The sequence below is a fragment of the Magnolia sinica genome, chromosome 18 (genome assembly GCF_029962835.1).
Source record: "Magnolia sinica isolate HGM2019 chromosome 18, MsV1, whole genome shotgun sequence".
Lineage (NCBI taxonomy): Eukaryota > Viridiplantae > Streptophyta > Magnoliopsida > Magnoliales > Magnoliaceae > Magnolia > Magnolia sinica.
In genome coordinates this window covers 71,387,022-71,531,200 of record NC_080590.1, presented here as the reverse complement: position 1 = coordinate 71,531,200, position 144,179 = coordinate 71,387,022, and the positions used below count along the sequence as shown (strand labels likewise).

Sequence of the window (144,179 nt, the reverse complement as noted above, 5' to 3'; positions counted from 1 at the left end):
ATGCTTTTTGTATACAACATGCACCTGTTATGATTTTGATTGCTATATTGCTATCTATTTTTCTTTTGTGTTTGGAAGGTTTTCTTTGATTGACTGTGAGGCTATATCTTGTGCACAGGAATCATATGCAGCCCTTGAGAAAGTGATAAGATCATTAGCCAACTTCTACTCAAAGGCAGGTCCTTTCGCAGCATTGCCAGAAGAGGTTAAGTCCAACATTTTGGATGATTTGAACACCGCAGAGGCCTTTCTGTAGCAAGTCATCATCTGTAAGTTATTGTGTGCATATTTCCAGCTTTTGCTGTAACTTAACCTTATTTTACATTTTCTAGAAAGAAACAGGAAATGACAAAGCTTGTCTATTGCTTCATTATTACGAATTAAGGACCTTGTTGATCTTTGAATTATGAAATCATCGATTTGGTGGTTATGCAAGTTTGACAGGTCATTTGGCAAGACTTGCAAAATGTAGGTTCTACTTGATGGGGTTCAAAGGGATGGTCATAAATTAGAGAAACTAAACAATCTTGGTCTGAAAATTTGTTCAAATATCATATGAGTTGTCAGATTACACAAGTGGTTCCATGGTTCAGTGGTCAAACCATTAATATTATGGGCTCATGTGGATGGACCCACACCAAATGTCTTCCTGATGGGAGACCAACAAGAAGACAATGAAGAAAGAAAATACAGCAGAGGTTCAAATTCAACAGACAAAAGACCAAATATTCTATTGTTTAATCTTCCAGCCTGGAGGATTTTGTGCATGGGTCATCATGGAAATGTCCATCACAACAATGATTTGGATCACTAAGCCATGGGCTCTACTTGTGTCAAATGGGTACCCAAATGTCTTGTATGAACTCTCCGTCAAAGCCTATAAGGGTATAATGCCAAAGGAAGAGCCTAGCATTCAATCCCTTAAGACTGCCTTGTTGGAAAATTTCTTTTCTGGTCCATCCATGGCAGGGACAATCTGGATAGTGTCCCTGTGCCCATGCTGCCAGTGGAGGCTTGAGCTCAAGTGAACATCTGTATGATGGGTACCTGTTGCTATTCCCCAGGTTGTTACCCACCCAATGAATTTTGGGACATTATCATGATCATCTAATCCTCTTCCCAGTTAATTAGGGTAGGCTACTTGGATCTTGTTCACCATTTCACTCTATCAAGGGTCGTATCTTAATTTGACCATAGGTCATCAATTCTTATTTTACTACCTCTATCCATGTTCTTTTGGAACTCCTTTTGGCCTTTTAGAGCATCCAAATTATACCAATTCAACTACTAACCGCACGGTTCTACTTCTAACTAGCACAGTTCTCGGTCTCCATAGCACATGAGCAAACTATCTAAAGTCTACTTCCCCTCATTTTATTACCTACTGGTGCTACTTGTAATTTCCCTCAAATGCATCCCTTTCTAATTTTATCCTTTCTTGTCTTGCCACTCATCCTTCTCAACGTCCTCATTCATTTCAAATGAATTCTAGGTGATGAGGTAAATTTGGAAAGTTAGTTTAATGACAGTAGTTTGTGTCATATAGGGCGTTGTTTGGATACCATTAAATAAGTTACTTTTTCTACTTACAGCAGTAAAGTAACTTATTTGAGATAAGTAAGTTTGGTTTATGATCAATTATAAGTAACCTTTTTTATTTAAAAGTTATTTTTTCTACTTATAGCAGTAGATAAGTAACTTGTTTGAGATAAGTAAGTTTGGTTTATGATCAATTATAAGTAACTTTTTATTTAAAGTTAATCACTTCAATTTAAGAAGTAGAAATCAAGATATGCTACTTGAGGCATAAGTAGCTTAAGTAACTTATGATCCAAACTCCCCCATAGTGAGTTCTATAGGGATAAGAATATCCGGTGTGTTTTTGAAATGCGGAGGCGTAAACATGGAAAATCCATATTTTTAACTTGTTGATTTATCCTTATCTATATGTTATCTAGTTTCTAGAAGAATTTAAAATGGATGGTTGAGATCATACCTTTGCTAGTCCACATGATGATGAAGATTTGATGCCTTTCATTCTTTGATATAGGTCTCTCTTTGATCTATTTCAAATGAAGAGACAAGCTTTAAGTCCACTTCTAACTGCAATACAAGGTCGTGGTACAAGAGGAGATTGAGAACCATTCATAAGTGGACCACACTAATGATGTCTTAGGGGAAGTGGAGAGATCTCTCTCTAAATGTCCAAGGGAGGAGGGCATCTGTGAACTCTCTTGCATATCCCTCTTAAATATAGGATTTTACAGAGGAATAAATGCCTTCTTAGCTGGAGTACGGTTGGGGCCTGTTTGGAATGTGGATCGAGTAGGATTATGTGGTATGGAATTGCATTTGGTCTAGTGTAAATTCCATCAGGTGTTTGGAATTGATAGGAAGGATTGGATTAAACCAGGTATTACATCATCCCATGCTAGCAGGAGATGTAGTCGGATTTTAGTGGATTTCGAAATCCATTGAATCTATTGGCCACATGTTGATACATGTGTTTTATCCACTCTCCACACATATACACCATTTACATGTGACAATAAGTTGCATATGCATACAATTGACTGGTATTAGTTGTGAAATCTGGTCTATTGATTACAATACCATAGTCCACCAAATGCAGGTTTCACTTAATAAAGTATTTTTCTGAAGGAAGAATTTGATCCCAAACGAGGGATTGGGCGATCAAAATACCATGGTATTTCCAGACATATAATCATTGTGTAATGATGACGTCAAATTCACCTAATGCAATTAAATACCATTTATTCCGAGCACTTGGGAAATTGTATGGTGCTCTTCCTACTTCCTATGGACTTCGGTATGCTATACAATATCAGAAGTCCATCGTACCTATCTCATACACCGAAATGGACTGAAGTCATTCTACTATGACTTCTATCCACTCTTAGCCCAAAATCATATGCAAGCATAAGAGGTGGATGATGGAATGATTTGACCATTAGATGTACGTTAAGGTTAATAAAAATACGTTAGGGGTTGTTTGGTACATGTGCTTAGATGGGATTAGGTGGGATGTGTTGTACCCTATTTTTTTATTTTTATTTTTATTTTTTTTTGTTATTGGAAAATCCAATTGGAAAGGACATGTATTATAACAAGAGAAAGATATAGCATACTAAAGATCTTAAAGGATGCTTGTAGTGCTTTTTACAAAATCACAACTAACATGATGACAAGACAGTGAGCAATTGAAATGAATTTAAAAGCCAACCAAGCAGCTGAGAGTCATCTAGGAGGTCGACCAAGTGGCCGAGTGGAATGCGGTTGAGTCAGCAAGTAGACCTGAAGCAGTTACTAGGAGAGGTGACAAGGAAGTCTTTAGAAGGCTATGTAGTGTTGAAATGGTTACAACAACCGTCAGATTATGGGAAGCATCCAAAAGGTCAGTAATGTTGAAACGATTATACCAACCATTAAAACGTGGGAAGTATCCAAATGGCTAGGTTAAGGCTATAAATAGAAAAAGAAGTCAGTAGAAGAAATCGTCTCATACCATCTAAACCAAACTAAACCAAATCTATCTTTCAATTATCTGTCATTTACATTCATTAATGTAATATTCATTTACCTGTTATTTACATTCCTTAGTGTAACCGTAGCAGTAATCAAGTAGTCATTAACTTTAGTTATAATATGAGTCTATGCTACATTGGATTCAATTCCAGTATCAAGCAAAGTTTTATTTATTTATTTATCCAGAGAGGGGTTCTACAGTTGTTCTCTGCGACTGATTATAAGAATTTCTTTTTTTGTTTTATCTGTATTGAAGAGAAAAAGTCCTTTTATATGGAAGGTAGAGGTGTGATCTATTTTCAGACGAACCACACCTTCTAACCATAACTTGATCATCTTAAGCAACGCTGTGCATGTGGCTGAATACGCAAACAATCTTATTAGATTTCAGTCATATACAGTTGATTTCCGACGTATATGCCTATCTTGGCGCTTGGGGTCGTAGTTGTTCGATTTGAATTTAGCTGCATATTCAATCCTGGGATGCCCACACTAATCACAAGACTAAATTTGAAATTGAACCACAACATAAGTTTGGCATGCCCGAAGGGACTGATAACATATCTAGTGTGAAAGTAATGAGAACGTCAGTTGGTTGACAAATCTTTTTGAGATAATGATGGTTTGGCTACGTAATATGCAAATAACGAATGGGCATATGTTAGAGCAGTTACGAGCTCAGGCCGAGTAGTCACGAATTCAAGCCGAGACCTTCAACAGATGGATGGTTAGTCAGGCCGGAAGCATGAATATGATACTTTATGAAAGAACACTACCATGTCGCAACAAAATGTGCCTTAGCCAATTGTTGATATTAGTTATGTGGAAATCTGATGTCGATATTGCCAGCACTATAGTTACCTCTTACATAATAGAATATTCATCCGGCTCAAATTTAGGAGATATGGAAAGCTTCATTGTCTATCGAGTTTAGACGACCAGACCGGGAAGTTAGGAATTTTATCCTTGAAAAAGGAATCTGAGATGTCACACCCCGACTCTGGAAACCCGGGTTCGCTTGACTCATTGCCGAGTCAAGGGTGTGAATCGATGGGGAGGGGATAATATTATACACATAATTATAATAATAATCACAAATGGTAAACTTAATTAATCATCATATATCCAGTCAAAAGTATCAATTATATACTGGCTGATATCCAGCACAAGTCCATACATAATTATTTAAAAGAAATAAATATAAAATAAAAATTCTTTATTTTCGTAGCAAATCTTCAAGAGTATACCTCTCAAAGCCATTACTACATACGTGGAGACTCCAGTTCATTTTCTTGTTTCCAATCAACAGAATGAGCTAATAGCCCAGCAAGTAGTTGTACGCATGATTAACAACATAGACATGATACAAGTACATATACAAGAATTTTATTATGCCACATTACCACATAAACAGTTTCTTTAGTGAATAATTAGGGTCATAGATGCGCACAACGTCTGGCCTGCCAACACTCATCCGACCAATATCCATACGAGCCCAACAAGTGTAGGAGTTTGTTCACATCTTGCGCGAACGCTGACTTGAGGTATTTCACCTACCATGTGTAACTGTATATTCTAACAATGAGTGACTCACTCTGGAGATGGCTAAATTCCTTCCCCAGCGTCGATCGTAGTACAAGGAGGAAGCCCTATTGGTACCAACTTGGGTTCCATTGGGAACTCTATCCAAAATTTTAAGGAATAACTCGATCCTCGAGTTATTTGGTGTTCTCATAATGACATATCAAATACAAAGCAATTACATAAACAAATATCAATATGTTATAAAAGTTAAGCAAAAGTAAGCATGTAATATTATGTAGTGTATGCGGGAAAATCCATCTGTGATAGTGACAACTTACCCATAACATCTATTCCTTATTTGACCATTTTGATATTTTGATAATTTATTCATAGAACTGATGGCTGCACTCAAGTTTACTATCCATATAAAGTTTCATTTTTAAGAATACAAATATCAAGTTAATTTCTTCCTTAGTGTTTATTTTCTTAAAATACTTGCAAAAGTGAGTAAGATCCTAAGATTGTTATATTAAACTATTAAATTGGTCAATCAAGTTCCTAATTTCTTTATATATATATATATATATATATATATATATAAGCCATAGATGGTCTATTTACCATATTTCTAACCATATATCAAATGTAATTAATCTTTGTTAAGTTTGACTCACGATTAAGATTTACCTTAAAAACAATTGGATGTTTAGATCCATCTGATTTGACCATTTATTTTTTTATTTCCTACGATTTTGGTCCAATGGTCTGATCTAACATTTAATCAAGTAAATTTTAAATTTTCTTAATCTAATTCCTTAAGTAGTTTATTAAACCTTTTATCAACAGTTGGATTGGACCCGATCATTAATTTAACGGTCTAGATCATTATTATGATCTTTTCCTTAATTTTAACAATCTGGATTTAGATTTATAAGGTCCTCAATCCATATTTACAATTAATGAATAAGATTTCTAAGGGTACGGTTAATTTTATATGGGGCCCACTTCACACTAAATGTTTATAATGGATTTTTCACTTACATGATTATAACACTAAGATATAGGAAACACAAAATTGTGGTGGGGCCCACTTAGATTTGATCTAAAATATTAAGAGATATATAGTATTAGATCACTTATTTGATAAACGGTTTGGATCAGGAGGTAAGCTTTCAAAACTTCTCTATTAATCTTTATCTGTGAGTGCCTACAAGAAGTGGTTTGGCATGTCTTATATAGAGGAGCCAAAGCTGTTTACATTAACGGACATACACATGTAACATGTGATAAATACATATTAAGTGCATGTAACTCTCATATTAAGAGTGAGAGATTTTGTGGTGGATGAGGGTGAAAACAATATGTGCGTACATGCCATGGAGATATGGGTCCCACAAGTACAGTCTTCTGGATCTAAAAATGATTTCTTAATCAAAATGACCATGGTTAATTGTAGGAAAATTACAAGTGTTCATAGAGGCGGCAGTGCACCAAAGATTATACACATGCATTTGTTGGAGCATAAAAATTAGAGAAGAAAGTTGTGGAAGATTGGAATTCAAAGAGAAAAATGAAGAGGAAAAAGAGCATTTACATGATGAAAATGGTGCAGAGTCATTGCGCGTTGTTGGTCTGTTGTGCAGTGCACAATGCATGCCTGGTTGGCCCATGCAATGAAGAGTAGGTTGCACGGAAATGAGCTCCACACGTGCGAATGCCTATAAATACCCCTTCCCCTCATTTGATTCGTTCATAAGTGCAGAGCTCAAGGAGATCTTGAAGAAATCCTAGACTTCTCTTCTACATGTATCCTACAGAGAGGGAGAAGTAGAAGAAGTAGAAGGAGAAAATGGGAGAAGACCATGTTGTGCTTGCTGGCACGCAACAAGATTATTATGTGTACAACAATATATGTATCAATGTATATTTGTCTGACCGATTCTGTTCTATATAAAAGTGATGATCTTCAAGGAGCTGTTTATCTCCTTCAAGAGCATATTATCATAGGCAAACCAAAAGGAGAACATGGAACTCTGAAGGATTCTCATATCTGCACAATTCCTCTTTTATAGAGACGAATATACCGCGAGCCGAATGCTGTCAAAATCATTATTTTAATAATTTCTAAAGTTGTTGTTATATTAATTAGATATACTTTGTATTGGAATCAAGGGAAATACAATGAATTTTAGAATCAATAAAATATTTGATGATAATTGTTCTCTCATATTCCTTTTTTATTATTGAATAAGATATCCCTAATTACAATATATTAATTTTTTGTCAAAACAAAATGGCGACTCCATTGGAGAATATCTCTATTTAATACTTAGGAATTATCCAAAGAACTTTCATCATCACTTGGTGTCAACATGACACCAAAATAGCGACTCTCAGCTAGAACATCCTCTCATTCTCTCCAAAATAAAGTGTATTATGTTTAATTAATAGCATTGACATATTATTATCTCCTCCAGGAAGTTCAGCCCCTCTACAATCATAATGGTTTCTCTCTCTAACTGAACGATCTTCTACTTCACACCAAACCAGGTTTGTAATCGACTATATCCACAATAAGCAGACACCATCTAAGTCTTTGAATCAAAAGATTCAGTCAGTTTTAATTGCAAACGGCAAACTGCAGGTCATGATTGGGGTAGTCTCCACATCGCTAGTACCACATGATGATAAGGAAAGATGGACTGTAGTATCACCAAGAAGATCAAAGATGCGATCTCCCACAATCATAAGCCCGGTCCATTACAGACGATTAAAGGGCCAGTCACATGTAATACAGCTAGGAAAAACCTCCCACTAGCCCCACCATCACTATACTCGGGGCAAAGTAAAGTCATTTCCTTTACTCCGCGAGATTTTCTGGCTCTTCTAGTCGTAGCTGCCCAATGGACTAGGAAGGAGAAGGGAAAACTACCTATGACAAATAAGCCACTCTACGAGGTCCCATACATCTACGCCATCTCGAAAGCCATTGCTGCGAGCCCCTATACTAAAGTTGTTCGAATATTGTAAAAGCATTAAGGGATCTAATCGGGATTCCTTTTCCCTAAACTCTCTTGCGACAACGTATCCGTCATCCACCACAACGACGGGATAGTCAGTAAGGGGTATACTCTAAACCACATGACATAATCTCACCCAAATCTTAATCAATCTACACCGTACAACCTAACATCTATAGAGCACATAACTAGAGCATGGTGATAATGCAATGCTAGTAAAGCCGAGAGGGCAGTATGAAGTGCAAGTGATGTAAATGCAAAGGGATACTAGGTGTATTCAGGCATGCAAGTCCTACTCAGTAAGTCCACATATCAGTACAGTTCATATCTGGAAGCATCACCGGGGTCTAGTACACTCCAACATTGGTTGTTGCCTCATTGTGTTCATAGCTATGTGAGTGAAAGAGACCTCACTATCTGCCTTGCTAGTGGTATGCTATTGAGTGTGAAATATTGCATATTTCCTCCTATTTATGCCTTGATTTTATAAACATGATAGTGTTTAATCGATTTAATTATGCATGTTTTCATGTGCGAGGTGATTTCGATGGCTTAAAGGTGAAATTGATGCCAAAAGGAAGATTTATGCTCAAAGATTACTAAATGAAGATTTGAAGATTTGAAAGTCATTAATGAAGAATTCACATTCTAAAGATCTAAGAAAACCAAGTGAGGAATGAAGAGAATCAAAGATTTAAAGTGAAGAAATGGATCCTGAAAACAAACATATTCCTGAAATTGTCCTGAAAAAGCATATTCTGAAACTCCGAGCATATTTTTGGAAACTGTGCAAAGTGCTAAATTTAAGGCGGTTTAAACTCCGAGCATAATTTTGAGAAATTGCACAGAGTGCGTAAATTTGAGGCGGTTTAAACTCCGAGCATAATTTGTTGAGGCGGTTTCTAGATTTTTCTAACTTGGTGTGAAAGATTGAGTTCTACAACTATAAATAGGACTTTTTAAGATGCTCCAAAGCATTTTCTAGCATTGTTGTCATGTGCGATCGTATATGCGCATATGCAATCATGGCATATGCGATCTAGCACATATGCGATCGCATATGTGATGTATGCGACCGCATACTGCATATGCGATCGCATATTGGCCATGGCACGCTAAATTTTTATTTTTATTTTATTTTTTTACAAAAAAAACATTTTGTTTATAAAAAGGGCTTCCAAATCTCCTCTGTTTGCAATATTCTCAATCCAAAACTCTCTTACTCTATTTTTCTCTTACATTTCTTAATTACAAGTGGTCTTAATCTCCCTCTCTCTTGTATTTCCTACTTCCAAGTGATCTTAATCTCTCTCTCTCTCTCTCTCTCTCTCTCTCTCTTACATTCCCTCTCTCTTGGAAGTTGGAAGATCAAGATTCAAGCACTTTTAAGTTTCAAGGAAGATAGCTTGTTGATTTTCTACCATAATAAATAAATAGCTTGTTGATTTTGTTGTTACTTCTTGTTAACTATATTGTTAAATGTGGATGACTTGATGTTTAATTCATTGTTTAATTGATTTTATCTCTTTCAAATGTATTTTAAATATGTAAAATTAGTTGTCTATTAACTTAGAAAAGTTCTCCTCATTTTCTTATATTTTTTTTACAATTTTTTGAATTTCTCTCTCTCTCTCTCTCTCTCTCTCTCTCTCTATATATATATATATATATATATATATATATATATATATATATATATATAAATTTTCAAAATAATAATAATAATAATATAAAAATATGATCGCATATGCGATTGTGCGATCACATATGTGCATAGGCATATGCGACCGCACATGATCGAATATGCGATTCGATAACATTGTCTTGTAGGGTTCGGAAAGGTCTCAAGGAGCATAGCATAAGGGTGGAACAACCACCAAAGAGTTTTATTCTTCCCTAGTTTATTGTTAATGGTTTATTTAAAAGATTTGGTTTCAATCATGTTTATGGTTGGCTAAACCTCTTAGCTAGGGCTAAGAGGTGAAGCTTGTAGTGTGTTCGGATGTTTATTTTGTTGTGATTTTTGTTCTTATTAAACTTCATTGATTTCTAGTTTGATATTAAAGGAATATTTTCAGTTTTTTATGATTTATTGTAACTCAAATTACAATAGATACTGTGATAGCTTTGAATATCTTCTTTTACTATTTTTGAGATTGTGAGATTGGTAAATCATGTTGTTCACTATTATCTCGTAGGCATGGTAGGGTGATGGAATTCCTTCCAATCTTCACAATTCTTCTCCATTGAGAATTAGGTCAATGAAAAGTTTAAATTTGATTTAAATTGTTTTATCTTCCAATTGGATAGGAGGACTCTAATTCTAATTATATTTCTTAAATCAATTAAGGTAGCATCTTGATAGTTACAAGTGGACCCTTGGCACCCTAGTTCCCACGTTTAATTGATATTTGAACATTATTCACAATTACTCTATTTTATTTCAGAATTCATATTTAGATCTTCTTCTAGTTCTAGTTCTAGTTCTTTTCAGAATACGTACAAGTTAAGTCCTCGTGAATTCGACCTCGTTTTCACGAGTTATTACTACATCGCGACCTACACTTGGGGTTGTGAATAAGGTTTTGGCGCCGTTACCGGAGACTACAACTATGTTTTTCAGGAATTAATTGGTATTAGAATTATGTTAATATTAGCGTTAACTTTTAAGATTTTTATTTTTTTTAAAATTATTTTTAGAAACTAACATTGTTTTCTGTTTTGTAGGATCCTAACATAGCAACTGCTAGCTGGTAACCTCTTTCCAATTCTCACATTCTTTTCTTTTCTAGATTTCTTATTTATTTTAGTTTTTCTAGTTTTTTTTTTCTTAGGTTTAATTTTTAAGTATTTGAGGGCTGAGAATGTTTCATGCCCAAGTGGGTTCGTGATAACACTATACGTCTTTTGAGTGAATGAGGATTAGTCGAAGGGTTGCCTATCCATCACAGGATTAGACACTACTTGAGACCCTCTGAGTCAATAGAAGTGATGATTGTAAATCAACCTCAACCTCCAGTTGAGGAAGTTGAAGTTCAAGATGAAAACGAGGTGCATAATGCACCCCACCTTGTACTCTACGAGATTATTTACAACCGCCGGGGGTGAGTACACCTTGCATGATCTTTCCACTTAATGCAGGAAACGTGGATATCAAATCTGGAGTGATACAACTCCTTCCTAAATTTCATGGACTAGATTCTGAAAGTCCATACTTGTACATTAAAGAGTTTGATGAGATAGTTGTCACATTACACTTTCCAAACATGTCTAAGGACACAGTGGGACTAAAATTGTTTCCCTTCTCATTAAAGGAGAAGGCTAAGATGTGGATGCACTCCTTAAAGCCAAGTTCCATCAGCACATGGGCTGAGATGACTCAGGAATATCTCAAAAAGTTTTTCCCATTTCATAAAACTAACACTTTAAGGAATACAATCATGAACTTTTCCAAAAAGAGGAAGAGACCTTCTTCTAATGCTGGGAAAGGTCTAAGGATCTTACGAATTCCTGTCAACATCATGGCTACGAGATATGGCGAACAATAAGCTTTTTCTATAATGGATTAACTTCATTAATGCGTCAGTTTGTAGAGATGATGTGTAACGATGCATTCATGAATAAGGAGGCCGATGATGCGTGGGATTACTTACATCAATTAATAGAAAATACACAATTATGGGACACGTCTCCAAGACCCACTACTTCTAAGCCTACTCAATCAAAGGAAAGGGGAGGAATTTATGCTTTAAAAGAGGAAGACGATATGAGTGCAAGAGTGGCTAATCTCACAAGAAAAGTCGAGGCCATGAAACTTAAGAAGGTTATACCTATCAAATCCGACAAGGCTATGAAAGTTGTTTGTGGTATTTGTGCTTGCAACATACATACCACTGAAAATTGCCCAACAATTCCTGCTTTTCAAGAGATATTGAATGAGCAATCAAATGCCGTGAACAACTACCAAAGACCTTTCAAAGAACCCACCTCAAACACATACAACTCCATCTGGAGGAACTTTCCAAATTTCAGTTTGAGGAATGGACAAATGGCTAACCCTCAAGAGGCTCTTATGCAATTCTTAAATTAAAAGAGGCCTCAAGAACATACAATTCAAAAATTCATTCAAAATCAAGAGCTATTCAACCAGAATACGGTGCAAGCATTCCAGGATCTCAAAACAACAATGAGAATATTTGCATCGTCCATTCAAAGGATTGAGTCACGCTTAGCAAGCCAAGTCTATCACCACTCTTAGAAGTGGAAAGACAATTGACAAATCTATTTCGGTAAGGGCTGAAAAGCCTAAGGACCTGAAAGAAATTGAGAATAATAGACCTAGCAATGCCCCACATGGGTTGGAACCGGAACCTCAAAGTAAGCTAGCTGTGTCATTCCTCCAGCGGTTGATTGCACCAAAACCTCTTTCTAACTCTCAGGATATTCTAAAGGTGCTTAAACAAGTGAAGGTCAACATCCCTCTATTGGATGTTGTTAAACAAATCCCTTCATATGTCAAGTTTCTGAAAGATCTATGCACTACTAAAAGACGGCAAAACATACAAAAGAAAATTTTTTGACAGAAAAAGTGAGTGTCATCCTCAAGCAAGTTGTGCCACAAAAATACAAAGATTCCTGTAACTCAACCTTCACTTATGTAATTGGGAATTACCGGATTTAGCATGCACTTCTTGACTTGGGGGCGAGTGTAAATCCGATTCCTTATCGGTTTACGAACAACTGACTCTTGGTGAATTAAAATGTACTCGGACCACGTTACCACTTGCCGATCGATCAGTTCGTGTACCGAGAGGGATGATTGAGGATGTGTTGGTTCAGGTTCATAAATTCTACTACCCAGTAGATTTTATTATTCTGGATACTCAAGCCATTGTGGATGTGAGCACTCAGATACTCGTCAATCTTGGTCGCTTATTCCTTGTTACATCAAATTCTATCATTAATTATAGGAATGAGATTATGAATCAATCTTTCGGAAATATGATATTGGAGCTCAACATCTTTTTCAATATAAACAAATAGTCAGAGGATGATGATGATACCCACGATGTTAACATAATTGATTCTTACGTGGAAGATAGAACACTTCTGACTCTATGCTCTGACACTCTAGAGACATGCTTGGCCCACTCCCTTAATTTAGATGATGACATGATTAGGGAGATGAATGCCTTACTTGATGTTACGCCGGTACTTAAAGTTAACTGGTGGAGCCCACAATTTGAGAAATTGCCCCAAACCGATGTAGTGCCTCTATTGTTTAGCCTTAAAGCACCAAAGCTTGACCTAAAACTTTTGCCTGCTGATCTTAAATATGTCCACTTAGGTCAAGATGAGACGTACCAAGTGGTGATTTTTTCCCATATTGAGAAAGAATAAGAGAGTATGCTTATTTCTACTTTCATTGAGCATAAAGGAGCCCTTGGATGGTCGATTGCAAACCTCAAGGGAATTGACCATTTGATTTATACTCACCGCATTCATCTTGAGGATAATGCGAAAACCTCTCGACAACCATAACATCGACTCAATCCAAATATGAAAGAAGTGGTTAAGGCTGAGGTACTTAAGTTATTAGATGTTGGTATAATTTACCCTATATCCGACAGTTAATGGGTGAGTCCAACTCAGGTGGTTCCTAAGAAGTCTGGAATCACCATCGTAGCCAATGCCTGCAATGAACTCGTGCCAACCAGAGTTACTACTGGTTGGAGAATGTGTATTGACTATAAAAAGTTGAATACTGTCATAAGGAAGGACCACTTTCCTTTGCTCTTCATTGACCAAATCTCAGGAAGGTTAGTTGGTCATTCTTATTACTATTTCCTTGACGGGTATTCGGGCTACAAGCAAATAGAGATAGCCCTTGAAGATTAAGAGAAGACAACATTCACATGCCCCTATGATACCTTTGCTTACCAAAGGATGTCATTCGGTCTGTGTAATGCCCCTGCCACTTTTCAGCGATGCATGTTGAGTATTTTTTTGACATGGTAGGGCAATATTTAGAGGTCTTTATGAACAACTTTTTTGTCTTTGGTCCATCTTTCAGCGAGTGTCTGGAAAATCTTGAAAGTGTGCTAAAGTGATGCGAAGAAAAGAATTTGGTTCTGAATTGGGAGAAATGTCATTTCATGGTTCCCAAAGGAATCGTACTTGGACACATAATTTCATCCAAGGGAATTGAGGTGGACAAGGCTAAAATTGATTTTATCTCTAACCTACCACCTCCCAAAAGCATACGCGACGTGCGATCTTTTTTAAGACACGCCGGATTCTACAGACGATTCGTAAAGGACTTTAGTCACCTCTCTTGTCCATTATGTGATCTACTTTAAAAAGACACTCCATTCGAGTGGACTGAACAATGCCAAAAAGCTTCACTAAGCTCAAGAGCATGTTGACTATTGCACCCATCATGCAGCCACTCGACTGGAACATACTTTTGAGATTATGTGTGATACATCTGACTATGCTATTGGGGTGGTGTTAGGTCAGAGAAAAGAGAAGAAGTCCTACGTGATTCATTATGCGAGTATAACTCTAAATTCTGCCCATGTAAACTATTCTACTGTGTAGAAGAAACTTTTAGCAGTAGTGTTCGCTTTGGACAAATTTAGGTTATACTTGATCGGATTTAAGATCATTATCTACACAGACCATGTGACGTTGAAGTACCTTCTTTCTAAGAAGGATGCTAAGCCTCGTTTGATAAGATGGATCCTCCTACTCCAAGAATTTAATATATAAATATGAGACAAAAAGAGAGTAGAGAATGTAGTGGCTGAATATCTCTCTTGGCTTGACCTCCCTGATTCCCTTGAGCCGACACTTATAAATGATATGTTCCCTAATGAACAACTGTTTAAATTCTCCCAATTACCTTGGTTTGCTGATATTGCGAATTATCTTGCCACATGTTTCACGTCGACATATTGGACTGCGCAAGATAAGAAAAAATTATTCACTGAGGTACGTAAGTTTTTCTGGGATGATCCTTATCTATTTGAATATTGCCTAGACCAAATTCTAAGGAGATGTGTGCTAGACAATGAACATCAGAGTGTCATCTCCTTTTGTCATTCTCAGGCATGTGGTGGTCACTTTTCTGCTAAAAAGACCACGGCCAAAATTCTGTATTGTGGTTTTTACTGGCCCACGATGTTCAGAGATACTCATGAGTTTTGCAAAGCTTGTGAGCGTTGTTAGAAATTGGGAGGGTTGTCCCGTTCAAGTATGATGCCTCTGAACCCATTCTTATTATTGAAGCATTTGATTGCTGGGGCATCGATTTCATGGGACCATTCCCCCAATCCTTTGGGAATATTTACATTTTGTTAACAGTGGACTATGTCACTAAGTGGGTCGAAGCGATCCCGTGATGGAATAGTGATCATAAAACGGTCATTCAATTCTTAAAAGAAAATATCATTTCCCGATTCGGAACGCCTCTAGCCATTATTAGTGATGGAGATTTACACTATTGTAATAGGCCATTTGAGAACTTAATAAAGAAATATGGCATCTCTCAAAAAGTGAGCACTCTGTACCACCTGCAGACAAGCAGGTAAGCCGAGATTTTCAACAAAGAAATTAAATAAATTTTGGAAAAAAACGGTTAACCCTGACCGTAAGGATTGGTCAATCTGTTTGACTGATGCTTTATGGGCTTACCATATAACTTTTAAGACCCCTATTGGAATATCTCTCTTTAGACTCGTCTATGGGAAAGCCTGCCACTTGCCTGTGGAGCTGGAGCATATAGCCTACTGGGCTATAAAAAATTTGAACTTTAACTTGGACAACGTTGGCTCGTTGCGCAAGCTTCAACTAAATGAACTTGAGGAAATCCGGAACGATGTTTGCGAGAACTCAAGAATTTATAAGGACATGATGAAGGTATTCCATGACAGGAACATCGTTCGGAAGTCATTCATAACCAGTCAAAAATTCATTCTGTACAATTCTCGATTACATATTTTTATGGGTAAGCTTCGATCTCGTTGGACCGGTCCTTTCATTGTTACTAATGTTTATCCTCATAGGGCGTCGAGATAAAGAATTTGACGAATGACAATATTTTCAAAGTGAATGGACATCGTCTCAAGCCATTTGTTAAGAAGTTTGATTCAGAGGACATGTCCATGCATTTGACTGATCCTGTATATCAGGATTGACCTCCTAGTCTGACGGAGGTGTAGTTAGGTTTATTACTTTCATGGAATTTAGGATTAGGATAGTTTGATTTCAGTTTGTTTAGTCTTTGTGCTAACCCATTTATATGTTAAGAACTTAGAAAAAGCTTCAATTCTCTATCTTTAGGTATTATCTTCCCATCACTTCCCATTTCTTTTTGTTGTCTCATGTAGATTGCATACTCATATCTTTTACATTGAAGACAATGTAGGTTTTAGGTTGGAGGGTGTAGATTAGGTAAATTAATCAGTGTTTTCTTAATTTTGAGCAAAAAATGTGAAAAACTTCAATTTTTCAAGCTAAAAACATGTTTGGGAAATGATAATTTTGAAATTAAGAATGCTTTGAGTATGATGATAAGATAGAGATTGAAGTTTGAATTGTTGGAGTTTGATCAACCGAGTAGACTATCGTCTAAATTCGTGCATTTAATTGATTAAGATGAAGTTTGAATATCATGTTAATCTAAGTTACAAGACACGTTCAATTTGCTTTATGTAAATAGTACTAGAATTTCTGATTGTTAGTATGTATATCATTGAAAGACATTAAGAATTAAGTCTAGAGAATTTTATCCACCTTAAAAAGATGAAAAGAATCAGTTAAAAAACAGAGATATCGGCAAAAAGGTTATGTATGATGAAAAAACTGGAAAGGAATGAAAGGTCTTAAAAGAATGAATAAATAAAAGGGATCGTCGATATAAAATTAAAAACTGGAAAAAGAAGGAAAATGTGATAAGTTCGAAATTAGTACTTGAGTATTCAATAAAACTTGAGGTGATGAGTATGGCTAACATTATGAAATGGTAGTATGTTATGGAAAGTAAATAGAATTCATTAAGCACATTGGAAAATTTTGATATATGAACTTATGCTCTTAAATGATTGATAAAGAAATTTTTTGATTGATTGCTCATGTGATTCGGCTCTAGGTTTTCAAAATTGCACTCTCGCTTCTTTAGATTATACGCATACATACTTGATTGCACAAAAGATTATTTTTTGAAAGTGATTTGAAAATTAAAGATTGAAGATCACTTCACGCATGTTTTGCTCGGGACTAGCAAAATGCTGGTTGGGGAGTATGTTGAGTGTGAAATATTGCATATTTTCCCTATTTATACCTTGGTTTTATAAACATGATAGTGCTTAATCAATTTAATTATGCATGTTTTCATGTGCGAGATGATTTCGAGAGCTTAAAGGTGAAATTGATGTCAAAAGGAAGATTTATGCTCAAAAGATTACTAAATGAAGATTTGGGGATTTGAAAGTCATTAATGAAGAATTCACATGCCAAAGATCCTAGAAAACCAAGCGAGGAGTGAAGAGAATCAAAGATTGGAAGTAAAAAAAAGGAATCATGAAATTGTCTTGAAAACAAACATATTCTTGAAATTGTCCTAAAAAAGCATATTTTGAAACTCTGAGTATATTTTTGGAAATTGCGCAGAGTGCTAAACTTGAAGCAATTTAAACTCCGAGCATATTTTGGAAAACTGCGCAAAGCGTAAATTTAAAGCAGTTTCTAGATTTTTCCAACTTGGTGCGATAATTGGAGTTCTACAACTATAAATAGGACTCCCTAGGATGCTCCAAAGCATCTTCTAGGGTTTGGAAAGGTCTCAAGGAGCATAACACAAGGGTGGAGCAGCCGCAAAAGAGTTTTCTTATTCCCTAGTTTATTTTTAATGCTTTGTTTAAGAGATTTAATTTCAATCATGTCTATAGTTGGCTAAACCTCTTAACTAGGATTAAGAGGTGAAGCTTGTAGCGTGTTTGAATGTTTATTTTGCTTTGATTCTTGTTCTTGTTAAACCTCATTGATTTCTAGTTTGATATTAAAGGAATATTTTTAATTTTTTATGATTTATTGTGACTCAAATTACAATAGATGTTGTGATAGCTTTGAATATCTTCTTTTCTTGTTTTTGAGATTGTGAGATTGGTAAATCATGTTGTTCACCATCGTCTCCTAGGCATAGTAGGGTGATGGAATCCCTTCCAATCTTCATAACTCTCCTCCATTGAGAATTATGTCAATGAAAAGTTCAGATTTAATTTAAATTGTTTTATTTTCCAATTGCATAGGATAGGACTTCAATTCCAATTGTGTTCCTTGAATCAAGTAAGGTAGCATCTTGATAGCTACAAGTAGAGTTGGGCAAAATTGATCCGATCCGATTGATCTGACCCGATCCTAACCGAACCGACGGCCTGGATCGGTGAGGATCGGGTTAATCATTTCAGATCCGAATGGTTTTTGGATCTGGCTCGGATCATGGTCAATCCGGACAGATCCGATCCGAAACCCGATCTAAATGAACCTGACCCGATCCGGAGCCTAGGGAGGATTTTAATAGAGGATATCCAATCATTATTGTTTTCCTATGATGTGGTCCACCTGAGATTTTTACCCCTCTAATATTTTTTATCAAACCTTAAAATGATCCGTAAAAATGGATGAACGGCATCGATGAAAGACATACATCATGGTGGCAAATCACAAACACAGCGAGTAGCCCATCCATTTTCGTCAGCACCACTAACATTATTTTATGCACGGATGACTTCAGTATGCTTTAATGTCATTGAGTAAACTCAGTGGGGCCTACCATAAATGTGTGTGGGTTATCCACGTTGTACATCCGTTTTTCCAGCTAATTTTAGTGGTTGAGCTGAAAATTGAAGAATGGACAAAGCTCAAGTGGACCACACCACAAGAAACAGTGGAAATAATGACTTCCACCGTTGAAACCTTAGTAGGCCCCACGGTGATGTTTATTTGTCATCCAACCTATTCATAAGATCACAAAGGCATGGATGAAAGGATAACATAAATAAAAGATTGACCCAAAACTACTGTGGCCCCTAAGAAATTTTCAACGGTATAATTTCAATTCACATTGTTTCTGGTGGTGCGGCCCACTTGACATTTAGATATATTTTGTTTTTGGTCTCGGTTACTCAAATTATCTTTTAAAATGGATGGATGGAGTGGATAAAATAATTAAATCATGGTGGACCCCACAGAGGCTAGCGTCGGTAAGCAGTCCACGTCCAGACTCCCAGACTCCCAGTACAAGCACTAGCCACCACCACCACCAGTTGTGTCGTAGGCTGTAGCCTAGGCCAGCTGGCTGTGGCATGCGAAGACGAGCGGACGCTCCTCGAGCTCCGAGTTGTACGAACGGTTCAAAGGAGATCAAGTTATGTGGGCCCACAATGATGTATTTATTACATCTACACTGTTCATATATTTTTAGAGATCATGTATTAGCATTAGTCAAAAAATAAATAATATCCAAAGATTATCTGGACCACACCACAAATAGCAGCAAAGAATGATTTTCACTGTTAAATCATTCGTGTGGTCCACTTGATAGTTAGATCCACCTTATTTTTCGTCACAAGCCTTAAGACAAGCTTGCCAAATGGATGAACGGTTTGGATATAACACCTACCCCATCATCAGATGTACAAATCTCGCCAACGTGAATACACAATTCACCCGTCGAATTCACCCGGACGTGCTTGCGTGAAAAGCAAGCAAACAGTTTAACTTTAAAAGTTAAATAAAACTCTATGCACGGAGATTAGAAGTTCTTACAGAGCCATGTGGGTCCCACCTTGATATATATATTTCATCTAAGCCGTTTATCCATTTTGAAATATTATTTTAGTCATTGAGCACAAAAATGAGATATATTAAAGGTTAACTTAGACCACACTATATAAAACAATTTGATTTAATTTATATTATTCGAATCGTACCTAATCCGATCCGGTCGGTTTTCCTGACCGAGGCGGACTCGGTTCGAGTAAAGTCAACTAGGCATCGGGTCTGTCCGAATCAGGTGACCCAAATCCGGTCTTAGAACGAGTTGAGTTCGGATCTGACCATTGAAAATTCAAATCTGATCGGATTATACCTAATCCGATCCGATCAGGACCGATGCCCAGCTCTAGCTATAAGTGGACCCCTTGGCACCCTAGTTCCCACATTTAATTAATAGTTTAAACATAATTCACAATTACGCTCTTTTATTTCAGAATTTAAATTTAGATCTTCTTCTAGTTCTAGTTCTAGTTCTTTTTAGAATAAATACAAGTTTACTCCCTATGGATTCGACCTCGTTCTCACGAGTTACTGCTACATCGCGACCCTACACTTGGGGTTGTGAACAAATGCCAATGCCCACCCGGCTCGTCGATAGCAGACCCACTTATGAGCTGGTCAAACTCAACCTAGTTTATAGCCCCATACACTCGGGCAAATATGGTCACACCCCTTTTAAACTGACCACGACACAGTAGGAAACACACCCTACTGGTATTTGGCACTCAGTCGCTCATGTTATCCACTCGGTCTCGACGTTGAAACATTCTACTGGTATCATAAGGTTTGAGGGAATTTCACCCAATGACATCCTTAGCGCCCTAATGCTGAACAGATATTTCTGGTATCCAATCCGGCCATCCCTGATATACATGTGGAGGCCACAATCCTGATGTCGCTAAGGTGTAATGCAAATAGTTCATACAATGCGTGAATGCATGAGTCCATCATCCGAGTCATGTAACTATGTCATGCAAGCCATACATACATATAGGATGACCCCATCTCTTATGGGTTTCCTGAAAGTCTTCCAAGTCATAGGGTCATCAATGCGCCTTGCCATATATAGGCAAGCCAAAAAAAATGAATTAGCAATTTTCCAAGTCATACTAGAATGATGCGAATGAGATATGATAATGTTCACAACCCCAAGTGTAGGGTCGCAATGTAGTAATAATCTCGGTGAGACCAAGGTCGAATCCACAAGGACTAACTTGTGTCTTCTGAAAGTAACTAGAACTAGAAGATGTAAATTTAAATCTGAATTAATTGAGAGAATAATTGTGATTAAAGTGATTAAAACTAACAAATTTAAATGTGGTAACTAGGGTTTCTAAGGATCCACTTGTAGAGATCAGGGAGATCTATGCTTGATTCAAGGACACAACTAGAATCAGAGTCCCATCTTATCCAATTGGAAGATATCTCAGTAAACACAACTGGAATCAGAGTCCCATCTTATCCAATTGGAAGATATTTCAGTAAAACCAAATCTGAACTTCTTTTGACGTAATTCTCAATGGATGAAAGGTGTGAGAACTGGAAGTGATTCCATCACAAAAACATGCCTAGGAGACAAGGCACATAACAGGATTTACCAATCCTACAACTAATCATAAGAGAATTGGGAAGATTAGGCAGGATTCCATCACCCAACCATGCCCATGAGACGATGGTAAACAACAGGATTGCCTAATTTCACAATCTCAATACATGAAAAGAATATACTTAAAGCTATCGCAGATCTATTGTAATTTGAGTCACAACAAACCATTAAAAACTGAAAGTATTCCTTAAGAATCAAACTAGAATAAAAGAAAATTCAACACAAACATGAATCAAAGCAATAGAAAACATCCCATTACGTTACAAGCTTCACCTCTTAGCCCTAGCTAAGAGGTTTAGCCAACCATAGACATGATTGAACTAAAATCTCTTAAGAAAAGCATAAAAACAACTAGGGAAAAGGAAGAAAAACTCTTGGCGACGGCTTCTCCACGCTTTTACTCCACTCCTCAAACCCTAGATATCCCTAAAAGTTCATAAGAAACCCATATTTATAGCCTTGTCTGCATAGATTCGCAAAATCGCTTCAAATTTACACAATTTCTTAAAATAGACTTCATTCTGCACAATTTCACAGAATAACCCAGAGTTTCAGAATATGCTTCTTCAGGACACTTTCAGGAATATGTTTGTTTTTAGGACAATTTCAGGATTCCTTTTCTTCACTTCAAATATTTGATTCTCTTCATTCCTCATTTAGTTTTCTTGAATCTTTAACATGTGAATTCTTCAATCTTGGTCTCTTAAGATCCATCCCTTGCCTTGGTGATTTTTGAGCATCAAATCCATGCTTTTAGCACCTCTTTCAATCCAAGTTCTTAAATTCACCTTACAACACAAACATGAGTAAAATAAAACATTAAGCATTATCATGTTCATAAAACTAAGATACAAATGGGGATAATATGCAATATTTGACCTTCAACACCATCCCCAACCAGCATTTTGCTAGTCCTGAGCAAAGAATGCGAAAAATATTTCAAGAACCATAAGACAATTTCTATAAGCTCAAGTGGTTTTAAAACAATCCAAATAATACAGTTTCAAAATACATTGATGTTGAGCATTATTTTCTCCTAAACTATAACACTCGGTAAATTTTATCGTCAAGTTCAAAGTATTAATTCACAAATTAGAACAATTCTAAACATTTAGTTCCGCAGGTGCATAGTGAAATCTGGACTTATCACAATTAAAGGTTCAATTTTTAATTTTCATGATAACATTGATAAAAAAAAGAGCATTCAGGATAACCAAAACTTGCCTTATAGTTCATCTTTTCATTCTTCTAGTTTTTTATTTTTTCCATCGATGACTTTCACGCTATGTCAACCTTTTTAAAGATCTTTAATAGGTAACTGTTTTCAACGATAACTTTTTTTTTAAAGCTGGGTATTTATTATTATTATTATTATTAATTCTTCTCATTGAACATGATGGACAAATTCCCCAAGTTGGTTCCTTCCATGCTTAATAATAACTAAGTTAACAATTCAATATCAAACTGACACCTTAATGTGTAAGCTAGATGTAACATGTGAAATCATGACTCAATCAATGTTTAAAACTTCTAATCATAGATTAATAATTCAAACTTAACTATGAAATCTGACAAGTAACTAAACCCAAGAGTCATAAATCACCAACATTAAGTATCTTATACTTCTAATTTATGGATGAAATTCAAAATCGCTCGAATTTACAAAAAATTTCAAAATTTTTTCACAAATTTTGCTCACAGACTAAGAAAACACTGATTAGCTTGCCTAATCCACACCCCCAACCTAAAATCTTCATTGTCCTCAATGTAAAAGATATAAGCATGCAATGCACATGAGACAACAAAAGTAAAGGAGAAGTGATAGAAAGATAGTACCCAAAGAAGGAATCTAGAGGCTTTTCCAAGGGTTTCAAAGGGAAGATGGGTTAGCAGGAGGACTTAACAAACGATAAACAAACTATCCTAAAACACTAGAAGTAAACTACCGTAGTCTTATGAAAGCAATAAACTAATCTTAAACTAGGAAAGCAAGGGATAAGCTACTCAGTCATGCCATAAGGTTCCTCTTCCGGCTAATATTTTGATAAATTTCTTAGTAGGTTTCTCAACAAGATCATCCAAAAGCCCTTTGTAATAGGCTTGGATGCTCTGGAGCATGAATTTCTAGAGAAATTTATACACCTTAGCATAAAGTTTCCTTTTAATCTCCTGAGGTGTCCAAAGTATATATGATGCACCTGTGACATAGAAAATTTCAGAGTTAGTACCCCATGGTGAATCAGAGACTACACATAGATGAAATTCAGAAAAATTCTCACAAAGTGATGTAGTCTCGACACATTTCGAAGTTTCAGACTCCGGTTCAATTTTCAGCTCCTCCTCCTTTAATGGTAAACATTTAGGATCTAGGGAAAGAGGGGCTTCAGAATAAGGGTTCTCTCGGTCAGTAACAACTACCGAGATGTTGTCTTGCAAGGCATTCACTACGTCTTGTATCATGGAATTTGCACAGTGTGCCAAGCAATCTTCCGAAGAGTTGGGAAATTCAGTTGAGAGTGGCTCATTCTCCACATTAAAGTTTGTGATGATCTGTCCAAGGATTCCATCGTTTCTGAAAGTGGATGGACGCATGCTCTCTTGCTCTTTCCCTTCACAGACAGATTGAGGGTCAATATGCGAAGCATTGATTTGAAGCTTCTCAGTAGAAGCATTGAATGGTCAAAAGTGTACAGCTCAGATGGTGGCCTCAACTGGGTGGTTTCAAATTCCAGAATCATATCGTGCAACTCATCCATCTCCCGAATCATATCATCATTCAATTCAGGGGAGTGGTCTAAAAATACCTCACAGGGTTGGAAGGGTTAGCTGAAAGTGGTTCATCCTCCACATTTAAATTGGTTATGTCAGATAGGTGTGGTAGATCAATATGGTTGACAACTTCATGAACCTCTTGATCATTAATAAGGGCTAAACTTGAGATTGAATCTAGGGGGATTTGAACTATACATTCATGATTGTCATCCCAATACTCATCATCTTTCAATTCAGTGCAGTACACTCGTGGAATGAGATCGCTTTCCTCACATTCTGTTTCTAGATTGGGTTGAGGTTTGAATAAACTAACCTCTTCCTCATCATTGGAACCAAGTGTGTCATATGAGTGAAGTGTGTCAGTTTCATTTTATTTGAAAGACACCCACGTCTCTTGATTATTCCTTTGGACCGTCATCGAGATCGAATCTTCGAGAAATTGAACCATATGCTCATTAACACAATCCAACTATTCATTCTCAATTTCAGTATTCTTCATTAGTGAGTTAGGATCACTTTCCTCACATTGTATTTCCAGATCGGGTTGAAGCTGGTATGAACTAGCCTCTTCCTCCTCATTAAGATGTGACTGACGCTCTTGAATGGCTGTTTCAATCGCCTCTAATGATTTCATAATACCTGCAATTCCTTGTGCGACATATTCGTTGAATTGTTCTTACGCACCTATATTTTTAATTGATTCCTCTTGGATTATTTCCGGTTGAGTCTCATAAGTAGGGAATCCAAGGGAGTAGTCATTAAAATCAATTGGCGGTTCATCTCTCCAATGTTAATGTTTCCACCGATTATAGTCATATGGGTCATAGGTGGGGGAATCTAATAGTTCTTGATACATATTGTCACCCATAATATAATCACGCAATGTTTTCTTCTTGTCTGATGGGTGATAATACTTCTTACTCCCACAATTATGATAACTCCAACATTCACATACTGTTTCCTTAATCTGTGGAGTGTAATTATTCTCCCACATATGATCACATAAGGACTTCTTAACCGGTAGAGCATTATATTCTGGTCAGTTCTCAATGATGGTTTTAGAAAAAATTTGAGACATAGGTTGATTTCTATCATAATCATTATACATTCCTTCCTAATATCTCTTATTCATCTCGACATATTGATATTCCTACTCTTTCGTGGTGAAACCCTAGCTCTCAATCTAATCCTTAAAAAAAATAAAAGAAAAATCCTACAGTAATATGGAAAGTAAGTAGAGGAGAAGTTAGAAGGAAGTTACCAGATTGGAGGAGATCTATGTTAGAATCTTGCAAAAGAAAAAGGAAAGTGAATTAGTTTCTAAAAAAGAAAATAAGAAAGTTTCTAAAAATAAATTAGGAAAGCTTCTATATATATATATATATATATATAAGCCTAGTTTCTAAAAACGAAAAAGGGAAGTTTCTAAACCTAGAAAGCTAAGTTAGTTTCTAAAAACAAATTAGAAATAACCCTTATCTTATCTTATCTAATCTTATCTTATCTTATCTCATCTTATCTTATCTTATCATATCCTATCTTATCTAATCTTATCTTCTCTTATTTTATCTAATCTTATCCTATCATATCCTATCTTATCTAATATTATCTTATCTAATCTTAACCTAATTCCAAAACTAATCAAATCTAGAAAACGCAACAGTCAATCCCCGGCAACAGCACCAAAAACTTGTTCACAACCCCAAGTGTAGGGTCGCGATGTAGTAATAATCTCGGTGAGACCAAGGTCGAATCCACAGGGACTGACTTGTGTGTCTTCTGAAAGTAACTAGAATTAAAACTAGAAGAAGATGTATATCTAAATCTGAATTAATTGAGAAAGTAATTATGATTAAAGTGATTAAAACTAACAAATTCAAAGGTGGTAACTAGGGTTTCAAAGGATCCACTTATAGAGATCCTTGGAGATCTATGCTTGATTCAAGAACACAACTGGAATCAGAGTCCCATCTTATTCAATTGGAAGATATCTCAGTAAAACCAAATCCGAACTTCCTTTGACCTAATTCTTAATGGATGAGAGGTGTGAGAACTGAAAGTGATTCCATCACAAAACCATGCCCAGGAGACGAGGCACACAACAGGATTTGCCAATCCCACAACCAATCATAAGAGAATTGGGAAGATTAGGCAGTATTCCATCACTCAACCATGCCCATGAGATGATGGTAAACAATAGGATTGTCTAATTTCACAATCTCAATACATGAAAAGAACATACTCAAAGCTATCTTAGATCTACTGTAATTTGAGTCACAAGAAACCATTAAAAACTAAAAGTATTCCTTAAGAATCAAACTAGAATCAATGAAAGTTCAATATAAACATGAATCAAAGCAATAAAAAACATCATATCACGCTATAAGCTTCACCTCTTAGCCCTAGCTAAGAGGTTTAGCCAACCATAGACATGATTAAACTAAAATCTCTTAAGAAAAGCATAAAAACAACTAAGGAAAAGGAAGAAAAACTCTTGGCAACGACTTCTTCATGCTTTTGCTCCACTCCTCAAACCCTAGATATCCCTAAAAGTTCATAGGAAACCCATATTTATAGCCTTGTCCGCATAGATTTGCAAAATCGCCTTAAATTTGCGCAGTTTTTCAAAATAGACTTCACTCTGCACAATTTCACAGAATGACCCATAGTTTCAAAATATGCTTCTTCAGGACACTTTCAGGAATATGTTTGTTTTCAGGACAATTTCAGGATTCATTTTCTTCACTTCAAATATTTGATTTTCTTCATTCCTCACTTGGTTTTCTTAGATCTTTAGCATGTGAATTCTTCAATCTTGGTCTCCTAAGATCCATCCCTTGCCTTGGTGATTCTTGAGTATTAAATTCATACTTTTAGCACCCCTTTCAATCTAAGCTCTTAAATTCACCTTGCAACACAAATATGAGTAAAATAGAACATTAAGTATTATCATGTTCATAAAACCAAGATATAAATGGGGGATAATATGCAATATTTGACCCTCAACAAATAACGTACAATCATAAACACTATGCATGAGATGTGTAATACCGCATTAAGAATAAAGTATGGTTAAATCAATATAAAGTAATGCTAACTTAAATGTAAGAGCAATGCTATGTCTGTTATAAAATAAGTGTCGCGTCAATATAAAGAAAGTGCAATGTCAATATAAAGAAAGTGTCATGTCAACATAAAGAAAATGCTATTAGCAAACATCAGTGTAGCCGTCGCACCAATCACTAATGTAACGCCACAAAATCATCAAGTGTCATACCAACATTTTTCACTGAATTATCCAGGTCATATAAGCATGTGCATGAAGTACATAACATATAAGGATTCACATACGTCATCAACATCCTGACCATCATCCAACGTTAGCATCATACATGCCCTAGGCATTAGGCGTCTATCATGCATGAGGTTAATCCTTACGTTTACCAACATCATTTATTTTTCATCATTCAGGCATCAAGTAAAACGAGGTTAGCTTATGCATGTGATCACTGTGACCATCAACGTGTGTATTATTATCACTTGGATATTAATATCATCTCCTATGTAACCAATATCAAGTAAAGCGTAGTGATTATACACATATCATCGTCATGAGCATCATATCATCATCATGAGCATCAACACATGCATGATTATCAACTAGGATATCAACCTCATCATCCATGTAACGATAATCAAGCATGGTGATCAACTATCATATTTTATCATTATGTATATGTACATACTATCATCATTATTAGCATGAAGATCACTTCCACTTCATGATTAACATAGACAATGTCACAACTACTCATTCATCATCAATGCATATGTCATCAATTTACCATTCATTAAATCATTACCATAATCGATATTAACCCTACCATAATCATCATCAATTAGATCATATCTATCATTTCAACCAACAATAGGCACGTCTCACCTAAGTGTGACACACTCATCGACCTTGGACTACATCCAAGGCACGCAGTGCCATAGGTCAAGCGTGAGTCTCACTTGGCAAACCATTAAACCAACTCTAAGAGATAAATTCCAACCACATGGCATCCAATGGTGTGGATCCAACTCCACAACTAAGTGGACCCCACACATACCACCATCAACTAGAAGCAATGCACAATCCTAAACATACTAACATCTTTCATGTCATGTCACGCCCTAGACTCGGTAACCAGACTCACAAGAAACCTAATAGCTAGTTCTGGCCGCAATAGCCTCCGTAGTACCTCATTCTCGGCTCCTAAGGTAGGTTTCGATCCTGGGATCCCACAAGGAGGATTTTCATAACCGTATAACCATTTCCAATACGAGCATACCCAAGATCACAACAAGTAAATATCGAAAATAACAAAGGGACACATCACAAAATCCACTATAAATTTAAACTTTTACAAGTACATAGTTGAAAAGAAATAGAAGAAGGAAGAAGATCTGCCACACTGGGGGTCCTCAGATCAACTCTAATCTAAGCTCTGCTGCTACGATGCTGACCTAGGATTACCTGTAGTCATCAATTGTGCATAAGCTTATAGAAGCTTAGAGGGTGGTGCAAGTGTGTGATAATGGTGCACAAGAGAATAATAGGAGATATAGGAAAGGAAATATTATTAATGACAATATCTCTAGCCTTACCGAGGCTTATCATGAATACGATGCAATGAGAACTGGGCGCTTAACCAAGGCGATGCATGAAGGGGCTTATACAGCTGATGCAAATGCAATGCAAAGTGATGTCAGTGCTCATATCTAAATCCACATGTCAAGTACATTTATAATCATAAGGAAATCATCAGAGTCCAATACACTGCTGGATGATTGCCGCTCTCTAGACCCGCACAGTTAAACGAGCGTAAGAGACCTCACTACCCGCCTGTGGATAGCCAATCACCTACAAGCCTCGATGGCAGCGGACCCATTTATGAGCTGGTCAGACTCAGCATAGCAATTCCTTCTTACACCAGGCGGGTAAGGCCACACCCCTACCCAACCGACTACATGACAATGGGAGTCGCGGCCTAACGGTATAAGGCCCTCGTAGTTTCCACTTGGTCATGGCGTTGGGGCAGATCCTTGGTACCATGGAAGTTTTGAAAATTTCACCCATGGGCATCATATGCACCCTATATGCTTAAGTAACATTTTCAGTGTCCACATATACGGTTGTCCACGAATGTCCATGTGGAGGCAAGGCCCTGATGAAGCAAGGGTAGTATCATCATGAAATGCGATGCTAATGCATGAGTCACGCATGCAGATCATGCACTAGCTTCAAGCACTTGATGTACACAAGTGAAGAAACTCCATCCCTCTATCATATGAATCCAATGACTGCACACAATGCAATCCATTCACGCAGATGATGCATATGGGTCATAATGGTGTAAGTGTGCTACTCGACGATGATGACGTGGAAAATACTCCTCCTTCCCAAGGAGAGACAAGGTCTAGATACATGAACATGTACTCTAAAGATTCTCTAGTGGGGGCCCAATACTCAGGGTAGCCCACAAACTAAGAGGATCATGAAAGGCCCAAGGAAGAAACAGTCCTAATAAGGGTTCAAGGTGGGCCTTCAACCACCTATAAGAACCCTATGGGCCTACCTTAGGGCCACCAAGGAGGACATCCAACCTCAATTGGGTCCCAAAAGGTAGCCCGCTACTTATACCCATATAAAGCAAGGCCCAAGGCCTAAGCAATCCATGGCCTAGTGGGCTATGTACATGGCCCAATTTAATAGGCAACATAGTGGGCTCCTAAGTAAGGGTCGGGCTCAACTATAAAGATCACAAACCCATATATTGTGGTGGGCCTAATGGGCAGCCCGGTATTCCAACCATATGGGCAAATTCTTATGTTTGAAACAAGTGAGTTGGGCCTCACTTCTTGGCCCAAGTATGTGGTTAATTTAGTGGGCAGCCAAAGGCCTAACTAGTTGACTATGTTGGCCCATAAAACCCATCACAATAGCATGATAAATATAAGCTCAAAGGTCCAATGGGCCTATCTAAAAGTTCCAGCCCAACTGAGCCTAGAGAATCCAACAATTAGCCATGTTCATGAACCCAATAAAATTCCAACTGTGGCGGGCCTCAAAAGTGCATTTATTTAGCCCAAATTTTTAAGGGACTAAAGGCATAAATGGGGGCCCAATATCTCAGGAAAATTCGTGCATAGGGTGTACACATAGCACCCCCAATCTGGTTGAAAATTACAATTCAAGACCACCTAACAATGTATAGTGAAAACTAGGCGTTGCTGGAATTTCAGCCCACCCAACTTCTTGGGCCTTTTGGGGTCCAGCAAATGGGCTTACTGGATGAAATAAATATCCTAGGGTGGCCCATACATGATATAAATGGTCTTACCCAAAAAGGAATTGCTCAAAAATCACAAGGTGAGGATACACAACACATCAAGGTGGGCCCACATGGAGGATGGACGGCCAACCATGGCTGGATGTCCCAGCCTGGTGGGCCGGTCCAGCCAGCGCCACAAATTGCACAGGGGTCTGTTGACCCCAAAACTTGGTAGGTAGGTACTATCATGGGTAGACCACCTCTTTATAAATTTTCAGAATTTTTGGAATAGCAGAAGTATTTTAATTAATTTAAAGAAAACACACTATTTAGAAAATCTGTCTGACTTGGGCGTCCCAGCCTGGTGAGCCGGTCCAGCCCTTGGCACAGTGTGCATAGGGGTCCGTTGGCCCCAAAAATTGGTAGGTGGGTCCTACCATGGGTGGGCTACCTCTCTATAAATTTTCATGAATTTTGGATTAACAAAAATAATTTAATTAATTTAAGGAATCCAAACTGTCCAGCAAATCTGCTAAGTGCAGAATTTTGATAGACCCTGATCTGAGCCTCCAATGGGGTGGATCAATGGCCTCAAAAAAATTGGAAAAAATAGGTTTTAGGTCCCCTCACATATGTACTACAAGGTGGGGTCCAGGGATGTGGCCCACCAGTGGAAAAATTATAGACCAAATCCATGCCAAACATCAGCTACAATAGAAATTCCAGTAATATGAACAGCAACATGTTGCTGTCCAAACCAGGCCAAAAGATAAATAAAAGGGAAATAAATCACCAATTCCTCAAGGTGGGGTCCACCTAGATGGGTCACACAACTCTTAACCCAAGCCCCTTCCAAGATCAACCATAAAATCAAGCCCAAAGGCTGTCTAAAACATGCCAACAACATGGGGCAACATAGTTGGGCCTGGACGTCCAATCACTTGGGCCTGGTTGCATGACACATCAGGTGAGCCACACATACATCCAATCCACTACAAAGAAGGGAAAGAAAAGATGGAGAAGGAACACAATCTGGCCATGGGGTAGGGCCCCGCCACTAATGGGCCCTCCCAAGAACAATCAAACCCATAGATCTACATCATTTTTGTACTTACAACATACATCTAACACATGCATAGTCTAAAATTATAATGGATGGCTGGGATGTCATCCTAATATGATGTTAAGGTCTAGATGACCTTAGGATGCTGTAGATCATAAGATACATCATGATGAGGTCCATGGAGGATGGCCCCATCATGGAACATGGCATGCATGTAGGATGGGCCTAAGGGCCCATATGGGATCAAATGGGATCCCCACCATGGATTGGTGGGTCCCATATGATCCATTTATGAAGAAATAATAAGATTAAAGGATAGAAAAGAAATCAGCAAAAATATAGTTACCCACTTGCAATCCAAACTTTCAAACTTCTACACAATGTAGATCTTGGAGTAAGGAAGAGATTTTGATGGTTGAGATGTATTTTTAGTGGTGGGATTTAAGGGGTTTTTGGGTTTAGAGGGCAAGAGAATTTGGGAAGAAAGGGATGTTGGGAGAGAAAGGTTGCTAGCTATGGAGGGAAAAATGAGAAGGAGAGAGAGAGAGAGAGAGAGAGAGAGAGAGAGAGAGAGAGATCATGATTGTTTTGTAAGAAAGGCAATGATTGCCTAGGGGAGGAGATTACAATGTTGTAGGCTAGGATAGGTTTCTTGGTGGTTGTGAGATAGGTAGTGTTAGTTATAGAGCTTTTGTGTGGTGTGGGTAGTGTACCTTGGAACTTGTGCCAAAGGTGGTGGTCCACATGCATTCCACGTAAGTGGGCCACATGATTAATGGTCATACAATGAAATGTTCATAACTTTTGATCTACATATCGGATGGACGCATAAGACACGTCGTCAGAACTGCGAAGACGATGCGATCAAGATGACATAGGTCTCGGGTCGATCCGAGTCGAGTCAACGCGACCGGACTTAAGGATGACCGCAAACACTATCCGAGGGTTGCGGGTTGCCGGGATTCGATCGGTAAGACCGCGGAACCAAGAGAAATGAAATGCATACCTACACACACATGGACATACATGAATTTGGGTTGGGTCTTACACGTCATATGTCATATTGGGCCCATAAGCCACAAGCATAAGCAACACAAGAAAAAGTCCAATTATCCAGTTTATATATTCTAAAATAGGCCTCGCTAGGTGTGGTCCACTTGACTAGAGGTAGTGTGCAAGGCACACTAACCACTAGGCAATAGGCCTGCCCAACGGGCTCAAGGAAGGTTACCATGGTGGGCTTCTCACTCCCCAACGATTTCCTTAGTGTTGCGCCCACTTAGGCCTTAGGGTTGCCTCATTTAGATAGGCATAAGGCCATTCATATTTTAAGACAACAATTGGGCAGTAAGATCAATTCACTACACATTTCACAAGTTAGATAACACCCATTTACAAAACATGCTAGGTGAGCCTCATCAGATGAAGGGTAAGGCACAGACGAGACAGCCCACACTAGATGGCGCACCTAAGGTTTTGGGCTCACCAACACCAATGAGTTCTTTTCCATGGTTTAGATGCTACATTAAATGTCGTGAGAAGGTGGTGGACCCCATTAATGTGGTCCCACATAAATTTTACATCAAACAAATTTTTGGCACAAGGTTGGTTTTTAGCATCTTCGATTCACATTTATGATTATGTGGGCCCATATCTGGTGAAAGGAAGGATCCATCTGGTAGCTCTATGTATGGGGTTTAAAAGTTATAAGGCGGGCCTCATTGGTTGGGTGTATACAATTTGCGGTGATAGCCTAAATATAGGTTCTTGGATAAAATGAGCAGGAAACACAGTGCATAATTAGTTTTGGCCCAAGTTTGAGTACGTCTCATGATCTCGAGGGACCATCTTTCAGCATGCCATCAAGTTCCCTTGTATTTTAAGATAGGACCAACTGATTGTGCACACATAATATTTGGTCTAGGGCAAACATAGGTATTTTAACTTTCCGCACAGAATTTTCTATTCAACCATGCCTGGCCCCATTTTGGGATCCACTCCCTGATCATGTGGGATCCTCTTTGGCTCAAGAAAAATATTTTTTCTCCATTCATTGGTATAGGTTAAAGGTTCCAAGTGGTGGCCCATACATCTCTTGTGCGTGGGGTCCACTATAGAGGACCAAAGCTTGTGCAAAACACAAATAATTAGACAGTTCTTAGCAATAGGGTTTGTCACAACTTTGGGCCCACTTTCCAAACACTTGGAGATTATTCCTGACAAAAAAGTGGGCCATCCCAGCCAAATGATATATGGATTAAACATCCCCTAAAGTGGGACCCTTAACTACATAGCGGGGGCCCACCACAAGGTATCAAAGAGGCCTACATGCAATACTGTTAAGTACTTACAAAAATTTCAGCAAACAGAAAGTGTAAAGGAAATGAAATAGGTCTAATGGAAAGTGGGGCCCATACGCTCTCAAATAATAGATAGCAATTCAAAGTTTATCTTTACGGAAGTATCCATCGGTCCAGAGTTTTCTAAATTCTATCATGAAAGAATATAACCACAGAGACCATACATATGATTATCAACTATCTCAAGTACTTTAATAAAAATTATAAAATACATCAGACCGTTGGAATCACGGATTTTGCTCACATAAGAATAGTCACAATAAACTCCCAGATACATTTTTGTACAAGGCCAAGATCTCAGTCATTCAAACTATGATCAAGGCTTATTACACACCGTTGGAAAGATAATTCGATCTTCTACCAACCCAATGGAATATATATTTCTAATGGCTTCATTAAAGGGAGAAAAAATGGGTCCGTTTTTGGTAAGTCGGAACCCTCTGTGTGTTGTTGGACAACAGCCAAGTAAAAGTGATCCTATGAAAGATTAGACCATTAGATAGCTTCAAAATTTAGTCAACAGTTTGGTCATGGTATGTTTCATATCACTACCAAGTTTCGGTTAAGATCTTAACATGGTTGATTTTATACGATTTTTACAAGTTGTTGTCAAGATAAAAAAAAATAAGATTACATGTGAATGATGTGGATATAATATTCATCATGTTGGACCATATTAACATGGGCCACCTTGTTGACCACCATGGCCAATAATACATGCACATAGGGGATCCACACCAGTGGGCTCCTCACACATCGAGAAAATATAAAATGAAGAAAGAGGAAGATGAGGAGGATAAAAGGAAGGGTGTAGACTCACCTCAAATGGATGGATGGCTGGATGATGGTGTGGTCCACTCCCTCTAGGTTTGATAGTGGGCCACATCTTGGCCTCACTCTCTCACAATCACTCTTAAAATCTAAAAAATTTCTAAGTATAGCAAAAGTATGAGTGTAAGAGATCTCCTGCTCTTTTATATAGAATGGGGGTTGAGGTGGCAAGATGATATAGCAAATTTATGTGGTCTTATTGGTGTTAAAAGTGTAGTGAAAGGTGGTGTGTGCTACAGGTAATGGATGTATGAGATGGATAGTGATAAGCATGCATTGGCTAAGGTGGAAGAAATCTAGGTATGCATTGGCTAGTAGATGGATAAGGATTGTGGATTGTAGGTGATGCATGGTGAATGATGAAGTAGAGTGTTTCAATTGGTGTTTTTTTTTTTTTTTTTTATTATAGTGATGTGGCATAAAACAAGACATGCATTAGATACATATGTAGGATGAGGTGGACATGGGCCATGATTAGTTTCTATGTCATGGGGAAATGGCTAATGATGGATTTTGAGGTAGAATCCATTTTTGTCTTATAGTGCATTGTCTTATATGTGCTAGCTCCTTATTTGTAATGTAATGATTATCCTATCTTGTGATAATTTTCATGTTTTAGAAAGCGGACTTTAGGCTCACATAGGCTCAAGTCCAGTAGGCCTAGCACAATAAAGGTTGCTTGTGTTACAAGATACATAATTTGGGCCGTGGATTCGATGGGTCGTATCCCACATGGTATCTTTCGAATATCAGGAAACTTCGACATTTCCCGGAAGAGTTTTGTTGTGGTTTCAGAAACAAATGGTACTCTTTGAGGAGGTTCGAAATAAGCGAATTCTTCATTAGTAGTGATAAATTCATCAAAGAATCGGCTTATCACTGGGAGCCCTGCTATTCTGTAGAGGTCCTAAAGTGTGATGCTGACTTCGCCTATAGGCAAATGGAAAGAGTTCGCAGTGGGGCACCAGTACTTCAAGAAGCCCTTAAAGATCATCGTATCCTTGAAGAAATGCTCAGAAGTGAACTCTATAGCGTTATACAAATCAATATTAATCAAGACATGAGTGTGCCTCTTGAGGATGGCCTTTGCTAAGGCACTATAATAAGCATGATGCAATAGAAAGCCACGTGTCCGAAACTCTTCTCTTCCCCATAAAGAATCTCTATTACGGAAATGCTGTTTCATAGTCTCAAAAAAATGTGTAGAGTGGAGAATGTGCAGATTATAGAAGGGTAACAGAAAGCGCATATGAGAAATTCGACTCATCTTCCGTTGAGACCCTCTTTCCAATAAGAAGCCCTCTAGAATTTGCAATTCTTTTATAACTCAATTCGCAGTATATATGAGTCTGTTCTGCGTCATTTGGTCGGTCGGCTCACTATGAAGGATCGATAGATGCCGATGCAAGCTCATCGGAATGATAACCATCTCATCTCTAAAGGGGCTTCTAAATTTGATTACATCCTAATGAAGTTTTATGCCATCTCACGTGTTCTGAAGATGCTTCTTACTATGTTCCTTAATCTTCTCTTGTAGTAATTGCCCTTTGCCTTTTGGTTTCTTCTTTTTCATGAAAGGAGGGGTCGATTCTCTAGCAATAGGATAAGAGCTATTGGGCCTGATATTGGTAGTAGACTTCATCTAAGCTTCCTAGTCCGCTTCATGACCATCCTTCGGAGGCCTATCGATATCCCTCATTATGATCACATCACAAATGGGAGTGGCTAGACAAGTTATGCGATCTGAAAAATCAATAATAGGGAGGGCTGGTTCCTTAAAGAAGGACGAATGTCTGGCTGTGATCCTCACCATTTTCTTACGTCGATCATCAGATGAATGCAACTGAGAGTTTGAGGGTTCTGAAGGTTGCTGAGAAGGGGTGGCTTCCCCTTGAGAAGAAGTGATATGTCTCTTAGTTCGAGCCATCAAGGAAGCTTTTGAGGAAAATTCGGCAGAGTTTGGTTACTTAGAGAATTCTGCTCAGAGCAGGAGTGTTGCGCGCAGGATCTGTTGCACGTGGATTCTGTTACGCGAACAGGGTTGTTGTGCAGATAAATCTGTTGTGCGGAAGCTTTTTTGTGTGCGAAGATTCTAGACGGAAGGAGATTTTATGACTTCGAATGAAAGGACGTTGGTTTATATAGACAAGTAGGACACGATAAACCATTTCACGAAACTGATAGTGTAATGCTCTACATGGGATCGCGCAACAAGTTCGAAGAAGAAAATTGTGGGAGAAAATTTGATCCTCCATTTATTTTGAAGCAAAATCAACAGAGGATCAAGGGGGTATCTTGTAATGCCCCAATTTTTGAAACTTGAGTATACTACTTGTTTGCCAAAAACCCAAGTGTTAGCCTCTAAAATTTAATCTAGATTTGAACCGCTTATCATTAATCAGAGTTAGCTGCAAATGTTGGTGGAGTAAACCATGCATTCTATAAAAACATTTTGTTCATCACAAAATTCCAAATGTGGCGCCCATACAGGACTTATACAATCCCAAATAATAAAGTACATTAAAGAAAAATAGAAATATATCATCTAGTGATGGAGCTCAATATGGGTTGCAGGGACCCCATCTAGCTCCTCAGCTACCCGCTCTGCTTTAGCAACCCAGTGAACAGCATCGGCTCGCTCTACACCCACATAAACTGATATGGTTTGATAGCGTCTATGACTATCGCAGTGAGGAGTACCCTCTAAGATTTCACACTCATCATTCATAATTCAGGATAGATCGCAAGTCATGAGAATGGACATATTAAACAACGCAATTCATAATCATGATCATATACTTAAAAATTAAGTCTGTCAACATAATCTCATCATTAGCAAAATATAATAGCAATCGCAATGTAAGTGAATGTGTCCAGATTTTCAAATAATCAATCATACGACTTTCCATTGCACCCGAAAATCACATTGTACGTGAACTCAGCAAGATGACTAGAAAATCAATAAGAGAACTCCCGCTTCACTTGAAAATCACAATACAAGTGAACTATACAGGGTGAATAAAAAATCAACCTTTAAATCTCCACTTCATCCGGAAATCATATCGTACGTGAACTCCGCAAGATGGCTCGAAAATCGATAAGTGAACTTCAACTCCACTCGAAAATCATGGTACGACTAAAGTCTACAAGATGAAGGGAGAGTCAACAGGGGCATTCTAACATTATTCGAAAATTGTATGAACTCCGCAAGATATCTAGAAAATTGATAAGCAAACTCCCACTCCACCCGTAAATCATAATGAACTTCGCATAATAGGAATCAATATACAATCATCTACCTCACCCGAAAATCATATCATACGTGAACTCGGCAAGATGGCTAGAAAATTGATAAGCAAACTCCCGCTCCACTCGAAAATCATGGTACGACTGAACTCCATAAGATGAAGAGAAAATCAACATAAAAAGTCTAGACTAACCGAAAATTATATCGTACGTGAACACCGCAAGATAGCTAGAAAATCGATAAGTAAACTTCAGCTCCACCCGGAAATCACAGTATGACTGAACACCGCAAGATGACTAGAAAACCAACATACAAATCTCTAGTTCACCCAAAAATCATATCATATGTGAATACTGCAAGATGGCTAGAAAATCGACAAGCAAACTCTTGCTCTACTCGAAAATCACCATACGACTAAACACAATAAGATGAAGAAAGAATCATTATAGAAACTCCGACGTCACTGAAAAATCACATGAACTCCGTAAGATGGCTAGAAAATTAATAAACGAACTTTAGCTCCACCCGAAAATCATAACGAACTCCACATAATGACCTGAAAATTAACAAGATATCTGAATATAACAAGCCACAAAAAGGGCGTCAATGTTCCATCAAAGCCACGAAAGGCAAATAAGTGATCCAAGCCATGTAAGGCAATTTGCGATCCAAGGCATGTAAGGCAATGTGCAATCTACGCAGCGCAAGTCAAATATGGACAGCAAGATGGTAAATTCATAACAGGTTCCATTCATTCTATCACTTAATCGTAAGCGGCAAACATACAATTAATTAAAAAGTGTACAACTAAAGATAGCATGTTATCATCAAATCATTTATGCTTGCTATAATTAAACATATGAAATAGTTGCGTAGCAAATTAGCATATTCGATAGTGAGGTAAGTAACTCAATGAAAGAAATCATATGATCATATATGTCTTGATTGATGAAATTAAGTGGGAAGCTCAAAGGGTGAGTCCTCACCTTAAATTTTGATTGGAATGGGTCCAACTTGGATTAACTCCACTAGTATGAATCTAACCTAGTTGGGAACTATATGAGGACAAGGAGGGGAAATAGATAATCATCACAAATAATAATTTAATAACTAAAATCGTTCTGTAAGGTTAAAGTCACAAGGTTTTTAACTCACCTTGAGGTGCAGTCTATTTGATGTAACTCAAACTCAGCCTCAACAAGTTAAGGTGCTTGACTTGCTAACAACACTCGGTAATTGGCTGAGTCGGCTTGATCATGAATCAGCAATTCCACCCCTCTCCATTCTTTTCTCTCCTCATTTCCCTCCACTCTTTCTTTAGAACCTTACAAGGCATGGATTCAAGCCAAATCCAAACTCAGCCCGTCAACTCACCCGAGTTGACTCGGCAGGTTCAACAACCACCCAACCTTCCTCTCTCTCTCTCTCTCTCTCTCTCTCTCTCTCTCTCTCTCTGTCTCTCTCTCTCTCTCTTCCTGCTGGAATTCCAGCTCGACTTGTACCAGGCCCAAGCCCAACTTGACTTGGTCAAACTCGATTTCAGCCGAGTCGACTCAACAACCACCAAGTCCAACTCTCTCCCTCTCTCTTTTCTCCTTATTTCCTACACTCTATCCCTCTCTCCCTCTTTTCTTCTTCTTCTTCTTCTTTGCACTGACCAGCAAACCTGGACTGAGCCAGTGCCTGAGTCGCGCTTGACTCGACTAAGATGGGTTGGTGCAATTTCCACCAACTCAACTCTCCTCCTCCTCTATTTTCCTCTTCCTTACTCTTTTCGCCCTTCTTATTCTTTCTTCTCATTTGAAGGTTTGAGAGGGCCCAACCTCGGACAGAGGCCTGGTGCAACATGCCCCTACTCGTGTTCAATCAGGAGTGCGGCACTACTCCTTCGGGTGCTAGCGGGTCAAACCCAGTTTGACCGGGCTCCATGGACCAGTGCACAGTGAGTGCACGCATGGATCATCCACACGCATCAAAGGTGGGACCCACAGAGGTGTTCTTGACCGATCTACTCCGTTCATTCATTTTTTTCAACTCAAATTAGGGCCCAACCCAAAGGATGAGGCAAGTCCAAGTCTTAGGTGGGCATATCAGCTGATAGATGGCCTTTGAGTGCCAATCATTATTAATCCAATGATGATCTGTGGTCCAATCCCACAATCAGAGCCATTCATCCAACTGGTGAGTCAATCAGGGCCACTATCTATTTTAACTCGATGTCATCTTACTTGGATAACTAAGGGGTTACGAATGCAATAAACGGATCCCAGTTTTGTTTATGAGGATGAAATGCTGACTCAAGGATACCCTTGATGAACGCCTTGAGTGCAATATCAATGATCAGATCGAGGTTGTTGGCCGCGATAACTTGACAGGGAAGATGACTGACCTCTCATGGTGATTTCCCCACCAATGCTTTCTTCCCTATTATGATGTCGCAGAATGATGTGGACAAGTTCCAGGGAGCTTGGAGAATCCATCTTTCGAAGCTTGAGGGAGGATTTCCCGGTGGGTTTGAGTTTTGGAAGAAACGACCCATCTTTGGAAGCACGGCTGCATGGAGTGGAGCAACGAACCTCTCGTTTATATGCTCCTTCCTTTGAAGCCCTAAGCCTCCCAAAACCGTCAGATGAAGAACGTATGGCCTAGATTACTCTTAGGGTGACACTTTCCTTAAATGGAAAGGTTCCTCCCGATTTGTTTTTGCTGGCTGCAAAGATCCTTAATCGGGATGAAATGGGAGGTTAGGATGACTCTAAATGGAAGGCTGAGATGCGTGGATTCTGCTTCACGCGGATTACCAGCGTGGAAGAAAACACAACTTCAGTTTTCAGAAAAAAATCTGTCTCACGGAGCAGTTTTGTGCTCGAGGTTGTGTACACACCTGTGCGATCCAACGGGTGAAAACAGGTAGGGATTGGACGGCTTCATGTTCTCTACAAGATGGATGGATCAGATCGTACAGTTGGATGGTAATTGTGGGCCATGATCGGACGAGAATGGACATTGCTCATTTGTCTGTTTCGGTGTGAGGAATTTCAAAAGGAGGGAGGAGTCTTCCTTTTTCTAGGTTGGCTCGGGTCAAACTCATTTTACCGAGCTACCTAGCCCCATGCACAGCGGGTGTGCACCAACTGTGCACAAGCACCATGCAGGGTGGGGTCCACAATGATGATTTGTAAAGTCTGGTCCGTCCATCAGCTCCCATGGGTCCAGGTATGACACCTAACCAAGGATTAGGCAGATCTGTAGTGTAGGTGGGCCATACTCGATCAATTCAAGCTATTTTATTTATTCAAGTTAATTTGACAGTTGGATTGACCCCAAATTTGATTATGAGTGGTTCCTAATCAAGTGTAGATGATCCTCAATGACACTCCTTTTGATCAGGCAAATTAACTGTAGTGTTCGAGTGTTAGATTAATTGTAGATTAGATGGATGGTGGATCTATCAATCCGGGGTCCAATATTGGTGTTTTCAACTAATCTACTCCTTCCATCTATTTTGTCAACTCGAATTGGGACCAACCTAAGGGATGAAGTAGATTCAAGTCTCAGGTGGGTCATACCTTCAAATCTCAGCCTATATTTGAGAATTTTGATGATCTGACGACCGGATTCTTCCCAAATCTGATCGACAACATATCAAATGGTTTATAATCCTATTTAGGGTAGATTTGACGATCATTTCTACAATCAGTTTCCCCTACACCTCAATTGGATGGGTGATCATGAGTTTGAACAGTCGAATTATTTTGAAACAATCATCGACGGTCCAAAGGTCCCCTAGATGAATCTAATGACTAGTTTTGATGGCTAGATCCATCATTGAACGAGGTGAGGCTTAAGTCCAATGATCTATCTTGAATTCCATGGTTGATACATAATCCCAACGGTCGGATCTTGTGATCTAGAAGCGCAAGTGTTTCGGATTCACTCCTCATTAGTTCTAGGTGTCCTAAAGTAAGTGTAAGTAAAGATCTAACCACTGATTCTATAATTAGAGGATTAGATGGCTTAATCAACGGATGAGGTCCTTCTAATGATTGGTTTTAGGTTAGAACGAAGGTGGATGTTTAGACAAATCAACTTTGTGTTTATACTAAGTTAGGTCCTCATAGTAAAACCCGAGTACTGAAAAGTACGAGGTGTTACACATCTGTTGGAGCATAAAATTGGAGAAGAAAGTTGTGGAAGATTGAAATTCAAAGAGAAAAATGAAGATGAAAAAGAGCATTTACATGATGAAAATGACGCAGAGCCATTGCACGGGTGCAACAATCTTGTTGGTCTATTGCGCGGTGCGCAATGCATACCCAGTAGGCCCGCACAATGAAGAGTAGGTTGTGTAGAAATGAGCTCCACACTTGTGAATGCCTATAAATACCCCTTCCCCTCATGTGATTCATTCTAGCTCCAGGAGATCTTGAAGAAATCCAAGACTTCTCTTCTCCAGGTATCCTACGAAGAAGGAGAAGTAGAAGAAGTAGAAGAAGGAGAAAACGGGAGAAGACCCTGTTGCGCTTGCTCGCGCAACAAGAATCTGTCGCATGGTGCGCAACAACAATATTGCTTGTATAACAATATATGTATTAGTGCATATCTGTCTCAATGGTTTTGTTCTATATAAAAGTGATGATCTTCAAGGAGTTGTTTATCTCCTTCAAGAGCATTATCATGGGTAAACCAAAAGGAGAACATGGAACTATGAAGGATTCTCATATCCACACAATTCCTCTTTTATAGAGACAAATATACTGCGAGCCGAATGTTGTCAAATCATTATTTGAATTATTTCTAAAAATGTTATATTTATTAGATATACTTTGTATTGGAATCAAGGGAAATACGAGGATGTACATGAACTTTAGAATCAATAAAATATTTAATGATAATTGTTCTCTCATATTCCTTTGTTAGTATTGAATAAGATATCCCCAATTGCAATACATTTATTTCTTATCAAAATAATATTGATGGGAAATAGGGTGTACAAATCAAGCGTGTTCATGCCACGATCGTGTTGGTCATACTAAAAGTTTCTATGTCCAATCATTATATCAAAATAAAGCTTTTATTATGAAGATTATAGGAAAAATAATTTTAAGGTAAAAAAAATAAGTGTATAATACTATGCGTCATGATCAAATGTATGGTTATAATACATTTAGATAATTCTTATGATGTTACATATGCTAAAATAAACGATTGTCTATATAAAGATCAAATGGTCCAATGGGCAATTCTCAAGATCTTCATGATACATCTACTAGATGATAATTTTAACAGTGCATTTGAAAATTAATCAGTTACTATTCAATTTAGATAGTTTGTATTGATGATTCATGGTTTGGATCGGTGATCCAACGGACAGATTATCATAGATATTGGTTTAAATGGTTAAAATGACTCACTTGATGATCAATTATGATTAAATAATCAGAAAGAAAAGAATATATTTTCGACTTCTTGGGAAATCCAATTAGAAAGGACACATGTTATATCAAGAGAAAGATATAACATGTTATAAATATCTTCAAGGATGCCTAGAGTGCTTACAGAATCACAGTTGACAGGATGACAAGATAAAGAGTAGTTGAAAGGAATTCAAAGGCAAACCAAGTGGTTGAGAATCATCCAGGAGGTCAACTGAGTGTTCGAGTAGAATGTGGTCGAGTCAGCAAGTAGACCTAAAGTGATTACTAGGATAGGTGGCAAATAAGTTTCTAAAAGGTCATGTAATGCTGAAACGGTTATAGCAACAATCAAAATGTGGAAAGTATCCAGATGGTCAGGTTAAGGCTATAAATTGCAAAGGAAGTTAGTATAAGAAATCGTCTCATACCAACCAAACCAAACCAAATATATCTTTCAATTATCTGTCATTTACATTCCTTAGTATAATCTTTACATTTACATGTTATTTACAATCCTTAGTGTAATCTTTACCTTTACCTGCTATTTATATTCCTTAGTGTTACCTGTAGCATTAATCAAGTAGTTGTTAACTTTAGTTGTAATTCGAAACTATGCTCATATGCTGGATTCAGTTATAGTATCAAGCAAAGTTCTTCATCCAGAGAGTTGTTCTTTGTGGCCAACTGTAAGAATTTCTTTTTTATTTTATTTGTATTGAAGAGAAAAAAATCCTTTTGTACGGAAGATAGATGTGCGACCCATTTTCAGAGGACGAACCCCATCCTCTGACTATCGCTTGATCATCTTAAGCAATGCTATGCAAGTGGTTGAATAGGCGACTGATTTTATTAGAAATCGGTCATATACGATCGATTTCTAGCCTATTTGCCTATCTTGGCGCTTGGAGTTAGAGTTGTTTGGTTTGAATTGAGCCTCACATTCATTCTTGGCAAGCCCACACTAATCACATGACCAAATTTGAAATCGAACCACAACGTAATGGAATTGCATTTGGTCCCGTGCAAATTCCATCTAGCATTTGGGGGAGGACGGGAAGGGTTGGGATTAGGTGGGATGAAATTGCATTTGGTACCATGGGAGATTTTCAGTGGATTTAGAAATCCACTACACATGTGAGTCCTACATTGATGCATGTGTTTTATCCATGCCGTCCATCCATATACGCCCTTTACACATCACATTCTAGTTATATACGTGACCATGAATTTGGTTTGTTATTACACTTCCCTGGTCAACCGAACGGGGTTTTGCATAATCCTAAATTTTTCCTATAGCAAGAAATTTATCCCAAACATAGGAATTGGATGGCCAAAATACCATGGTATTTCTAGACATGCAATCATTGTGTAATAATGGTGTTAGTCCCATCTAATACAATTTCCATACCATTTAATCCCACGACCAAACAAGCCCTTAATGGTTCAATCATTTATCCAATGGTTGAGATCGATTGTGAAACTTCTTGGAAACATTTAGAGATGCTGGCCAACTATTTATAGCTTGATGGAGTGTTTAATTAACGAGATCTAGCCACAAATGAAGCTTGGGTGACTAGTGGATCCCATTTTGGAGTCGACTGGCTTCAACCTGAAGCTTAATGCATATGCACAATCACCCATTAATGTGGCGTCAAAGGGTGTGTCAAAGCCATTTCACTTAAGACAACGACGTCCTTCCCTGGTGGAAGTAAATTGCCTAGTGACTCTGACGCTAGGGATATCCCAGGTGTCAGGTGTGTAGGCCCATTGTGATGTATGTGTTTTATCGTCATCGTTCATCTAGCTCATTTTAGGATGTGAACCTTAAAAAAAAATAAAAAAATAAGCAAATCAAAGTTCAAGTGGACCACACCACAGGAAATGGGAAATATCAATGATTGGACACCCACCGCTAAAAACTTATTGTGGACCACAAAAGTTTGGATAAAAGCTGATATATGTGTTTTTACTTCATCCAGGTCCATCAAGGTCACTGTGACCTTATGAACAGGTTAGTTGGGCTTTAGGTATAGTGGGTACCATTATCTCCATTGTTTCCTGTATGTGATCCATTTGAGCTTTGGATTTGCTTTATTTTTGGGCTCACACCCTAAAATGAGTTGGCAAAATGGATGGATGGAATGGATATAAAACACATGCATCACAATAGGGTCAAAAGAGATGCCAAGCATGATAGGCCTCTTGGTGAGTGATCTAATGCAATCAGTCCGATGCAAATAATATTTGTATTCCTAGGCAATTCGGTGCTCTCGATGGTGATGGTGTAGTACATGCCATCTCAACTTGTCGTTGGTTCTATTCACATATGATAACCATTAACTAATCCAGGGTAGCCTAAAACCCGATGGAGTAGTTTTGGGATTTTTATTTTGTTTTATTTTCTGAGGGAAGGCCTACTAAGAGAGACTCTATGAAGGAATCTACTATTAAGCCCACTCAACATAAATTATTTTTTTGGGACCTAAAAAACACTATGAATTTTGCAACATAACTAATCATATTATTGGCCTAAACCAACACAAATTTGCCTACACGATTTCAAATGATATGGGAGTTTTCCAACCCCAACTTGACCCAATTTCAATTGGGGTTGGAGTTTTCCAAGCTTAAACACTAGGACCTTGACAACTAGACACAACCCAACTGTAACACAGGTTGGATCAGTCAGGTTCAGGATGTCCCAAACCTGAGGTTGCAGCCCTACACTTCTCTTCTAGTAGCAAATGCCTCCTAATATATTTTGATCTGGTGGGTTCCTGCGAGGATGAACTGGGTCAAAAATCACAATGACTGGAAAACACTGACCCTTCAGTTGTGAGTTGTAAAAGTTCCATGTGGTTTGATGTGTTTTCCCTCAATGGGACAATCAATACAACCCTTCGAAGTAAACATTACTAGGTGTGTGTGTGTGTGGCACATGCCAACAATAGTACACGTGGTGGGATGGACATTTTATCAGTGCATAAGGTTGTTATATCCCTCTGTGCACGAGATTCTCAGGGCTAGCAAACCTCCATGATGCAATGAGACGAGTCTAAAAAGAAAGTGCCATAATAAAAATTCAGATTATCATCTCAAATCCAACATTCTATTTTGATGCTCATGATCAAAATTGTTCATTGGAAATTCCCTGCTTAGGCCCCACTCGAGTAGAATTTGAATCCAGATCTCAATCAACCAAGTGGCCTCACCATTTATATGCCCTCACTTGAATAATCAGGACAAGCCCTTTATTGAGTGAACCACAGCCGGCATGAAGAAAATGTACTTAGAAAATTGACCAATGGCCCATGTTTATAATAACACACAAGTGTGGAACACCACATGGGTGGACCAGCCCCATCTGTGGGAGCTCACCTGATGAACAACACAGATCTCGCACAGCACTTGCCCACAGTTAGAATTCAAGATCCTCCCCTCTAGAGGGGCCTTCACATTTCTTCTTTGGAAAGTACAGAAGACAGCCAACAGACACATCTGGTGTACAGGACAAGGCAAAACAATTGCTAATATCCCTTCAATCAGTGCCTTAGACTTGATGCTTTCCTACTGATTGACTGACGTAACATCTCATTAATTTAATATGAGAACAAATAAATATGATTATATCTACTCAGTGGCCAACGTCTGCCTTGCAAGCACAAGAAGGAAATGAATGAGAGACTTCTTTGCACGAATCAAAGTAGCATCATCTTCTTCACCCTTTTCATCTGCAAGCTGATGTTCTTGCATAGACTGTACTCTCCGAACCAGTTTTCGTAACTCCTAATAGAGGATAGAGCATGGCATTAGTAAAGGCATGAGATGGCAATAGCACCAAACATGAAACCTTGATTTCAAAGATGCACCAAGATGCCTCTTGAAATAATGAAAATTCCAGGTGGTCGTCAAAAATCAAACAAGATAGAGTAACATAGCATTAGGTAAATGATAGGGTGGAGCTGGATCCGAAATCTCGTAGAGCCCTCCCTCCACATTGCATGTGGCAGGGCAATGAACCATCTGGGACTGTCCATCTAATGGGTGGTCCTGATTGGTACATCTCTCTTCCACATGTTCAATAGAGAGGGAACCATATTCTGGTTCAACCTTCTTTATGCTATCACTTTCATACCATCAAAAAATGCCATACAAAACAGCGCGCACACTTTTTTCCTCAAAACTTTTTGCCAGACAACCACGAGAATTCCTGTTTTGAATGAATGTTGATGAGTACAATGAAACAAGATTCATAAAGCCAGACCCAAATAGCTTGGACAAGGCGATAATTATTATGTAAGCAACAACTGCTCTAAAATGAAATAGATGATTCTAACTTGAGGACTTGAGGATAGAAGCTGCATTTCTGATATGTGCAAATACAGACATATATTTATACAAACATTCAGATAGGATCAAAGTTATGTAAAGGTATATATTAGATGATGTGGTATGTATCATCCATGTCATGGTGAAACATGACACGGATGATACATTTAATATTCATACCACATTGTTTGGATCTTGTAGGCATGTGATTCATGTTGGTAATCATGTGTAACCTGCTATTTTGTGCAGCCAACTTCTCAGGCATAACTTGCATGTATGTGGGTATGCACTTAGTGGTTAACCTGGCAACTACCTTGAGCATGGGTACAAGGATCCCTGGATACCCAAAAGTCTGCATCCAGATTTCAGCATCGATTAATAATCAGATCGGGTTAGGGTCCATGGGTCCAGATCAAATCGGGTTGATTCAGTTACCTATAGGTACCCAAATATATGATGTTTCTAATTTTATCCTTTATTTATTATTATTGAAAACCAAAAGGCATGTTTCTACCATGGACCTATATCTGGGGTCAGGACTGAACAAACATGAATTTAAGCCTAATTCTAGATCCAATTCCAGCTCCAAACCCCATTCCGTATTCTAAGCCATGCCCCAATATGATCAAATTCAGATATGGTACCTTTTTTTTTGTACACATGCAGTCACATCCCGCACACACCCATGCACTCACAAAACCACAATGAGATTTCACCACAATGGGCACTCGAACCAATAACCTCGTGTTGAAACTCTTGTGAGTCTACCACTGTGGCATAAGGGCCCAAATTCAGATATGGTACCTCATATACTGATATACGGTACCTTTACACAAATCTGAAAGGACCCAAATCTGATTGCCTTAGCCCGTGACGGATACAAGTAAACTAGTAGCTGACTCAAACCAACCCGTCAATAACCTAAATGCCCCTCATGATCCAGCTTTGCTTGCTCACCCTTTGGTCTATGCATTTAATAGTTGGGCTGGTGGTCAATATTAGGTGGGACTGTGTAGCATGTGAGTGGCGTCAATGGGAGTCTCGTGTATGATCGGTTACAAGAACTCAAGTAAAACAAAAGGTTGATGTCTGGTCGATGATGCAATTGCACCCCATCCCATGTGTTCACACGTGTGCACAAACAAAGGTCCAATTGGGGACCCACTTGATCATATATATGGCAACATGCAAAGGCCAGTTTCCATTTTTTCTTTTTCCCCACACACACATACAGAAATGGTACTATGCGGTCGACCTCATGGGAAGCTTCCCTTGAGGTAGAGTTGTGTGGGTCCCATTGTGATCTGACATCCACACCGTGCATTTGGTGGGACCCCTCTAGGTTATGGGATATACCAAAAATCAGGCATATCAGGAATCAAGTGGGTCACACCATCTGAAACCGTGTTAAACCATGCCTAAAACATCTAAAAGCACTTGGTGGGGCCCACCTAAGTTTTGGATACGATTATCATCCAAGTGGGACACACAATGGATGGGTTGGATGTCTGAACCACATCTTGATGGGCCCCATAAATGATCATGAAGGTTAAAATGGGTGGATATCCACTCTCAGTTGTTGTCTATGGTGTGGCCCACCTACCCCCCCCCCCCCCCGCGGCTAACACGCGCACACACACAGAGAGGTTCAATCTATTGTCATTGAGGCCTCCAACGGGTTTTGGTCCTGTTACTCAAGGGTTCGATCTATGTTCATCGAGGCCTCCAACGGGTTTTGGTCCCGTTACCATCCCAGATGGATTCTATCAGAACAAAGATCACACACACACACACACACACACACACACACACACATTTTATGGCATGCCTATTCTAACCCACTCTCTCACAATGTTGCCATCCAGTATCTTCATTTCCTAGTTGCACCATCTTTTTTTTTTTCCCCTCACAAGTCACAACTCCAAGTATCAAACTATCAACAAACTCTACATATCAAACTGACTTGGGTCATAGTCATAAAGTGACTCAAAGTCATCAACCTCAAACTAGTCCCAAAGCTCCAAGCTCTGGCTAAAATAACATATAATGTTCAAACAACATTATCATAAACAAATGCAAAATAGATATTAAAATTTAAATTCAGATGAACAGTGTCGTGTGGATTTTAGACCCCTTAAATGACCCAAAAGGCCTAAAATTCATGCAATATATGGAACTCATCCACTAAAGCATCCTTAACCATTTAATGCCATTTCCCACTAGAAATTTCAGGAAAAATAAAAATAAAAATGGATGAATAGTGTTAGGTCCACTTGAATAACCCCAAAACAGTTACAACTCATCCCATCAATGCATATCCCTAACCATTTGACACTATTTTCTTTAAGGGAAGGATGGGGTGGGAGTAATGGTATGTTTGGTGGTTTACGATGTGCCTTGAGCCCAACGACCTTCTTATAGAGCTCATGCCGGGGACTTAGATGATGTGGATATAGAGCCAAGAAAACTTTCATATGATCCCATTTCATTTAGAAAAGAGATAACAGAGCAAAGGAAGCTAAAACAAATGTGTGAAAAAACTACTGTTGAGAAGCTTGGTAAGGCAATAGCAAAGCTATTCATACATGGCAATGCATCTCCCTAACCATTTGACACTATTTTCTTTAAGGGAAGGATGGGCAGATACAGAGCACAGAGATGTAGAGGCAAATATGGCCACTTTTAGACTGATATGACAGAGTAGATGATGCACTATTATGTGTGATGGTTGGATTGGCCCAACCATATGTGATGCAGGACGGTCTAAACTAGAATGCATGTGTGAGCACGGAAATTATCCAGCGAAATAAACTAAGCAAATTAATTGAAATATTCAACATTCCATATCATAGTAAAGATAATAAAAAAGGAAAAATGCAATGGTTGAAGAATATCATCACAATCCTGCAATATCGTATTCAAATCATGCGTGGATTGGATCTAGCGACGGATGGGACCTCCCAATCTTGCATGGTTTCAATCCAACAATCAATGCAACTTCTCTAGTCCAAGAAATCAAAGGATTTCTGGAATAGGGACAGCTGGAAAATCTGAGAGAGGGTTGAGATCAATTCTCAGATTTTCAGGGTAAGGGGACTTCAAAGAATCTAATTGTAAATAGTAGCAATCAAAGAATACCAAGCATAGAAAGAGAAAAAGAAGGTTAGAGGGTTAAAAACAAAATTTAGAAGAAGAGAAGAGATTAGGGGAAGAAAAGAAATTACCACAGAGAGAAAGGAGAATGAGGCACCAAGCTTTCATTAAAAAAAACATCGTCCGGTTTAGAGTAGAAAACACCTTATTTATAAAATTTGGATAAAAATGACTAAACTACCCTTATAACAAAATATAATAATTGTTCCTCCGTATAGTCTTCTAACTCATCCTACATGCGTGTCCTCCTAATGTGGGGCCTTCAATTAATCCAGGGACACTTGTAAGGCCTTCAAAATTCTCCTTGGTTGTGCCACGAACCATCATCGAGCCATAAAGATGTATTCGTCGGTCGCCTTCGTCTTTGATAAACTTTGAAGGGTCTGATGTCCTCATCAACTCCCTTCGGGTGAGAAGAGCTCGACTTTGACGAGTTAAGACTTTTGTGTGTCTAGAGAAGGTCCGAATCAATCCACTGCAGTTCCACTTTTGTAAGCCACGTAGAATCAGATGGTGGCTTGTTCTTCCATTTGACAAGGTACCTTTGAAAGCCCCCATCTCGTGTGGAAACAATCTCTTCATCCATTATTCCTTCAATCTCTTCCTTACGGTCAATTGATGGTGGAAGGGGTAGAGTGGATTGAGAAGTAAAGTCGGAAAGTGGGCAAGGGTGGGAAGAAGAAACAATGGAAGGGTTGGGACAGAGGACTAGATCTTCCACATTGATCGTCGGATTTATTTCCATTTCAAGTGGAAGGTCTACCCTAAACGCATTAGACCCAATTTTACGCAATACTTTGAATGGTCCAGTACTGCGAGTTTGTAATTTCTTAGCGGAACCTTGAAGAAACCACTTTGGTCTAATCCTAACCATTACATAATCCCCTTCATTAAATTCTGTCCACCTACGATGTTGGTCAGCTGAATATTTATAATTATCATTACTCGCATTTATTCGTTGTCTAACATGTGCATGCAAGTCATGAATGTGTCGTCCAAATGCATCGGCTGACTCAGAAGATCTTTGGGTAACTGACATGGGTAACAAGTTTATGGGCATCCTAGGTTTGTACCCGCTAACATTTTCAATTGGACTCAACCCTATGGATCTATTGACTGAATTGTTGTAGGCGAACTTGGCTATAAGTAGAATCAAATCCCAAGTTTTCACATGTTCACCCACTAAGTATCGTAAGAGGTTTCCAAGGCTGCGATTAACCACCTCAGTTCAACCATCAGTTTGGGGGTGGTATGCAGTAGAAAACTACAAACGTGTTCCCATCACGTGCCATAGTGTCTTTCAAAAATAGCTGGTAAATCTGATATCACGGTCAGACACCATGGTCTTAGGTAAACCATGGAGACGGACCACATCATCGAAAAAGACCTTAGCAATATTAAACGCATCTGAAGTTTTAGAACATAGGATGAAATGCGCCATCTTAGAGAAGCGGTCCACAACAACAAATATGGAATCGTGCTTTTTAATCATCTTGGGAAGCCCAAGCACAAAATCTATGCTAATGTCTTGCCACAGAGCATGTGCCATAGGTAATGGTGTATATAATCCAGAATTTTTCTTTTGCTGCTTCGCCATCTGACACGTTCTACACTGCCCTAAAATTCTGGCGACATCTCGCTTGAGACTTGGCCAGTAGAAACAATCCTCTACGAGGGCAATAGTCTAATCGTGGCCAAAGTGGCCAGCTATGCCTCCCGAATGAATCTCCCAGACGAGGAATTCACGGAGGGACGTACGGGGAATACACAAATGATTTTCTTTAAAAATGAATCCATCTCTCAACATGAAATCCCCCGCACTTTGTTGATCACTCGAGAGTGACGAATAGGTACCCCTAAAATCTGGACACGTGGGGTACTCGTCTCTTAGTTGCTCAAAGCCGACAACTACTACACTCAAAGAATTGAGTAACGCTACTTTATGACTAAGGGCATCAGCTGATTTATTCTCTACTCTGGCCTTGTGTTTCAAGACAAACGGACACTCTTGAAGGAACATAACCCATTTAACATGCCTTGGGTTAAGTTTCTTCTGGGAGTGAAGATAACGCAAGACCTCAAGATCAGAGAATAAGACATTCTTGCAATAGAAGGTAGTGGCGTCAATGTCTCAAAGACTACACTACCGTATAGAATTCCTTGTCATAGGTAGAGTATTTTATTTTATTTTATTATTATTATTTTTTTGCCTCATTCAGTTTTTCACTGAAATAGGCAATAGGATGACCCTCTTGACTCAGGACTCCACCTATACCAACACCAGACGCATCACACGCAACTTCAAAGATTTTAGAAAAGTCGGGAAGGCGCGTGATGGGAGCTTCGACCATCTTGCCCTTAATTTCTTTAAAGAAAGCCTTAACTGCAGCTTTCGACCACACGAATTCTCCCTTCTTCATACACTCTATAATGGGAGCCATAATCGTGTTAAAACTCCTAATGAACCGACGATAGAATGTGGCTAAGCCATGGAAGCTTCACACCTCATGGATGTTCCTCGGTTCAGGCCAATCAACTATGGCTTTGACTTTCTCTAGGTCTGCACGCATTCCTTCTGCTGATACCATAAACCCTAAGAACACAACGTGACTGGACATGAATGAACACTTCTTAAGGTTAGCATATAATTTCTTCGCCCTAAGGACGCTACAGACCAACTTCAAATGTTCAAGGTGTGATTCTCTAGTGGTGTTATAGATCAAGATATTGTCGAAGTACACCATTAAGAATTTTGCCATGAACGGTCTTAAGACCTGGCTCATCACCCACATGAAAGTGTTGGGTGCGTTAGTCAAGCCAAAAGGCATGACCAACCACTCATATAGCCCATCCTTCGTCTTTAAGGTTGTCTTCCATTCATCACCGGGGCGCATAGGGATTTGGTTGATATCCACTCTTGAGATCTATTTTGGAGAAAATGATGGACTTAGCCATCATGTCTAACATGTCATCAAGCCTAGGTATGGGAAACCTATACTTGATCGTGATTTTATTGATGGCTCTACTGTCCACACACATGCGGCAAGTGCCGTCTTTCTTAGGTGTCAAAAAAGCGAGTATAACACACGAGCTTGTGCTCTCCTAGATGAAACCCTTTTGCAGGAGCTCATCTATATGCTTCTTCAACTTTGCATGCTCTGTAGGGTTCATCCTATAGTGAGAAAGGTTTGATAGAGTCGACCCAGGGATAAGATCAATGGCATGCTGGATGTCTCTCATGGGTGGCAACTCATCCGGCAAATCCTCAAGGAATACATCTCTATACTCTAAGACCGAGGCTACCTCGTGGGGTAACTCTACCGGTACCTTTGGTGTAGCGTCTCTAGCTACTAAGGCATACACCGTCAAATCCTCCTTAGTCTCTCTTTCAAACTCTTTAGTTGTGATGATGTGGATAGACTTGGGTGTGGATTTCCTCACTTCTTTAGGCTCACTAGCCTTCTCACCTTCTTTTGTGCAATGTTTTATGGTGCCATAGGATTAATTTCGATCTTCTTGTCGTTACGCATGAAGGTACACGCATTAGAACAACCGTAGATCATGACGTCATTATCGAATAGCCAGTCTACCTAGGATGATGTGACCTACATCCATAAGCAATACATCACACCACAAGGACTCCTTATAAGACCCGAACTCGATGGGTACAAGACATTGATGGGTGACAAGAAGGGAAATCTTGTCTACCCATGAGACTTTGTACGGGTCAGGATGAGGGGTGGCCTCTAACTTTAGATGGCCTAAGGTGTTAGTAGAAATTACATTCATGCAACTCCCACTGTGTACTATCACCTTACAATTTTTCTCGCCACACTTGGCGATCGTGCAGAAGATAGTGTTGCAGCGACAGTCAAGACTACTTCTAGTCTGGGCTAGCACACACTTGATAACTGCTAGTGTGGCATCATCACCCACCTCATCCTCATCACTTCACGGACTGATATTCTTCAACTTCAGAGTCACCCTAATCATACTCGATATCCTGGGAATCGCCTAAGACAAAGGCTTTTCCTTTGCTCTTAGTGGGACACTGATTTGCAAAATGGCCAATACTCCCACATTCATAGCATCGCACATTCTATTATCCGCCTGAACCAGCACCAAGGATGCTTTTTCCCTTGTCATCCTTAGGCCTAGGCGAAACATTCGCCTGCACCTTGGGTTGATTACCAATGCTGGGTCTAGTTCCCTGAGAACCAGTCCTAACATTAGAGTCTCGAGAATCGAACTGTCTTGTGACAGGAGTCTTCAGATACTGCTTTAATTCCAGCATCACTTGGTACATCTCGTCCAAATCTGTCACGGGACGAGCCCAAAGCTCACGTTGAAGATCCGAATGAAGGCCCGTCTTGAAACGTGTGAGCGTTAATAGAGGGTCTTCCTCAACGTCACACTGCATTATGAATTCCTCAAATTTTGCGATGTATTCCGTGACAGGCATAGATCATTGGTGTAAAGATTGTCATTGTTCCAGGAGCTTCTGACGATAAGACGAAGGGAGGTACTTCTCTCTTAGCATAGCTTTTATCTTGCTCCATTGGGCAACGGGAGCTCCTCCCACCCATTCAATCATATGCTCTGTATTGGTCCAATACATCTTCGCTTGCCCCACAAGCTTCATTTTGGCAAACCATACTTGTCAGTTCTCTGACATCTCATGCAACTCAAAATAGTGGTCCATGTCAGCTAATCAATAAAGGAATGCCTTTGGGTCAAAGCGACCATCAAGCTCGGGGCATCGATCCTAGCATTCTTCATGGCCCTCTCGTCACGATCAAAGTGGTCTTGATATGCCTGTTCTCTACCCACATGCCCACCATTGGTGAGGGTTTGTTTAAGAGCTAGCTCCTCACCAAAACCACCTACCTACGACTGCGCATCTCCTCCAACAGTGGGGTTCTCCCTTTAGGATGCTTCTAATTGCTCAAGTCTAGCTTCAGTGGCAGTTAGTTTTCGTTCGATATTTTTGTTGGATGTCTCTATGACAGTTATCTTTTGGAGTAATTGAGTGAGGTGATCGGTTAATTGCTCGTTAGTCATGATGGGGTGTCAGCCAAAACCCTTACCTCTTCTAATCGGCATACACCAAAAACTCTAACTCGATTTTCCTAAGCTCGACTCAAAGTTTTGAACAAACCTCAATATGGATGCATGATCCTATATGTTTTCAAATTGCCAACTGAAAACACATATCTGGAAATTCGGATTTATATCTCACGGGACTGTGAATCTGGAAATTCAAGTTGGCAATTTCTGTGGGATGTAGATCGGGAATTATTAAACAATCCTAGATGAGAAAATAGATGATCTTAAGTTCAAATAACTTGATCTAACAAAAACCATGCAGAACTTGGCTCTGATACCAAAGTTGATGCAGGACGATCTAAACTAGAATGCATGTGTGAGCACAGAAATTATCCAGCGAAACAAACTAAGCAAATTGATTGAAATATTCAACATTCCACATCATAGTAAAGATAATAACAAAGAAAAATGCAATGGTTGAAGAATATCATCACAATCCTGCAATACCGTATTCAAATCATGCGTGGATTGGATCCAGCGATGGATGAGACCTCTCGATCTTGCATGGTTTCAATCCAATAGCCAATGCAACTTCTCTAGTCCAAAAAATCAAAGGATTTCTGGAATAGGGATGGCTAGAAAATTTGAGAGAGGGATAGGATCAATTCTCAGATTTTTGAGGTAAGGGGACTTCAAAGAATCTAATTGTAAACAGTAGCAATCAAATAATGCTAAGCATGGAAAGAGAAAAAGAAAGTTAGAAGGTTAGAAACAAAATTTAGAAGAAGAGAAGAGATTATGGGGAAGAAAAGAAATTACCACGGAGAGAGGATAACGAGGCACCAAGCTTTCATTAAAAAACATCGTCCGGTTTAGAGTTGAAAACACCCTATTTATAAAATTTGGATAAAAATGACTAAACTAACCCTATAACAAAAAAATTGTTCCTCTGTATGGTCTTCCAACTCATCCTACACGTGTGTCCTCCTAATGTGTGGCCTTCAATTAATCCAGGGGCACATGTAAGGTCATCAAAATCCTCCTTGGTTGTGCCACGAACCATCATCGAGCTATAAAGATGTATTCGTCGGCAACCTTCGTCTTTGATAAACTTTGAAGCGTCTGATGTCCTCATCAATATGGAACATGATAAACTGTATGGTATATTGTCACTTGGGAATGGTGTTACAAACTGCCATTGATGCATCTAATGAAAAAAAAGATGCAATTTATATTTTTTTAATCTTATGAGTAAGATGATAAAACAATTTGGAGAGGAAAACATTCTGCAAATCGTCAACAACAATGAAGCATCGTATGAATTAGCTTGAACCCTGACAACCCGTAACGTAACAGTTAAACGCCCGATTGTTATGTCAGCCATTATCATTATAGAATACCTTGACTTGAATGCCCTCAAAATAGGCTAAAATTCTTGCAATATGTAGGATTCATCCCACTAATACATATCCCTAACCATTGGACATCATTTCCCATAAAACAAATTAAGAGAAAAAAAAAATGGCATTATTCATTCAAAAATTGACATGAAATTACAAAAAATACAAAATAGAAAAAGACATGAAAACACTAATTTAGTGCATGCTTGTGCAGATCTAACTCCGTACATGTATTTGAACAATCTACACCAAATATTTTACAAAAAAAAAATTAAAAATTAAAAATTGTTGAAAAATATATAAAAACCGACAAAAATAAAAAGCGAAAAATTATACAAATATGGCCAAATTGATCATCTATCTAGCAAAATTTTGTTGATTTAGGAATATAACGTTGAATCAACAATTTCACATCAAGAAAAAACAAAGAAAAAGTTTTTATTTTTTGCCTATTTTTTCGATTTTCTCCAAATTCGACGCTAGATCCTTGATTTGTAAAACGGCTAAAATCTTGCATTTTAATTTTCAAGATTTGTACAAATGTAGTTGAAAATAAGATTAAAATAATCCCAAGAATAAGCAACATCACAAAGTGGAGGGGAAATAAGAAAACTTGTAAAATAGCCCTTGGCCATTATGCTGGACCATTACAGACCCTTTTTTTTAAAACAAGTCTTTATGACCCCATAATGGCCCGAACTGTTTACCATTACGCAACGGCCACTATGACCATTACATAACCGTTTTTTTAATACCTTGCAAATAAAAAGGTTTGGAGTAGGACTAGGTTTGTTGATGGAGGTATTGCACAAATTCCTTATTTAGGGCAACCGTGTACCTTATCGGGCCTGAGGCTCTAATTGCAAAGGCATTTTATATAGATCAAACATCACACAAATTTAAAATTATTGATAATTTCAAGAAAATGTGGATGAAAATTCCCAATAGATGTTGATGTGCAAGTAAAATGAAGAAGAGGGGAACCATCTCCATCTCCATTGCGGAATTGTAACGACTGTTTTGAATGTTTCTTCAATCTCTAAGCGGTTCATTGGAGCATTAATGATGAAATTTCAGATCTTATTGCGGGTTGGAATAATGGATCATTTCATCCTCGTGGAACTTCGTTGGGAAGGTGTTAGGTGGTAGTCATCCTTTAGGGCCTGTTTGGATTTATGGAAAGCAAAGAAAAGGAAATAGTGTTTCCCATCAAATTCAATTTCCGTCGTTTTTTAAGCCTTTCTTCGTGGGAAATTGTGGAAAATGGTATTGCCCACTTTCTATCTTTGCTGGAAAATAAATAATTTTATTTTCTCACCTTCACCTCTAATAAATGCATTTTCCCACAGTGGAAGGAAAATGAGTTTCTCAAGGGTTAATGCCCAAACACACCACCATCCATGTTCAATCACCTCACATGTGCCACATTGTGCCCAATGAGACATTTTCCATCTTTGGTCATGCCCCACACATGCTATTATGCCACATGTGCCAGCCACATCCATCTTATATTGTGTGCCCCTCGTGTAAAGAGCCTCCAATGTGCAAATGCATCACATGTGTCATCATCCATCTTCTCCTGTGCCCCACATGTGCTATTGTGCCACATGTAACATAATTCATCTTACTTGTGCCCCACATGCCATTGTCCATCTTCAATACTCTAAATATGCCACGTGCCAATGGTGCCAATGTGCACAAGAGTTAACATCTAGCTTTAGCGCCCGCATGTTAAAATGTGCCAATGCATCTCTTGTGCCACTGTACAACTTCAAGTACCTCACATGTACCATGCATGCCGGAATTCAGCTTCAAGCACCCACATATACGGTGTATGTCACATGTGCCATTGTTCATCACTAAGCATCCCACATGTGCCACATTTGCTAATCTATCACATGCTAGTGACTACCTAAAAAAAATATCAATAAAAGTATTTGTTTTACCAAACAACAAACTTGAAAATAGATCCTAAATTTCTAAGAAAATCTTGTTGAAAAACAAACGAAGGAAATAATATTTCTTTTCCCACAGTTTCCTGGAAATAAGGTTTCCCAAGAAACGCTATTTACTTTCTCGTGCTTTTCATGAAAACAGGCCCTTAGGGGATTGGAAAGAAAGATAACAAAGGAGTCCCAAAGCAAAAGAATTTTTAGCTCACAATATATCTCAGAAGATTCTCCTAATGACCATTGACTGGGCCATGCCTTTACCAAAGTTTAGAGGCACCTACTCTGCTGATGTTGAGAGGGACTGTAGTTTGATTCCCCTGTCCTGTTTGGTTTTCTGGCTTTTGAGGGGCTTGTCCTCATTTGTTTGGTTAGCTCTTTGGGAACAGTGATGCCCTCTCGTCATCCCTCTCTCAAGAATATTCTTTTAGTTTTGTTTTTGCCTTTCATTAAAAATAATAATAATAACAGAGAGAAAAATGTAGTAAAGATGTTTAAGCAATGCTTTGAGGGAAAAAGAATACTACCATATCATATGCACACTATAGTGGAAAGTGATACATAAGTTACTAGATTCTAAATGTTCGGGATGCTAAAAGTAGTGATCTGGATAAGAGATACCACAGACTGGATCATGCAATCCAGATAAAAAAGGCATATGGTGATCAACAGTTTAGGTAATGTTGGGGAAAGGTAAGAATGAACGTCTTCATGCAATGACTGAATCATGATTTTCTGAAGAAAAATAATGAGTAGGAAAGTATTGGTCCTCGTTAATGGTTCTCTGGCAGGGTTCTCTAGCTCTAGAGAGATTTGTCAGGGTGACTCGTTGTCCCCACTTTTGTTCACAATTCTAGCAGATGGGTTGAACTTCCTGTTGGAAAAAGCAGCAGTTGAGGGCCTTGCAAGGGACTTTCTGGTTGGCAATCCGGAGAGGGCAATTACACACATTCAGTTTGCCCATGACGCTATCTTAATTTGTGACACAAATTGGGACAAGTGACCAATGTTAAAGGAGTTCTTAGATGGTTAGAAGCTGTTTCTGGGTTTCAAGTTAATCTCAGAAAAAGTGCAATGGAATGTATAGAGGTGCGGACCATATTGGGTGTAAAGAGGTGAGGCTTCCATGTCCCTAGTTCAGCCTTCCTCTTGACGGAAACCCAAGATCAATGAGGTTTCGGTGCCCTGTCATCAAGAGGATAGGAAAGGAACTTGCCAGATGGAAAAGGAAGTCTCTCTCTCTTTGGGGGAAAATCACTCTCATCAAGGTGGCCCTCTAAAATCTCCTTGTGTACTTCCTCTCTCTTCAAGATCCCAACAGCTGTAGCTTCAAAGGTAGAGGCAATTCAAAGGGATTTCTGGTGGGAAGGAATCGATGGGGGCACAAGTTCCACCGTGTGAACTGGAAGGAAACGATGGTATTGGGAACTTTAGAGCAAATGGTGGGGGAGGTTTTGGGAGGAGCCGAATGCTCTTGGGAGGAATGTCATGGGAGGAAATTATGGGGAATCTGAAAATGATTGGCTTTCAGGGAGCTCAGGGATCTCTGGTTTGGAGAGACATTAGCAAACTGGTTGAGTTGAACAACGTCAATGGAAGGGACATTGCTTGTCAAACAGGTATGGAGTTGGAAAATGTAGTGAGGTTTCTTGTCGGCAGAGATAATAAAGTCCACTTTTGGCTGGATGTGTTGCTTGACAATTCTCCCGTGTCATTCTCTTTTCAGCATCCGTTTTCCCTTGCTATGCGTAAGCAGGTAAAGGTTCGGGACTGTTACAAGTTGTCCAGATCTGTTGTAGCTTGGAACATTAGATTACAGAGAATTTTGGATAATGAAGAAACGACCATGTTTGTAGATTTGCTATCCAAGCTGACAGGTGTCCAGATCGATACTTTGGATAAAGATAGACTTGGAGATGGTCTCCAAATGGTGCTTTCTCTATGAAATCAATGTGTTCTAGACTGATATAAAGGTCTAATGTGCATCCCCATGTGCAGTTGCGTGGTAGTCTCCAGTGCCCCTGAGAGTGAGGGCTTTTGCTTGGCTAGCCGTGCCCCTATAAGATTTTGACATTGAACAACTTGAAGAAGAGGAATTTCATGCTTCCAAATTGGTGCATAATGTGCATGGCAAAGGAAGAAATCTGCCAATCATCTTTTTATTCATTGCTGGTGGCAAAGAAAATGTGCTTTCTTCTTATCAAGCTTTGGAGTTCAGTGGGTGTTCAATGGATCCCATTGGAAATATGGCTCTTGAGTGGGCCAAGGGGCCATTCAAAGGTTGAAAGAAGATCTAGTGGACCCTCTTTCTTCGGCATTTTTTGGGGGATGGAAGGAGAGGAACCACAGGATATATTTAAGGACAATTTCGCTTCATGTGTAATTAAAAAAGGAAAATCTCAGCCATGGCCATTAGCTGGTGTCAAGTGAGGTCTGAGTTCCATGGTTGCTCTTGGGATGGGGACTTTGGAGATTCCTAATAATATGCTTTCGTCTAGAGAGTCAAGTCTATTTTCTTGTGCTGCTTTGGTTTTTGCATTGGTTTTTGTGCTTTATCCAAGGATGGTGGTGAGAGGATCACCTCCTCCAATGAATTGCTGTTTTCATGTTTTTTGGGTCAATGAATGTTACTCATCTTTCAAAAAGGAGAAAAAAAATAATAATAAAGAAGAAGAAGAAATAGTACCATAAACTTTAAAGTCAGACCATTCTGGGGCAAGACCTGATGGGTGGGGATCACTGCATAGCGACCAGCTTAAATGACGCTAATGGGGCAAACAAAATTTCTTGGGGATTATGGGAAGTCTTAGTAATTGTTAAGACTAATATGCTTTAACAATAACAGACATGTTTCAACACTAGGCATGAGATTAGAGTGATAGACGTATTAACAACTGAGCAATGGCATATTTAGAGACCCTAGATCTCATACATCTCTTAAGATCTTATGAATTTCATGTATACTCAGATTTTTCTATCCCCCATTTCTGCAGAGGCCAATTGTTGAAGCCACTGGCTAGTTCTTTGGCCACAACAGGGAAGAGGTGTTGGCATAGGCAGTTTGGCATTGTTTGGCATTAAATTAGCTTGAATTCGCTTGCTGCTTTATAGCTCTGCGAGCAACTAATTAAAAATTTCCTACTCTGTCTCAACAGTTCTCCTCTCGAACACGCTGCTCGCCAAAGGGATCTTTCACAAAGTCACTTGATGTGCATAATCTTGGGGAATCTACAGTGCACAGAAGGTTAAGAATAGAAAGTTATGGAGAACAGACAATCACCTATATTCTACAATATTAGAAGGAAAGCTTGGTGCAGGTTAGTGCCTCCAAAGCCTAATACAATGATAGGCATCAACAATAAACAAGGATAGAGTAGAATTCAGAAATTAAGCAACTCACAAATAAAAAATGTTGTTCTCTAGTACAATGCATCTGAGATTCTTCTCTTTTCTTTTTCTCTGTCATGCATCTATGAGAAAATTTCATGATGAAAGCCAACATAAGAAAAAAAAAAAAAAAGTCCCTTCACATGAGTGATTACCACCATTAATATTGAAACATTTATATTCAACATACCTGTCGATCAAATTCAACATTGTGAATTGAATATACTTCATTTGTAATGGATGAATCCCTGTCAACTAGGCCATCAAACCATCTTGTTGCAACATTAACATAGCCATGAGATACCTGGAAGAAATTTCAGCAACTCAGAATTAAATCTTCTCAAAGATTTTAATCAGACATTCTTATAAACCCTACGAAGGATTTTCACAGTCTAGCAAGAGGAAATTACTGAATAGAAATCCATGCAATTCATGTCTAATGTTGTCAAATGGCATAAGCAATCCCATGTGACCCAAGTTGGCTGTGCTTATGTGATGGCACAGCCCCCCAATCATTTTTTTTAAAAATAAAAAATGTAATATTCAAGGAAAAATGAACACACACACACACACATGCACGCACGCGCACGCACGCGCACGCACGAAAGATTATGAAAAACTACGTAAAATTACTACAAGTATAGGGAACTTTTTTAATAGTTTTATTAGGGGTCGTTTGGCACCCCAGATTTTGGGGAATTTGAGGGTATTCCAAATCCATTGGTCGTTTGGCAGGGTGGATTAGAGGGTATTCTGAATCCATGGGATTTCAAATCCTCACTTTTGGCGAGTTTTGCAATCCCTCTTTTGCTTGGATTACCAATCCTCTCCTCTTTTTTCTTTTTTTTTCTTTTCTTTTTCTGGCTCTTTTTTAAAGGCAGTAGAGTCGCATGTATAACATGTCCGGTTGATGATATTCCAAAATAATTAGATTATCAATTGCATTCCTAAAATTATATCAATAGAATGATCTGAGCAGTCCAAACATTGCCCATGTAAATCAATGGTTAAAAAATGTTGGTTAGTCGTTCGGTTGCAATCCTATGCACATGGCCCATCCAATGCTTGGAATTTCATCATTTTTTGCCAAAGTATAGATTTCAATGGGCTTATTACAATCATTGTGTCAAACATCACATACTTACACTATTTAGGGATATTAAATTCAATTTAGTAATTAAATTCAAACTCCTGTGAATATATACTACATAATTTAAATGCATAGGTATTTTTAGATTATAGGGGATTCTGAATCAAGGGTGTCAAGTACAACCGGAGAATTCCAAATCCAGGGTATTTCCAATCCAAGTATTCCAAATCCACAGTGCCAAACGAGGCTTTAGACTATTGAACTATAACAAGTCAACTAACTACTACTCAAATGAATCATATACTCAAAGTGTGAAAAAACAACATATATATTTTATCAATGTCATTTTAAGAGAGAATGAGAGTAATAGCGTCAGAGAGAGTAAGGGAGTAAGAGAGTTAAGAGACTAGAGAGATTGGGAGATGGGAGTATTATAGTGTGTGTGTGTGTGTGTGTGTGTGTGTGTGTGTGTGTGTGAGAGAGAGAGAGAGAGAGAGAGTTGTGAAAAGAAGGGGGTGGAATCGTGGAGGTGCCTATCTAATGGCAAAAAGTGAGAGAACATGAAGTAAAACTGAAAGAGAATTAAGTAAAAAAGCATATCTATGGCTTATGCTGTCTAATCCAAGTCCCAAAAGTCAGAAATCTAACCGTTTGGAGGTTATACTGTCTCATACTGTCTACGCGATGGAATAACTGCATATCTATGGCTTATGCAGTCACATACCTCTCTGTGTGACTGCATAAGCCCCAATGGCACAATAACTGCATATGCCACCATGGCATATGCGGTCCACTGGTCCAAAATGGCATATGCGATTGCATAATCACTTATGCAAAGGCATGAGAGTTGTGACAAAACTGCTTATGTCTAATGCTAGAGTGATATACAGATACTGTAGCAAACCTCTTCCCCCTCATCATATTCAGTTTCCGCTCCCTCATCCTCTTCTATGGTCCACATCTCTTGACCAGAGAAATTCTGCAGCTTCTTTTCATCACCATCTTTCCAGGCCTGGATTAGAGAATCCATCAACTCAGGTTGAACTTTCCGCAGCAATCTTCCTAACATGCATTGGGATAATTATACATCACAATCAAATGCATCATAAGACAAAATAAAAAAGACACGTAAGCTCGAACTTATCTATAATATTTGAATCATACAATCAAGCAGATTCTCCAGATACAAAACCTAGATAAAATATATATAGAATACAAAACCTAAAAGAATGTGCCATAATGAAGCATCAAACTGCACACGCACGCATGCACAAACACATGTATGTATGTATGTGTTGGATGGCCTCAAAAGTACATATAAATTTAAAGGATTTTTTTATTTATTTTTATTTTTTTATTTTTTATTTAGTGCCAAAAATTGGTTGGCCAGCTGAGTTTCTAAAAAACTCATCAACTAAGAGAAGTTTACCCTGAAGATGGTTAAAATGCCTCCCTGTACCCTATATAAACGGGAAAGTCAAAGAAACTAACTTAGGGCCAGCTTGGATAAGTGACGCAGGACAGCCCTAATTATGATGCACGCTCATGGATATAATTAAACAGCGGACAATAGAGAGGGAATACGAGTCCCATGATCTAACACCCATTCACACACATAAAAATCATAGCAATGGAATCAAAAAATAATTGAAAGGAAACATGCAATGGAGCGGGCCATCACTACAGTGCCATGGATTCTTCCCATTTTCAATTCACTACTTGCTTGAGATTCCGGGAGGGATGAAACCTCTCCGGCCAGATTTGATGGGACGACCCAGATCGATCGAATGGAGATCATGGAGTGAATGAAGAAAAATGAAAAGAGGATGTGAATATTATTGCGTACTGAGAAAACTCTGTAGGCCCCACTGTTTAACATCTAGTTCATCCACGCTTCATCCGTTTTTCTAGATCATTTTATGAGGATGAGCCAATAAAGATACAAAATCTCAAGTAGACCATACCAAAGGAAACAGTGGAAGTATTGATTTCCACCGTTGAAATATTTATAAGGCCCCCAATGATGTTTATTTGTCATCCAAATTGTTCATAATATCACAAAGACATGGATGAATAGAAAAAACAAATATCATCTTGATCTAAAACTTCTGTGGGCCCCCAAGAACTTTTCAACGGTAGAATTCAATTCAAACTGTTTCAGCTGGTGTGGTCCACTTGAGCCTTGGATATGATTAATTTTTCTTTCAAAAGCCATGAAATTATATGATAAAATGGATGGACGGATTTGATAAAATGCATGAATGACAGTGGACCCCACAGAGTTTACTCCATACACAGTGCCAATCCGCTTCGGCGGATGGAAATAGGATTGCATACTAGTTACTCGGTACGCTTTTATTGTACTAAGTAAACTCAGTTGTGGTCCACCTTGAATGTGTGCAAAGTTTTTTCACATAATTTTATCCGTTGAGCCTAAAATTGAAGCATATAAAAAGCCCAAGTGAACCATACCACTGGAAATAGTGGGAATAGTGATTTCGACCGTTGAAATCTTTCTAGTGCCCAAAGTGATATTTATTTCTCATCCACCATGTTCATAAGATAAAAAAGACTTGGATGAAGTGAAATAAAAAATATCAGCTTGATCCAAAACTTCAGTGGCCCCTAGAAATTTTCAATGGTAGACACTCATTTCACACTATTTCCTGTGGTGTGGTCTGAGTTGAAACTTTTGTAGCGCTCGAGTAGATCTGGATCAATACCCTGCAATGCGTCGCCCGACAGCCACATAGATTCAAATGATGGTTTGTTCTTCCACTTGACAAGATACCTTTGGAAACCCCCATCTCTCGTGGATACTATCTCGTCACAATACTCAATGTGCATTCTTTTGGTAATGGGTGGAGGAAGGGTGGAAGGTTGAAACTTAACCACCGATTAGGTGAAGGGACAATGTATCAACAATGGGAGTATGGGCATAGACTAGATCTTCCACATTAAAAGTTGGATTAATGCTATTTAGTGAAATACGCGTTGGACCTAACCTTTTATAATATCTTGAATGGTCCAGCACTACGCGCTTGTAATTTCTTTGCAGATCCTTGAAAGAATCGCTCTGGCCTTATTCGCACCATTACATAGTCTCCTTCTTGAAAATCTTGCACTCTACGATGAGAATCAGCTGAAACTTTATAATCATCATTGCTCTTATTTAACCGCTGTCTAATATGTGTATGCAAATCATGAATATGGCGTGCGAATGCATCGGCTGACTCAGAAGACCTTTGGGTAACAGACATAGGTAAGAGATCTATGGGCATTCTAGGTTTATAACCACTTACAATTTCAAAAGGACTCAACCCTGTAGATCTATTAACTGACCCATTATAAGCAAGTTCAGCAATTGGTAAAATTAGGTCCCAAGTCTTAACATGTTCACCCACTAGACAAAGTAGAAGATTTCCATGGCTACGGTTTACCACTTCAGTTTGACCATCTGTTTGTGGGTGGTAAGCAGTAGAAAATTGCAAACGAGCTCCCATAATGTGCCACAGTGTCTTCCAAAAATAGCTAGTAAATCGAACATCACGATCAGACACTATGGTTTTAGGTAACCCATGGAGACGCACCACACCATCAAAAAAGAGACGAGCAACATGAGACGTATCTGACGTCTTCGAACCTGGGAGGAAATGCGCCATTTTAGAAAAACGGTCCACAATGACAAAAACGGAATCGTGCTTTTTTAGTCTTGGGAAGCCCGAGCACGAAGTCCATACTAATGTCCTGCCACGGAGCATGTGGCACTGGCAATGGCGTGTACAGCCCGATATTTTGCTTTCTTTGCTTTGCCAGCTGACATGTTCGACACTGCCCTAAAACTTTGGCTACGTCTCGCTTGAGGCTTGGCCAATAGAAACGATCTTCCACGAGGGCAATGGTCTTATCAAGACCAAAATGGCCAGCTATCCCTCCTGAATGAAGCTCCCAGATGAGGAATTCACGAAGGGACATACGGGGAATACAAAGTTTGTCTCTCTTGAAAAGAAAGCCATCTTTAAGAACATATTCACCCATAGTATGCTGGTCACTAGAAAGCGACGTGTAAGTACCCCCAAAATCAGGACATATGGGGTATTCATCTTTCAGTTGCTCAAATCCGACTACCTCTACACTCAAGGAGTTGAGCAACGCCACTCTCCTACTAAGGGCATCCGCTAGTTTGTTTTCAACCCCGGCCTTGTGTTTCAAAACAAACGAATATTCCTGAAGAAACGCTACCCACTTGGCATGCCTTGGGTTGAGTTTCTTCTGAGAATGCAAATATCTCAAAGCCTCATGGTCAGAAAACAAAATGAATTCTTGCGGTAGGAGGTAGTGTCGCCAATGTCTCAGGGATTACACTACCGCATAAAATTCTTTGTCGTAAGCGGAGTATTTTTGTTTTGCCTCATTCAGTTTCTCACTGAAATAGGCCACTGGGTGTCCTTCTTGACTCAACACTCCACCTATACCGACACCAGACGCATCGCACGCTACTACAAAGACTTTAGAAAAGTCAGGTAGACGCATGACAGGAGCTTCCACACTCTTGCCCTTAATTTCTTTAAAAGCCATGACGGCGGCTTTAGACCACACGACCTCTCCCTTTTTCATGCACTCGGTAATGGGAGCCATGATCGTGCTAAAACCCCTAATGAACCGACGATAAAAAGTTACTAGGCCGTGAAAACTTCGCACCTCATGAATGTTCCTTGGTTCTGGCCACTCAACTATGGCCCTGACTTTTTCAGGGTCTGCGCGCATCCCTTCAGATGACACTATAAATCCTAAGAACACAACTTCGCTAGACATAAATGCACATTTCTTAAGATTAGCGTATAACTTTTCCTTCCTAAGGACACTACAGACCTTCTTTAAATGTTCAAGGTGTGATTCCTTAGTGGTACTATACATAAGAATATCGTCAAAGTACACCACTAGGAATTTTTCCATGAACGGCCTCAAAGCTTGTGTCATCACCCGCATGAAAGTACTGAGTGCGTTAGTCAAGCCGAAGGGAACCAACCACTTATACAGCCCATCTTTCGTCTTAAACGCCGTCCTCCACTCATCTCCTGGGCGTATACGGATTTGGTGATATCCACTCTTGAGGTCTATCTTAGAGAATATAGTGGACCTGGCCAACATGTCAAGCATATCATCAAGTCTAGGTATAGGGAACCTATACTTGACAGTAATTTTGTTTATAGCATGGCTGTCCACACACATGCGCCACGTGCCGTCTCTCTTTGGCGTCAACAATGCAGGCACGGCACACGGGCTCATACTCTCTTGGATGAGACCCTTTTGCAGGAGCTCATCAACTTGCTTCCTCAACTTTGCATGCGCTGCAGGGTTCATCCTGTAGTGAGGAAGGTTCAGTAGAGTAGACTCTGGGACAAGATTAATGGCATGCCGTATGTCCCTCATAGGTGGCAACTCATTCGGTAAGTCGTCAGGAAATACATCACTGTATTCCTTTAGGACCTAGGTCACCTCACGGGGCAACTCTGATGGAACCTCAGGTGTAATTTCTCTAGCCACAAAGGCATACATCATAGAATCTTCCTTAGTCTCTTTTTCAAACTCTCTTGCGCTGATTATATGTAAACACTTAGGTTTGGATTTCCCCATTTCTCTAGGCTCACTTGCTTTCTCATCCTTCTTCTTCCCTGGTGTATTCTCAGGTGGCATGGGATTAAGTTTGATCTTTTTACCATTATACATAAAAGTACACGCATTCGAACGGCCAAAGATCGTGACACCATTATCAAATAGCCATGGTCTACCTAAGATAACATGTCTCACATCCATAGGTAAAACATCACACCACAGGGACTCTTTGTATGACCCAAATTCGATGGGGACTAGACATTGCTGCGTGACAGGTAGGGATGTCTTGTCAACCCAAGAAACTTTATAAGGGTCTGGATGAGGTGTGGATTTCAGTTTTAAGCGATCTAAGGTACTAGTGGAAATCACATTCTGACAACTTCCACTATCCACTATCACCTTACAATTCTTTTCACCACACTTGGCAATAGTGTAGAAGATAGTGCTTCGACGCCAGTCAGCACTACTTCTAGACTGAGCTAACACACGCTTGACTACTGCAAGCGTTGCTTCTCCATCCACTTCTTCTTCATCAGTAAGTCCTCCTTCAGGGTGATACTCTTCAACTTCATAATCACCCTGGTCATCTCCACCCTCGTAGGACTCGCCTATAACTAAGGCTCTCCCACGGCTCTTCGTAGGACACTGATTAGACATGTAGCCAAGGTTGCCACACTCATAGTACCTCACTTGGCTCATGTTACTAGGATCGGCACCAAGAACCCCTTTGCCCTTGTCCTCCCTAGGCCTAGGTGGAATGGTTGCCTGTGCCATAGGTGATTACCAATATTAGGTCTAGTTCCTTGGGAACTAGATCTAGCACTGGAGTCTCGGGACTCAAAACGACGAACGACAGGAGCCTTCAGATATTGCTCTAACTCCTGCACGACTTGATATGCTTCATCTAAGTCCGTTAAGGGCCGAGTAATAAGCTCGCGTTGAAGATCCGCACAAAGGCCCGTCTTGAAATGCAAGAGCGTTACTAGAGGGTCTTTTCGGATATCACATCGCATCACATACTCTTCAAATTTAGCGACGTAGTCAACGGCAGGCATTGACCCTTGGCGTAAGGATTGCCATTGGTCAAGGAGCTTCTAACGGTATGAGAGGGGAAGGTACTTCTCCTTCAACTTCTCTTTTATCTCATACCAATGTGTGATAGGAGCTCTACCAACTCTCTCTATCCTACGCTCGGTGTTGGTCCAGAAGAGCTTGACTTGACCCACAAGCTTCATCTTAGCAAACCGCATTTGACGGTTTTCCGACATGCCATACCACTCAAAGTAGTGGTCCATGTCAGCAACCCAGTCAAGGAACGCCTTGGGATCCAAGCGCCCATCAAAACTCGGGGCCTCAACTCTCACACTCTTCATCGCACGCTCATCTGGATCATAGCAGTCTTGATGACCACATGTGGCTCGTGCCTCTCGCACCACACCATGACCGTTACCACGATCTCTATCCTCACTACCACCACGTGTGGCAGCACGTTCTTCAATGATTCCTTCCACTTGAGAGTGCGCATCTTCCCCTACAGCGGGGTTTTCCTTTTGGGACGCCTCTAGTTGCTCCACCTTAGTCATGGTAGTGGTAATTTGGTTTTCAAGGTGGGCAAACTCATGCCTTTGACCCGCTTCTAGGGCAGTTATCTTTTGTATCAATTGAGCAAGTTGCTCAGATAACTGCTCGTTATTCATGGTAGGTTGAAGTCCGAAACCTCTACCTCTTCTCGTGGGCATACAATGAAGACTTGAACCAAACTCTACCTAACTAGACTACTAGGTGTTATGACTTTCAAGATGAATGTGATGAATGCAAAACTACTATGAACTGACACAATTAAGTTGAAACAGGAAACAACTCAAATCTGGAAATTTTCCAGATTAAGAACTTTCTAAACTTGGAAAGTTTCTAAAATTGAAAACTTTCTAAACCTGGAACTTTCCTAAGTTAAACCTAAAAATCAAAACCCTAATTTGATAACTCGATCTGACAAAAACCATGCAAGCCTAGGCTTTGATACCAAATTTGACGCAGGACAGCCCTAATTATGATGCATGCTCATGGACATAATTAAACAGCGGAAATAAAAGGAATAAATGATCTAAAATTCTAACAGTAATCATCATAACTGAGAAAATCATAAAGGAAATATGCAATGGAGCGGGCCATCACTACAACCATGGATTATGGAATTCAATTACTACTTAGGTTGGATCCGGCGTGGGATGAAACCTCCTGACCTTGCATGGTCACACCCAATCGATCAATGAAGATCACTAGTCCGAAGAACCAAGAAGTTTCTCGGATTAGGGATTTGAGAATTTGGGGGTTTAGGGTTTAGATCGGTTCTCAAGATTTTGATCGAAGAAGGATTAGCCAAAACTGGAAAATAGAAGGAAGAAAATTATTACCTTGAAGAAGTTGGAGGGGCACAAGAAGAAATTAGAAGAAGATCAAGGGAAGAGAAGAAGTACTATTAGAGAGAAGAGAGTAAGGAGGCAACCAAAGGGTTTGCTTTTCATTAATCAATAGTTAAAATTCGAGTTTAGGGCTTTAGCCCCCTTAAATAAACAAATAAAGACATAAAATTACTAAAATACCCCTAGAATAAGCAAATAAAGACATAAAATTACTAAAAGACCCTTGACTAAGTCAAAAATGCGCAAATAACATAAGTACGGGAAAGTTTGGGCGCTCGGTCTTCTTTCTCCAATCTTCCTTCACATGTGTCTTCCCTGAGTAGGGTCTTCTATATATCCAATCACATGTGAAAGGTCTTCAGCACCTCAATAGTCGCCTATCCACAAGGACGGCACTTGTGGTTGGCGCTTTCTTCATTGGTACACCTTGAATGTGCTTGTGTTCGCATCAATAAGAGAATTCCATGATGAAAGAAATAAATTCTACAATGATTACAATTTCCTCTTCCACCTTGTATGATATGTCCTTGATTCCCTTTTCCTCTAATCCGGCATCTTGCATGCAATCCAAACAGAGGAGAATTGTATCATAACACTTGGCGTTTGATTTACCACAGAAATCTTTTATCCAATCTGATTACCTGTTTGGATAAGAAAATTCCCTGGTAAAATAAATCAATGCAATGATTACAATTTCCTTTTTCAATGATTTATAAAAAAAAAAAAAAAAAAAATCATTTTCCTTTTACAATGATAAAATAAATCATTCTACAATTATTACAATTCACTTTTTCACTATGTAGGAAATGCCCTGAATTCCCTTTCCTGGAATCCAGAATATTTATTGCAACACAAACAGAGAAGAACTGTAACCATACCATCATGATTTGATTTACCACGGAAATCTCTTATACAAACCGGCCCCTATCTTCATTTGCCTAGAAAGAAAATGAAACCTTATCAATGACAAAAGATAAAGGATTAGAGATTCTTAGGCCCCACGACAAATTAATCCCGTCATTCTGGCAATCCACATATTTTGAAGATCTGCCCAATGAAAGAGTTGAAGGGAGTAGTTTACAAGATATACAAAGTTAATATTTCCATGGAGCTTATCATTCTTTTCTTCTTCTTCTTCTTCCTTTTTTTGTTTTGTTTTGTTTTGTTTTGTTTTGTGTGTGTGCGTGTGTGTGTGATAGACAACATCAATTTTATTAAGGAAAAAGAGAACCAAATAAACATCCTTCAAGCAACTCCCATTCTCAACCACTATTACTGGAAATCAAACAAATTCTCTAGATCAACTTAACAAAAATCTTATTGTGCAATATATATGAAGGGCATTATGAAGCATCAAACTAAATGTAAATTTGAAGCGCTGTTTCAAAAAAAAAAAAAAAAGATGTGACAGAAATTGGTTGATCAGCTCAGCTGAGTTTCTAAAAACTCATGAAATAAGAGAAGTTTTATTTTTCTTTTAATTCGAAGATGGTTAAAATGCCTCCATATACCCTATATAAAAAGGAAAGTGAAACTTATCTTCACTTGCCTAAAAAGAAACTGAGACCTTATCCACATAGGAAAGTTGAGGTTGGGAGATTTGAGGCCCCACAACAATTAATCCCATCTTTCTAGAAATCTTTAGTTTACAAGATTTACAAAGTGAATTTTTCCTTGAAACTTATTTTTATTTTTCTTTTTCCCAGGGATAGGACTGAATCTTGTAGAGGGGTGTGGATTGTGGGAAAAGAAAAGAAAGGGAAAGTGATATGATTATCTGATTCTGGATTCCAAGGAATCCATGAGCACTAATGAAACATGGATTCCATTATTTGGTGACTTGTTTGGATAGCAACTAGAAATCTCAATTTTGTGACAGAATAATCACCTCGTAAGTTGTGCTAGGGAAATTGGCAACGGAAAACTGTAGTGATTGCTACGTGGAATCCACTCTCTTCTTTGCTATCCAAACAACACAAAAATGTCACATCAATTGCAAACATTTTTCCATTCCGCTAGTTTTACATGGTTTTCTCCCTATCCAAACACAACCTAAGGAAAAAAGAGAAGAAAATTAATGTCCATCAGGGTAACTGCCAACTTCAATCACCATTACTGGCAATCATACTCCCATACCCTTCAAAATCGAAACTACAGTAACCATAGTGGGAGTGATGGAGGCCAGATTAGGAAGTCCCACAAAATACATGTGAAAGAGTCAAACTGTCAAACAGGGCATGCATGATGGTGACAGGGGTTTACAGTTCTAAGCAAATGTGCCTAGCTCCTTAGGGGCATGTACGTTATGCATGACCGAGTGTTTGCAATATTGATAATATCGACCAATTTTATCAATATCACCGATATTATCAATATCACGTGTCGACGATACGAAATCGATGGGGAATAAAGCTGGAAATACCAAAATCCTGAATATTGGCGATAATATCACCATTTATCGCAATGTATCGCTAAGTATCAGCGATTTCGTGAGATATTGATGTTTTTTTTGTAAAGGTTTTTACTAAGTATTGACGATATCTGTAGATATCAAAAGATATCGTCGATACTTCATAGGAAACACAGACTGCCCTCAGAAAAAACTCCCAAAACGATTTTTTTTTCCCATTTTTCTTCAAATTTCTCTCTTCTTCTTCTTCTTCTTTTTTTTTTCAAGCATGTATGAGGCATGATCTACTGATTTGTTAACTTTATTTTCAAATTTTGGAAAATAAAATTTATTAAAATATATTAAAATATTTTATTTTTTTTTCAAAATTTCCTTTCAAGCAACAACCAATTGGGTGCAATTTGAAACTATTTAGGAGCGCTTGATGAAATGATCATCACATACACTCTAATTTCCATATTTGAGTATGGGTGGCTCGATTTGGGGGAAATTGGAGAAATTCAAAATTTTCCCAATTTCTCCCAAATTGCTTGCAATGTTGCACTCCAAACATGAAATCAAGCATATATGAGGCCTGATCATGAATTGAAATATCGGTACCGTATCGGCCGATATGGGTGTATCATATCCATATCGGCTCGATACGATTCACGATACGGCCTTGTATCAGTAATTTGTGGATCGTATCAGGGTCGTATCGGCCGATACGGGCGTATTGAGTCCAATATCCTGCACATGTATTGGTTCTGACCGATACGCATATAAAAGGCCCAAACTGGCCCTTTCTTTCCCCTTTTCGATCTCTCCCCCTCATTTCTGCTCCAATCTCTACAATACCTCGATTAAATCATTCCAAAGTGACTTTTAGTGCCATTAACAGCAACTTGGAGGATCAAAACATCCGATTTCAGCCGATTTGAAGGATCGAAACATTTTGGGGCTGGTTTTGAAAAAAGTGAAAAATAGGTATTAAAAATAAAAATAAAAATAAAAAAAAACCCTCCATTTTTTGTTGTTGATCCTTCTTCTAATCCATTGTTATGTTTATTAGACCCCTAGATCTACCGAAAAGCATCAGTTTTGAAGATCGATTTGAGTTTTTTTGGGGTTTTCTTATTTTTTGGGCATTTACGCCTGTTTTATATATATATTTGAAAAATCGTTTTTTTAATATGATCTCAGATCTGTTATATCTGTACTCTCCAGCCATTTTCGATTAGATCTATGTAGATCTGATATTTTTTTATTATTAAATCTGTTGAAAAATATATAAATTTTGGATTTTTTTTTTTTTTTTAATCTGATCTTTCTGATCACAAATCTGGAGAGGCCATGCATTTTTTAACAGATCTACATCACATCTGATAAAAAAAATGTATTCTTTTTTTTTGGAATTTCGAGATTTATGGAAATTTCAAAAAAAAAAATTCAAATGTATTGCTTTCGGGGGGGGCGAAGTTTATTGTTTTGGGTTTTTTGAGTTTTTTTTTTTTTTTTTTTTTTAATAATTTTATCATATCTGAGTAGTTTGGTCACCATTTTTCAAATATTATGTCTAGTGTTATTTATTTATTTATTTAGTATGAGGATAAAGAGCAGCGTCAAATGTTTAGGATGACTGGTTCGGTTCGTGATGTGGGTGTGGGGAGTGGTGGTAGTAGTGGGCATGATAGCGGAGGATTATTTGAGAGCGTTAAGGCGAAGTTTATTGTTTTGGGTTTTTTGAGTTTTTTTATTTTTATCATATCTGAGTAGTTTGGTCACCATTTTTCAAATATTATGTCTAGTGTTTTTTTTTTTTTTTTAATTATTTTATTATTTTATTATTATTTTTTATTTTTTATATGTTGATGTCTTGATGATGCAAATTGATAATACATTTATTTATTTTTTTAATTGTTTGTGGCTTTGTGGCTTGTGCAGACTGTGAAGTACTAGAGTGGTCATTGTTGTATAAATTATAATTCTATTTGTTGAAATGGCTAGAACTGGAAATGAGAATGAAGATGTAGGGTGGAAGTATGGTGTAAGGATAGGTGGGAGTAGACAACAAATAATGAGCAAGTTTTGTAGTACGAGTGTGAGCGGGGGCATAAACCGATTAAAACAACACTTAGCGCATCGAAAGGGTCAAGTTTCAGGGTGTCCAAGTGTCCCTCAATTAGTAAGGGAGGATATGAAGAAGAACCTAGAAGAAATTAAAGGTAAAAAGGTGATAAGGGAAAAAAGAGAAGAAGGTTGATGAGGTCATTGAGTCAGGGGAGGATTTAAATAGGGAGATGACGATTGCAACGAGGGAAAATTTACGAGCTCACCATGAGGATAAGGAGCAACGTCAAATGTTTGGGATGATTGGTTCGGTTCGTGTTCGAGACTCCTCACCGAGGATGATTAATGCAGGGCATTTTCACACTGGGCTCGAGTGGGGTCGCTTGTGGGATGCAGGGGTAGACTCGGGGTGGGTGCGGCCCACGGGGGAGGTCTCATGTTCGAGACTCCTCACCAGGGGTGATTAATGCGCATTTCACACCAGGCTCAAGTGGGGTAGCCCGTGGGATGCAGGGACACACTCGAGGTGGGCGGCCCATGTGATTTGGGGCCCACGAAGGGGGTTCGGCCGAGGTCCTAAACCCATGAGATGTGGGGCCTAGGCTATGAGATAAAGGGATTAATTCGCCACACTCTAACAATTCGAGCTTTTAGAGCAAGTGGTTAATTGTCTTGCATCACATCTTCTGCTAGTTGTGAAAGAAATTAGAGCACTTTCGCCTGCATCCACTATAATGTGAGGCTATGTTTGGAAAACATGAAGAAAAAAATGTATTTATCCACTATAATGTGAGGCTGTGTTTGGAAAACATGAAGAAAGCGAGAGGGCAAGCCGACAACAAGTGCAACATTGTCTAATAAATTTGGACTATATTGTTGTTGAAGACAACCCTCTTCTTCCATGGCTTGAACAAAGGGAAAAAGGCAAAGAAGCAACTGAAAGTGAGAAACTTGAATACCCAGAACTTGTTGCAAAAACCGCTCAGAGCTGTCCTCCAGAGCCGATTATTTAAGAAGCTGACGAAGGTAAACGTAGTAGTTGTGCGACACAAACTGACAGCCATAACAGTGATAGTAATGGTGGTAGTGATGCACCTTTTGCTCGTGTTGCTCAGCACACCATACAGCCGTCTACAAATTGTGAGGCTGATAAGCACCAATGTGGTACACAAGGCCGAACTTATGAGTGTACTGAGGTCACGATACAGCCAGCCGGGGGGGGGGAGAGAGCATCATGGAGAGGCTGGCACTAGTGGCACTCATGGAGCATCGGGACATCAGGAGGCTTACGGGCATTATGAATACAGTCCTTACGGATACACAGAACCTGTTGTGCCACTTTGGTGTTGGAGTAGCCCTCCTAATCATCAGTATGGATATGGATATCCGAATCCAAATCCAAGTTATTCATCATCAATATCATAGTCTCAGCAGTACGAGCAGCAGTATGGCTATTCATCTGGCGCTAGTGGATATCCTTACTTGGGATTAGGGTCAATTCCTAGTAAGGATTAGCGTTCCTCAGATTTTGTGGACCTACTCTTTTCATCTAGCTCTGGTTATTGTGGATATGTAGCAGCAGCAGCAACAACACCTGTTGCGCAATCATAGGCACAATCGGATGATGACGAGGACATGAGAGTCAACCAACCACAAGCAACTAGATTTTCATTTTGGTGGTGATTGGTGAGTTTTTATTAAGAATCAAGAGTAATGTTTTTTAGAGATTATTCACATTTAAGGAAATTGGTAAGTACCAAGTATTTCTACACTTACATTATTAGTTGTTACATACACCTCACATGTCACACACATTCTCCAAGCAAACAAGTATGTACTAGTGAATAGATTAGCGAGTACTGAGTACTGAGTAGTGATACTTCTTGAGTTCTTGGACATGTTAGACTATTAGCAATATATGATATCAATTTATGACATATATCAACAATTTATATAATAAAAAAATCAACACCAGAACTTACAGTAGGTCAACCCAACAGGACAACATTCTTACCAAAGAATGGTCTAATACACCATTGAATACATGGTCAAAATACAAAATAATAATAATAATAATAATAAAATATAAATATAAAAATTGATAGATTCGTGAATATCCCATTTTATCCTATTTTTCTAATATTTTTTTTATATTTTTTGCTAAAAAAAATTCTGACTGATACAGCCGATATGGGTAGATATGGGGCCCGATTCCGATATGCGACGTCGCATCGTATCATTTTTCCATGGGGCCAATATGGGGGCTGATACCGTCATTCAAAACCATAGGCCTGATCTACTGATTTATTAAGTCCTTCTCAAATTTCGAATAATAAAATTTATTTTTTAATTAAAAATAATAAAATATTAATCTTTTTCGAAATTTCCCTTCAACCAACTGTCAATTGAGACTAATTTCAGAGTATTTAGGACTTTTTGAAAAAATTGGTTGTGTTTTCATACGTCTTCTTATATTTATAAATGTTATGAATTCAATTTAAATATAGTTGCATTATCGGACACATAGCTTAGGACCCAACATAAAGGAAACCTATTATGTTCACTTTTTATTTAGTTGTTATGATTTAAAAGTGTGTATCAATGTCTTTTTTAACAATCCCTGAAGTTTCATTGAAAAATTCAACTAATTTCCCAATGTTTCCCCATATTTCCCAAAATGTGCGATAAATTACCCGATACAAACAACATATCCCGTGCAATAACCAAAACCCCAAGGGTGTGATATGTAACGTGATACTGATACTGCGAACACTGGTGTGACCATCAAGTTGGGTCCTACTTCTGACAACCCAAAGATGTCACTTGTTCAAGGATCAAACACTGTGCAAATGACATAAAATTGATACTGTTGTATAGCCAATCCGATGCAGGATGGTAAAGGAAATCTGCGTTGTGGTACGATATAGGCACAGTCACAAAAACTGAATTTTCCAGCAAATTGACTTTTGCAGGCAAATCTAAATTGAATTGTAGAAACCGGAAGCTGATGCCAAATCCAATTAAAACAGAGGAAAGACTCTCACTTACAAATGTTTGTAAGATGTAACTAGGAATCAATCAAAGTGGTAACGAAGATAGAACATCTATTATGGTGCCTTGCCAAAAAAAGTTTTGATGGGGTTTCACCGCCAAAGATTGAAGAATCTTTCTTCAACAAAATCTCATCATAGTACAAAACAGCTGAAGTTTTAATTTTTCACTCATCTACTTATTAAAAAAGTCATTACCAGCATCTACGCATTTCCCAAAGCAAAAGAAAGCCACTACAATCCTAACCATTCATTAATTCTAATCTAACCACCTATCTCAATAAATTATTAATGGCTTGAACACCACCATATCTCGTCACTTAGCCCATCGATAATAGGCCACACTGCCAAAGATTGAAGAATCTTTCTTCTACAAAATCCCATCATCGTACAAAACAGCTAAAGTTTTAATTTTCACACATCTACTTACAAAAAAAAGCCATTACCAATATCTACGCATTTCCCAAAGCAAAAGAAACCCACTACAATCCTAACCATTCATTAATTCTAATCTAACCATCTACCTCAATAAATTATTAATGACTTGAACACCACCAAATCTCGTCATTTAGCCCATCAGTAATAGGCCACAACACAACTGATATCAGAATCGCATGATCTTTGTAACATCCGGAAGGTAACTCAATAGGATTTCAAATGGGACCAATTTCATATCATTTGATCTCCGAAGTGGACAATAAAATCATCATCATCATCATCATCAAATGGGACCAATGTCTTATCATTCTAATACATTTGACATACGAAAAGTGGACTAAAAATCATCACCATTTGGCAGACGAAAAGTGGACCACAAAATCGCCATCATTGGCACCACTGCTGTGATTGTCACTGTCATCATTATCATCACAATCATCTTGCCTTTCCTCCCGACAACTTGGGGTCAAGGTTTTACAATCAACTGCAGACTAGACATTAACATCCCTCTTTAACCTGGGCTCATGGAACTAGACATGGAAAGAGCTGACATCATAGTTGCATGAAGCAGGAAGCAGGAAGCATGAAGTAGGAAGCAAAGCAACAACAAATTTGGGTGTTGGAGCGAGCAAGCATCTGTTTCAAAATGTTAACAAGTATAAACTACTAGAAAGCAGGAGCATGAACCCAAGCATGATTTAAAGTGGGAATGGCACCTGATTTGAAGAATCATGCAACTAAGGCTCACATTGACACCACACATGCCAGCATAATCCCACCCAGTATGGACCCCTAAGGGCGTGTTTGGACAGGCGGATTGGAAGGGATTGGAAGGAGCAATCCCGGGATTGGCCAGGCGTGCCAAACAGACACGTTGAACTTCTGCCTGGATATAGCAATCCCATGGGATTGCCAGCAATCCATTGACATCACCATCATTACCTTGAAATCCACCCAATCCCTTCTAATCCCGTCTATTTTGCCTAGGACGTGTTTGGTTGGACGGATTGGAAGGGATTGGCCGAGCGTAATCCCGGGATTGGCCAAGTGTGCCAAACAGACTCGGTGGTAAAATCCCTGGATATAGGAATCCGATGGGATTCCCAGCAATCCACTGACGCAGCCATCATTACCTTGAAATGGCTGCCATCCACCCTAATACAATCCAATCCCATGGAATCTGCCCGTTCAAACACGCCCTAACCTAACTATAACATGCATGCCCAAAAGGGAAAGAATGCAAAGTAACATCATGAAGGAGCCATTGCCTGGCAAATCGCTATGCAAGAAGCACCCACACACATGAAAGTTCATGCTAAAGTAACCATGCAAAATAGTAGGATTAGAAGCTATTTTCCTTCATCATTCTGATCTAGTTGTTGACACAATTGAAAATAGCATTTCATTGTTCTGGATCCACAGCTCCCTCACTGAAATCCCAGCCTAAAAGGAAGGGATGGGAAGGCAGCTTAAAAATAAGGGAACCCACCAATACATGATTAACAAAATGCCAACACAGTCTGCCCCACACTACACCTTAGCAGTTAGCACAACTATCCACACTACCCATGGAAAACATCGTAACCCTTAATTAAAAAGATAGGTACCCCTTGTTCACACCAATTTCAAATGCACGGTTCCAAATATCGACGATATTGCCAATCATAGTGCCGATATTATTGGTATCGCCCAATGTTCGAAATATCAGGCAATGATTGTTAAAAAAGACATCAATACACACTTACAAATCAAAACATTACAAAAAACAAGTGCACATAATAGGTTTTCTTTGTATGGGATCCTAATCTATGTGTTGTCTAACTGAATTGATGCAAGTATATTCGAAGTTTATTCATATAATTTATAAATGTAAGAAGACGTGTGGAAACACAAGCAATACATTCAAAAGCAAAAGAAGGATCACTAAATCAAGTTACATACATGTTTGATTTTATGTTTGGACACAAAGATTGCAACCGATTTGCGAGAAATTAGGAAAATTTTATTTGTTTTTTCAATTTTCTGCTACTTGGTCCTTCTCCAAATCTCAAAATTAAAGCTCTCAATCCATGATTTTTCATGCAAAACATGAAAAATCATGGTTTTGTAACAATTTGACACTGATTTAACATGATTTACAAAAAAATAGGATCGAAAATAAAAAATACTCACCAGATCGAACATATGGGATATATCACACTACTTGTGCGTTTCCTATCGCACAGGTGGGATACAAGAAATATCGTGGGATATATCGGCCGATATCATCGATATTTAAAACATTGGTATCGCCATGTTGACTATAAGTCTATAACAAGATCCTAAGACATCTCCAGATTTCCAAGTTTCTCTGATATCTCGCCAATAATATCACTGATATCAGTATTTTAGTGTATCATCGATATCTCGCCCACTCCCTCTTCTTATAAATAGCAAATGTCAATAATATCAGCGACAGTTTAGCTGATACAATTTGAATTCTAGAATCCACAGTAGTAAGATGCATAAATACCTCAAGAAGGGGAAAACATACATAAATATAGCAAAATTTTGAATTTTTCAATTTTTTTAAAGGAAATTTTTGGGGATCTAGTTGGGGAGTGGATTTCAACCACTCCCCTTCCATTTTTGAATTTGTAATCATTCAATATTTTTAAAAAATTTTGAAAAATGCCAAAAAAAAAATGTTAAATTTAAAAATAAATAAATTCAACTTCTTTTTTATTTTTGTTTTATTTTAATTTCTTCTTTTTTATGGTTCAAATGGTTGCATTTATTGGTGAAAATCAGTTCGATGGATGGATGGATTATCATGCATGAGTGAACATATGCATGCATGCATGCTCATGCATGGATGGTTGGATCGATGTATGGATGTGGGCATATGTGATGCAGGACAGATAGCCTAAACTATAATGATGTGAATGAATTAACAAAGGGATTATTAGAGTAAATCAAAATATAAAATCTTGCCAATCTATCACAAATCTATAGAAATCAAGTAATCAAATATGATGAAATTCAGGGTCAGATCACAATGCCGCAGATGGATCTTAAGATTATCGATCGGAAACGGCCCAATGCAAGGTAGAACTTCCATCTAGCATAGGATTTTATCTCATTCTGAGGATTCACTTGCGCTTTATTAGAGTTTGAAAGAATTAGGGTTTGGAGACTGGAGGTTTATGGAATTTTGGAGATTAGGGTTTGAAATTCTATGTTCTAGGGTTATGGTTTTTAAGTTTTAGGTTAGTGTTATGGGGTTTTAAAAGGGGAAAGATCAAAAGACCAAAAAGAGAGAAAAAAGTTGTGTCTGTACGGTCATACAAACATGTGAGGTGGTTTGTACGGTTGTACCGTTGGGTAGGGTTTAGGTCTAGAGGGTTTGGGGATGGGGGGTATGTGATTTGGGAGGAAACAAAAGAAAAAAAGAAAGAAATAGAGAGAGGGAATAAGAAAAAAGTTAAAAGAATACCTTGAAGAGAAGAAAATGAGAGAGAAAATAGTTGGAATCACTGCATGGCTTCACACCAAACTCCAATCACATGAGAAATTTTGCTCCAAAACAAAGCAAGAAGAAAATTTCATTCAATAACCAATAATGCCCTAGGCTTCACACATCCAAGCCTTATATGCTTTATTTGGGGTATTTTTACAAAAACACCCTTAATCCTATAAAATGTCCAAAACACCCCTAATATCAACTAAATCATAAAATAAACCAAAATAATCAAAACAACTAAAGCTAGTGTCCCATATGAGTCCACGATCAATACGACCCAACGTTTAAAATGGTCCAACGGTCAAGATGGTTCATCGTGTGAAATCCAACAGGCCGATAGATGTATCTAATCGATCCAACGGTCCAATAATCTCAACTAAGCAGCCAACATGCATCTTCCCAATGTGGGGTCTTCAAAGATGCACAATCATGCATATGGGGTCTCCAACGTGGCTAGGAACTCGAATTGGGCCCATTGGGCTCCAAGTAATGATCACCTAACCATAAAGAAATTGGGGCAGCTCCCCTCCTTTGATAAACTCTAAAAGGTGCTCGGATGTCATCATCAACTCCCCTCGACTGAGAAGAGTTCGCATCTGGTAAAATAAAACCGTGATAACGCTCTACGAGATCCGGGTCTAGTCTCTAAAGCTCGATCTCTGTATTCCACACACTATTTGACTATAGCATGTTTTTCCACTTGACGAGATATTTCTAAAAACCTCCATGTTTAGTGGAAACCACTTGTTCGTCCAAGATACCTTATATCTCCTCTTTTAGTCGGTATGAATGGTAAAGGAGGTAAAGGCTAGGAAGGCTGGTCTAGCAAGAGCCACCGGTCATAGGGCAGGTTGAAAGCATCACCATCTGGGCCAATGTGAGAGTTGGGCGAAAGGCTAGTGAATGGAGTGGTTGGACTCTTAAAAGACACAAGATCTTCCACACTGAATGTAGAACTAATTCCCATGTTAGGTGGAAGATGTACAACATATGTATTGGAACCTAATCTTTTCAATATTTTATAAGGTCCTGCACTACGTGCTTATAATTTCTTCACATCCCGTCGCGGATACCGTTCTGGCCTTATCCGAACCATCACATAAACTCCTAATTGAAATTCTTTAAACCTACAATGAGAGTCATGCAAGTGAATATGTCATGCAAATGCATTTGTGAACTCTGAAGATCTATGGGAGATTGACATGGGAATGAGATCTATAGGCTTCCAAAACTTGTAACCATGCATTACCTCAAAAGGACTCATGCCTATCGACCAAGGTATTCCATATCGGTAACGGTGGTCGTAACGGTCACCACCATTACCGATATGGTTATTGGCCGTAACGGCCGATACAGGGGCATAACGACCATTACAACCCCCGTAACAGTTGGAAATATTCTTTTGCCCAAAAATTTCTAAAAAAATATCTAGAAAATCAAGAATAATATAAATAGTCTAAATATGTATTCATTTTTTGTTTTGAACATGTTTATAGTAGTGTAATGGTCCACTCTTTGGTGAAAGTTGTATCGAGTTGTCTAGTGAATTTGTGAACATGATTATATGTCTTTAATGTTTTTTCTTTTTTTTTTTAAGATGATAATTTCATTAAAAGGCCGAGGCCAATTAATACAAAAGAATAGAAAAACAAAAGACCAACTACTGACAACCCAATGGAAAGGAAATGAACCATTCGTAATCGAAACCCAGTCTATGACCAGAGATTTAGTCCCTCTTAAACACATATTCCGCTTTATCGCTCTTGTTTTTCAACACACAACTATTTCTTTCTAGCCATAGAGCCTATAAAACCGCAAGCCCACTAAGCCTCCAAGTCTTTTTCTCTGTTTTCTCTACCGCCCCCTCCATGTTAAAATAGAAGAAAGCCCTTAATTGAGTCCGGAGACACCCATAGCACCCTGCAAAGCTGGAAGAAGAAATCCTACACTTCTCTAGCAAAGGAATAATGAAGAGACATATGATTCATTGATTCCACATCTTATAAACATAGCAAGCAAGCATTTAGAATAACCATATTTCTCTAATGTTTACACATCACAATCAAGCATTAAAATTAGAAATTAGAAAAAATGCATAAATACTACTTTTTCAATTTTTTTTTTTTTTTTTTGAAAAAAAAAGGTGCTTAGAGTTTCTATTCGCTCAAATCACTTCAATCTACAGTTTTAATCTTAAAAAACTATACTAAGAATCGTCGAAATCTGTTGTAAAATGAATTTGAATTTTTAAAAAAATGGTCGTTTTTTGACCTTTATGAGGGTAACGATCGTTATGCTCGTAACAGCCTTTATTACCACTGTAACGGCTGATACAGTCCCAAAAAACTGTCTTGTTCCACCCCCATATCGTGTAACGATCATAGCCATTACTTTTACGTATTGGCCTTTACGGGCGTATCATAACGGATACGAAACACCTTGCTATCGACCTATTGACTGGACTATTATATCCAAACTCTGTGACTGGTAAAACTGAATCCCAAGTCCTAATATGGTCATCCACTGATGAGGACATCCGAGCAACATACCAGCGGAGGGTTGAACCAGTCTCCTCATAGTTAGACATCCATTACATGGGGCCCACTTGGCCCAATTCGCATTCCTAGCCACATTGAAGATCTCACGTGCATGTTTGTGCATCTTTCAAGACTCCACACTGAGAAAATGGACGTGGGCTGCATATAAGAGCTTGATGGCACATCGACCCGTTGGATCAAGTAAACACGATGATCAGACCATTGGATTATTATCATCGAACATCTTGATCGTCGACCCCTATGGGCCACGAAAAGTTTAGTTGTTTAGTTTGTTTACATGTTTCGTTATTTTTGGTATAACTTATATTTGTACTGAGATTAGGGAGTTAGGAACAACTTTTAATTCATTAAGCGGCTTATGTTGAGAAACTTATCTGAGCCCGCTTTTTTGTAAAAGGTATTTTCTAAGACTATAAAGGGCATGACGTCCCCACCCTAGCCAATATGCATGTTATGAATGAAAGAGATTTCTCTTCTTTTGCTTTGAGATTGACCAAAATTTCATCCTGTGATTGGATTGCTAGTGCAAAACCACAGAGCGATTCCCTAGTTATCTTTTCTACTTTTCTCTATTCTCAACAAGGTATCATCTTCTCTCATCTTTTTCTTTTCTTCATTCTTCATATCTTCTTTCTTTTTCTTTTTTCTTCTTTGTTATCATCAAAATCCCTCCCAACTAAACCCTAACACATTCACCCCAACCCAAACTATCCTAAGCCCAAACTCATGTCCATACGAACACACGTGTGGGCTATCCGTACGAACGGTTCCCTACCCCTTGTCCCTTATTCATTGTCCCTTATTTTAATACTAACTCTAAAACCCTAATTGAAAATCTAAAATCCCAACCCTAATTCTCCACCCCTTGATTATCAAAACCCTAGATACCCAATTTCCAAAATCCTCAATTTTTCCAAATCCAAATCCCCAAAATTTGAAAATCCCTCGTCCAAATCATAAATCCCTAATTCCCACAACCTGAAACTCATATTCCCAATACTAGAAACACTAAGTCCTAAAACCCTTAACCCAAAATCTGAAATCCCAACCCGAAACCTCCCAAAACCTCAACCCTAATGTTCCAACCTTAATTCCTCTAAGCCTGGATACCCCCAAACTCATTTCCCACATTCCTTAGCCTTTAAATTGACCTAACATGTCAAAACTGGTACACAACACATGATTTCCATTGAATTCAGAATTAACCCTATGCTAGGATGGGGTTTTATCTTCCATCAGTCCCAGCTAATCAGTAATTTATAAGATTCACATTGTGGGACTGTCATAGGCTTGAAATTAGACATGTCTTGAATCTGAAATTTCTAAATTTGTGGTAAATTAGCTTATTTTAGCATTCCATTGCTCTAGTTAATCTGTCTTTTAATTTCATGGCATCATATTAGGTTAGATCATTCTATTCTATATCAAATTTTGGTATCAAACCCTAGGTCTAGCATAAGATTTGTATACTGCATTTAGAGTCTAGAGTTAGGAGTCTTTCCATTCTCATCACACTGCATATGAGTTTTTTAGATTTTAGGTTCCCCATTAGGTCCCTAAGTTTATGCCCACTCATATTGGGTGTGGTTTTGGTCTAAACCCTACAATGAACTCGGAACAGCCGGTCGAGGCTATCAATGCCATCAACGCCCATTTTGCTACCATTGAGGCCCAAGGTAGGACCGCCAACAACCAACTGGCAGCCCTTAGGAATGAGACCAATAATCGCATAACCTAACTGGGGACTTCTCTCCAGGCAAGCCCCGACAATGGGGAAGATGGCCAATCTCAAACAGGATGCCAAGTTGGAGGACGTGAGAGAAATCATGGCCGAGGTATTCACCATGGAGTGTGTACCCAGCCACTGAAGAGTATTAGGACCACCATCATCCTGATTAACGTGTGATAAAAAGTGTGAAGGTTGATGCCCCGAACAATGATGGTCGCTTGGACCCCAAGGCCTTTCTCGATTGGCTAACGGACATGGATCACTATTTTGAGTGGTATGACATGTCTGATATACGTTAAGTTAGGTTCACCAATATGAAGTTGGTGAACCAAGCTAAATCGTTCTGGACAAAATGTCAAGCAGAAGATGGAGAGGTCTGGAGATGGCCCAGTCACATTGTGGGCCGAGATGAAAGAGATTTTGAGAGAAAAGTATCTTCCTCTCTTGTACCGGCCGAGGCTCCCAGATCAGTGGCAATCCCTTCGCCAAGGATCAATGCCCATGATAGATTACATCGCCAAGTTCATGAATACATGATGCAATATAACATCGAGGAGGACCCATTGGTGACACTTTCCGGTTTCAGGATGGGCCTCTGATTCAAGCTTCAGCATGATCTCGTCCCTTACAATGTCAACACCCTAGAACATGCCTATCAAGTGGTGCAAGACCTTGAGCGGTATCTGAAACCACAGTTCATGGGGGGATTCGACCCTTGTGAGTCCAATGTCAAGTCGACTCCCTAAGGAGCCAAGCCTAATATTGGGGGTCAATCCAAAGCCCTTACCGGTAATCAATCTAACATTAGGGATGTCAAGGATAAAAATCTAGCTAGTACCAGTTCAAAGGGAGGTGAGCAAGTGCAGTGTTACAACTGCCGAGGATGCGGGGGTTCCAATATTAGGCTAAGATGGGGAATCCGTCTTCCATAAGTCTCGGATAATCAGTAATTTATGAGATTTGCATTGCAGGACAATCATAGGCTTCAATTTGGACATGTCATGAATTTGATATTTTTGAAATTATGGTAAATTAGCTTTATTTGGTCGTTCCATTGCTCTAGTTAATCGGTCTTTTAATTTCATGGCATCATATTAGGTTATATCATTCCGTCTTGCATAACCCACAAGACATCATAACAGGTATCCTAAGCTTCGATTAACCACTTCTGTTTGACCGTCAATTTAGGGATGTTATGCCAATTAGAACTGGAGTCTCGTACCCATCATATGCCAAAGTGTCTTCCAAAAACAACTCATAAATCTCACATCTCTATCACACACAATGGTTTTTGGCAAACCATGCAAGCGAACCACCTCTCCAAAGAAAAGCAATGTCGGTGGCGTCAGACATTTTGGAACATGGGAGAAAATGGGCCATTTTCGAGAAATGGTCCACCACCACAAAGATGGAATCACGCTTTCTGATCATCTTGGGTAGCCCATGCACGAAATCCATACTAATATCTGGCTATGGGGCATGTGACACTGGCAAGGGCATATATAATCCAGTGTTTTGTTTTTTCTGTTTTGCTAGTTGACTAGTCCTACATTGCCCGATGATTTCGGCCACGTCTCAATTGAGGTTGTGCCAATAAAACCTATTATCAACAAGGGCAATAGTCTAGCCTCTAGCGAAATGGTTGGCTACTCCTTCGGCACAAAGCTCCCAAACTAGAAAATCCCAAAGGGAGGTATGGGGAATACAGAGTCTGTCACATTTAAATAAAAACTCATCGATTATGACAAATACACTACCACTCCTCGACTGATCATCCAAAAGTGGCATGTACACTTTCCCCAAATATGGGCATGCAGAATACTCTCCTTTCAATTGCTCGAAGCTAGTGACTTCCACGCTCATGGATTAGAGAAATGCCAATATACGACTATGGGCATCGGCAGGGTTATTCTCAACCCCGGCCTTCTGTTTCAAAACAAAGGTATATGCCTAGAGAAACTCAACCCACTAGGCATGCCTTTGGTTTAATTTCTTTTAGGATTTGAGGTATCACAAGGCCTCATGGTCAGAAAACAAGACAAACTCTTGCGGAAGTAGCTAATGCCGACAATGTCTCAAAGATTGGACTAGCGCATAGAATTCCTTGTCATAAGTAGAATATCGTTGCTTTGCCTCATTCAACTTCTCACTAAAATAGGTAACAAGATGCCCTTCCTAGATAAGTACTCCACCTACGCCTCGACCAGACACATCACATGCAACCTCGAATACTTTAGAAAAGTCGGGAAGGCACATGACAGGAGCCTCAATCATTTTGCCCTTAATCTCCTTAAACGCCTTGGAGGCAGCATTAGTGTATTTGAACTCCCCCTTTTTAATGGAGTCCGTGATGGGAGCCATAATGGAACTAAAGCCTCGGATGAACCACATATAGAAATTAGCTAACCCATAGAAGCTACGCATTTCATGAATGTTCTACGATTCGGGCCAACATATTGTCCTTGACTTTCTCGGGATCTGCAAACATGCCCTCAAATGAAACAATGAACCCTAAGAAAATTTTGTCAGACATGAAAGAACACTTCTTTAGGTTAACATATAACTAACTTCTTATTTCTAAGGACCCCGCAAACTTGCCTCAAATGGTGGTGTTGTGATGCGGACTTCACACCACTCTGTACATATCAGAGGCATAGGCATCGACAGGCTACATCGGCACTTTCACTTTGGCTAGGCGACTAATGATGATCACCAGTAGTCATCAGCGAGAATTAGAAAAGCATGGATGGCATACATCATATTTGGAGATCATCTCACTGTTGATCATGGTCTACACGATTGTCCATCCATTGGATCGTCTTGTGTCCTATCATGGGGCCATCCGATGGTTGGATTATGTTGGACCCTTTTGTCAGCTACTTCTTTTATGTTACTTGATGATTTGGACAATTTATTTTGTGATTGGACAGTAGGCATTTATTTGCTACAAAAGATTTTTTTTTTTTTTTTTTGAGGGTATATTAAACTTTTTACCTTTTAGGACATAATGGGTATTTTGATTTTGTTACTAAGGGGGTAGAATTGTCATTTCAGCAAAATTTTGCTATAAAGTAAAGCAAGAGGGGAGTGGACGTCCAACCCTATTGTGAATTTGGAGAAAATTCTGAGGAGGCCTTGTGAGAGTTCCTTTCTTCTTTTTTCATTGTTGTGAAAGCTAGATCTTTAAATAGAAGCCTAGAGGGTGTAAAGCTACTTTATCCTTTGTCCCTAAATCCTTACTCTTCCACTTCATGCTTGATGGATCGTAGGTGGTAGATCCCTTTGAATCTTCAAATCCAAAGGTAAGATTTTATCTTTCATTGTCCTCACTTGGATCTTATTTTACTTGATCCTAAGGGTCACCTCAACCATCTTCCATTATTATCGGACCCAACTCATGCGTGGATCTCAAACTTTCACCTATTGAACCAGGATTATTCTTATGCTAGTTGAAAGATCCTTATCTTCCTCGGGCCCTATTTTCCGAGCGTTTTGTTTGGTCAAATGGCTGATGACTGTGATTTGGCCTCGATACCCACCATCTCTTGGGTTTCACATTGTTTACATGTGCATCACACTTTAGCTTGGTGATTTTTATATATTCCTTTGATTTTAAATTAAATCTCAGTCACATAGCTGGATTTGCATCATTCTACATCAAATTTTGGTACTAAAGCCACGTTTAGCATAGGAGTCCTTGTCACGCATATCACATGTTTGATTATATGCATCTAGAATAGGTTGTGTCAAGTTTCATGCATATACATAAAATTCAGCATATGCATCATATCCAATCGAGTCTTGCATTATAAAATCTAAAGTTGCAACACTTTATTGGAATTTACTATGCAAATTTGGATTTTATTGCAATCTGAAAATTTTGCGCAAATTTGAATTCCTGCGCAAATCTGAATTTTATTGCAATCTGAAAATTTTATGCAAATTTGAATTCCTGCACAAATCTGAATTTTATTGCAATCTGAAAATTTTGTGCAAATATGTAATCCGGCGAAAATCTGATTGTCTGTACATATTTGGAATTTCCCGCACATTCAGAAATTCGGGTGTGAACAGGAAATTTCTGCATGCTGCTGAGTATTTCTGTGTGAAACAGAAAATTATTCAATATGCTGAATTTTCTGTGTATTGCAAAAGATGCTGCACATTGTTGAACTTTCTGTGTGCAGCTGAATTTCTACAGCTTGCAGAATTTTCCTCTGCCTAGTTGCTTATTTTGCGCCGTTTATACCGATCGTGCGATTGTGATATTCAGATTCATGTCCTCAATTGTTGTCTAGAAGTTGCAGGTGCATTCTAGTTCCCTAATCATATATGCCCACTAGATCCGGCCATAGCATTGGACTAAACGCGACCATGAGTCTAGAGCAAGTGAATGAAACCCTTAAACTGGTTATGGGGCGCCTTGACAAGATCGAAGCCCACAACAAAGCCACAACAGAGTAGATTATTGGGTTGGTGGGTCGAGTCACTGTGGTAGAAGTGCGCCATCAGGCAAACCCCAACACTGGGGACGACACCCATTCACAGGCGGTGATCAAGTCGATGAACACATTGGTCATAATCAAGGTATCCCGTATCGGTATCGGTTGGCGTAACGGTGACCTCTAAAACCGATACGGATACGGGGGCGTAACGGTGATACGGGGGCGTAACGGCACAATTTTTTTTTTTGCCAAAAAAATATGAAAAAATATGGATTAAATCCAGAATATTCTAAGCATTCCAAATATGCATTCATTTATAAATTGGAACATGTTTATGATGGTGTAACGGTCCACTCTTTGGTGAGAAGTTGTATCGGACTGTCTGATGAATTTATGAACCAGATAACCTAAATTTGACTACAAAATTCATATATTTAATTTTCTAACTATCTACTATCAATGATAGATATATTAGAATGAATGTAATATGAAAATATCTTACATTTAAGTGTTTGCAATTATTTTTTAGGGCCAAAATTCATGCGTAAATAGAAAAAAATATATAAAAAAAAATATAAAATGGCACCCCAAATATGTAAAATGCACATTAACATGTTCTACTATGATTAACACATCATATGGCATCATTAAAACAGCAAAAGAATCATTAAAAAATGATTTTTCGAATTTTCAAAAAAAGGGCCGAAATAAATGCGTAAATAGAAAAAAATAAAAAATAAAAATATAAAATGGCACCCCAAATATGTAAAATGCACATTAACATGTTCTACTATGATTAACACATCATATGGCATCATTAAAACAGCAAAAGAATCATTAAAAAATGATTTTTCGAATTTTCAAAAAAAGGGCCGAAATAAATGCGTCAATAGAAAAAAAAATATAAAATATATAAAATGGCACCCCAAATCTGTAAAATGCACACTAACATGTTCTACTATGATTAACACATCATATGACATCATTAAAACAGCAAAAGAATCATTAAAAAATAATTTTTCGAATTTTCAAAAAAAGGGCCAAAATAAATGCGTAAATAGAAAAAATATTAAAAAAATATAAAATGGCACCCCAAATCTGTAAAATGCACATTAACATGTTCTACTATGATTAACACATCAAATGGCATGATTAAAACAGTAAAACAACCATTAAAAATTGATTTTTTGAATTTTTAAAAAAGGGACCAAAATTCATGCGTAAATAGAAAAAAATATAAAAATATATTAAATGGCACCCCAAATCTGTAAACTGCACATTAACATGCTCTACTATGATTAACACATCATATGACATGATTAAAACAGCAAAAGATATTAAAAAAAGTATAAATACCTATTTTTGACGAATTTCTGAAAAATGGCCCACCGAGCTTTGGTTCAAAAAAATCTATAATATAATGTGTTTTTATCTCAAATACCTAGCCAAGGTTGGTCGAAATTAGTAGTAGGAGTGAGAAATAGTTTGGAAGCAAGAGGTTTTTTTAAAAAAAAGCAAAAACAGAGTTTAAAATGGAAAAAAAAAGAAGTTACCGTTACGGGCCCGTAGCGGCCCGTTACGGCTGTTACACCCCGTAACGGGCCGGTATTGGCTGATACGGGTACAAAATCGAGTATCGGCCGATACCACCCCGAAACGCGTAACGGTTCCCACCGTTACCGTTACGTATCGGCCGTAACGGCCGATACGTAACCGTTTTGGCACACCTTGGTCATAATGTGGTTCGGCAAGGTAACGGGGCACACATGGGAGGAATGTGGTTCGTCAAGTTCCACTCCCACCCGTGGATCGATGTGACCATCATGAACTAGATAATTGGATCATGAAGAGTATGAAAATTGAGACTCTCATTTTGAGTGGTATGATATGTCCGATGACCGGCAGGTGAGGTTTGAAGCTAGAGGGGCAAGCCAAAATGTTCCGGACAATCACGGAGAGGCGGATGAAAAGGGCAGGACAGGCTCCCGTGACTCAATGGGGAGAAATGAAGGAGATCTTAAAGGAGAAGTATGTACCTTATACACACCGTCAGAGGCTGATGGACCAATGGGTTTCCCTACATCAAGGGACCATGTTTGTGGCTAATTACATCGCTAAATTTGAGGAGTTTATGATGCGGTGTGAAAGTGAGGAGAACCCGTTGAGCGTACTGTCATGTTTTCAAATGGGCCTCCGATTGGAAATAAGACAAGGTTTCCCTCTCCACCAAATTACTACCCTAGAGGAAGGATATCAAGCGGCCCAGGAGATTGAGTTGTATTCCCGACCACAATATGGAGGGAGGTTTGATTCCCGTACTGCTTTTGCCAGGACTAATACCCAGGCCAACAATTCCAATTTCGAGAACCAAACCAAAACCCAGGGGTCTCAACCTAACCCTATAGATGTGAAAAGAAAGGGCATAGTTGGTCCTAGCTCTAGGGGTAACAACTCCATACAGTGTTATAACTATTAAAGATTTGGGCATTTTGCAAGTCAATGCCCCAAGGGTAAGACCCTTCTCCTTGACGAGTGTGAAGAGGCAAGGGATCAGGGTGATCAGGAAGAAGTGGTGTACCAGCCTGAGACGGTCCCTAGTGATGAGGATTACTATGAGGGAGAGGACACGCCATTGTCTATCGTTCGTTGCGCCATAGCATGTCCTAAAGTTAATGATGATAGGCATCGAACTAAGATTTTTTTCACCTGTGCAAAATGTGGGAATAAGGCTTGTAAGGTGATAGTAGATAGTGGTAGTTGTTCGAATGTTGTCTCCACTAGAGCCATAGAGCAACTGGGGTTGAAGCCCGAACCCCACCCTCAACCTTTTAAGGTGTCTTGGGTCAATGCAACCTCGATGGCAGTCACCCAGCTGTGTCTTGTGCCTATTCAGTTTGACCTGTACAACTCGTTGTGGTGTGACGTCATGCCTATGGATATTGGACACATCATTTTGGGCCGACCTTGGCTTTTTTACCATCATGTTACAATCCGGGGTCACTCAAATGTATGTACCTTTGTCCTCCAAGGCAAGAAGGTTGTATTGGTCCCCTTGCCCCCCAAGGGCCCAAGTGAAAAGAAGAAGGAAGAACGATCGAATGGATCAAAGGAGGGCACGAGTTCACAATCTAAATCTCTTCACGTTATCACTGCCAGAGAATTTGAGCGGGAGACTACGACTGATTTTCAGGTGTATGGCCTAGTGGCAAGAGAGGCCACAGGAGGCCGGTCCATTGTTAGATGAGTTCGGGGATGTTTTCCCTAAGGATTTACCAGACGCACTCCCACCAATGCAAGACATTCAGCATGCCATTGATCTCATACCGAGGGCCACTCTACCAAACATTCCCCACTATCAGATGAACCCAGCAGAATACGCGGAATTAAAGAAGCAGGTGGATGAACTTCTACGAAAGGGTTTCATCCAGGAGAGTATGAGTCCGTGCACAGTGCCCGCGCTTCTCCCACTAAAGAAAGATGGCACTTAGCGCATGGGTATGGATATTCGTTTCTTCAACAGGATTACCATTAAGTATCGGTTTCCCATACCACAACTTGATGATATGATTGATATGATGGCTGGCGCTAAAATACTCTCCAAGATTGATCTCAAGAGCAGGTATCACAAAATCCCCATTCGCCTGGATGATGAGTGGAAGACAGCCTTCAAGACAAAGGATGAGTTGTATGAGTGGCTAGTCATACCTTTTGGCTTAACTAATGCCTCGAGTACATTTATGCGAGTGATGACCCAGGTGTTGAGACCTTTCATCGGAAAGTTCCTAATGGTATATTTCGATGATATTCCCATCTATAGTTCTACTAAGGAAATGCATCTCAACCACTTGAGGCAAGTCTGTGGGATTTTAAGGTCTGAGAAGTTGTATGCAAACCTTAAGAAGTGCACGTTCATATCTGATAAGGTTATCTTCTTAGGGTTTGTTATGTCTAGAGATGGTATGTCCGCCGATCATGAGAAAATCAGGGAGATAGTGGAATGACCTGAACAATAGAATATTCACGAAGTCTATAGCTTTCACAGCTTAGCGACTTTTTATAGACGCTTCATTAGGGGATTCAGCTCTATTATGGCTCCCATTACTGACTGCATAAAAAAAGAGGAGTTTAAATGGACCAAAGTTGCCTCAAGGGCATTCAAGGAGATCAAGGGCAAGATGACAAAGAATCCTGTCATGCGACTTCCCGACTTTTCTAAAGTCTTTGAAGTTGCATATGATGCCTCTGGAGTGGGTATAGGTGGTGTGCTCACGAGGGACATCCCGTCGCATTCTTCAGTGAAAAGTTAAATGATACAAGGCAATGGTATTCCACCTATGACAAAGAGTTTTATGCGGTAGTGCAATCCTTGCGGCTAGGGGTGTACATCGAGTCGAACCGAGTCGAGCTGGCCTCAGCTCGACTCGCTCGAACAGTGGCTGACCTCAGCTCGAACTCGGCTCAACTCGGTCCTCGAGCCTGACTGGCCAGCTTGGCTCGGTTTAGTCAGCAGCTTGGGCCAAGTTCGAGCCAAGATCGAGCGGAGTTCACCATTGAGGCATTTCCACAAACACCTTAACTGCAACTTCAAAATCCCACTGTTTTAAAAACAGAGGCAATGGTTTTACAGGTATTTTCTCAAACACCTTCTAAATAACATAAAAACCAAAAAAAAAAAAAACAAAGAGAAAAAAGGTATTTGTTTCATGTACATCCCTTCCTTGCCACCTTGCCACCAGCCAAACCTTCCTTGCCACCAGCCACATTTCGTTGAGTCATTTTATCAAACAGTTGGTGAGCAACATCAATGGCAAAGTAACCGAGTCACCAAACTAGTTCGATTCAAAATGGATTCAAGCTGAATTCAAACTAGATTCGATCTGAGTTGAGCCGAGTCGAGCTGAGGCCTACTCAAATTCATTTTCGAGCTCATCTCGAACTCAGCTTCGAACCGAGTCGAATCGAGCTTTTTCGAGTCGAGTCGAGCGAGCTAACCGAGCTAGCTCGGTTCGTGTACACCCCTACTTGCAGCATTGGCGATACTATCTATTACCGCAAGAATTTGCCTTGTTTTCTGACCACGAGGCCTTGCGCTATCTTGGCTCTCAGAAGAAGTTGTGATGCAGGACATGAAAATTAAATATGATATGCAAGATTTCAGGCTTTAGATCAAACTAATTCAGAAACATGCACATAAGATTTCCACATCCCACATGAAAGTTCAAACATTCGAACGAGGGGAATCTGTAAGGGTCCAGGCCTATACATGTTAGGGTTGAATCAATAAAATTTATTAACCAACGATATTCAAAGGAAAGTGAAAATCATCCACACATGCATAGCAATCAGTCCCTAATCCAAGGGATTCACCAATTTCAATTCAGAAAACCCTAGAAAATGGGCAAATTAATTGGAAGTATTGCAATTTAGAGTTAGGGTTAGGGAAATCAAGTGAGAGAGGAGTGAAAGAGAGCACAGAGAGAACCCGTAGCTAGCCCGCGCGTGTGGATAGCAGGTTGGGTCTGACGCACGTGAGCTGATGGCTGGTTGTACGTGCGTGGGGCCCACAAACCCAAAAAAAAAGGCCTTCTTGGGTCTGGTCGGTCAAAGCTGGGCCACACACCCTCCAAGTTTCAGCCTAATACAAGGTCCAGTCCGCGTGTGGTGCTCCGCCAAAGTTTCAGCCCTCCTGTAGGGCCAGATTCTGGAATCCTGTTAAAGAGAGGAAAATTGATACAATGCAGGACAGATTTGTAGCACAGATGATTGTGGGAGATGAGAAGGGTGGATGGTAGAAGATGGGAGCGAATCAGGATAGATGTAGCTTCGCAGCACGGTAGTTAGCCCTTCGAAGAAGGGAGGGCTTCGCACCCAATTAGGTTTTCATAACTCGGAAAAGAGTAGGAAAACGCAGCAATTTTTATTAATCTTCATTGAGAAAAAAAAAAAAAAGGCCTACAAGGGGTGCTTATTTATAAGAAAACCCTATACCCCAAAACTCGCATCATGTGCATAACCTATTACTTGGTGATGAAGTAAACAAAACAAAACTAATCAAAGAAATCTAAACCGTCCATGATATTCTAAATAACATTAATAAGCAAAACCTAAAATATGAGACTAATCGAACTAGTGGGTCACGATCATGAGATCCCATGATGGGCTTTACTTAACTATTGGGGTGCACTCCAATGAACCAAAACTCCGTCTTCTAATTAGGAGGCCCTCCCTGGACGTCGTCATCGATCCAGATCAATGGTGGGGCCCTCCTCCTTGCGTATATGGGGGGGGGTGCATGTGCATGAGATATCCCCATCAAGTTGAACCTCAGGCATGCTAAATGGGTTGAATTTCTTCAAGAGTATACGTTTGTGCGCAAGCACAAGGCCGAAGTCGAGAACAAACCCGTGGATGCCCTATTCGGAAGGTGGGTGACGCTCCAATCATGCACGTAGAGGTTATAGGGTTTAAGCGTATGAGAGAGTACACGCCGTGTCCAGACTTTGGAGCCCTGTACACGTCCCTTGTGGAGGGACAGATTAGGAGCAATCAAAGGTTTGCCTTGAGTGATGGGTATTTATTTATAGGCGATAGGCTCTGTATACCTCGCACTCCCTCCGAGATTTTTTAGTTTGGGCGTTACATGCGGGAGGGATCGCAAGTCATTTTGGTTGTGACAAAACCATCGCCCTTGTGGAGGATTGTTTCTATTGGCCAAGTCTCAAGCGAGACGTGGCTAGGATCATTGGGCGGTGTCGTACTTGTCACCTGGCAAAGCAGAAGAAGCAAAACATGGGATTATATACACCTTTGCCAGTACCACATGCTCTGTGGTAGGACCTTAGTATGGATTTCGTGCTCAAATTACCGCGGACTATCAGGAAGCACGACTGCATCTGTGGTTGTGGACCGATTTTCAAAGATAGCCCATTTTATTCCATGCTCAAAGACATCTGATGCCTCTCATATTGCCAGGATTATTTTTTTTAAGAGGTCGTTCATTTACATGGGTTGCCTACGACCATAGTGTCTGACCGGAATGCAAAGTTTATGAGTTTCTTTTGGAAGACACTATGGCAAATTATGGGCACACGACTCTTGTTTTCATCAGCCTATCATCAACGGACTGATGGGCAAACAGAGGTCGTGAATCATAGCTTGGGGAATTTGTTGCGGTGTCTGGTAGGTGAGCATACTAGGACATGGGATGCAGTCTTATTCGTTGCAGAATTTGCATATAATTCATTAGTCAATAGGTCTATAGGCATGAGTCCATTCGAGGCCGTCTATGGCTACACCCTTAAGAAGCCTATAGATCTTATTCCCATGTCAGTATCTCATCGTCCTTCTGAGTCAGCATCATCATTTGCGCATTTCATCCATGAGTCACATGCTGAAATTAGACGTAGGATCAATGCGAGTAATGACAATTACAAACCACATGCTGATTCACATCGCAGACAGCGTGAGTTCAATGTCGGTGACTATGTGATGATCCGGCTTAGGCCTGAACAGTTTCCTTTGGGTACTGTTACGAAATTACAAGCACATAGCGCAGGACCTTACGAAATCCTTAAGAGAATGGGTCCCAATGCTTACATGATAGATCTTGGATGAGCAGGTGGTTTCCACTCGCCATGGTGGATATTTGAAGTTTCTAGTCAAATGGAAGAATCGACCTACATTTGACAGCACTTGTATTACAGAGCCTGAGAGTAAATAGATCTAGATATTCTCGAGCAGTACGAGAACTTTATTTCGCCAACGGAGAATTCTTCCTACCCAGGGAGAACTGATGCGGACATCACACCACCACTCCGTACATATTAGAGACGTAGGCATTGACAGTCTACATCGGCACTTTCACTTTAGTTATGCGACTAATGGTGATCACTAGTGGTCATCAATGAGCATTAGAAAAGCATGGATGGCATGGATCATGTTTGGAGATCATCTCACTGTTGATCATGGTCTACATGATTGTCCATCCATTGGATCATCTTGTGTCCCATCATGGGGCCATCCGATGATTGGATTGACCCTTTTGTCAGTTAGTTCTTTTATGTTACTTGATGATTTCGACATTTTATTTTGTGATTGGACAGTGGACATTTATTTGTTACAAAAGATTTTTTTTGGAGGGTATATAAGACTTTTTACCTTTTAGGACATAATGGGTATTTTGCTTTTGTTACTAAGGGGGTAGAATTGTCATTTCAACAAATTTTTGCTATAAAATAAAGCAAGAGAGGAGGGGACGTCCAACCCTATTGTGAATTTGGAGAAAATTCTGAGGAGGCCTTATGAGAGTTCCTTTCTTCTTCCTTCATTGTTGTGAAGGCTAGATCTTTAGATTGAAGAATAGAGGGTGTGAAGCCACTCTATCCTTCGTCCCTAAGATCCTTCCTCTTCCACTTCATGCTTGATGGATCATAAGTGGTAGATCCCTTTGAATCTTCAAATCTAAAGGAAAGATTTTATCTTTCATCGTCCTCACTTGGATCTTATTTTACTTGATCCTAAGGGCCACCTCAACCATCTTCTATTATTATCGGACCCAACTCATGCGTGGATCTTAAACTTTTACCTATTGAACCAGGATTATTCCTATGTTAGTTGGAAGATCTTTATCTTCCTCGGACCCTATTTTCCGAGCGTTTTGTTTGGTCAAATGGCTGATGACTGTGATTTGGCCTTGAATCATACCCATCATCTCTTAGGCTTCACGTTGTTTGCATGTGCATCACACTTTAGCTTGGTGATTTATATATATTCCTTTGATTTTAAATTAAATCTCAGTTACATAGCTGGATTTGCATCATTCTACATCATGTTGTTCCTTAGAGGTATTATAAATAAGGATGTCGTCGAAATATACCACTAAGAACTTACCCATAAAGGGCCTCAACACCTGGGTCATCACTCTCATGAACATACTTGAAGCGTTGGTCAAGTCAAAAGGCATGACTAACCACTCGTATAGCCCGTCCTTCGTCTTGAAGGTTGTCTTCCAATAATCTCCTGCGCAAATACATATCTGATGATACCCACTTTTGAGGTCAATCTTGAAATAGGTTGTGGCACTGGCCATCTTATCCAACATGTTGTCAAGACACGGTATAGGAAATCGATACTTGACCATGATTTTGTTGATGGCCAGTCGTCCACGTACATGCGCCAAGTGCCATCTTTCTTAGGCGTGAGGAGGGATGGCACGACACATGGACTTAAACTCTCCTGAATGAACTCTTTTCTAAGAAGCTCATTCACTTGCTCATTCAATTACGCATTTTCCGTGGGGTTCATTCGGCAGTGAGGAAGGTTTGGTAGAGTCGACCAGGGGGCAAGATCAATGGCATGAAGATTGTCACACATGGTGGAAGCCCATCCAGTAACTCTTCAGGAAAAACATCGCTAAACTCCTCCAACACCAGAATCACTTTAGGTGGCAACTATGCATGAACCTCAGGTGTGACCTCTCTTGCCACGAGAGCAAACACCATCGAATCGGATTTAGTCTCCCTTTCAAACTCTTTGGCATTGATTATGTGGAGAGACTTAGGCAGAGACTTCCTCACATCTTTTAGGTCACCCTTCTCGACGTCCTCCTTCTCGAGGGTGCTTTTGAGCGGAAAAGGATTTAGCTTTATCCTCTTACCTTCATGAATAAATGAAGAGGCAGCAGCTCCTTTCTTCTTCGGAACCGGCCTCTGCTGCTTCTGGGCCACCTCAGTCATAGAAGGGGCATTGCGCTTTAAGCGGTTCTGATCAGGCGTGTCTACACAACGAGAGAAAATGGTCAGCAAGCAGACAAAGATGGGATAATTGTCAACTATCTACTAAGGTATACTTGATATGAACAAGGTGAGACTTGATTTGACAAGAAGCTCGGGCCTAATCAGTCGCCTCCAAAACCTCGACGCGGCGTCAATCGACCTCACCTCAGCAATTCGAACGCGCTCCGAATCACTCACCGCGGCAGGGTACTTGGGTAGAGCTACCAAAGATAATCACAGTCAGAGATGAGGAAAAACATAAAAAGAAACAAAAAAACAAAAACTAAGGAAAACTCAGCTCGGACATACCGACCTGGTGTAGCAAAACGGGTCGGAACCCGAGGGCGAAGCCTGGAAGTTGCCGAAGCCTCCCAACCGCCTAACGTTCAAAACCACTTACCCTTCCAATTCTTGTTTGAGGTCGTGGCTTCCGTTATTATGGCCTGACCAGTCTTCGGCCAAGCAGCAAAATAATACCAACCCTCATGGTGAGGGTCGGATTTCACCTGATATAGGTGGAGAAACTCATTCACCGTTAGCTCGGGCTGCTTGAGCTCGGCCTAGAGAATGAATGTCCCCATCAGCACCCTCCAAGCGTTTGGGATAATCTACCCAGGTGCTAAGTCCAAACGTAGGAGGACGTCCCTCACTATACCGTGAAGGGGGAGCCTCAGGCCGCTCTAGAGGGTGACCAAAAATACAGCGACTTCGCCGACCTGAGGCTCGCTCGAAATCTTGCCAAGTACGAGACCTCGGAGCACTACAGAATCTGGAATGTGGTACTCCGACCTGATCCGTACCAAGTCAAATTTCGACAGCGTCGACCCTAGTGGCCCAGTCTCCTCCGACTCCGACGAGGAGCCACTGGCCTCCTCCCCAGCAGGGGCAACTTCCTCAACATCCGTTGGCCACTTGGCCGAGGACTGGACAACCATCCTCGACCCATGGGCCGCTCGTAAATTCCGGTCACTCATCATCACCAGCAGTGAAGGCGGGTTCAACATAGGGCGGAGATCATCTGGCCCACCATCACGTTGTGACGTCTCCCCCCATTGCTCCAACAATCTCGACATATCCTCTAAATGGAACGACCACTAGAAGCTGGAAACTCGAAAGAAAAAGAAAAACAAAAAAGGGGGGAGAAGACAGGAACGGAAGCTCACCGGAGAAGAAGGGAGGAGAAATCGTTAGAAATCGTTTGAGCAGAGAAAGAGGCAAAGAGACGACAGAGCAAATAGCTCAAAATAGTGCTAGGCCATCCCCTTTTATAGACGACTCGACCGAGCAGCATTTAATGCCCGCACTCATTACGGGAGCCAAAATGGCGCCGCAATAACCGCGCTCGGACACGTGGAGCTATCCCGCTCGCTAACTGTCCTGTCTCTCCAGAAGACGCCATACGTCGACGCCCCGTAAGCCATAAGCCAAGCAGGCGTGCCGCCAATGCACGTGACCTCGAGCAACACATTATCTCGAGCATGTCGTACCATGATTACAGATATGCCCTGATTCTCGTGCACGCCGCCTTACCCAGCATTAATGACAAGCTGACTCAACATCCTAAACACGAAATGGTTCGACTTCACTATTACTGACCTGCTCCACGAGCCCTCTGCGAGAGCTCGGAAGCAGGGGGGCTTACTGTTGTGGGTAAAAATGGACTGGCCAATGAGATAAGGTCAGGACGGACATCTGTGCGCACTGCAAGGTTATCGAACGACGGTTATGATGAAGATCCCAGCCCGAGCAGAAAAGGAGCTCGAGCTCAGCCATAATACAGAGCTCGTTCCTATCCCCAATAAGAGCAGGGAAACAGCTCGATCTCAACAATTTAGGGCAGGTCGGCAGATCGACCATCCACTTAACACCAAAGGAAAACACGACCATGGTTCGCCAGAGAATTCAGGTTGGCGGACCAATCTCCAGAACAGCCATATAGGTCACCTCGGATCTCCATCTCGGCTTCCTGCCACATGCCTCGATAGTTCCGACCTGGCCCCAACCGACTCTATCCGAGATCTCGGCCAATGATTTCGGAAGAAGATTGCAACACGGATCTCCTCGAGATCTCAACCGAGAATCTCGGGAGATATCCGCAGTATCCTCGGAAACTAATCCCGCTCGGGATTTGAATCCCACTACAATACGTCCCCCTACTAAACAGGGAATCCCCTTCTACGCCACCGCCATCTCTCACCTACAAATAAGAGCATCCTAATGGTGAAAGGTACGAACAATCTTAAGCCTAAAACACTACTCACAACCAGACCCAAATTCCCTACCTGACTTAGGCATCGGAGGGTCCCCTGTTGCAGCTAGGGTCTCCTTTGTCTGTTCTTTGTGTAGGTAGTCGAAGGTCCAGGGAAGACTATCAGATTTCTGCATCAACAATGGTCGTTATGGTTGTTTCAACCCCGTAATGCGTAATGTTACGTAATGGTTGTAACATCACTTTGTTTTTGCAGACCATGATCCTAACCTCTATGATATTTTTCTCTTTCTCATGTTGCCTTATAATTGCCAAAGGCTCTACCCATAAAGCATGATCTTCTCAATTGTTGTTTTAAAATTTTCCATAGTCTATTGACACATGGAAACAGAAATGGAGGAAATGACATTTTAAAGAAACACTTGTTTGGGAAAGGAAAAGTTGTTTCCTCTTATTGTTTTCCAACAATTTTTTCTTTTAAAAAAATCCACCATTTACAAATTTGTTGCCTGGCAATACGAATTTTTCAAGGAAAACTCACTTAAAGATGAAAGGTATAGCGTTGATGATGGACTGTAGCACATGTGCCTCCCTGACACGTGGCACACTAGGGGCCCTTGAAGATGGACAGTTGCGCATATAGCCCAAAGGCACTATGGCACATCCAGGGTGGTTGAAGATGGCAATGGCATGTTGCACATGCAGTTCTTGAAGATGGATGATGGGATACGATGTAGGACATATGGCCTAGCCTACAATGATGCAATGAGATCATCAACGAATTAATTAGAACAATTTAAAGCACAAAATAATGTTAATCAATCACAAGCTTAATGAATTCAAATATTTAACGATGCTTAGATTCATGACTAAATCACAACCCATCAGTTAAATCTTATAAACATGATTAGATAGGACCTATGGAAGGTAGGACTTCCATATAACTTTAGAATTGATCTAATTCCAAAGGGAATCTCTTGGTTTGTTAAAGGGTTTAAGAACTATGGTTTTGGGATTTGGGAATTTTGGAAATTTTAGACATTTTGCCAAATTGGGGGATTTTTTGGGAAATTAGGATTAGGATTCTAGAGGGTTTTGATGTGGGTTTTTTTAGGGTGAGGGTTGGAAGAAATGGAATTGGGTGAGAGGAGGGCTATCCATACGGACAGCTCTACGGCTATGTTTGTACAATCGTACGAACAGACAAGTGCATCCGTACAGCGGTGTGGTCAGGGTTGGGTTGGGTTCAGTGCTCGAAAGTATCAATATCGCTACAAGTTTTGTTGGCCGAAGATGCAGAAAGAATATCGATATCGCCAATAATATCGTTGATATCCGGAAATGCGAGGAAACATGGAGAAAATAATGGAATTTTTTAGTGAAACTTCTGGGGAGGCTAAAATACACATATTTGCATACTTAGGAATTAAAAAATTACAAACGGAATGCATACAAAAGTTCCAATTTATAGGGGCTTAAAAGCATGTGTTGTTGTAAGAAATGAATCCAAACATACCATCCATCCAAACATCCGTCGATGTTTTTGAATATCGACCACACATGATATTTCACTGAGAAATCGTTGACAACTAGAAAGGAAACAAAAGATTGTGGTTTTGATATTGCCCATGTTGTGATAACAATAATATCATATTATTATTGTCAACAAACTAACCACTACATGCAACCATGCACCAATAGAAAATTTTGAAATGGAAATTTTTTTAAACTTTTTTAAACGAAATATTGTCAAGTCAATACACTACCGATACAAGCGACACCTAGAATTTACATAGTTGAAAATATTGGTAATACATTGGCGATATTGATACATTGGCAATATAAGCAACACCTAGAATTTATACGATTGAAAATGCTGGCGATACTCAGCAATATATCTCCAATATATGGAATTTTTTATACTACTAGTGTTATTGGTATCGCTACCAGCATTATCGGTATCGCCAAGCTAGAGATATGAATAATATCGGGGATATTTTGATAATATCGGGAATACTTCAAACTAGTGTTTGAAGTATCAGTATCACATTGCATATCGCACCCTTGGGATACAAATATGTATCGATTATCACACGGGATATATTGTTTGTATCGGGTAATTTATTGCACTTTTGGGAAATATACGGAAACATTAGGGTTGAATTTTTCAATGAAACTTCAGAGATTGTTAAAAAAGACCTCAATACACACTTTTAGATCATAACATCTCAAAAAAGAAGTGCATATAATAGGTTTTCTTTGTATAAGGTCATAAGCTATGTGTTGTCTGACTGAACTAATGCAACTATATTCAAATTGAATTCATAACATTTAGAGTGTATGTAATCATCATTTAATCAAACACTCCTAAATACTTCGAAATTAGTCTCAATTGACAGCTGGTTGAAGGAAATTTTCAAAAAAAAATAATAATAATTTTTAATTAAAAAATAATTTTTATATTTTGAAAATTGATGAAGACTTACAAAACCACTAGATCAGCCCTCAGGCATGCTTGATTTCATGTTTGGAGTGCAACATTGTAAGCAATTTGGGAGAAATCCCAATATTTCCTAAATTGGACCACCTAGACTCAAATTTTGAAATTAGAGTGTATGTGATGATCATTTCATCAAATACTCCTAAATACTTCGAAATTAGTCTCAATTGACAGCTAGAGTTGAAGAAAATTTTTAAAAAAATAAAATTAGAGAACATGAAGAACTAATGGATATCAAAATCAAAGCTCCAACTCCATGATTTTTCATGGAAAACATGAAAAAGCAATGGTTTGGAACCATTTGACATTGATAAAAAAAAAAAAGGATCAGAAATTGAAAATGCTCACCAAATCGAACATGTGGGATATATTGTCACTACCTGTGCGTTCTGTATCGCACAGGTGGGATACAAGATATATCATGGGATATATCTGTCGATGTCATCGATATTTAAAACATCGCTTCAAACAATGGTTGGGTTAAGACTTGATGATAATGGTAATGATCGATGAAGGGGTTGTAGAAAAAAATAAAAAAAAAAAGAATGAAAGTTTTAAGAAGAAAGAAGAAAAAGATAAAAGAGTGGGATGTAGAGATGGAGAAGAAATACCTTGAAGAGGATAAGAAGGAAGATAAGTGTAATCACTACATGGCTTCACACCACTCCATTCATAGGAGGTTTTGCTTCATCTCAAAGCCAAGAGAAAGAAGAATTTTATTTCATATGCTCCATAATGGGCTAGGGTGTGGACGTCCAAGCCTTATATATTCTTAGGAAAGACTTTTTACAAAAAAAAAAAAAAATACTTTCACGTAAAGACGCTCAATAAAATAAAATTTGTTCCTAACCCTTTAAACTAAGCAAAAATATAAGCTAAACCAAAAAAAAAAAAATAACAAATATATAAACAACTAAATAAATTAAACTATTTCGTGATTCATGATCAAGATGTCCAACGACGATGATCCAACGATCAGAATTGTCCAATTAAGTAGCCCACATGCATCTTTCCAGTGTGGGGCCTTCAAAGATGCATAATCATGCATGTGAGGGATTCAACAGGCTATGCACTCTAATTGGGCCCGTGGGGCCACATGTATACATCACCTAGCCATAAAGAAACGGGAGCTCTCCTCCTCTAGTATACTCAGATTGGTGCTCGGATGTCCTCATCAACTCCCATTGGTCGAGAAAAGTTCGCCTTTGGCGAAATAAAGTTGCAGTGATGCTCGAGGAAATCCGGGTCGAACCTCTAAAGCTCTGCCTCTGATCCACGTACAGTTTGACTCTGGCTCGTTCTTCCACTTGACGAGATACTTCTGAAAACTTCTACGTCTGGTGGAAACCACTTGCTCATCCAAAACATCTTTAATTTTTTCTCTTTTATTAGGTATAGATGGTAAAGAAGGCAGAGCCCATGGTTCATGGGATAGGTCGGGAAAGCTATTTGGGTCAATGTGAGAGTTGGAACAAGGGCTAGAGGCAGAAGATGTTGGGCCCTTAAAGGACACAAGATCTTCCATGTTGAATGTAGAGCTAATACCCATATCAGGTGGAAGTTCTACAACATACGCATTAGAGCCTAATTTTCTCGACGTCTTAAAAGGACTGACACTACGGGCTTGTAATTTCCTAATGGCCCCTTGCAGAAACCGTTCTGACCTTATATGAACCATCACATAGTCACCTACTTGAAATTCTTTAAATCTACAATGAGAGTCAGCAAATATCTTGTACTTTTCATTACTCATATTAATATGTTTACTAGTCTCATCATGCAAATCGTGGATATGGCGTGTGAATGCATATGTGGACTTTAAAGGTCTATGGGAGACTAACACGGGAATAAGATATATAGGTTTCCTAGGCTTGTAACCATGTACTACCTTAAAAGGACTCATGCCTATCGACCTATTAATGGAACTATTATATGCAAACTTTACGACGGGTAGAACTGAATTCCAAGTCCTAACATGGTCACCCACAAGACATCGTAATAGGTTTCCTAAGCTTCAATTGGCCACTTCTGTTTGACCGTCAGTTTGAGGATGGTATGCCAACAAGAACTAAAGTCTCATACCTATCATGTGCCAAAGTGCTTTCCAAAAATAACTCATGATTCGCACATCTCTGTCAGACACAATGGTTTTTGGCAAATCATGCAAGCAAACCACCTCTACAAAGTAAATCTTGGCAATGTTGTAGGCATCAGACGTTTTGGAACATGGGAGGAAATTGGCCATTTTCGAAAAACGGTCCACACCACAGATATAATTGTGCTTTCTGATTGTTTTGGGTAGCCCAAACATGAAATCCATACTAATATCTTGCCATGAAGTGTGTGGCACTGGCAAAGGCGTATATAATCCCATGTTATGCCTTTTCTGTTTTGCCAACTGACAAGTCCTACATTGCCCAATAATTTTGGCAACGTCTCGTTTGAGACTGGGCCAATAGAATCTATCCTCGACAAGGGCAATAGTCTTGTCTCGACCAAAATGAACACCTACTTCAACATGAAGCTCCCAAATAAGAAAATCCCGTAGGGAGGTGCGGGGAATGCAAAGTTTGTCACCTGTAAATAAAAATTCATCGCTTAGGACAAACCCATTGTCACTCCTCAACTGGGCATCCAAAAGTGGCGTATACACTTTCCCAAAATCTAGTCATGCAGAATATTCTCCTTTCAATTGTTCAAACCTAGTGACTTCTACACTCATAGATTGGAATAACGCCACTCGACAACTAAGGGCATTGGCAAGTTTGTTTCGAACCTGACCTTGTGTTTCAAAACAAAGGTGTACTCCTAGAGAAACTCTACCCACTTGGCATGCCTTGGGTTTAGCTTCTCTTGGGAGTTAAGGTATCTCAAAGCCTCATGATCAGAAAACAAGACAAACTCTTGCGGTAGTAGGTAATGTCACAAGGATTGAATTACCGAATAGAATTCCTTGTCACAGGTATAGTATTGTTGCTTCGCCCCATTCAACTTCTCACTGAAATAACAGAGTGCCCTTACTGACTAAGTACTCCACCTATACATACACCAGACGCATCATACGCAACCTCGAAAACTTTAGAAAATTCAAGAAGGCACATGATAGGAGTCTCAATCATCTTGCCCTTAATCTCATTGAACGCCTTAGAGGCAGCATTAGTCCATTTAAACTCCCCTTTCTTAATGCAGTCCGTGATGGGAGCCATAATGGAATTACATCCTCGAATGAATCGCTTATAGAAAGTAGCTAACCCATAGAAGCTACGCACATCATGAATGTTCTATGGTTTAGGCTAATTTATTATGGCGTTGACTTTCTCCAGGTCTCCAGACATGCCCTCAGATGAAACAATGAACCCTGAGAAGATAACTTTATTAGACATGAAAGAACACTTCTTAAGGTTGGTATATAATTTCTCTATCCCAAGGACCCCGCAAACTTGCCTCAAACGGTAGAGATGTTGTTCCATGGAGGTATTATAAATAAGGATGTCGACAAAATATACCACCAGGAACTTACCCAAAAAGGGTCTCAACACTTGGGTCATCACTCTCATAAACGTACTCGGAGCATTGGTCAAGCTAAAAGGCATGACTAACCACTCATATAACTCATCATTTGTCTTGAAGGTTGTTTTCCTTTCATCTCCTAAGAGAATGCGTATCTGATGATACCCACTTTTGAGGTCAATGTTGAAAAAGATCGTGGCACTGGCCATCATATCCAATATGTCACCAAGACGTGGTATAGGAAACCAATACTTAACCATGATCTTGTTGGCTTGACCGTCCATGCACATGTGCCAAGTGCCATCTTTCTTGAGCTTGAAGAGGGCTGGCAAGGCACATGGTCTCAAACTCTCCTGAATGAACCATTTTCTAAGAAGCTCATCCACTTGCCTCTTCAACTCTGTATGCTCCGTGCGGTTCATCCGGTAGTGAGGAAGGTTTGGCAGAGCTAACCTAGGGATAAGATCAATGGCCTGCTGAATGTCACGCATGGGTGGAAGCTCATTCGGAAGATCCTTGGTGAAAATATCTCTAAACTCATCAAACAACGGAATCACTTCAAGTGACAACTCTACACTAATCTCGGGTGTGACCTCTCTTGCCACGAGGGCATACACCATCGAATCAGTTTTAGTCTCCCTTTCAAACTGTTTGGCATTTATTATATGAAAAGACTTAGGCTAGGACTTCCTCACATCTTTATGATCACCCTTCTTTACGTCATCTTTCTTCTCTAGGGTGCTCTTGGGTAGAAGAGCATTTAACTTTATCCTCTTACCTTGATACACAAATGAACAAGTATTCGAGTAGCCAAATAGTGTCACATCACGATCGTACAGCCAAGGTCTACCTAAAATGATGTGGCCTACATCCATAGAAAAAACATTACACCACAGCATATCTTTGTACATAGCAAACTGAATGAGAATAAGAGACCGCTGAAAAACCAATATCGAGGACGCATTCACCCATGAAACTTGATATGGCTGAGGGTGAGGGACGGGTTTCAAACCCAAACGAGACACGGTGCTAGAGAAGACCACGTTAGTACAACTCCCACTATCAATTATCACCTTGCAGTTTTGTTGTCACACTAAACACTTAATGTAAGTATGGAAAATTGGATTTATGCACCAATCATCACTCTCTTTAACCTGGGCTAAGGCACAACTGACAACTACAAGTGGCACAACTGACAACTACAAGTAGCACAGTCTCAGTTTGTTCAACTTCTTCATCACTAGCACCAATTTCAGGTTGATATTCTTCTTCTTCACAATTACCTCGATCATTCGCATCTTCCTCAAACTTGCCAATGACGAGGGCTTTACCTCGCTCTTTCGTAGGGCACTGGTATTCGAAATGACCATACCCTTGGCAGTTGTAATACCACGTATGCTCACCTCCCCTCCAACCGGTACTAGTTAGACCTTTGTCCCTCACATCCCTATTGTTGGGTTGAGTACTAGTTGGGGCTTTGGATTGACTCCCAAAACTAGGCTTAGTTTCTTAGGGAGCGACCTTAACGTTGGCATCACGAAAGTCAAATCGCCTCATGAATTGCAGTTTCAAATACTGCTCAAGTTCTTACCCTACTAGATAGGCATGCCTTAGGGTGCTAACGTCATGAGAAATGAGCTCGCACTGAAGCTCAAGTCAGAAGCCAATCCTGAAACGATAGAAGGTCATTAACGGGTCCTCCTCAATGTTACAATGTAACATGAATTCATCAAACTTGGTGATGTAATCAAACACAGGCATTAATCATTGATGAAAGGATTGCCATTGATCCAAAAGCTTATGGCGGTAAGAGAGAAGAAGGTACTTTTCCTTCAAGATCTCTTTTATCTCGGCCCATAGTGAGACCGAATCATCTCCAGACCTCTCTATTTTACGCTCGACATTTGTGCAAAACAACTTGGCTTGGCCCATCAACTTCATCTTAGTGAACTTCACCCAACGTCGATCAGACATATCGTACCACTCAAAATAACGGTCCATGTCGGCAAGCCAATCGAGGAAGGCCTTAGGGTCCAAGCGACCATCATAGTTTAGGGCCTCAATCTTTACACTCCTCATTACCCGATCATTAGGATCATGGTAGTCTAGATACTCTCCACGAGGTGGCTGGGTACGCATCCAACAATGACCAACACCTTGGCCACGGCCTCTTCCACGTCCCCCAACTTGGTTTCCTCTAACTTTACTTCCCGCTTGAGATTGGCCATCTTTCCTACTGTTGCAGTTCGCTTAGAGGGAAGCTTCCAACTGGGTCATACAAGTATTGGTCTCATTCCTGAGGGTTGCCAGTTAGTGACTGGTGGTTCTGGGCCTCGATGGCCACGAAACGGTTATTGATGGCATTGATAGCCTTGGCAAGCTGTTCCGAATTCATTGTGAGGTGTAGTCGTGTAGACCAAAACCACGACTAGTACGAGTGCACATAAACTAGGACCCCAAAGGGGAACCTAGGGAATAAAGATTCTAAACGCATTGTGATGAGAATGGAAAAACTGCTAACCCTAGACACGGCAATATGAAAACCTAACCTAAATGTAACATGAGAAGCCTATGTTAGACCTTGTCTCTAATAACAAAATTTGGTGCAAGATGGATGGCCTAGCCTAGAATGATGCAATGAGATCATCAACGGATTAATTAGAACAATTTAAAGCACAAAATAATGATAATCAATCACAAGCTTAATGAATTCAAATATTTAACTATGCTTAAATTCAAGACTAAATCACAACCTATCAGTTAGATCTTATAAAACATTATTAAATGGGACCTATGGAAGGTAGGACTTCCATCTAACATAGGAATTGATCTACTTCTAAAGAAAATCTCTTGGTTTGTTAAAGAGTTTAAGAACTAGGGTTTTGGGATTTTGAAAAAATTGGGGTTTTTGTGAAATTAGAGAATTTTGAGGAAATTAGGATTAGGATTCTAGAGGGTTTAGATGTGGGGTTTTTTAGGATGGGGGTTGGGAGAAATGGAATTGGGCGAGTGAGGGAAAGAAGAAACAAAGAGGGAGGGAGGGCTATCCATACAGACAATCGTACGACAACTCTGTCCGTACAATCGTATGGACAAACAGGTGCGTCCATACATGGGTGTGGTCAGGGATAAGTTACGTTTAAGGCTTGATGATGATGGTTATGATGGATGAAGGGGTTGTAGAAAGAAGAAAAATGAAAGTTTAAGAAGAAGAAAGCAAAAAGAAGAAGAAAAAAGAATGGGATGTAGAGATCGAGAAAAAGAAATACCTTGAAGAGGATGAGAAGGAAGATGAGTGGAATCACTCCATGGCTTCACACCACTCCATTCACAGGAGGTTTTGCTTCATCTCAAAGCAAGGAGAGAAAAAATTTATTCCATGTGCTCCAAAATAGGTAAAGGTATGGATGTCCAAGCCTTACATAGTCTTAGGAAAGACTTTTTACAAAAATTTTAAAAAAAAATGCTTTCACATAAAGATACTCAATAAAATAAAATTTGTTCCTAACCCTTTAAACTGAGCAAAAATATAAGCTTAAAAAAAATAAAAAATTATAAACAATTAAATAAACTAAACTATTTCGTGGTCCACGATCAAGATGTCCAATGACGACGATCCAACAATCGGAATGGTCCAACTAAGTAGCCCACATACATCATCCCAGTGTGGGCCCTTCAAAGATGCATAATCATGTATGTGGGAGCTTCAACAAGCTAGGCATTCAAATTGGGCCCACGGGGCCCCATATATGCATCACCTAGCCATAAAGAAACGGGAGCTCTCCTCCTCTGGTATACTCTGGTTGGTGCTCGGATGTCATCATCAGGATATGTGGCACATGTATGGATGCTTGAAAATGATGGTGGCACATGTTGCATTGTGGCTCATTAACACATAAGGCACTTGAAGATGGGTTGAGGCACATGCTCCACATGTTGCACATTGGCACATGTGGCCACTTAAAGATGAATGATAGAACATGTGAACCATTTAAAGTGGTTGGTGACATTATTCACAATATCAATAATATCAGTCGAAAGATCAGTATTGCAAATGGCTGACAAGAGATACACATTGGCACATGTATGGACACTTGAAGATGATGGTGGCACATTAACACATAGGGCACTTGAAGATGGATTGCAATGCATGTTACACATGTCGCAAATTACAAATGCTACATATGTGGGCACTTAAAGATGAATGGTAGCACATGTGAGCCATTTGAAGATGGTTGGGGCTAATGTTTGCGATATTGACAATATCGTTGAAATATTAGTGTCGCAATTTACCAATACAATATATTGTGTGAACAATATCATCAATAATATCTTGTGATATAACACCGATATCTCGTCATACATCACAGATATCACAATATCAACCAAACATTATGTAAAAAAATTTATTAAAAATAAAAATAAAAAGAACTCCATGTACCGTCATTATAGATAGAGCTCCACCTCCCAAACCGAGGGAAAAAAAAATAAATGAAAGAACCGGGAAAATACCAACTTCTTCTTAGATTTCTTTATTGGGATCTCTTCTAAAGTTTTAAAGTTGATTAGTTGATTTAGGTGACTTAGTTCAAGTTGTTTACTTGCTGCTAAAGAAATCGTGTATTTGGGTGGGAAATCAAGATGAAGGCGGAAAAGGGTTGGAAATCCATTCGGTAAGAAATTGTCCTTTTCTTCATTTTTTTCTAAATTCGTTGCTCATAACTTGTTAGAACATGTTTGTAATCCATGATTATACATGACTTAGATGCAAAATTATGGATTTTAAGCTCCAATTTTCAAATTTTGGGGAAATGAAAGAAATTGGGGGAAAGCCCCGACTTTCCATTTTCACCCATTTAAATTGGAACTATGGTGTCAAATCATCACCACACTCTAGTAGTAAGTTAATCTAGATTGGGCAATAGTTCCTGTAATTTTTGAAAAAAAAAAAAAAAATCAGTTAAAAATAGAGAAAATAATTTAAAAATCAATTATTCTTTTAAATATAATGATTAATCATTATAGGCAAATCTATACGTAAGTTGATGAGTGTGGGCTTATGAAAATTTTTAGCCACATTTTTGTGGGTACTTATGAAAATAAAAGGAGCATGGACCAACAGCCTTCATTGTAAGCACTTTTAGGACTGACAATATTCAAATTCTTTTATCATTCTCATATTCAAATATAAATGCAATGGCCATCCTTAGCAGCCTACAGTGCCGACTGTAAGTGCACACCATGCACAACAAGCACTCATTAGTCATGTTTTAAGTGTGAATGATAGGGTGGTGAGCATGGCGCAACTATAATGCGAACAATTGTTCATATTAAGATTTTACACCAAAAAACAAAAAAAAAAAAAACCTACTTAATTAATATGGAATTTACATTCCTGTACCCTTTTCAAAAAGCTACCTCATTAATCGATACAATTACCATTCCACTACCTTCAGTCGCTATGTGAGCAAATGGTTGGCAGCTCGGGTGGGCCCCACCGTGATGTTTATGTAAAATCCACCCTAATCACCAAGTGTGTCACCCCATGTTAGGCCGAGGACCCAAAAAAATCAAGTCCATCTGTGATTCAGGTGGACCACATGATTGGAAATTGTGTAAGGGGCAACGCTTGCCCTCCAAGCCGTTTCCATTAGTGTGGCCCACTTGAATCACGGATGGGCATGATTTTTTGTCCATAGGCCTGAATTTTTGTATGAAATCTAATGGTTTGAGTGGATTTCATATAATTATCACAGTGGGCCCTGTAAAAATCAAGGGTGAACATCATTCTCCCAACTATTTCCTTCGATATGGCCCACAAGAATCACAAGTCAACCTGATGTTTCGTCTCTGGGCCTAATATGGGACTATTGTCTAATAGTCGAAATGGATGTTACATAAACAGCACAATGGGCCCCGTCAAAATCAAGATCGGCGTCCCATACAATTCCGTTTTTTTTTTCTAAATAATCTCCGTACAAATCAAGAAGGACGTCAGGACTTGATTTATGGCAGGGCCCACTGTGATGTCTATGTGAAATCTACTTCAAACATTATATGCATAATCTCAGTTTAGGCACAGAGCCTTAAAAAATCAGGCTAACTTGTGATTCAGGTGGGCCACACCAAAGAAAATAGTTGGCGGGGAGACATCCACCCTTGATTTTTACAAGGCCTACCAAAATGATTATACAAAATCCACTCCAACCATTAGATACCACATCAAAATTTAGACCTAGGGCCTAAAAATCAGAGGAAAACAGTTTAGAGGGCAATTGTTGCCCTGTCCACTGTTTCCAATTATGTGGTCCACCTGAATCATGGATGGGTGTGAATTTTGGGCCCTTGGCTTACCATGAGCTGACGCACCTAGTGGTCAAAGTGGATTTTACATAAAAATCACAGTGGGGAACACCCAAGGAGCCAACCCATTTGCTCACATGCCCACCCAACTGGCCGTTAAAGAAATGTAGAGAAAGGTAGGAGAATGATAATTACATCAATTAATGAGGGAGCTTTTTGAAAAAGATACCGGAATGTAAGTTCCAGATTAATTAGGTAGTTTTTTTTGTAAAATTCACAAGGATAAACACTATATGGCTATGATCGAAAGTCTTGGGAATTTCTAGAGCATGGACCATACACGGTGAGACCCATCAATCCAGCATCTTGGATAACTTAACCATAGATGAGGCCCATCATACCAGCATCTTGGATCACTGAACCATGGATGTGATATACACACTTTTTTATAGAAGAACATATACATACACACATTTTATAGAAGCATGAATGTAAATACTTTGGCAAGCCCACAGACATGTAAAACACAGCCGATGTACATATGCCACCACATGTCTCAGCATGAGTCATAGGCACCAGATCCAACAAATCCATCAAGGTGTTCGCTCTGTGTAAATTTCCCAATCCAAAGATCAGATAAGTATACTAATCATGTGGACCACAGTTTAAGAAGAAGAAAAAAATGTGAGGGAGAAAATAAGAATTTGCCAAGCTTTATGAGCCATCCACCTTCTTTCTGACACCATAGACCATATAATCAGTATACAGTATACCAGCATACCTTTCAGGTAAAAACATGTAAATGGTCGGACTCACTTGATGGACTGCGTGGATATTGCACCTGTCTACCATGTTGCCATATGTAGCAGCATGGAGATAATATGCATCATGCTTCACAAGCCTCACACGTATGTGGAGCAAGAGACATATGTATGCATAAGGGGAAATTTTATATGATATCTATAAGAACAGCCATGCTTTGTGGAACGAAATGTTGTGCAATCAAGGAACAACATGATCATAGAATGAGCACAGCTGAAATGGGGATGTTGAGATGGATAAGTGGCAAGACAAGGATAGAATTAGAAATGAATGCATATGAGAAAACTTAGGAGTAACACCAATAGGTAATAAGGTGAGCCATAGTAGACTTGGATGGTTTGGCCATGTGCAAAGGAGATGAAGAACTGAACTGAATAAGAGAAATGAATTGGTACAAGTTGAAGGCTCTAAAAGGGAGTAGGCCCAAAAGGACGTGGGTGGAGGTGGTAAGAGAAGACTTGATGACCTATTGTTTAATTGAGAATAAGATCCTCAATGAAGTGGAATTGACAAAAGGATTTATGTAGCTGACCCCAATTAGTTGGAAGTTGTCAAAACTAACCTATATAATTGAACTGTCGCCGTTTCCCTTCTCGGACGTCCGGGCCCAATCTCTACAAAACATGAATCAAATTTCAAGATGCGTGAAATTTGAAATTAAAAAGAAAGGGAAATGGAATAACAAAGAGAAAAAGGGAGAAAAAAAGTTCAGCACCTTCACTAACATGAGTGCATCAAAAACCTCCCTCTCAAGAGAAGCCACCCTGACCAATTCCCATATTCAAAATGTAAGAACATCTGATGAGAAAACTATACAACTCTTAGTCTGAATTACCCGCATCTTCATCTGGGCCAGAAAACTGTACAATGGGGACCACCTATGAGTGATCCAGACCATCTTCTGGTGTGGCACTGCAGTGGACAGGCAATACTGCAGAGAGCGCCCCAGCTAAATGGGCCGTATGTGATTGAGGAAGTGTCTGCAAATCTTTAAAACGTGGTCCTGGGCCCACTACGCACCAATCGTCCAACCGGATGAACAGCCTAGATCACTGAAAGGAGATCCCCCCACACGGATTAGGCGATACCTGAGAATGCGTTTGATCTGAGGAGGGGAGAAGTTGGCTAGCTCCATTCCCCAGCGGACAGCACGGCGGGCCTCGCGCTTCTTCTCGTTGCGGCTCTTATTATTGGGCAGGTTATCATCGGAGTGGGCGTATTGATCTTCAAGGAGGTCTGGTGATGATTCAGGCAAACTGAGGCCATTAGATCGGGGATGGATGGCGCGAGATGAAAAAGGAGAGATGGAGACGGGGAAAGAAGAAGAGTCGGTTTTGAAAGAGAGAGAGGAAGATAGGAGATGATGAAGAATGGCTTTCATTGTAGTTTTTGTTGTAGTTGTTGTGATTGGATAACCTATGAGTCTGGGACACTGCCTCAGCAGAGCAGTAGCCTGCACCATCGTCGCTCACTGTCCGCTCACACAAAACCATGAAGTTGGGATGACGGGATAAGCTGAGTGTGGGGTGAAAGCCCAAGATGAAGGGCCTGTTTAGGAGGGTGGATTCGGAACCCGCTGAATGCGATATCCGATGCTGTGTTTGGCACCATGTATTGAGAATAACTTCAATCCTTGCATTTGTAAGGGATTAAATTTAGGGCCCGTTTGGCCGGGTGGATTGGAAGGGATTGAATGGTATTAGGGTGGATAGCATGGATTTCTAGGTAATGATCGTGTTGTCAGTGGATTGTCTGGAGATCCATGGGATTGATATATCCCTTGGTTGCTATATCCAGTCTGTTTGGCGCGCCCGGCCAATCCCGGTATTAAATCTTCTCATCCCTTCTAATCCCTGAAACCAAATACGTCCCAGGCAAATTTGAAGGATTAGGGTGGATTTGATGGAATTTAAATGTAATGATGGTGTTGTCAGCGGATTGTCTTGAGATACATGGGATTGGGATCAGATCACCGACTCTGTTTGGCACGCCCGGCCAATCCTGGGATTTGACTTCCAATCCCCTCCAATACCATCCAATCCCTTCCAATCCGACCGGCCAAACGGGCCCTTAATTACTAAATTAACTTTAGTATGTTCGAAGTGTTGTATTGTATAAAGCACACTTTTGTTTGTCAAATTTCACTTAAAACAAAATAGCTTAAGAAGTAGTCTGCTTAATGTGGATCAAGATGAAAAGTTCAAGTCATTACTTCAAAACATGATTGCTCAAAATTTACTAAATTTAAGACTTTACTGAAGTTCAAGTCAAGACGTAGATCAAGATAAAAAGTTCAGAATCTACTGAAGTTCACGATGACTGAGTTCAAGTTCTACTACACTTTTAGTAGAAGATCAAGCTCCATCTTCAAACTCTATCGAAGATTCAAGTAGAAGAATAAGTTCCGAGAAGTTCAAGTTACTTCAATGTTCGTCTTTTCAAGTATAATAGACCCTAAAAAGACCTTAAGCTTAGGTCCTTTCATAACATAATCTTATATGGGTCTTTATGCTTTATATAGGCTTAACTTCAACTAGTCTAGGCTTAACTTTGACTAGTCTAAGCTGTAACTCGACCATTCTAAGAAATCTTCGACCAATCCAAGTTTGAATTCAGAAAAACGAATTTTTCCGTTACTTCCTCGACCAGTCGAACAGCCTGCTTGACCAGTCGAAGAGGGGACTTCGACCAATCAAGGGTTGCTCGACTCGAAGTCCAGCAACTAAAAATATGGCACCATTGACCAGTCGAAGCCCATGCTCGACCAGTCGAAGCCCATGTTCGACAGGGCCCTTAACCAGTCGAGCAGGGCCCTTGACCAGTCGAGCAGGGCCTTCGATCAGTCGAAGAACCGTTTTATCCGATCGCGCTTAAATTTTAAAAATTTATTGATCCTTAGACGAGTCAAAGAAAACTTTAGACGAGTCGAAGCAACAACCTTTCAACTTATAAATAAAGGTCTTCTCTCAATCCGAAATTACCAATTCAAGCTAAGAAATGCTTTCATCAAGAGAGAGAAAAGTCTCCATTATTGTCAAGCTATTGCATGATATTTTTAACATTTCTTTAATAGCTTTTTGTTTCAATTCTTTAAACTCCTTTTTAATGAATCTTATTCTATAAAGAGAGTAGATACTTCTCTTTGAGATATTGAGGAATTCAAACAAGTAGCTTTTGCTTTGAATCGATTTAAAATCTATTTAGAACCTAGAACTCTTATTCATATGATTGGACATTGAACAATCTACTTCAAGAGGAGCGGTTCTACAGGTTACATCAAGAGATACATCTTCAAGGAGAAGATAAGTATATTATATCTTTTGTATTTTCGTTTTATTGAGATAGCCAGAAAATCTCAATTGTTGGTTTTTCTGAGATAGCAAGAAAATCTCAGTGAGGGTTTTTATTTGTGATAGCCCGTTAAAATTACAATTGTATCAGGTTTTAAGGTGATTCTGTGAAATTCTTGTTTATAGTGAAAGCCAATATCACGTCGGTTGTGATTATTGGGAGTAGAGTGGGTATGGCTGTTTGAGAACAGTTGGTGTACACATCGAACCACTATAATTCTTGATGTTGTGGTGAATGTTTACCTTTTACATTTATGGTGAATGGTTATAATATTATTTTTGCAAAAGTGGTGAATGTTTGTAGTAGTTAGCTTTATTTTATCTTACCTAGTTTGAGATCTTAATCCTTACGATCGTTCGTGAAATAAAGTTGTCCTACCTAAACTTTGTTTTGGGTGAAGGTTGTCCTACAAACTAGTTTGAATCAATTTTTCAATACTAGTGTGATTGAGTTTTTGATTTATTTATTATTTCAGTACTTTAATTTTTATTTGGCATAATCCTATTCACTCTAGGACTGTTAAACTCGCCTTTTTCAAGTGGTATCAGAGTTAAGTTGCTTGTTTTCTTAGGATTAATTTCCTTGAGTTAAAAGATTTAGAGCTTTCATTATGTCAAATTTCGATGGCTTGTCTATTACCAGGCTACTACCTTTTAATAACTCTAACTATACATACTGGAAAGCCAGAAAGATGATTTTTTTTAAATCCTTAGATGAAAGTGTGTAGCAAGCCACTGTAATCAAATGGAAACCTCCAATGTCTGAAGTATTAGGCAGTGATGGAACTAAATCTATGAGAGAGACTACATTCTTTTTATAGACTGCAACTCAAAAAAGTGAAAGCAGTACTAATGCTAAGGCCTTAAATGCCATCACTTGTACTCTATTACTTGATGAATTCAAGAGAATTATTTCATGCGATACAGCCAAACAAGCTTGAGATATTCTTGAAATGACACATGAAGAAACTTATATAGTTAAGAAATCTAAAGTTCAAATCCTCATTACTAAATTTGAAGAAATTTGTATGGAAGAAAATGAAACTTTCATGGACTTCTATACGAAACTAAATGATATAGTAAATTCCATATGGGGTCTAGGAGATGGAATCCCAGAGAGCAAGGTCAGTGCTAAAATACTGCAATCTTTTCCTGAGATATTCAATTCCAAAGTAACTGTCATTAAGGAATTGAAAGACACTGATTATATAAAGGTTGAGGAGTTAGTTGGATCTCTCCGAGTTAAATTTTAAAGCTCCTGAAGGTAAGTCCATTGCTCTTAAATCTTCTAAATCTGTTTCAAAAGAAAATAATGCTAATTCTGATTTTGAAGATAAAGAAGATGATATGGTTTTACTTGTTAAGAAATTTTACAGAATTTTCAAGAACAAGAAAAAATCTGATTTTCAAGAACCATCTGACAAAAGAAAAGGAAAATCTAAATCTTCAAAATCTGTAAAGAACAGTCAATGTTTTCAACTATCATGAATACGGACACTTGGCGAATAAATGTCCTAAAATGGATAAGTAAAAAATAAAGGGCATGATAGTTACTTAGGATGAATCATATGGCTCTAAAAGTTCTTCTGAGTCTAATAAATCAGAACAAGAAAATACAAATGATGTAAAAGCCCTGATGACTATAGCCAGATTCACCTCCTCAGATAGTTGTAACATATCTGATTATGAAAATCTTAGGAGTGACCCTGAAAATGAGAATGAAGAGGATCTTCAAGATGTCTACAATGCCCTATATATGGAAAGTTGCAAAATTGTTGTTAAATTGAAAATTCAAAAAGAAAAATATCTTAAGTTAAAAGAAGAACTTGAAAACAATGTTTTAGAAAAATCTCATCTTTCAAATTGTTTTTTTTTAAAAACAAAACTAGACTTAAATTTTAAAATCTCGGAGTTAAAAAAAGTCAGAATTGAAAATGAGAATCTAAAACTCGAAGTTTCTTCCCTTTTGAGTTCTAAGAATACTTGGAGATATACCCATGTAGACCCAAAACTAGAAAAATTATTATCATCATCTAGAAAATGTGGTGACAAATCAGGTCTGGGCTATATTAAAGATAATTCTCAGAAAAAGAAGAATTCATCTCCTTTATTGGTAAAAGGAGAATCCTCAAACTCTAAAGGTAAGAATTTGAGAAATTATGGTCGAAATGATTTTAAAAATCCAAAACCTTTTCAAGTTTCTAAGATTAATTCTAATGTCATCAGCAATAGAAATCAAAGATATAATAAACTTCCTTGAGCTAAAAAAATAGTGGACTTACTCAAAGAGCTTCTAAAATCTAACTCAAATGGAATCGGAGTCAATAGACAGTGGAGTAATTCCAACTCCCAAAAATGGAGAAAATCCAATGGAACTCCTAAACCCAGAACCATAATGAAATGGGTTCCAAAAGTTACATGTCTTGTTGCCCACATAGCCTTTAAAGCCACTAGCCATTCAAAATGGTACCTGAATAGTGGATGTTCAAGACATATGACAGGTGACAAAGCGATATTCACCAACTTCAAAGAAGTGAATGACGGCTTAATTACTTTTGGTGATGGAAGCAACTGCAGAATCATAGGCCACGGTACTGTTCAACTCTCTAATCTTCCTCTCTTTGAGAATGTACTATATGTTGAGGGTCTAAAACATAACCTTCTAAGTATTTCTCAAATCTGCGATAACAAACACAGTGTCAAATTTAGAAATTATTGATGTGATATTTCAAATGAGAAGAGAAGTGTGATATTAAATGGTCGTAGGACTTCTGAGAATTGCTACATTATTAATAACCCATGCTCTTATAACTTTTCATGTTACATGGTCAAAACAGACGAAATAGAATTATGGCATAAACATCTTGGACATGTCAACTTTAGAGATCTTTATAGATTGAGCAAGATATATCATATTCGTGGCTTACCCAATTTTTTTTTTAAAAAAGGGTAGAAAAGATTTGTGGCATATGTCAGATTGGCAAGTAAATCAGGAGTACTCACAAGAAAGTGAACTCCTTAGCCACATCCAAACCTCTTGAACTACTCTATATGGACTTGGTGGGACCAACGAGAATGGAGAGTAGAAGTGGAAAGAAGTATTTTCTGGTTATTGTTGATAATTTTACCAGATATACTTGAGTAGCTTTCTTGAGAGAGAAATCAGAGACTTTCGATGAAGTTAAAAGAATTCTAAAACGATTTCAGACTGAAAAAGAAGTACATGTGATCAAGATTAGAAGTGATCATGGTACTGAATTTGAAAATAGCAGTTTTGAGAAGTATTGTATAGACCATGGTATATCACATGAGTTCTCTGCTCCTAAAACATCTTAACAAAATCGGATTGTTGAAAGAAAGACAGTGTTATAGGAAATGACCAATGTAATGCTAAATAGCATAAACTTACCTAAAAACTTATAGGTTGAATCTATCAATACTGTTTGCTACATTATAAATCATGTGTATATTAGAAAAGCAAGAGATAAAACAGCCTATGAGCTATGGTTTAATAAGAAGCCAATTGTCAAATACTTTCGAACTTTTGGAAGTAAATATTACATTTTACATGATTGGGAAATTTTGGGAAAGTTCGAAGCAAAGAGTGATAAGAGAATATTCTTGGGTTATGTTCTGAATAGTCGAGCATATCGTACTCTTAACAAAAGAACAGGAGTGATTTAGGAATCAATTAACGTCATAATTGACGATCACCTAATCGCACCCACACCAAGTCGAGATGATGATGAAGTCAACATTATTGACAAACCTAATTCTTCATCTAAATAAGATAATTCTAAATTAAGATTAGTCAAAGACCATTCGACTAATCAGATATTAGGTAACCTCATACTGGTGTTCAGACAAGAAAATAATTAGAAAATATCTGTAATTACGTCTGCTTCACTTCCCAAATTGAACCGACAAATGTAAATGAAGCACTTGCCAATGAAAGTTGGATATTGGTTATGCAAGAAGAGTTAAATCAATTCGTTAGAAATGATGTTTGGTATTTTCCCAGATCTTCTGATAAACATATAATCAGAACCAAATGAATTTTTAAGAACAAATCTGATGAAATGAGAAATATCATTAGAAACAAGGCTCGACTGGTTGTACAAGGCTACATTCAGATAGAAGGAATTGACTACGATGAAACCTTTGCACCAGTTGCACGCCTTGAATCCATTAGATTATTCATTTTAATTGCTTGTTATAAGAAATTCAAGATATATCAAATGGATGTTAAAAGTTCGTTTCTAAATGGTGATTTACATGAAGAAGTGTATGTTGAACAACCTAAAGGTTTTGAGGACCCTAAACTTTCAGATTATGTATACTGTCTTAAAAAGGCACTTTATGGTCTAAAACAAGCTTGCAGGGCATGGTACGAAAAGTTGACTAAATTTTCACTTAGTCACAACTTTATCATGGGAAGCGTTGATAAAACGTTATTTGTCAAAAGATATAATGAATATATATTGATTGTACAGATCTACGTTGATGATATTATTTACGGATCTACATGCACTAACTTGTCCATTGAGTTTGTAGATCTGGTGAAATTCAAGTTTGAAATGAGTATGGTCGGAGAGCTTAATTACTTTCTTGGATTACAAGTAAAACAACAGGAACTTGGCATTTTCATCTCTCAAACCAAATATGCTTTAAATCTGGTAAATAAGTTTTGGTTTGAGAATGGGAAAAAGTTTGATACTCTTATGAGTACAACTCTTAAACTTTCTAAGGATGAAACAGGTAAAAGTACAGACTCCCGTTTATATCGTAGTATAATTGGTAGTCTTCTTTACTTAACTGCTAGTAGACCTGATATTGCTTTTAGCGTTAGAATATGTGCTAGATATCAATTTGATCCTAAGGAATGTCATCTAATCGTTGTTAAACAGATAATTTGATATGTCGCAAGTACAACTAATTTCAGTCTATGGTATTCTTATGATACAAATGTACAACTTGCCGGATATACCGATGTTGACTGGGCAGGAAACATCGATGATAGAAAATCTATCAGTGATGGATGTTTCTACGTTGGGAATTATTTGGTTTCTTGGCTAAGCAAGAAATAAAATTTTGTATTTCTCTCAACAGCTGAAGCTGAATATATTCCAGTTGGCAATGCTAGCACCCAACTGATCTGGAAGAAAAGGATGTTAACTGATTATGGGATTGCACAAGATATAATAATATTATCTTGTGATAACTCATGCGCTATAAATATTTCAAAAAATCTCATTCAACATTCTCATATGAAACATATCGACATTCGATATCATTACATTTGAGAATTAGTTGAAGACAAGAGCATTTCATTAGAATACATTCAGACTGAAAGACAACTTGTGGACATTATGACCAAACCGCTTGACAAGAATAGATATTCTAAATTAAAACATGACATTGGTTTGTATACTTTTAATTAATTAAATCATATTATTTATGTATTTTTTTATTTTAAAATGCAAAACATATTTCAAAATTATATATATATATATATATATTAAAATTTTTAGCTGCTCGATGGTTCGAGTACGTCCTCGACCAGTCGACCTTCAATGGGTCGAGGACCATACTCAACCGGTCGAAGTGCGCGGGTGTGCTCCTTAAAAGAGGGAAAAACTCATTTTTTCTTCATTTTGCTTTTTTTCCTTGACTAGTCATAGCTCCACTCGTCGAACACATCTCCATTTTGTGATTGTAAGTGGTTTATTTCCAATTTCTTTCCACATTTGGGTTCCTTCATGCTAGTTAATCTTCATTTTGTGGTTGATTTGAGATTTAAATTCTTTCTATAGAGGGTTTTTGTTCAAAAATCTGATTTAAGCCAAACCTATCTACATTCTTTAATATTTTCTTTTACAAACTCTACATAGAGCATCGATTTAAGAGGAAGGCTATACGCAAGGGCCCTAGCGGCTCCTCCTCCAGGACAACTTCAATTAGGGTGAGAACCCTAAAATCTCCCGAAGAAGATTCAGAGCATGTTAAGAATCTCCACTCTAGAGATATTATTATCGAAAGGACTGTGAACATCGACCATATTGCTCCTTTCAATCTCTTGCCTATCCTTAATGCCATTGGTTGAGAAAACATTCTTGGTTGGGGCGGAACGGCATACCGCTCAATAGCTCAAGGCATGTATGCTTCAATAGGTGAATTGTCCCTTGATAATCTGACATTCTCTATTAATTTTAAGGGATAGTTCCTATTGATTGACATTTGATTTTAGGTTTACTTGATGTTAATGTGAATGATGAAGGCATACCCATTGCCACCCTTACTGATAAAATGTCTGAATCTGAGCAAAGGCAAATTACTTGCAAATTATATAGATTTAATGCTGATTGGAGTTCTGGTAATGCCCTCTGTGCCACCCAGATGATTCCAAAATACAGAGTCCATCATATTTTCACATCTAATGTGTATCCTCATTTTGGAAATAAGTCTGAACTTACTCCCTTTATGAGTTGTGTTATTCATGCTGTTGTGTCTGGTATTCCTATTTGTCTTCCCTCCTTGATATGTTATTTGATTATCTAATTTCGTATACATCTGGGTCAAGGGTCGATACCTTTGGCATATCTCATGACAAGCCTTGCAATCTATTGCAACGTTGTCATTCCATTGACCGAGGCGCCCGAGTCCACTCTCCCATTTGATAATACAAATATCAATAAGATGAACCTGACATTCCTTCCCAGCCAGAGAGCTGAGGATGAAGAAGAACAGGAAGACACACCATTACTTGAGGACACATCCATAGATGATATCTTTGCCAAGCTGGAATCGGATGATGACGCTGACCCTGACTATCAACCTTCCCAGGTTGATGACTAGCTCAAGTTTTTAGAAGAGAAATTTGTTGAGTTGAAGGTATCACAGTATACTCTAATTGAAAGTCACAAAGCTTTCATGAAATATATGCAAAAATATTTTCATCACATTACCAAGGGGCTTCACCAAATTGATCCTTCTATACCTCCTCAATCTTCCTCTGGATCTGATTAGTTTGATTTTCATCTTTCTTTGGGTTGTATAACCTTATACTTTGTGTGTGCTGGTTGATAACTTTCTAACACTACTCTCTTAATGGTTGTTGATGACATTATGTTAACTCCTTAATTGACATATTTCTATGCATTTTCTTCTTATTATTCTACTGATTCTGTTGTGGTTTATTGCTTATAATCACATGTATGTTCTTTCCTTTGTCAACTTGTGACAAAAAGACAGAGAGAATTGCTAATTTTATAAGTAGAATGAATGAAGATGTGATGTGGAGGATATGAATGTTGATATATTAATTTATGGTGGTTGGAGTTTTGGTATAACGCCTTGAAAATCGAGGGTCGAGCAGAAGCCCAGCTCCAGAGTTCCAACGCATCACTTATGCAACATAGATAATGATGATTAAATGTTGTCTGTATTAGCACATTAAACATGAATGAGATTACACTAAATCAGCATATCATACTTCAGAGACGATCAGATTATGCAAGCGGAAGACTGTAATAAATATATAATGCATATAAGTGGTAAGTCCCTAGAGTATCAATATGTTGCCAGGTTAAATAATTACATGAATAGTTCTAAAATATACAAAAATGATAAAGTGTAATATCCTCTAATCCATATCCCTATACTCCCGGTGACGCAACTCTAGGTCTACATAAACCCACCAGAGAGTTACAGATAGGAGAACTCCTCGTCGTCATAGAAGTCAGGCTCCACCTCGTAAGCCTCGACATCACCTGAAACTACAACAGAGTCTGGTTGGTGTTTTAAAACACCGTCCCAGAGTGGGAGTGAGTGATCAACTCAGTGGAGCTATATGGCAAAGGTTAGCATTTTATCAATTCAATCAAGCAGTAATGATAAAGCAGTACAACAATCATGTCCTAAATACTCTTGCTAATGCAGGAATGATATGCTGTAATGATGCATGTCCTCGCCTGCACTCCCTCTACGACATCATCTCACGATCGCGGCATGCAACACTCCCGCTGTGATCAATTCCAACGCCAAAGGCACATGCAATGCAGTGCATGTGCGTGATTAGCCAAGTTCTTACTTAAACTTATTCATACAGCAGGTTTGGGAAGCTAAGGTACCTCCCTTTATATTATTGACTCAAACAATGATCCATCTAGGGTCGTCAATCCTAGTTAGTCGCATATGATGGCAGTTTCAGGTTGCTACGGAGAGGCTCGTCACCTCAGCACAGGCCTAGTTTATACTCGAAGTCACTATGGAAAGGCTCGTCACCTTAGCATAGTCCTAGTGTATACTCGAGGTCACCACGAGAGGCTCGTCACCTAATCATAGGCCAACAGCTCGAATACAGTGTCTTATACTACCGTATTCAACTCATGAGTTTGGTTTGCTCACTGGACACTACAGGGAGGCTCGTCACCCCAGCGTAGGCCGACAGCTCGACCACGGTGTCCCATACCACCATGCTCGGCTCATGAGTCTTAGCGGATCGTGGTACCAAGGTTAAACGGGCTTTGCATTGGTAAGTGGTACCTTAGATTTAAGCAGTAGCGTCCATACATTAGGCCAATCGGGTTACTTGACAAGCTCGACTAGTATGAGCGCATGTTGAATTAATTGACATGGAGAGCGTGAGCACTCCGCGTGGCCTAACCACTGTTGACAAACAGCGTACGACTCGGATTCATCGAACGTGTCTTGTGTGGCGAAATGACCTCGGCCACTAATTTGGGAATCATTACCCGTTACTTGGACTACGCAGTAGTCCCAATCATATTCAAACACCATAGGCATTCATATGTGATAGTCAAACAGCATGTGACAGCCAATTCAAATATAAATCTCATTTGAGCATTTTAACAAACACATGGTACACATGTTGTTATACATGAGCATTTCATCCGTAAGGCACATAGTAGTAAGATAGGTTATATGAAGGAAATTGAGATTCATATCTCAACACCCTAATTAAATACATTTCAACAAGTATTTTCTCATTCAGGCATTTTATCAAACACTTAGACTACACATATCGACATACATATAATAAAGTAGTTATAACAGGTATTATAGCAAATCCTTTCACAAAGAATTTGCCACAAGTACAACAATCATATATTCTCAATCGATGATCATGGCAATCACAAATCCTAATTCCATATTCATTCAAACATTTCAACAAACACATGGAATGCATTAAAATCAACATAGTTTACATATATGTGTAATACACGAAAAACATTGTATCTAAGCATATGTGATAGCAATCAAGTCAGTCATAAATTATTAACTGACATTGAAAGCCTTGAAAACCATAACCTAAACATTTATAGTCCGCACCTTTCATCGGTAAACTCGTATCGAACTCAGTTCGAACACTATGCATTTGTCTACGGCACAACGACAACCTATAACATGAAATAGGTTAGCTATTTCACCATTTACTCTATTTGGATACCTAACACAGATTAGGGTTAGGATTTCTTACCCAAGAACGGATTCGAAATCGCCAGTATAGCGACATGGGTAGGATGATTCAGCACGTGGAGTGGCGGGAACGAATCCCAACAACTATCTCTCATTCTCTCTCTCTCTCTCTTCTCCTCACTTTTTCCTTCTCTTTTTCTCTCATCTCTCTTAGGGTTTGAAAATTCGTATGGAATGAGAGAAGGGTGAGTTAAGGCTCTTATATAGGCCCAGAACTGATGTCAATGGCCCCTGGGCCATGGTATACTTAGGTTATAGCCAAAGGGGGACTGTTTTGGGCCAACGGAGCTCATCTGGAGGCCCATTTTTTGCATACGATCCAGAGAAAGTTCCCTGGCAATGGATCTATGCCAGATTAAGTTTTCGGTCTGATCAAATTTACGGATTGACCGCGGAGGACCTGTTTTAGTTCAACGGTCGACGCCATTCGATCAGGGCCACAAGTACACTAACCTGTGTTGGGAAATTTCCTTGATCCGAGGGTGTAATTAGGTCAGAATTTGATGGTCTGAAACCTTAAATTTGGCCTGCATACGAACAGCCCAATTCACTTAAGTTTGAGTTCATTTTCTAAAGATATTCGTGTTTCTCACACACTTCGCTCCGGGCTCAAGTTGTGCATTTTTGGATACTATTTGGACTTAATTTCTGAGATGGTTGTCAAGCCCAGTAAGGCGGTCATAACCGTATAGTTTCGCGTAAATCGGGCTTTCGACGCGCAGTCCAGGTCCTATACGAAGTTTCAAGATGCTCCCGAGAGCAACTAGGTTTTGAGATTGATTCTAGGTTTTTAGGAAATGTAGAGTTAACGATTCTGCTGGTTTTGGGTCTTGCAGTTTGTATAGAAAGTGATTCGAGCTAATTCATCGATTAACTTAGTTAAGTACTTAGTTAATTTTCTTCTAATTTCTAAAGGATTCGGTCCTTAGTGATTTCTGCTTGAGGTGGTACTTGGGTCTTTGTACGGATTTTTCCGAGACGTTACATTTGGTGGGATATGAATGTTGACATATTGATTTATGGTGGTTAGAGTTTTGCATTGGAAATGTATATGTATGTCATAAAACAGGGAAAAGCTCACATTAAAAGCCGCACTTTCTACAACATGGAATTCAAGATGTCACTCTACTTGTTATAATGTTAAGTGTTTTGTCAGGAATTTGACAAAGGAGGAGATTATAAGTGCTATATTGTATAAAGCACGCCTTTGTTTGTCAAATTTCGCTTAAACAAAATAGCTTAAGAAGTAGTCCACCTAATGTGGATCAAGATGGAAAGTTCAAGTCGTTACTTCAAGACATGATTGCTCAAAATCTACTAAGTTCAAGACTTTACTGAAGTTCAAGTCAAGAAGTAGATCAAGATGGAAAGTTCAGAATCTACTAAAGTTCAAGATGACTGAGTTCAAGTTCTACTACACTTTTAGTAGAAGATCATGCTCCATCTTCAAACTCTATTGAAGATTCAATTAGAAGAATAAGTTCTGAGAAGTTCAAGTTACTTCAATGTTCAGTCTTTTCAGGTATAATAGACCCTAAAAAGCCTTATGCTTAGGTCCTTTCATAACATAATCTTATATGGGTCTTTATACTTTATATAGGCTTAACTTCGACTAGTTTAGGCTTAATTTTGACTAGTCTAAGCTGTAGCTTGACCAGTCTAAGAAATCTTCGACTAGTCCAAGTTTAAATTTAGAAAAACGGATTTTTCTGTTACTTCCTCGACCAATCGAGCAGACTGCTCGACCATTCGAAGAGGGGACTTCGACCAGTCAAGGGTTGCTGGATTCAAAGTCTAGCAACTAAAAATATGGCACCATTGACCAGTCGAAGCCCATGCTCGACCAGTCGAACAGGGCCCTTGACCAGTCGAGCAGGGCCTTCGACTAGTCGAAGAACCGTTTTATCCGATCGTGCTCAAATTTTAAAAATTTGTTGATCCTTAGACGAGTCAAAGAAAACTTTAGATGAGTCGAAGCAACAACCTTTCAACCTATAAATAGAGGTCTTCTCTCAATCCGAAATTACCAATTCAAGCTGAGAAATGCCTTCATCAAGAGAGAGAAAAGTCTCCATTATTGTCAAGCTATTGCATGGTATTTTTAACATTTCTTTAATAGCTTTTTGTTTCAATTCTTTAAACTCCTTTTTAATGAATCTTATTCTATAAAGAAAGTAGATACTCCTCTTTGAGATATTGAGGAATTCAAACAAGTAGCTTTTGGTTTGAATCGATTTAAAATCTATTTAGAACCTAGAACCCTCATTCATATGATTGGACATTGAACAATCTACTTCAAGAGGAGCGGTTCTACAGGCTACATCAAGAGATACATCTTCAAGGAGAAGATAAGTATATTATATCTTTTGTATTTTGGTTTTATTGAGATAGCCAAAAAATCTCAATTGTTGGTTTTTCGGAGATAGCCAGAAAATCTCAGTGAGGGGTTTTTGTTTGTGATAGCTCGTTAAAATTACAATTGTATTAGGTTTTAAGGTGATTTTGTGAAAACCTTGTTTATAGTGAAAGCCAATATCACGTGGGTTGTGATTATTGGGAGTGGAGTGGGTGTGGCTATTTGAGAACAGTTGGTGTACACATCGAACCTCTATAATTCTTAGTGGTATGGTGAATGTTTACTTTTTGCATTGGTGGTGAATGGTTGTAATCTTATTTATGCAAAAGTGGTGAATGTTTGTAGTGAATAACTTTATTTTATCTTGCCTAGTTTGAGATCTTGATCCTTATGATCGTGAAATAAGGTTGTCCTACCTAAACTTTATTTTGGGTGAAGGTTGTCCTACAAACTAGTTTGAATCAAATTTTCAATACTAGTATGATTGAGTTTCTGATTTATTTATTATTTCACTACTTTAATTTTTATTCCCCCCCTCTAAAACTGTTAAGCTCACCTTTTTCAATCTCTAATTAGTGAAGTATGTAATGTTTGACATAATAGTTGTAATAAGCCCGCTCAAATATATGCTTTGCCTAAAAATAATGAAATTCCGAGTCTTGGATGGGCCACAAGCGCAAGATCATGTTCGAGTGATTAACCAATGATTTGTAGCCATTGATTTACATGGACATTGTTTGGACGGTGCTTATCATCATATTAAAGTAATTATAGTGATGCAATTGATAATCTAATTATTTTTTTATATCATTAGTGGGCCATGTGCCCAATAGAATAATAGTATGGTGACACACATGTTGCACATGTAACTATTGAAAGGATTTTAGGTGTAATCCAAGCTCTCACCATGGATTTCAAACCCCCTCTTCGAGGAGATTTGAAACCCCCACTTACTTTATGCTGCCAAACAACCAGGGGATTTGAAATCCCCCCAAATATATGGTGCCAAACGACCCCTTAAGGTCGAAGAAGGCCGCATAACCCGTCGTACATAATAAGCCCTACCTCTCTTTTCATCTAGCTCGGGCCTCCCATCTGTTATCCAATCAATTTTATGGCTATTTTTCTTTTCTTTTCAGGGGCTATTTGATTTTCTAATTGATAGATGGGTAATAATTATTTACATTTGAATTTCCAGCTTCATTTTTAAAGTGGCGTTGACATCTGCCTCATTTATAGCACTCTCATGTCACTCGAGGAAAAAAAAGTTACATTTGTAGAGCCCAGCATGACAAACGTATCTTATCCACACCGTTCAACCCTTTATCCACCTCATTTTAAGGCATGAGCCGAAAAATGAGTTAGATATAAAGCTCAAGTGGACCACACCATAGGAAACAACGTGAATTGAACTTCTACCATTGAAAACTTTTTTAGGGTCTTAGAAGTTTTGGATCAAGCTGATATTTTTGTTTTCCCTTTATCTATGACTATGTGACCTTATGAAAAGGTTGGATGACAAATAAACATCAATGTGGGCCCTAGGGAGAAATTAGCTTCCAACGGTTAATGTCTTTACAATCATTCTTTCTTAAGGTGTGGCCCACTCAACCTTGGGATTTGCCTCATTTTTGTTCTCATACCCTAAAATGTGCCATTATAAAGGTTGAATGGTGTGGATAAGTCATACATCACAATGGGGCCCACAAGTTTATATCAGTAACAACATGGTTTTTGTGGACCGATTTTCGACATGTAAGGAATTCCTTGCTAATTTCAAACAAGTGAAGTTAGTCATAATTATTTTTTTTTACACGTATTTACAAGGAAAGTTAAAAATCAAACATCCCCTTAATGTACATGTGGTTTCCACTGTTCAATCAAATACTTGACCACATGTGCAGATGATGTCATGTATTCGGTTTGCTTATGCAGTTAGGAAGTGCAGGGTGCTAGAGTTGTGAAAGTGCCATTGTTTGTCAATATACCTGAATGTTGAGTGCATATGTCAAGTGAGCCCCATATGAAGACTACAAGACTCATCAAGTTGAAGAAGTTCGAGTGTGCTTTACAGGTATATTAAGCCTCACTTCCCAAATCAAACCTTATCAGGTAAAAGACCCACTTGGAATACATCTAAACTTACTCAAAACCATCTTTGTAAAACCCTCGGTACGCTTAGATTAAAGTTGTTTAAAGCCTATGGAGATAGAAGCAAAATAGGAAAATTTCATGTTCTGTCGATTGCAATCGAGATAACTTCGATGGTATTGGACACCTGTTTGATGGCATTGAATTAGTGCCTTACAAGTCTAATAACCAATTGTGAAAAACCTGGATATATTCGATGGAATCGAAGACAGTTCAATGCAATTGAAACTTAAGTTTCGATGGCATTGAATGCATTTCAATGACATTGATATAAGGCATCATATCTCCAGCAAGCTTTGAAATACTCTAAGTATACTCGATGCAATCGAATCACTTTCGATGGCATCGAAGTAAGTTAGTTGTTCATAACCCCAAGTGCAAGGTCGCGATGTAGTAATAGCTCGGTGAGACCGACGTCGAATCCACAGGGACTATACTTGTACATATTCTGAAAATAACTAGAACTAAAACTAGAAAAACATCTAAATTGAAATATGAAATAGTTGAGAATAATTGAGAATAAACTATCAATAATCAAAATGAAACTAGAGCGCTGAGGATCCACTTGTAGCTATCAGGATATTACCTCACTTGACGACTGTCGACAATTAACAGTTAGATCATTTAACGATCTAATCACCGATGACTTTAAATGTCCCTAAGCTAATATAGATAGATTTTAACGACTTCTTTTGAAATCTAGTGGCTAATTCATGTAATTAATTGTTAAATCATCCACAGTCATGGACTCGATGAACAATGGATTTGCTGAGTTGGGTCCCAAAAGTGATGATGTACAGTTCAATTGTTCTAAGAGAGCATTATGTGAAATTTTGTGACGATCAGATTCCCATAATTAGGTCCTTTAAGGTTTGACATCGATTTCACTAAGGTGCGGTGGTCCATGTTTTAAAATTAACAGATGGATCAATTGATTTATGGATGGTGATCTCTTCTAACAATCCTAAGGGTCCTAAAGAGTGTTTAGGCGTGATCCAAGCGTTGAATATGAAACCAGATAAGCTGATTCATGTTTTCAGAGGATGGATCATCCAATGGGACATTGTAAACTCGTTGAACGGTGGGTTTTATGATTTGAGTCCTAAAATGTCGAGGTACGGTTCTATTTGTCTAAAAAGGTTATCGAAGCCCTAAAAAGATGGGTTTTGCTGATGATTTGATGATTTATTTCTAACATCAACAGATGGATGACTTAATATATGGATGTGGACTGCTTTCAACAGTCGGACTTAGACTGGAATGAATGTGAAGGTTCAAGTAAGTTAGGTGTTGAGTATGAAATATTGCATATTTCCTCCTATTTATACCTTGGTTTTATAAACATGATAGTTCTTAATCGATCTAATTATGCATGTTTTCATGTGCGACGTAATTTCGAGAGCTTAAGGTGAAATTGATGCCAAAAGGAAGATTTATGCTTAAAAGATTACTAAATGAAGATTTAGAGATTTAAAAGTCATTAATTAAGAATTTACATGCCAAAGATCCAAGGAAACTAAGTGAGGAATGAAGAGAATCGAAGATTTGAAGTGAAGAAAATGAATCCTGAAAGTTGTCTTGAAAAAAGAAGATTCCTAAAAATTGTCCTAAAAAAACATATTCTCAAATTCTGAGTCTAAAGAAGAATTTTCCTGAAATAAACTTTTGGTCCGACCGAAGTGTAATTTCGGTTCAACCAAAATCGCACAAAACAGTCTGGCGAGAAGTAGAATTTTTAGCCTTAATTTAGTCCAATCAAAGCCAACTTCAGTCTGATTGAAATCACACAGAATTGTCCTACGAGAAAGTGCGATTTTCAGACTTAATTCGATCCGACCAAACCCAACTTTGGTCTGACCGAAGCATAACTTTTTACATAAATTTGAAGCAGTTTCAAAGTCGGTCCAAGCAAATATTATAAATATGGGTCTTTTAATTGTTTCTAAGCACGGGTTAGGGTTGGAAGAGTGGAGCAAAGTGTTGGAGAACTTCAAGGAGCCATTCTTTCTTCCTCAATCTTTTTCTTCCAGTTAGTTTTTATGCTTTGTGTAAGAGTTTTTAGTTCAATCATGTCTTTGGTTGGCTAAACCTCTTAGCTAGGGCTAAGAGGTGAAGCTAGCTAAGAGGTGAAGCTTGTAGCGTGTTTGAATGTTTATTTTGCTTTGATTCTTGTTTATGTTGAACTTCATTGACTTTTAGTTTGAATTTAAGGAATATTTTCAGTTTTTTATGGTTTTTTGTGACTCAAATTACAATAGATGTTGTGATAGCTTTAAGTATCCTCTTTTCTATTATGAGATTATGAGATTGGTAAATCCTGTTGTTCACCATCGTCTCCTAGGCATAGTAGGGTGATGGAATCCCTTCCACTCATTACAATTCTCTTCCATTGAGAATTAAGTCAATGAAAAGTTCAGATTTGATTTAATTATTTTATCTTCCAATTAGATAGGATAGGACTCCAATTCTACTTGTGTTCCTTGAATTAAGTAAGGTGTCACGCCCCAGACTCGGTGATCGGACTCACAAGGAACCCGATAGCCGTTTCCGGCCACAACAGCCTCCGTAGCACCCCATTCTCAGCTCCTGAAACAGGATTCCAATCCAGGGATCCTACAAGGAGGATTTTCATGTCACAATTCCAATCCAATAGAGCACACTCAAGATCATAGCAAGTAAATCTCAGAAATAAACTAAGGAACACACTGCAAAATCCACTAAGAATTTAAACTTTACAAGGTTCAAAAAGAAATACATAATGCAGAGAGAGGGAAGGGTCTACAACAGGTCCTCAACTTGCGCCAACCAAATCCACGGCTTCTCTGCTACTACGCTGACCTAGGATCTTCTGCACGCATCAATCGTGCATAAGCTTATAGAAAGCTTAGAGGGTGGTGAAGGTGTGTGACAATGGTGTGCAGAAGAATAATAGGGGATGCAGAAGGGAAACATGATCAATGCTAATATCACTAGCCTTAACCAGGCTAAGCCATGAATGCAGGAAGCCATACCAAGGCTATGCAATGCAATAAGGCTTATACAGATAATACCAATGCAATGTAAAATAATGCCGATACTCATAACCAGTCCACATATCAAGTATAGTTCCATCATAAGGAATCCATCGGGGTCAAGTACACTACAGGACGACTGCAGCTTTACAGACCCGCATAGTCAAACGAGCGTAGGAGACCTCATTACCCGCCTATGGACAGCCAATAACCAACAAGGCTCGACGGTAGCGGACCCATTCATGAGCTGGTCAGACTCAGCCTAGCAATGCCCTCTCACTCAGGTGGATAAGGCCACATCCCCTCTCAACTGACTACACGACAGTGGGAGACGTGGCCTAACAGCGTAAGGCACTCAAGCGCTCATAATTTTCACTCAGTCATGGCGTTGAGGCGTCTTATAGGTACCTTGAAGGTTTAAGGGCTTTCACCTAGGGATATCCTATGCATCCCAAATGCTCAAATATTCTGGTGTTCACATACAACCATCCACGAATATACTTGTGGAGGCAAGGCCCTGGTGAAGCAAGGGCGATAATATCCAGGAGATGCGATGCTAGATGCATGAATCACGCATACTAATCATGCACTAGCTCTAAGCACTCAATGTGCACAAGAGGGGAAAACTTCATCCCTCTATCATACAACACAATGACCACACACAAATGAGATCTAATCACTCAATGATGTATATGGGTCATGAGGGTGAAATAGGTGTGCCATATGGTGATGACAATGTGGAATACACTCCTCCTTCCCAAGGAGGAATCAAGTCTAGGCACTTAGATAGATCCTCTAAGGGGACATCCTCAAGTGGGGGCCCAATAGATTGGGGTAGCTCACATGCTAAGAAATACAATATATGAGCCTAGAAGGATAAGCGGTCCTAATAAGGGTCTATCGTGGGCCTTTAACCACCTATAGAAAAACCCATGGGCCTACCTTAGGATCACCAAGGAGGACATCCAACCTCAACTGGTTCTCAAGTGGTAGCCCGCCTCTAACCAAATACGAATCAAGGCCTAAGGCCTATGCCAATCATGGGCTAGAGGGCAATCATACAAAGCCCAACTCATAGGCAATGTTGTGGGCCCATAAGCAAGGTTTGGGCCCAATCATAAAGGTCATAAACCCACATATTGTGGTGGGCCTAATGGGCAGTCCGTTATTCCAACCATATGGGCAAATCCTTAAGCTTAAATCAAGTGAATCGGGCCTTATATCTTAGCTCAAGTACAAGGTTAATTTGGTGGGCAACTAAAGGCCCAACTACTTGTGTAATTTGGCTCACAAACCCATCACAATAATATGGTAAATATAGGCCCAAAGGTCCAATGGGCCTATCTAGAAAGTTCCAGCCCAACAAGGCTTAAGGAGTCCAACAATTAGCTTAAAAAAATGGACCCAAATAAAATCCAACTTGGGTGGGCTTCAAATGTGCACTAATTAAGCCAAAAAAAATACTATAAGGGAATAGCGAGATATTTGTACCAAAATATCCTTAAATCTGGTGGGTCATTCTGTCCCAAAACGAATGATTATGGGTAGCAACTTTGGGCCTATTACTGAAATTCCAGCCCACCCACTTTCTGGGCCTGTTGGAGTCCAGCAATAATTTAATTTATGTAAAATTCCTGTACCCTGATGACCCATACATGTCACAGTGGGTCCCACCAGAGGAAGGGAGTGGATATAACACATATATCAAGTGGTATGGCTGGGCGTCCTAGCTTGGACGGTCCATGGAGGCCATGGAAGGCTGCCCCAAAAGACATCAAGGTGGGCCCCACATGTGGACGTCCCACAGGGAGGTGGGCCACGTTCATTTGGGCCACATGAGAGGGGGGACGGCTTGGATAAAACCATACATCAGGGTGGGCCAAATGGGGTGGACGGCCAGCCCATGGCTGGATGTCAGCCCAGCTGAAACGTCCATCTTTGGGCTGCCAGTCCAGCTACAAACACCCCAATTTTAGGTGGAAAAAGGGTGGCCCACATACCTGAGATGGGTCCCTATATGATGGGCCACATGATGGGCCAAATAGGAAGGCATAAACCCAAGCAAAACATGAAGAAAACACATGGACAACAGTGTAGGAAATTAAAATCTGTTGCACAAAATATGCTGTTGTCCATACAATGTTCACCCATTAAAGTGGGCCCAATCTTGTCCAAAAAGGGGAGGGATGAGTGGCCATAAATTTTATTTGAAGGTACAACAAGGTGGGGTCCACAAAAGTGACCCACCAACTCAAAAGGTCAAGTTGATATTAGTGTTTCCCCTTCATTGAACAGGGTTGAACGGTCCAGCAAGGTGGACCGTCCACCCCTATGGGCCTCCCCTTTTTGGGTGTTTTTGGATGGACAGGTGGAGGAGGGATTTGACATAGTTCAAGGTGGGGTTCACTCCTCCAAGGGACACCCCACATCAGGGAGAAAAAGGGATCAAAATCATGGGTAAACCCCAAGCTAAAAATCAGATACAACATTCCATGCAAACAGTCCAGAATTTCTGGATAGCCATATATGGCTGGATATACCAGCCCATACATGGATAAATACAACAAATAAAGAGAGGTGTGGCCTTCCTTAGTGGGGCCCACAAATGCCCAGATCATAACTCAAGTCTACACACCTTGCATGCATCATTTGGGCAGCAAATGGGACACCAAAAATTAGGAAAATAGTTGGCATGGGCGTCCCACCATTGCTGAATTTTCTAGACATCCCAAGGCCCACCAAATGGGCCACACACACATCAGGGAAAATCAAGGAAAAAGGAGAGAGAGAGAAAAACAATCCGGCCATAGGAAAAGGCTCCGCCACTAATGAGCCCTCCCAAGAACAATCACACCCACACATCTTCATTGATTTATAATTATAACATGAATCTAGCACATGCATGGCCTATAATCAAAATAGATAGTTGGGATGCCATCCCCACCATGATGCTAAGGTCTAGATGACCCGTCATGCTATGAAATCAAAGGATACCACCATGATGGGGTCTATAAAGGAAAACCCCATGCATGGGACATGCATGCATAAGGTAGGCCCTTTGGCCACACCTATGGTAATGTGTGGGATCTCCACCATTGATTGGTGGGTCCTACAGTTCCCTCATGAAAGAAATAAGAGATCTAAGCTATGGAAATTAAATTCTACATTCTAGAGCAACACCCACCTCTTGATCTCCACCAAAACTCCAACTCCTAGCTCCTAATGCTCTAAGGAATCAAGATCAATGGGTAGGATGGGATATGGATGGATGGATGAAGAGAAAATGGAGGAAAAGAGGGCTGGAATGGTGGGACGTCCAAGGTCTCTCTCTAGCTTGGGAGAATGAAATGAGAAGGGAGAAATGAGGGAGAGAAGAGAGAGGAGAGAGCTTGTAAGAAAATGATCATTGCAAATGACTAGAAAAGAGCAGCCATGATGGTTTCCCTCTAGGGAAGGGTGGCTTGGATAGAGAGCTTATCATGAGCTAGCAAAAGAAGGGCTAGATGGTGGCTATAGACTAGGGATGGGTAGTGTTGGTGGTGTGGGTAGTGTAGAAGATGGAGGTTTGGGTAGTGTTGGTTGGAAATTGTGCAAATGGGATGGGCCATCTTGGAAAAACATGTACACCACTCTAGGTGGGCCACACAATCATGATCAAAGGGCTAAAATGATGAAATGCCTACAACTTATGATCTACACATCGGATGGACGCACGGGACACGTCATCGGAACTGCAACGACGATACGGACAAGATGGCATAAGTTTTGGGTCGATTTGGGTCAAGTCAACATGACCGAACTTAAGGATGACTGCAAACACTATTCGAGGGTTGCGGGTCACCAGGATTCTACCGGTAGGACCGCGGGACCAAGAGAAATGAAATGCACACACACACACACACACTCAGGTCGGGTCTTACATAAGGTAACATCTTGAAAGCTACAAGTAGATCCTTGACACCCTAGTTCCCACCTTTAATTGATAGTTTAAACATTATTCACAATTACTCTCTTTTATTCCATAATTCAAATTTAGATCTTCTTCTAGTTTTAATTCTAGTTCTTTTCAGAATACGTACAAGTTTATTCCCTGTGGATTCGACCTCATTCTCATGAGTTATTACTACATTGCGACCCTACACTTGGGGTTATGAACAAGTTTTTGGCGCTGTTGCCAGGGACTACGGCTACATTTTTCTGAAATTAATTGGTATTGGAATTAGGTTAAGATTAGGGTTAACTTTTTTACTTTGTTTTTAGGTTATGATTTTTTTAATAGAAACTAACATTGTTTTATGTTTTGTAAGATCCTAACATAGTAACTCTTATTCGATAATTTTGTTTCAACCCTCTCTCTTATCTTTTATAGATATCTTATTTAATTTAGTTTTTCTAGTTTTATTTTTAGGTTTAATTGTTTAGTTACTTGAGGGCTGAGAGTGTTTCATGCCCAAGTGAGTTCGTGACAACACTCTCCGTCTCTTGAGTGAAGGAAGATTAGTTGAGGGGTTGCCTATCCATCGCAGGATTAGACACCACTTGAAATCCTTTAAGTCAATAGAAGTAATGGCTGCAAATCAACCTCAACCTCAACCTCCAGTTGAGGAAGTTCAAGATGAAATGAAGTACATAATGTACCCTTGCCTCGTACTCTACGATATTATTTACAACTGACGGGGGTGTGCGCACTTTCCTGCATGATATTTCTATTGAATATAGGAACTGTGGATATTAAACTAGGGGTAATTCAACTCCTTCCTAAGTTTCATGGATATAATTTGAAAGTCCATACTTGTATATGAAAGAGTTTGATGAAATAATATCTACATTACACTTCCCAAACATGTCCGAGGACATAGTTAGGCTGAAATTATTTCCTTTCTTTTTGAAAGAAAAGGCTAAGTCATGGTTACATTCCTTAAGACCAAGGTCTATTGGCACATGAAGTGAGATGACAAGGGAGTTCCTTAAAAAGTTCTTCCCCTATCATAAAACAAATACCTTAAGGAAAGAAATCACAAATTTTGCACAAAAAAAGGATGAGACCTTCTTCCAATGTTGGGAGCCAATGATGTGTGGAATTATTTTGATAAACTTGCTGAAAACACGCAATCATGGGATACCTCCTTAAAAACTACCACTTCTAAGCCTACTCAATCAAAGGAAAAGGGATAAATTTATGTTTTAAAAGAGAAAGATGATATAAATACAAGAATGGTCAAACTCACAAGAAAAGTTGAGGCCATGGAACTTAAGAAGGTAGAACCCAACAAGGTTGCGGAAGTTTTTGTGGTATTTGTGCTTGCAACGTACATACAACTGAGAATTTCCCAACAATTCTTGCTTTTTAAGAGATATTAAATGAGCAATCAAGTGCTGTCAACAACTACCAAAGACCTTTCAGTGGACCCACTTCAAATACATATAACTCAAGTTGGAGGAACAATCCAAAATTCAATTGGAAGAATGGACAAACTAAATTAAAGGAAACCTTAGGACGATACGGTTCAAAAATTCATGAAAAACCAAGAGTTATTCAACCAAAATACTGTACAAGCATTTCATGATCTCAAAACGATAATGGGAATGTTTGTATCATCAATTTAAAAGATCGAGTCACACTTAGCGAATGGGGAGAAAGGGATGCTTCCATCTCAACCCCTCCCCAATCCAAAACCGCTATATGAAATAAGTGACCTAAGCTCTTCAAATCAGATGGAGCAAGCTAAGTCTATCACCACTCTTAGGAGTGAGAAGATTATTGACAAAACCATTCCGGCGAGAGCTAAAAAACCTAAGGATTCGAAAGAAATTGAGAATGATAGACCTAGCAATGCTCCACATGGGTTAGAACCGGAACCTCAAAGTAAGCCAATTGCGTCATTCCCTCAATGGTTGATTGCACCAAAACCTCTCTCTAACTCTCAAGATATTTTAGAGGTGCTTAAGCAAGTGAAGGTCAATATCCTTCTACTGGATGTCGTTAAAAAAATACCTCCATATGCCAAATTCCTGAAAGATCTATGCACTACCAAAAGACAACAAAACTTATAAAAGAAAATCTTTTTGACAGAAAAAGTGAGTATCATCCTCAAGCAAGATGTGCCACAAAAATACAAAGATCCCGGTAGCCCAACCATCACTTGTGTAATTGGAAACCATTGGATTGAGCACGCACTTCTTGACTTGTGGGCGAGTGTTAACTTGATCCCTTACTCGGTATATGAACAACTGAGTTTGGGTGAATTAAAACCCACCCGGACTACATTACAACTTGCCGATTGTTCAGTTCGTGTATTGAGAGGGATGATTGAGGATGTCTTGGTCCAAGTTGATAAATTCTATTATCCAGTAGATTTTATTATCTTGGATACTCAACCCATCCTAGATGTGAGCACTCAAATACCCATCATTCTTGGTCGCTTATTCCTTGCCACATCAAATGCTATTATTAATTGTAAGAGTGGAATCATGAATTTATCTTTCGAAAATATGACATTGGAGCTCGACATCTTTTTCAATATGAACAAACAGTCAGAGGATCATGACGATACCCATGACATTAATATGATCGATTC

General features: G+C 39.1%; 2 protein-coding genes across 8 annotated transcripts in view; one reads left to right on the top strand and one right to left on the bottom strand.

The window, feature by feature from the left end:
* LOC131233011 (photosystem II D1 precursor processing protein PSB27-H2, chloroplastic) overlaps positions 1–435 on the top strand; it is a 3,647-nt gene extending 3,212 nt beyond the window's left edge. The window contains exon 3 of the mRNA XM_058229566.1: positions 119–435. Within this exon, the coding sequence (XP_058085549.1) occupies positions 119–256 (138 nt within the window). The 3' untranslated portion in view covers positions 257–435. The remainder of the gene's footprint in view (positions 1–118) is intronic.
* Positions 436–46,819: 46,384 nt separating this feature from the next.
* LOC131233458 (uncharacterized) lies at positions 46,820–118,825 on the bottom strand. 7 transcript variants are annotated; one of them, XM_058230167.1, is made up of 7 exons: positions 118,324–118,825; positions 117,951–117,999; positions 117,798–117,849; positions 64,803–64,960; positions 62,999–63,112; positions 62,822–62,880; positions 46,820–47,330 (listed from the first exon to the last, which is right to left on the bottom strand). In XM_058230167.1, exons 1-7 carry the CDS (start codon positions 118,695–118,697, stop codon positions 47,243–47,245), a joined length of 894 nt encoding a protein of 297 aa, XP_058086150.1. In that variant the 5' UTR covers positions 118,698–118,825; the 3' UTR covers positions 46,820–47,242. The 7 variants fall into 7 exon arrangements, 6 of the variants coding, with proteins under 6 accessions (XP_058086150.1, XP_058086149.1, XP_058086152.1 ...); XR_009165248.1 differs by lacking the exon at positions 62,822–62,880 and adding an exon at positions 56,580–56,707 and having other exon boundaries at positions 47,193–47,330; positions 118,324–118,824; XM_058230169.1 differs by having other exon boundaries at positions 47,193–47,330; positions 62,822–62,891; positions 118,324–118,824.
* Positions 118,826–144,179: the final 25,354 nt, after the last annotated feature.

Bases quoted from the DNA above. Each gene is read 5' to 3' on its own strand.
- LOC131233458 (XM_058230166.1), bottom strand. From the start codon at position 118,697: ATGGTGCAGGCTACTGCTCTGCTGAGGCAGTGTCCCAGACTCATAGGT. The intron at 118,000-118,323 runs GTATCGCCTAAT...GGAATTGGTCAG, and splicing joins CAGATCAAACGCATTCTCAG to GGTGGCTTCTCTTGAGAGGG. The intron at 117,850-117,950 runs GTGCTGAACTTT...CATGTTTTGTAG, and splicing joins ATGCACTCATGTTAGTGAAG to AGATTGGGCCCGGACGTCCG.